Source organism: Dasypus novemcinctus, chromosome 17 (assembly GCF_030445035.2).
Source record: "Dasypus novemcinctus isolate mDasNov1 chromosome 17, mDasNov1.1.hap2, whole genome shotgun sequence".
Taxonomy (NCBI): Eukaryota; Metazoa; Chordata; class Mammalia; order Cingulata; family Dasypodidae; genus Dasypus; species Dasypus novemcinctus.
In genome coordinates this window covers 82,967,164-83,111,342 of record NC_080689.1, presented here as the reverse complement: position 1 = coordinate 83,111,342, position 144,179 = coordinate 82,967,164, and the positions used below count along the sequence as shown (strand labels likewise).

Sequence of the window (144,179 nt, the reverse complement as noted above, 5' to 3'; positions counted from 1 at the left end):
CATTGAGTTGCAGTTTTCTGAATACAAGTGCTTTACATCATTGGTTAAGTTTATTCCTGACTATTTGAGTTTCATCTGTCATATTTTATTTCCACCACTCTTTTGATACTTTTAGTTACTTTTATTGATATAATCTTTTTTAGACTGTCTTCCAGGCCCCTCTCTCCTGTCTTTTCTTTTCAGACTCTAACACACCCTTTAGTATTTCCTGAAAATCTGGTCTCTTGCTTAGAAATTCTTTCAGTTTCTGTTTACCTGTGAATATTCTAATCTCATTTTTGAAAGGCAGTCTTGCTGGATATAAGATTCTTGGCTGGAAGATTTTGTCTTGTAGTATCTTAAATATATAAGACCACTGTGGTGGTCTTATATAGTGGACGAATTAAGTCCTTATTTGAAACATCTAGACTTTCTAGATGTTTAGAAGTGCACAAAGTATGTTAAAAGTAGAGGTAGTGAAATAACATTGTAGATATTGTTTTGTTAAATTTCATATGAAAGATCTTTTGGAAATGGAGTGGTTACAGCACCTCCACAGCAGTTACATACTATGTGCTGTTTCAGGGAGGAGGGGGAAGGAAGTGCCAAGTGCTCTAAGGCAGTAAGTCTGTAGTTAGATAAGATAAACCATCATCTGTGTTCTGTGCATTTTCTTTTACTTTTCTGTGTAAATAGTGTATATAATGGACAAACTAGTCCTAATGTTATATCATCTAGTCTTTCTAGATGTTAAAGAGGTTGCCAGTGTATTACAGAAGTAGAGTTAGTAAACTAATGCATTTTGTACTTTTTTTTTTTTGTTAAAATTCATAGGGAAGACTGTTGAAAACGACAGAATTAAATTTGTGAAAGCAAAATTGTTCAAAAAAAAAAATCCCCTCTAAGCATTGCAAATGCAAACCACTAAGTTGATAGAGGTCAGAAGGGGAAGGATTATAGGCCGGAATGTTCTTTTAAGAAGACATTTTTGGGTTATATCCTTTATTATGTGTGCGGTTTATTCAGTGCTACTGTGTGTATTGTGGACAAGCTTAAGTCCTTGCTTGAAACAGCTAGTCTTTCTAGATGTTTAGAAGTAAACAACATGTTAAAGTAGAAAGTGTAAAACAATACTTCAGATATGTTTTCTGTTAATATGTAGGAATGACTATTTGGGGAATGGGATTGTTAAACTAGATGTCTTGGAGCAGGATGCTGATGGGGTGGTGGTGGGGGCAGGGAAGGAAGTGCCCAGGGAAGGTTCTTTGCCTGTGAGTTGTGAGACAAGTTCAGATTGTCTGACCATTGTTCTCTAGGCATTTTAGTTATTACTGTGTATTACAGGACAAGACCTAATGTCCAAAGTATGTAAAAAATAGAGGTAGTAAAATAATCCCTATATAAAGGTTCTTGTGTTAGTTTTAGGATGTACTGTCTTCTGGGAGTGACCTCTGTCCATCCACCTTGAAATGGTGGGTGAGGAAGATGAGGAAGGGCAAAGGGAAGGGCTCCTTGGTAGTACTCTATATCTAGAAGACAGTTGTAGATTATAACCATAGTTCTATAAGTACATTTTTTGGTAAAAATACCTGTGTTAATTGCAGATATGGTTCATACTTTACTTCACATCTAAGCTTTTTAGATATCTTGAGGTGACAATGTATGATAAAATGTAGAGCTAGTGAATTAATGAATTTATAAATATCTTTTTTTTTTTTTTTTTAGTTAATAGAAGCATTTTTGACGTGGAATTGTTAAACCACCTCTGAGCAGTATGCACCAGGACTTGTTCATTAAATTGGCTGCAGAAGGGCAGGGGGAGGGGTATATGCAGATGTGTTCATATTTCCATTTGAAGCTAACAGTGTGTGAGCATCTCTTGGCTATACCATAGGAAAACATTGTTAATTTAATAGAAACATATGTTCTTGCTAATAATTCAATATAGATCTGATAATGAATTTTCTTAGAAGCATTATACTTATTGTACTCTTGCTTTTGTCTCACTTTAACTTGAGCATTATTAAGGGAGCACAGTATTTGTAATTCTGCCAGTATCTATAGAGGCCTGTTGATATTTTTGTCCCCAAGAAAGGAATACATTTTTTTCCCGCTGAGATGGTGTCATATATTCTTGGTCATCACAATATCTCATGGCTTTGGGGCTGTGAGTTGGTAAATATTCATGATGTGTGATAAAGCATGATACATTCTGTGAGATCTTGACTAGATAAAAATGTATGCTCCGTTGTGTCTATACACACACAGGACCTAAAGGTTATGTCAAACTAAACTGCTTGTGATTCTGGATGACTTTTGTGTTCTTTGCTTCTTGTGCTTTTCAGTTTTCTATATTGCACAATTAAAAGTTTGAAAAAAAATAAATGTTACTTTAAAAACCTTAAAAAAATAAAATAAAATAAAATAAAATAAAATAAAAAATGAGAGAGGAGATATCACCACTGATTCCACAGGAAAAATATATTATAAGACGATACTTTGAAAAAATATATGCCAACAAGATGGCTAAATTAAATGAAATGGACACACTTCTAGAAACAAATAAGCAACCTACATTGACCAAAGAATAAATTGATGAACTCAATGTACCAATCACAAGTAACAATATTGAATTAGTCTTCAAAAACCTTCCAACCAGGAAAAGCCCAGGATCAGATGGCTTCACAGTTGAATTCTATCAAGCATTCCAGAAAGAACTAATAGCAATCCTACTTAAAGTCTTCCCAAAAATACATGTGGAGGGAACATTGTCTATCTAAGTCATTTTATGATAACATAACCTGAATACCCAAACTACTTAAAGATGTCACCAGAAAAGAAACCACTGACCAAACTCTTTAATGAACTGCATGCTAAAATCCTCAACAAAATATGTGCAAAACATACTCAGCAGCAGATCAAATCAATTTTAGACTGTGATCAACTGGGTTTCATCTGTGGTATGAAAGGATGTGTCAATATAAAAAAATAATTAATACACTACATTAGCAGATCAAAAGAAAAAAATCACATGATCATTTATATTGATGCAGAAAAAGCATTTGACAAAAATACAGCATCTTTTTTTTAATAAAAACACTTCAAAAGATAGGAATAGAAAAAAAAATTCTCACCACGATTAAAGGCATTTATGAAAATCCCACAGCAGACAGGCAGGTCAACATAAGTGCACCCACATTATCTCTCCTACAAAGAAAATAGCTTGTGGGGATAAAATCGTGCCTGAGTGAGGTGTTTTGGGGAACCCACAAAGCAGGAGGCTTCTGGACATCAATCTGGAGAGTGTGTGATGAAAAAAGTGTCAAGGTAAAACCACAGGTTTCTGGTGCTTGTGGAGCTGTGAGAAGGCAAATCCCACCCTTAGGGCAGGAAGCTGCAGCATTCTGTAAACCCTCATGCCCCCAACCCGGTGCTCCTTGAACCCCACCAGCCTCAGAAAAACTACAAGATTTGGAGGGTTCTGATGTAGGGTGCTGAGGGGTCTGATGAATGTGGGTTCAAATGTATGGACCCCACTTTTTGAGCATACCAGTTAGCTTGAGGCAAAACTAGGAATAGGTGAGAGGTGAATCTGCTAAGGCAGACTGATTTACCTAAATTCCCTGGGATAGGGAAAATTGGTCTAGGAGAATGTGAAGTCAGGCAATTAACTAATCCTGTGCCACACACTTAATGGAGGGGGACAGTAGGAAGTGCTTGGCAGGCTTCCAAGAGCATATTTAGGGTTCCTGGCAAGATATGGGTGCTCTTTCTCAAAAAGACTGAGAGTCATTATGTTCTGTGGTGGGTTGGTTCACCAGAGTCCCATTTGAATCTGGAAGGATAGCTCCTATATGGGCTTCCTGCTAAAATCAGCAGGAAATCAGCACTGAATCTTATTGAGCTTCTGAAGAAAAGGCCAAGTTCTTAACGTTGCACTGGGATTGCAAACCCTCTAAGGAATGAGTCAGGAGACACTGTGTCTTGGGCAGGTAGAGGAAGTATGCATGCTCAGAGCTGTGGGGAGAGGAAACAGCTGGTGCAGCAAGGAATCACCTATAGGCAGCCAGGGGAGGGGGTTTGTGCTGGAGGCTGAAGCTCTGTGGGAGGAAGGCTGCTATTCTGCTGACAGTGATAATGTCCTCCATCTCCTACCTGCAGCTTGGTGATGGTGAGAGTGAAATCTGTTCCAGAACCTCTGCCACTGAATCGAACAGGGACTCCAGATGCTTGGGCTGATGCGTAATAGATGAGCAGTTTAGGAGCCTGACCTGGTTTCTGCTGGTACCAGTCTGCTTCTGCAAAGACTGCCTGCACTTGCAGCTGATGGTGATGGTGTCTCCTGGAGACACAGCCATGGAGGCTGGAGACTGGATCCTCTCAATATCACCACTGGACCCCGCATCAGAATGAACAATGACACACATTCCTACCACTTTATCAGAGACAGATTAAATGCATCATTTAATATGTGCTTTCTAATGCTTTCCAATTAAATAATTAAATAACAGCACATAAATCGGTCATTTTGAAAACAGGCATTATGGTCCTTCCATCTTAAAATCATTTCTCAATTCTTCAAAGATATTGTTCTGAAGATATTGGGGCACTTTTAAATTTCTCACCAGAAATCAGAGGAGCAAGGACATGAGGACCTGCATCTTTGAGATCATCTTGCTCCTCTGACTACACAATACTGCTCAGTTCATATTGCAAAGTGCTCATTTATAGAATCTGAGCGGCTGACCTGGGGCTGGGGGAGCTTATGCAAAGCAATCAGTGAACGTGGAGAAAATGCATGGGCTGTGAGTGGTGAACTATGCAGTGGAAATAAGAGTTAAAAATATCATCACAGAGAGTCTAATTTTGTGACAACGCAGAAGCTTTAATACAAACTTAGAATCCCTAAAACTACAAATGGTATCAGATCTAATGAAGAGATTTTACTTTAAGTAAAAATATATTCAGGCTGGTGGGCTTCCTGATGTCAACCTGTGCCCCCTCTTCACCTCCTCCTGGTCTCTGCTGGCTGCATCTTCAACGTGAACTTACTTTTGAAGGGACTGCCCCCCAGGCCAAGACAGGGCTGGGCTAAGGAGGCTGGCAGCAGGTTCCTGTAGTTCCTTCAGACCTGAAGTTCTTAGAGACCCCAGGAATGAGCCCCAAGCCTCTGTTTTCTCCTTCTGCAGCTCCTACCTCTACAAACAGGGCTTCATCTTACCAGGTTCCAGCTGCTCAGTGTTTTAGCTGGGCCTTTCTTAGGGCCATGGCTGGGGCACCCGCTGTGCTGTGCTGTGCTGTGTGGTGACATCTGTGGGGGCCACGTGCTGCTGCCTGCTCTCCAAGACTTTTGGCAAACAGTTGGTGGTCTGCTTACTGGTAAGTGACCTATGCAATTTCCTTCAGATTCAGAAAGGCTCCATCCTATCATCCCTCATTCCTCTAGATACTCTTTTCTTCTGGGAAACAGCTCTTAAGTTGACACCATTTCCCTAGTGATCTAAGTTCCTGGGACACTCTTTGAAAAATTTATCCAGAAACACCTGTAATTTGAATGGAACAAGACACTTTCATCATTAAAATAGTAGAAAAGAGGATTTCCTCTGCAATTTCTTGCTAATGACCTATTCTTCTACAATCCAAGGGAAGCAAGCTGATGAAATGCATGGGACTTGCACATGGAGCTGAAATGCACAGTGACTTCTGTGGATCTGTTTATGTTCAGATGCGCTAATGTCATCATGTTTATCAAACCTCCTTCTGATCTCATGCCCTGACAATTAAGCTGATTGCAAACACAATGCTAAGGATGAATAGAGCAATCTTGTATATTTTAGATATCTTCTTGAGAAAATCACATCCATCTAGATGAGAGGCAATGCCCTTGATTCACCTGAGTCCAATGATCATCATTACATTTTCTAATCTGTCCTGTATTGGATTCCCTTTTACCTCCTCCTCTTAGGAGGAGAGACTCAGCACACCAGGATTTTAGTCAATGCACCTTCTGAATGGTCTTCAACTTGTCATTTGGCAAGAAGAGCATAGGAATAACTTTTCTTTTTTATTTTAATTAAAAGAGAAAAACTTGGTTTCTGATATTATTATATGTATCTTAATTACCATATAGTTCCCATTGCTCCCTACAGCTACAGTATTGACTTGGCAGAGACCATGTTAATATGTCCAAGGACAGAAGGACCTGGACAGAAAACCTGCACAGCTCTGTGATTTTGTACCTTACAAGAGCAGCTCACAACCACTTATCAGCAGTGATGTCCTTGAGCATCACCTGCTGGAATTTTCATCTTGTCGAGAGCTTTAATCAAGGCCAATTGCGCTATATCAATGCTCGGGAATACTCATGTTCTGCAGGAAAAGTGACTTCTTAGACTGTGTTTTGGGGCATCTTAAAATCCCTTTCACATCAAGGATTTCCTTTAAAATTGTGTTTCTTTAAAAGAAGCTTTGTGCTGGCATAGGTGGAAGGAAGGATAGACAAGGAAGTATTGCATGGTTACAAGTCCCCCTGCCATTTAGCAGAACTCTTAAATACTTCACCCTTCTGATTTTGCAGCAATGTGTCTTCCCACTTGTGAGTTTACTGGCAATTTCCCAAATAGATATAAATGGGCTCAGTTTCTGAAAATAATCTTGGTGAAATAATAATAATATATTCTGGGGGGAAAACAGAAGAAAGAAAGAAGACTAGAGAAGACTAGATAAAAGAAGAGGAAAGAGTAGAGGGGAAGAGAAGGAAATGTATAACTTTGGGTCCAAATTTTATAAAAGTCAAGGACCAAAAATGTGTTTAACTCTAAAGCCGTTTTTATCCTGAACGTACTCAAGGACAGTAAAAATAGTTCACCTCTGGTTCCAGGGCTATACAAGAGTCAAGAATTTACCCCTGTGGGGTACATTATCCTGAAGGACCCTACCATGTACTATGGGCTAGAGAGGCACAAATCCCAAAGTAAATGTGATCCAAAGTAAAAGTGGAATCTATCCTGCAACAGAGAGGAACTAATAGAAAGGTTTGTTTTGTTACAAAATGGATGATAAAAGATATATTAGGGGTCTAAAGAGAAACATAACTGACAAGAGCTATCTGTAAATACTAGCTTGGTGCAAAATTAATTGTGGTTTTGTATTGTTGAAATTGCCATTTGATATTGGCATATATTGTTAAAAAATGTAATTATGTTATACATTGTTTTAATGTGCATTTCTCACTTTATGTTTCTTTGCAATTGACTTATTAATTGCTGTTTATTTTATATTTATTTTAGACTATGGAAATGATATTAGACAAAAAGCAAATTTGAGCGATTTTCTTATTTGAGGACAAAATGGGTCACAAAGCAGCAGAGACAGCTCACATCATCAACAACGCACTTGTTCAGGATCTGCAAACTAATGTACAGTGCAGTGGTGGGTCAGGAAATTTTGCAAAGGAGATAAGAGCCTGGAAGATGAGGAGCATACTGCCCAGCCACCAAAAGTTGACAGTGACCAACTGAGAGCAATCATCAAAGCTGATCCTTTGACAACTACACCAGAAGTTGATAAAGAACTCAACGTCGGCCCTTCTGTGGCATTTTAAGCAAATTGGAAAGGTGAAAAAGCTTAATAAGTGGGTGCCTCTTGAGCTAACTGAAAATTTTTTAAAAATTATTGTTTTGAAGTCTTGCCCTCTCTTACTCTATGCAAAAACAAATCATTTCTTCACCAGATTGTGACATGGGACAAAAAATGGATTTTATACAACAACCAGTGACAACCATCTGAGTTGCTGGACCAAGAAGAAGCTCCAAGCACTTCCCAAATCCAAATTTGCACCATGTGGGCGAGTGCTGGCCCATGAGCAAGACCGGTGCGCTTCAACGTGCTCAAAGTCACCAAGGCTGCTGGCACCAAGAAGCTGTTCCAGAAGTTCTGAGACTGGACACCTGTCTGCCCTCTTGGCTCAGTATAAATAAGTTTGTTCACATCTACAAACAAAAAACAAAAAAGAACTTGCACCAAAAACTGGTCTTGGTCACTGTTCATCTGCTTCCAGTCTGATCCACCATAGCTTTATGAATCCTGGTGAAACCATTACATCTGTGAAGCATTCTCAGCAAATCCATGAGATACACTGAAAATTGCCATACCTACAGCCTGCAGAGAGGGCCCAATTCTTCTCCATGACAGCACTTGACTGCACGTCACACAACCAATGCTTCAAAAGTTGAATGAATTGGGCTACGACGTTTTGCTGCATCCGCCTTTTTCACATGATTTTTTACCAATTGACTACCAGTTCTTCAAGCATCTCAACAACTTTTGGCAGGAAAAACACTTCCACAACCAGACAGATGCAGAAAATGCTTTCCTAGAGTTCATCAATTTCAAAAGCACAGATATTTATGCTACAAGAATAAATAAAAATATGTTGATTGTAATGATTCCTATTTTGAGTAAGAAAGATGTGTTTGAGCCTAGTTATAATGATCTAAAATTCACGGTCCAAAACCATAATTCATTTTGCTCTAAACTACAAATATTAAAAGATTTTATAAAATTGTCTTACATGACTGTTGGGATGCACACATCCAAATTCTGTAAAGCACTGCAAGCTGGGCACTCCAAAGAAACTTTTTCATATATTTCCCAGGAGAATCTGGCAGGCTGAAGTAGAGACATTCTCTCTTCAGGCTGCTTGCAATTTACTGATGATTTGAATCTACACTGTAACAATTAGGCCAGTTCTTGCTTCAACAAACAATTGAGTGCCATTACTTGGACAAGCTGACACATGAATGTAACCATCACAAAAGACAAGACTTCAAACCAGAGGCAAGGAACATAGCCTCGTGAGCACCCCCTCTTTGGTGGGCCTTATTTGGTAATACATGATAATCTACTTCTCCAATATAACAAAGCTGTACTCATTTATAATACAACTAACTACTCATGATTCTTCTAATCCTTTATTCATACCTATAATTATAAATATACCTATTAAATATATCTCTCAGAGTCTTATGTCCTTGAAGTGTTCAAATGCTGGTTGAGACCTGAATCCCAGAAGAATTGCTGCTAACTCCTCTCCAGTTCTTCATTATATATAGAATCAGGCCTCTGCATTACCCTCAGAGCAAATGTTTGCTCTGAAAATGAGCAACAAGCTGCTTAGATGTCACCCTTAGCACTGTTCTTTAGGTCAGTTTGTCAAATAACAAAGTGATTAGTATCCTAAAGTGTAACTCCTCCACCTACTTGTGATAGGTAAAATGGCTTCAGCTCCAAAGTTGTCATACAGCAGGTTCTTCATTTACTCCCACCAAAAATCAATGATATGTTTAGACTTATGCAAACAACATCAGATCGCTTCTACACTTAGGACACCAACTTAGGAACAAATAAAACAGAAGCCCTGACCTTATAAAGCTTTCATTTTACTGGAAGGGACAAACAATAGACAAATAATATCTCTGTATCCTCTCTTATCCTGCTTCTCTGAGATTTCCTCTCCTGTGTGCTAGGTGCACAGTGCAGGTACCACAGCTCTTTTCTCCTCTGACTTGCCTTTCTGGTTCAGGAAGCTGAGATGGATTCCTCAAGGTGGCGCCCACTGCCCCCTTCCCTCCTTTCCCTCCTTTCCCTCCTACTGGGATGGGCATGCTCACAGCACCCCTGTGGTGGGCAGAGATGTCCCTGGGTGTCATGATGCAGTAGTGCCTCACTGCAGTTCCTGGTGCTTAGGGAGATGGACTCCCACTCTACCTCCAGATCCTCTGACTTTTGTAGGATGAGTGAAGGGACCCAGCTAATTGGGGGTTGAGTGGGTTATCCACCCCCAGCTGCTTCTTGGAATCTCTAGGAAAGGACAAAGTAAGCCAGGGCATCTACCGCGTCCCTGTTGTGCACCAAGCTCTGCCTAAACCAGAGGGCAGAGGGTCCCTGCAGACTCACCTAGCAATCATTATTAGAGTCTACAAATGCTCTAATAATGATTGAAGTGATGAATGCACAACTATGTAATTATGCCAAATACTGTTTGTACAATTTGTATGAATTGTATGCTTTATTAATATGTATGAATAAAATTGATTTGTTCTAAAAATATGAAGCAATAGAATTGATTTTTAAAAACAGAGGGGAAGAACTCTTCAGGAATAAGATAAAATCAAATTGAATCGCTCTAACCCTTTGCAATGTAGGAACTTTCCTCTTCAGTATGAGTTTAAATAAATTTCAAAAGTACATAATTTTTTCTTTAAAAAACTATTTTGTCTCCATTTGCAATTCATCTTTACATTCCTGTGCACTACATAGATCTGTGCTGTGTTGACTTTTCCTTTGAATAAGTTATCATCTCTTTCTGGATCATTCATATCATATGAGTGTTGGAGATTTGGACATGAAGGATATTGGGAATGAAAGAAAGAGAAAAGGGAGAAGGAAATAAAGAGAAAGAACGAGAGAGCTGGGATCAGGGGTTCTGCGAGTAATGACTCCTCAGCCATCTTAATTGTGTACAAGGGGCTCTTTATATACCCAGAGTACATGCCAAGAAGCAGGCATACGTAGCCTATGTGCCAATAAGCACAAACATAGCGTACATGACATTAAACAGCAACATGTATTAACTATCAGCATTGCCCATAGTCTAAGGAATTTAAAAAAATCTTATCTCAAGGTAAAAAGTCTAAGTGTTCTATTCACTACAAAAGGTATGTGCTCATCTTTTCTTTCAGCCTTTAACAGCTTCATCCCATATGCTGGGAACTCTTTTTTTTTTTTTTTTTTAAAAAGATTTATTTTTATTTATTTAATTCCCCTCCCCTCCCCCGGTTGTCTGTTTTCTGTGTCTTTTTTTTTTTTTTTAATTTTTTTATTTTTTATTGACTTTGTAATAATATTACATTAAAAATATATATGTGAGGTCCCATTCAACCCCACCCCCCCACCCCCCCTCTCCCCCCCCCCAACAACACTCGTTCCCATCATCATGACACATCCATTGGATTTGGTAAGTACATCTTTGGGCACCTCTGCACCTCATATACATTGGTTCACATCATGGCCCATACTCTCCTCTATTCCATCATGTAGGCCCTGTGAGGATTTACAATGTCCGGTGATTACCTCTGAAGCACCATCCAGGGCAGCTCGATGTCCCGAAGACGCCTCCACCTCTCATCTCTTCCTGCCTTTCCCCATACCCTTTGTCCATTATGTCCACTTTTCCCAATCCAATGCCACCTCTTCTATGTGGACACTGGATTGGTTGTGTCCATTGCACCTTTATGTCAAGAGGAGGCTCAGATTCCACCTGGATGCTGGATGCAATCCTCCCATTTTCAGTTGTAATCACTCTAGGCTCCATGGTGTGGTGGTTGTCCTTCTTCACCTCCATCTTAGCTGAGTGTGGTAAGTCCAATAAATCAGATTGTAGGTGCTGGAGTCTGTTGAGGCTCAGGACCTGGCTATCACATTGTCAGTCCAGAGATTCAAATCCCCTAAATATATCTTAAACCCCAACATTAACTGCACCTCCAGCACATTAGCATGAAAGTCTTATGAAGGGAGATCCCATCTGAGTCCAGATTCATCACACATAAACACCATTTCCAAAGAGGGGCCATCTGCCCTGGTAGTTAACCCCATCGGCCATGACCATAACTCCCCGTATTTCTTAGGTTGCAAGCATAGCCATGGAGACAGCACTAGCATGGAGAAAGCACATCTTTCCTTGAGAGGCCACAATGCCTCAGTTTCCAACATATGAGTAAAATAAAATTTTTACACATTTTTTATATCCATATAAAAATTATGATTTTATTTTTTCTGAAAAATATATTTTAACAAATCAATTACAGTTTCCCTAAATGCCTCATATTCTCATTTTCCTCTTTACCCAGATTAAATTATATGATCCTGCTTAATAATGATTCCCTTAAGCACATGAAGAAATCACTTGCTGTTCCTGTATTTCCTTATCTTCATCCAGGAAGACCCTACCCATAGCAAAAACCCAACACTTCACATGCCTGTATCCATGCCTCTGTGGCTGGTGAATCGGTCTAACTTGCCTCACTTTAAATTCATGAACACTCACCTCATAAGGGCACTGAATCTTGCCTCACAAACATACTTCATTTCCCTGGACCCTTCACCCTCTACTCTTTCTTTTTATTATCTGTCAAGTTCTAACATCTCTTCCCTGTCCTAACTACAAAGCAATTGCCTTATTTCCTGTTTACTGTGTAAAAAGAAGCAATAAGAGGAACAAGTCCATTAAGAATAAAGGAGTAAAGTCACTGAGGGGGGAATGAAGATGGCTAGTAAGACTGAGAATCAATAGATGATCTGGAACCTGGCAGAGAGTCCACGTGGACATCAGCAACCCCAAGGTTGCTGCTGGAAGAACCCCTCCCCCCCCACCCGCCCCAAACACACACACACAAGATTCTGCCACTCAGATGATTTCCTCCAGAAGTCAGGAGAAGCCCCGAGATTCCCCAAGGACATTATAATTGGGATTTCCTGGGGGACTGATGGGTGGGTTAGTCAATCAAAACAGCAACAGCTGGAACTCCTGGCCTGCCGTTAGCAAAAGGCTGGATTAATTAATGGTTTAAAAAGCAGGCAGATCTCTTGCTGTACTGCCTTTGACCTGTCCCAGTGCCTGTCTGGTGCTGGTCCTGCCCTGTTCCTGCCTTCTGTGCCCTGCTCTCACTATTTCCCCACATGGATCAACACACAAGTTGGGCATTTATAATCCATAATGGGAAATTGTAGTCTGTAAATTAGCCCACTTTTCAGTCCCTTCTTTTCTACCAGGGACCCGTGTCATTTTCTCTCATTTCTCTTCCTTCCCTACCTGAATAAATTACTGGTCTAACTAAAGAAAAAATAAATATATATTTTTTAATTTAAAAAGAGGAACAAGCTCACAAGTCCCTCCCATGTATCCTCTGCTTCATGGATAACTATGTCCTCCTGCTCTGCCTTCCTTCTAGTTATTTTGTAGATGAGCAGGCAGCCCTCCTATGTGAGGACACACTCTCAGATCCTATCCCTCTCATCTGCTCAAGGATATTGCTCATTGTGTCCACCCCTCTCTTTTTGAACTATCAATGTTCCCCTCTCTTCGCATCATTTCCATAAACATGCAAATATCATTTTTTTAAATATAGAAAACTACTGTTAATTTAATAAGGTCATTTACCATATAAATTACTATATGTTATATTTTAAACAGTATATATTCTATATAATAAAATAAATGTGTAGACATGTTAATATTAAATATATATTATTCTAACAATATTGTATGCTTATTCTTTATAAAATTAACAATATATACTGATTTATGCTATTTTTAAGTGTTCTTTAAGAAAATTATTCGATGCTCTTTTCAAGACTGTAGCTTTGTGGTATGTTTTGAAGATTTAAAAAATTTCATTTTTTTTTCAATATGTCTTTGCCTATTCTAGGTCGCTTTCCTTTCCAAATAAATTTCATAGTTTTTTATTGTTCATTAAAGAATTCTGTGTTGATTTACATTGGGAATGCATTGAATCTGTACATCAGTTTTGGTAGGATAGACATCTTAATAATATCTAGTCTTCCTATCAATGAACAGGGAATATTCTTCCATTTATTTAGGTCTTCTTTGAATTCCTTCAACATTGTTCTGTAGATTTTTGTGTATAAATCTTTTACATCATTAGTTAAATTTATTCCTAGGTATTTGATTTTATTATTTACTATTGTAAATGGTATTTGTGTCTTGATTTCCTTCTGAGATTGCTCATTATTGCTGTACAGAAATGTTACTGATTTTTGCACATTGATTTTTTTTTTACAGGTAAGCAACTTTTATTCCTTATTCATATGAAAACGACTTACTTTTCCCTTCCCAAAGTCCCTAAACCCTTAACTCACTCCTCAATCTCAGTAGGGAGTATGTTTTTTTTTTTTTCTTAAAAAATGGTAAGAGATACACTTCATCCTTTTATTTATTTATATTTCCTCATGGCACATTCATTGCATTTGGTGAATACATTTTGGAGCACTGCTGCACCACATGGATAGTGGTTTACATTGTAGCTCACACTCTTCCCAGGTTATAACCTGTGACTTTACTGAACTCAGTTATAATTTCTAGAGATTTGCTGTAGACTTTCCAGGTTTTTTATGTATAGGATGATGCCATCTGCAAATAGATAATTTTGATTTCTTCCTTTCCACTTTGCCTGGTTCTTGCCTCAGACCAGGAGAGAGTACTTCTAATACAATGTTAAATGGAAGGGGTGATATTGGGCATCCTTGTCCTTTTCCTGATCTTAGAGGGAAAGATTTTAGGATTTCACCATCGTCAATGATGTTAGCTGCAGGTTTTTCATATATATGATTTATCATTTTCAGAAAGATTACTTTTATTCCAATCTTGCAGTGATTTTTGTCAAGAAAGGGTGTTGTATATTGTCAAATGCTTTTTCTGCATCCATAGATATGATCATGTGATTTTTTTTCGCTTCAATCTGTTTATATGATTTATTACATTAATTGATTTTCTTATGTTGAACCATGCTTGCATACCAGGAATGATGTGGGAGGAGTGGGGTAAGGGGGGCATATGGGGACATCTCATATTTTGTAATGTAACATTTAAAAAAAATAAACAAAGATAAACAAAGAAAAAGAAAATTATTCGACCACATACATACTCCATTTTTTGAGCACTTATTTTTATTGTATTTTTGGATGATACATAGATCACAATAAATGTTACATTAAAAAATATAAGAGGTTCCCACATACCCTGCACCCCACACCCACACTCCTCCCACATCAGCAGCCTCTTTCATCACTGTGGCACAGTCATTGCATTTAGTAAATGCATCTTGGAGCACTGCTGCACAGCAGGGATTGTAGTTTACATTGTAGTTTACACTCTCCCCCAGTCAATTCAGTGGGTTATGACAGGATATATAATGCTCAGCATCTGTCCCTGCAATATCATTTAGGACAACTCCAAGTCCCAGAAATGCCCCCACATCACAGCTCTTCTTCCCTCTCCCTGCCCTTAGCAACTACTGTGGTTACGTTCTCTACATCAATGAAACAGTTTCTTCCTTTACTAGTCACAATAATTCTATATAGAATAACAGTAATGTCACTCTAATCCATATTATATTCCTCCATCCTGTGTGCCCTGGGATGGTGATGCCACTCCACCTCTATATTGAGAGGGGGCTTATCCCACATGGCTGATGCATGCAATTCTTGTGCTTGCCATTGTAGGCAGTCTTGGTTCCCTGGTGTGGTGGTTGACCACCTTCTCCTCCCTGTTAGCTGACCTAGGGAAGTCCAATGAACCAGAGAGTAGGAGTTGCAACTCTGCTGAGGTTCAGGGTGCAGCTGGCACATGGGCAGTCCAGAGATTCAAGTCTTCTGGGTATTCACCAATGCCAGCATCAACCACAGGTTCAGTGAAAGTGACAGGAGAGGCATGTATAGAGAGATCATATTTGAGGCTAAGTCCATCACACTCAGGAACACAAATTCCAAAGGTGGGCCAACTGGCCAGGCTCTGAACTCCAGAGCCAACTGCCATGACTGTTGAACCTGTGTGTCTCTGTAGCCCTCAGGAGCACCAATATCTGTCTCTCTGGGATCCTGCTGAGGCATGGATAAGCGTGACTGCACTGATGACCTCCTAACTCTTTTTAAAGACCCTTAACCATATAAACTCATTCATTTTTACCATTTTCCCTTTTATTCAAGATAGCCCAGGGAATTGGGGGAGGTTTGGGAGTAACAGTTGAACATAAGAGTTTGTTGGTATGTGGTTGAAAGTATAATGTTGAGAAAACCCTTTAGAAAATGTAATATGGAAGGATTACCTGTTTAAGGTTATCAGGGGGATCTGCTGGCACAGGGACAGTCTTCTAGGAGTGTGTGTATGCTCATCTATTCATAATGTGTTATATCATTGGATGGAGACCCCTATAATGAGTGGGAAGGTGTACCCACATCTTGGGGAGGCATGATGATGTACAACATTGCATGGAATGTCCCCGCCCCCCTTTGAATCAACTAATAAAAGCACAAATCTGATGTGCTTGGAATTCTGGAGGACAGTAGAGACTGGAGAAGAAATCCAAAAAACACTGAATCAAAGATAAAGAAAAAAAATACCAAAATCAGTTTGGAGATTTACATTCCAGAACCACCAATCCAGACCCCTCCCCATCACTTGGTTCTACACAGATTAAGAGTCACAGAGAGACACCATGGCCTGAGACCCTCCTAACATGAATAATGACCATAGAGCCACTCACAGCAGTGAGTTAAAATCCTACATATATCCAAGGAAAGGGCCCCAGATCTAAAGGGACCCAGGACAGAACAGAAGCAGTGGAGGAGTGTCACAGGGCAAAAAGAGACTGCAGCAGAATTGTTGGCAAGAAGTACATGCATTCAAGCCAGGATCTGTTTGCTTAGACCATGTAAAGACAAAACAGACCTTCCTGAATGACCCCATCTGACCCCCTGTGATAGGTCCCTGAACTAAAAGTGTAATGAAAAGGAGGCACTGAGTAAGGTAGAGAATTTAAACAAATCATGGGAACTGGGGAGAAAATTCTGCACACATAAAAAACAAACAAACAGAAAAGAGTAAGATTCCAAGGGAAAGAACAGAGAATAGGAAGCTTTCCCCTGGAGGTGAAACAATTGCACACTAAAAGGCCAACTTAAAAATTGTACCAAATAATCTAGGGAAAGAATAAAGTGCAAAAGAGCTGGCAAAATCTGGACTGTTGCGCATAGGGTACTCTAAAGGATCAGAATAAGCTGCACCAAGCATCAAAACAGTCTTTACAGAATTGAAAACAACCATAATACCTTAGGCAATAAAGATAAATTGAGCTTCAGTGTTAGAACATCAAAGTAAGCTAATGCCCAGACTTGTGCAAAAATAATAACAACCATGCTAAGAAAAAGAAATATATGGCTCAGTCAAGGAAACAATTTAAATTCCAGAGGATACAAAGAATTGGGACCAACTACTCAAAGAATTTCAAACAAATCTACTAAATTAATTCAAGATGAAGGAAAATATGGATAAAAATAAACTGATAATGGATATAGAGTAATATTATAAATTATGAATATAAAGAATTTATAAGTATGAAAAGAATCATGACAAAAATTACTGTGAAGAAATGCACTATAGTTGAGATTCAAAATCCGCTAAAGGCATACAATAACACCTTTTAATAGAAGAAAGAAAGAATTAGAAAAATGAGGTGACAGGACAAAAAAATCATACAGTCAGAAAAACACAAAGATAAAAAATACAAAAAATTGAGCAGTGTCCCTGGGACTTGAATGACAACATAATGTGTACAAACATATGCATCATGGGTGTCCCAGGAGTAGAGGATAGAAAAGGGGCAGAAAAAATATTTGAGGAAATATTGGATGAAAATTTCCCAAGTCTTATGAAAGACATAAATATACATGTCCAAGAAGTGCAACATACTGTGAACAGAAAAAACACTAAGAAACCTACACCAAGACACATACTAATCAGAATGTCAAATCCATGGATAAAGAAAGAATTCTGAAAGCAGCAAGAGAAAAACAATTTTGTCATGTAAAGGCATCCCCAATAAGACTAAGTGCTGATTCTCTCATCAGACAACATGAAGTTGAGGAGGCAATGGCATGATATATTTAAGGCACTGAAAGAGAACCCCTGTCAGCCAAAGTCTTTCTTCAACAAAACTGCCTTCAAAAAGGAGAGAGGCTAAATATTCACAAAGGAATAGAAACTGAGTGTATTCATCAACAAATGCCTGCCTAAAATAACTGCTAAAGGACATGTGACCTCTAAGTCTCCTCTCAATTTAGAAGTGGAATGGACATTGCCATCCCAGGGTCCTCAGGATGGAGGAATAAAATATGGATTAGAGTGGGTTTACCAGTATTCTCCTATAGACTTATTGTGACTCCAGCATTAGAAGGAATTATATCATTGATGTGGAGACAGTGGTCACAGGGGTTGCTGAAGACAGGGAGAAGGGAAAAATATGTGTGATGTGGGGGCATTTTCGGGACTGGGAGTTGTCCTCAGTGATATCGCAGGGACAGATGCAGGACGTTATATATCCTGCCATAACCCATTGAATGGAGAGGGAGAATGTGTAAACTACAATATAGACTATAATCTATGCTGTGTAGCAGTGCTCAAAAAAGTACTCATCAAGAGAAATGAATGTACTACACTAATGAAAGACGATTTCAATGTGGGAGAAGTGTGGGGTGTGGAAAGTGGGGTATATTTATATTATATTATTTTAATATAATGCTTTGGGTGACAGATGCATCTTTTTTTAACAGATAATAAAAAATTGCTAAAGCAATTCTTGAGGTTGAAATGAAAAGACCAGAGAGTGACTGGGAGTAGGATGAAGATGTGAAGCTCTTCAGTAAAGGTATCTAAAAGTGTAAATTCAACATCCAGTAGTACTGTATCTTCAATACACTACCTTAGTACTGAATCCTCAATACACAACTGGTAGAGAGTTCACATGGACATCAACAACCCCAAGGTGGCTGCTGGAAGACTCCCCCCACACACAAGATTCTGCCACTCAGAATGAGATTTCCTCCAGAAGCCAGGAGAAGCGCAGATATTCCCCAAAGACATTGGGATTTCCTGGGGGATTGATGAGTGTGGCAATCAATCAAAACAGCAAACAGTTGGAACTCCTGCACTGCCATTAGCAAAGGGGTGGATTAATTAATGGTTTAAAAAGCAGGCAGCCCTCAAAGGAACCAATACCTGGGGATTGTATCTACTTTATCTGTCTCTTAGACTCTGCTCAGTTGTGCATAAGGACAATCCTTCTGACAGCCTCCAGACTCTTTTTTTTTAGAGACTCATAGCCATATAAACTCATTTCTCCTTTCTATTTCCCCCTTACATTAGATCAAACAGCATTTTAAAGTCATATTATTCTATGTAGACAGGGATATTCTACTGATCCGCATCAAACCTTCAATTCAAGGTCATTTTCCAGTTGCATTATCAGTTGTTAGTTGATAGTGATCCCTCAGTGCCAGGGAGGCTCATCCCTGGGTGTCATGTCCCATGCTGGGGGGAAGGCATTGCATTTAGATGCTAAGTTAGGCTTCGAGACTGGCCACATTTGAGTAACATGAAGGCTGTCAGGAGGAAATTCCCAGGCACAGTGCTGCTCTAGGCCTTGTTCTTATTTCAGGCATATAGGCTCACAAGCATAGTCATTAGTATCAGGGGCTCACTGTTGGACCCTCATTCCTTCTCGGTCCTTGCCGCTGCACTTGGGGGACTGCTGCTGCTCCCCTAGGGACCACAGCACAGCACCCCCGGCCAGGGACCCAGTACCCCCCCAGCTGTAGTTTTTAATTGTTGCCACTATGAGTATATCCAAACATTACCATGCACCCTGTACATAGGCCCTGTATAGCTCCCTGTCCGCCATATATCCCCTGTCTATAGTATCCTATACCAGTATTCCTCCGCTGCCATTTTTGGACCACTCTGGGATCCAGAACTTCCTGAATATTGAAGCCCTAATATCATGTCAGGATCTCTTACTAACAAAATGGGATATAGCGATGGGTTTAAAGGTTAGATATAGAATACGTGTTGACTTGGAAAAATTCTACATCCTATCTTTTTCTTTTCCTTTTTTTTTTTCCCCCTAATTATTGAACTTCTCTTCACAAAAGCCCTAGACCACAGCAATTCATGTATACAATATACAGCACTCCCACACATCCATCACAAAACCTTTTCCCTTCCACAGCGATACTCTTACAACCTATTCACAACATATTTACTTAAAGTGATGTACAGAGTCTGAGACAATAGCTTTCAAACCAGGTGACATCTGTGCTTACATTGTGGTGCATACTTTAGGACACGCAGTTTTCTAACATTTTTCGTTATCCTATGTTTTACATTATGGTTTACATTATCATTCTGTCGTCCCCTATATGTTTATGATGTAATATTACATATTTTATATCCATCCTTGTGTACTCTCACGAAACTCCTCTCTTACCCCACATTTACCTTGGTTCCACACATTTAACATCCATTTTCCCATCCCCTTGTTGCCCACAGTGACAGCCAACCTCCGTTTCCCGAGGAGCCACGTCCAGAGATACTAGCAACAGTGTTCAGGTCCTAACTTGCTCAGCTGCCCCAATGCCCTGGGAGCCACCCTTTCTCTCAAGAGATACAGTTCCCTCTATTTGATGGCCTTAGTCCTCCCCAGGATGTGGGTCCACCCCCACTCTCACTACTTGGGTCTCTACCCAGTGGTATCACCCACTCTGGCAAAATGAGCATTCAGACATTCCCCAGGAGCCCGTCCCACATCAGACCATCCCTTCCGAGCATCCTAAACAGGTAACCCTCTTAATGATATTTTGATACGATTTTCTCAGCATTCTACTCTCAACCAACACCTGACACTCTCCTGTGTTCATATGCTACTCCTCCCTCCCCCCACTTTTTGGGCAATATTACCCATCCGCCCATCCCCAGCCCCCCTCAAACCCGCAAAGCCCCACCCAAAGGCAACCCCTTGCCCCCATTTTATCTCTTCTTTGTGTTCATACTTACCGCCAGCGCCTTCAACCTGTCCCAGTGGCTGTCTGGTGCAGGTCCTGCTCTGCTCTTGCTATTTCCCCCACATGGATCAACATGCAAGTCAAACTTGGGCATTTATAATCCATAATGGGAAATTGCTGTCTGTAAATTAGCCCACTTTATCACTTTTCAGCCCCTTCCTTTCTACCTGGGACCCATCCATGATCTGTTATTTTCTCTCATTTCTCTTCCTTCCCTACCTGAATAAATTACTGGCCTAACTAGAGAAAAAATAAAAAAATTTTTTTTAAAAAGTTTAATAAAGAGGAAAAGTCCACAAGTCCCTCCCAAGTTTCCTTTGATCCAGGGATGCCTATGTCCCCCTGCTCTGCCTTCCTTCCAGTTATTGTAGATGAGCAGACAGTCCTGTTTTGTTAGGCCAGACCCTCAGATCCCATCCCTCTCATCTAGTCTAGGATATTTCTCATTGTGTCCACCCCTCTTTCTGAACTATCAATGTTCACCTCTCTTAGCATCATTCCCATCAACATGCAAATATTATATTTTAAATATAGAAAACTACTGTTAATTTAATAAAGTAATTTACCATATGAATTACTATATGTTATATTTTAAACAGTATATATTCTATATCATAAAATAAATATGTGAACATGTTAATATTAAATATACATTATTCTAACAATATTGTAATCTTATTCTTTATAAAACTAACAATATATACTGATTTGTTCTATTTTTAAGTATTCTTTACAAAAATTATTTGATGCTGTTTTCACTACTGTAGCTTTGTAGTATGTTTATTTATTTTATTTTTTTATTGATTTTGTAATAATATTACATTAAAAATATATATGTGAGGTCCCATTCAACCCCACCCCCCCACCCCACCTCTCCCCCCCCCCCCCAGCAACACTCCCTCCCATCATCATGACACATCCATTGGATTTGGTAAGTACATCTTTGGGCACCTCTGCACCTCATAGTCAATGGTCCACATCATGGCCCATACTCTCCTCCATTCCATCCAGTGGGCCCTGTGAGGATTTACAATGTCCGGTGATTGCCTCTGAAGCACCATCCAGGGCAGCTCCACCTCTCATCTCTTCCTGCCTTTCCCCATACCCATCAGCCACCATGTCCACTTTTCCCAATCCAATGCCACCTCTTCTATGTGGACATTGGATTGGTTGTGTCCATTGCACCTCTATGTCAAGAGGAGGCTCAGATTCCACATGGATGTTGGATGCAATCCTCCCACTTTCAGTTATAATCACTCTAGGCTCCATGGTGTGGTGGTTGTCCTTCTTCAACTCCATCTTAGCTGAGTGTGGTAAGTCCAATAAATAATATTGTAGGTGCTGGAGTCTGTTGAGGCTCAGGACCTGGCTATCACATTGTCAGTCCAGAGATTCAAATCCCCTAAATATATCTTAAACCCCAACATTAACTGCACCTCCAGCACATTAGCATGAAAGTCTTATGAAGGAAGATCCCATCTGAGTCCAGATTCATCACACATAAACATCAGTTCCAAAAAGGGGCCATCTGACCTGGTAGTTAACCCCATCGGCCATGACCATAACTCCCATGGGTCTCTTTAGCCCTCGAAGGAACCGATATCTGGGGGTTGTATCTGCTTTATCTGTCTCTCTGACTCTGCTCAGTTGTGCATGAGGGCAATCCTTCTGCCAGCCTCCAGACTCTTTTTTAGAAACTCGTAGCCATATAAACTCATTTCTCTTTTCCATTTCCCCCTTACTTTAGGTCAAACAGCATTTTAAAGTCATGTTATTTTATGTAGACAGGGATATTCTGCTGATCCACATTGAACCTTCCGTATAAGGTCATTTTCCAGTTGCATCATCAGTTGGTAGTTGATAGTGGTCCCTCGGTGCCAGGGAGGCTCATCCCCGGGTGTCATGTCCCACGCTGGGGGGAAGGCATTGCATTTACATGCTGAGTTTGGCTTTGAGACTGGCCACATTTGAGTAACATGAAGGCTGACAGGAGGAAATTCCCAGGCACAATGTTGCTCTAGGCCTTGTTCTTATTTTAGGCTTATCAGCTCACAAGCATAGTCATTAGCATCAGGGGCTCACTGTTGAACCCTCACTCCCTCCCGGTCCCCACCGCTTTACCTGGGAGACTGTCGCTGCTCCCCTAGGGACCACGACAGAGCACCACTGGCCAGGAACCCAGTACCCCCTCTGCTGTGGTTTTTAATTGTTGCCACTATGAGTATATCCAAACATTACCATGCACCCTGGACATATGTTCTGTACAGCTCCCTGTCAGCCATATATCACCTGTCATTGGTATCCCATACCAGTATCCCTCCATTGCCATTGTTGAAACACTCTGTGATCCAGAACTCCCCGAAATTTGAAGCCCAATATAATGTCATGGTCCCTTACTAGGGAATGGCATATAGCGATGGATTTAAAGGTTAGATAAAGAACTTGGATAAAGTTAGATAAAGAACTTAGATAAAGAATGTTGACTTGAAAAAATTCCACATCCTATCTTTTTTTTTTTTTTTCCCCCCCTAATTATTCAGCTTCTCTTCACAGGAGTCCTAGACCACAGCAATGCATATATATAATATACAGCACTCCCATACATCCACCACAAAACCTTTTTCCTTCCACAGCGATACTCTTACACCCTATTCACATCATATTTACTTAACGTGATGTACAGAGTCTGAGACATTAGCTTTCTAACAAGGTGACATCTGTGCTTACATTATGGTGCATACTTTAGGATACACAGTTCTTTACATTCTTAGTTATCCTATGTTTTACATTATGGTTTACATTATCAGTCTGTCATCTCCTATATGTTATGGTGTAATATTACATGTTTTATATCCATCCTTGTGTACTCTCAAGAAACTCCTCTCTTACCCCCCATTTACTTTGGTTCCACACATTTAACGTCCATTTTCCCTTCCACCTTGGTGGAAGTGACACCAAGTGACAGCCAACCTCCGTTTCCTGAGGAGCCACTTCCAGAGATAGATGGTATAGTGTTCAGGGCCTAACTTGCTCAACTGCCCCAATGCCCTGGGAGCCACCCTTTCTCTCGAGGGATACAGTTCCCTCTATTTGGTGGCATTAGTCCTCCCCAGGATGTGGGTCCACCCCCACTCTCACTACTTGGGTTTCTACCCCATGGTGACACCCACTCTGGCAGAATGAGCATTTAGACATTCCCCAGGAGCCCGTCCTGCATCAGACCCTCCCCTCCGAGCATTCTAAACAGGTAACCCTCTTTATTATATTTTGATATGATTTTCTCGGCATTTTACTCTCCACCAACATCTGACCCTCTCCTGTGTTCATATGCTACCCCTCCCTCCCCCCACTTTTGGGCAATGTTACCCATCCGTCCCTCCCCAGCCACCCTCAAACCCGCAAAGCCCCACCCAAAGGCAACCCCTTGCCCCCCTTTTATCTCTTCTTTGTGTTCATACTTACCACCATCTCGTCTTAAATTCCACCCCTGCAGACATCGGCTCATATCCTTCCTCCACCCTCCAATTTCCTGTAAGCCTATCGTTCAGTCTCTTGCTATCTAAGGCAGCTTGTTTATTTCATATCATTGAGGTCATGTAGTATTTGTCCTTCAATGTCTGGGTTGCTTCACTCAACATAAGGTTCTCAAGATTCATCCATGTTATCACATGTGTTTGTAGTGTGTTTGTTCTTACAGCCGAGTAGTATTCCATTGTGTGTATATACCACATTTTATTGATCCACTCATCTGTTGATGGGCATTTGGGTTGATTCCAACCTTTGGCAATAGTGAACAATGCTGCTATGAACATTGGTGTACATATATCTGTTTGTGTCCTTGTTTTCAGTTCTGCTGGGTATATAACCAGCAGTGGTATTGCTGGGTCATATGGCAAATCTATGGCTAGTTTTTTGAGAAACCGCCATACTGTCCTCCAGAACGGTTGGATCCTTCTGCATTCCCACCAGCAGTGGATGAGTGTTCCCCTTCTTTCACATCCTCTCCAGCACTTGTATTCTTCTGTTTTTTTCATAGCTGCCAATCTTATGGGTGTAAGATGTTATCTCATTGTAGTTTTGATTTGCATTTCCCTGATAGCTAGAGATTTGGAACATTTTTTCATGTGCTTTTTTGCCATTTGTATTTCTTCTTCGTAGAAGTGTCTGTTTAAGTCTTTTTCCCATTTTTTAAATGGGTTGTTTATCTTTTTATTTTCAAGATATAGAAGTTCTTTATATATGCACGTTATAAGTTTCTTATCAGATATATGGTTGCCAAATATTTTCTCCCACTGTGTGGGCTCCCTTTTTACTTTCTTGACAAACTCCTTTGAGGTGCAGAAGGCTTTAATTTTGAGGTAGTCCCATTTATCTATTAGTTCTTTTGCTGCTCGTGCTTTTGGTGAGATATTCATAAATCCATTTCCTATTACAAGGTCCTGTAGATGTTTCCCTACACTGCTTTCTAAGGTTTTTATGGTCTTGGCTCTTATATTTAGGTCTTTGATCCATCTTGAGTTGATCTTTGTATAAGGTGTGAGATGGTAATCCTCTTTCATTCTTCTACATATGGCTATCCAGTTCTCCAGACACCATTTGTTGAATAGGCCACTCTCTCCCAGTTGAGAGGGTTTGGTGGCTTTATCGAATATTATGTGGCTGTATATGTGAGGTTCTATATCAGAGCTTTCAATTCAATTCCATTGGTCTATGTGTCTCTCCTTATGCCAATACCATGCTGTTTTCACCACTGTACCTTTGTAGTATGTTTTGAAGTCAGGTAGTGTGATTCCCCCAATTTCGTTTGTCTTTTTCAGTATGTCTTTGGCTATTCAGGGTCTCTTTCCTTTCCAAATAAATTTCATAGTTAGTTTTTCTAGTTCCTTAAAATTTCATAGTTAGTTTTTCTAGTTCCTTAAAGAAGGCTGCATTGATTTTTATTGGGATTGCATTGAATGTGTAGATCAGTTTTGGTAGGATAGACATCTTAATAATATTCAGTCTTCCTATCCATGAACAAGGAATAGTCTTCCATTTATTCAGGTCTTCTTTGATTTCCTTGAACAATCTTGTATAGTTCTCGGTGTATAAGTTCTTTACCTCTTTAGTTAAATTTATTCCTAAGTATTTGATTTTTTTATTTACTATTGTGAATGGTATTTGTTTCTTGATTTCCCCCTGATCTTGCTCATTATTAGTGTACAGAAATGCTACTGATTTTTGTGCATTGATCTTATAACCTGCGACTTTACTAAACTCATTTATGAGTTCTAGAATCTTCGTTGTAGATCTCTCAGGGTTTTCTATGTATAGGATCATGTCATCTGCAAATAATGAAATTTTGACTTCTTCCTTTCCAATTTGAATGCCTTTTATTTCTGGTTCTTGCCTCAGTGCTCGAGCAAGTACTTCTAAGACAATGTTAAATAGGAGTGGAGACAGTGGGCATCCTTGTCTTGTTCCTGAGTTTAGAGGGAAGGAGTCTAGGATTTCTCCATTGTAAACAATATTGGCTTTAGGTTTTTCATATATACTCTTTATCATGTTCAAAAAATTCCCTTGTATTCCAATCTTTTGGGGTGTTTTTTAATCAAGAAAGGGTGCTGTGTTTTGTCAAATGCTTTTTCTGCATCAATAGATATAATCATGTGATTTTTTTCCTTCAATCTGTTTATATGGTGTATTACGTTGATTGATTTTCTTATGTTGAACCATCCTTGCATACCTGGGATGAATCCCACTTGGTCGTGGTGTATAATACATTTAATGTGTTGTTGAATACGATTAGCAAGTATTTTGTTAAGTATTTTTGCGTCTAGATTCATTAGAGAAACTGGTCTGTAATTTTCCTTTCTTGTGATGTCTTTGTTTGGCTTTGGTACTAGGGTAATGTTGGCATCATAGAAGGAGTTGGGTAATGTTCTTTCTGTTTCGATGTTTTGGAATAGTTTCAGCAGGATTGGTGTCAGTTCTTTCCGGACTGTTTTGTAGAATTCACCTGTGAAGCCATCTGGCCCTGGGCTCTTCTTAGTTGGGAGATTTTTAATAAGTAATTCTATCTCTCTGCTTGTGATTGGTTTGTTAAGATCATCAATTTCTTCTTTTGTCAATATGGGCTGCTTATGTGTTTCTAGGAATTTGTCCATTTCCTCTAGATTGTCATTTTTGTTGGAATATAGTTTTTCAAAATATCCTCTTATGATAGTCTTTATTTCTGTGGGGTCAGTGGTGATCTCGCCTTTCTCATTTCTTATTTTGTGTATTTGCATCTTCTCTCTTTTTTTCTTTGTTAATGTTGCTAAAGGTTTGTCAATTTTGTTAATCTTCTCAAAAAACCAGCTCTTGGTCTTGTTTATCTGTTCAAGTGCTTTCTTATTTTCTATTTCATTTAGTTCTGCTCTTATCTTTGTTATTTCCTTCCTTCTTCTTCCTGTTGGGTTACTTTGTTGTTGTTTTTCTAATTCCTTCAAATGTGCAGTTAGTTCTTCAATTTTTGCTCTTTCTTCTTTTTTGATATATGAATTTATGGCTATAAACTTCCCTCTCAGTATTGCTTTTGCTGCATCCCATAAATTTTGGTATGTTGTGTTATCATTATCATTTGTTTCAAGGTAGTCATTGATTTCTTTTGAGATTTCCTCTTTGACCCACTGTTTTTCTAAGAGTGTGCTGTTTAATTTCCAAATCGTGGTGTGAAATCTGGGCTTTTGTCCCTTGCAAATCTCCAGCTTGACTCCACTGTGGTCAGAGATAATGTTTTGTATGATTTCAATCTTTCTGAATTCGTTCAGCCTTTCTTTGTGGCCTAGCATATGATCTATCTTGGAGAATGATCCATGTGCACTTGAGAAAAATGTATATCCTGCTGTGTTTGGGTGTAGCGATCTATATATATCTATTAGATCCAGCTCCTCTAATATACTATCCAGATGTTTTGTTTCTTTGGTGATTCTCTGTTGAGATGTTCTGTCCAGAGTTGATAGTGGTGTATTAAAATCCCCCACTATAATTGTAGATGTATCTATTCTTTCACTTAGTTTTTCCAGCATTTGCCTCACATATTTAGAGGCACCCTTGTTAGGGGCATAGATATTTATGATTGTTCGATCTTCTTGACAGATTTTCCCTTTCACTAAAATGTAGTATCCTTCTTTGTCTCTCACAATTGTTTCACATTTAAAGTCTATTTTGTCTGATATTAATATAGCTACTCCTGCCTTTTTTTGGTTATTGTTAGCTTGTATGATTGTTTTCCAGCCATTCACTTTCAATCTCCATGCGTCTCTGGGTCTAAGATGTGTCTCTTGTAGACAGCATATGGATGGGTCATATTTCCTTATCCAATGTCCCAGTCTGAATCTTTTGATAGGTGAGTTTAATCCATTGACATTCAGTGTTATTACTATCAAGGAATTATTTGTGCTAGCCATATTTTGATTGGATTTGTGTTTGTCATATTTTTTTTGTCTTTTTTGTTATTGTTGTTGGTCTTATACTCTCCTCCAACTCTGCCTTTCCTGTTTTTTCCTTTCTTCCTGTAGAACTCCCTTTAGAATTTCTTGAAGGGGAGGTTTCTTGTTGGTATACTCTTTCAGTTTCTGTTTGTCTGCGAATATTTTGAACTCTCCATCATGTTTGAATGCTAATTTAGCTGGATAGAGTATTCTTGGTTGGAAATTTCTTTCCTTTAGTACCTTGACTATATCATACCACTGCCTTCTTGCCTCCATGGTTTCAGAAGAGAAATCAGCACTTAATCTAATTGAGCTTCCCTTGTATGTGATGGTTTTCTTTTCTCTTGCTGCTTTTAGGATTTTCTCTTTGTCTTGAGCATTGGATAATTTGACAAGTATATGTCTTGGGGTGGGCCTGTTGGGGTTTATGACTTGTGGAGTGCGCTGTGCTTCTTGGATATGTACATCTGTGTCTTTCAGTAGATTTGGGAAGTTTTCAGCCATTATTTCCTGCAACACTCCTTCTGACCCCTTTCCCTTCTCTTCACCTTCTGGAATGCCTATAATATGTATGTTTGAGCATTTTGCATTGTCATTCAAGTCCCTAAATCCTAATTGGATTTTTTCTATCTTCTTATTGACCCCTTCTACTATCTGTTTGATTTCTGAAGTACTGTCTTCCACATCACTAATTCTCTGGTCTGTCTCTTCTAGTCTGCTGATATTTGCTGCAAGTGTATTTTTGATTTCTTGAACTGTGGTGTTCATTCCCATCATATCTGTTATGTTTTTGCGTATGTCTGCAATTTCCCCTCCAAGTGATGTCTTCATGTTGTTAACCTCTTTCATTACTTCGTCAAATTTGTCGGTGATAAATGTTCTGAGATCTTTCATTGCTTGTGCCAAGTTTTGCTCCCCTTCATGATTATTGGTTTGTTGATTGGATTCAGGCATATTTTCCTGATTACTGGTTTGGTTTGTAGATTTTTGTTGCTTTCTGGTCATCTCTTTATCTTGACGGATTTAATCAGTTCCTTAGCTTCTTTGTCTGCTCTTGGAGGTTAATTAGCTGTTATTTTTGCATAGGTGTTATATCTTCTCTTTGTCACTTTTTTCTTCTTGTTCTAGTTTCTTGTTGTTGGTTAAGTTCACGCAAAGGCAAGTTCACTCAGCGACCATCTTGCCTCCCCCTCTCTGTTTATTTTTTTCTGTAGTATGTTTAGAAGTCAGGTAGTGTTATTCCCCAAGTTTCATTTTTCTTTTCGAATATGTCTTTGGCTATTCGAGGCCTATTTCCTTTCCAAATAAATAGTTTTTCTAGTTCATTAAAGAATGCTGTGTTCATTTTTATTGGAATTGCATTCAATCTGTAGATCAGTTTTGGTAAGATAGACATCTTAATAATGCTTAGTCTTCCTATTCACTGCATAACAACCTCTTTCATCATTGTGGCACATTCATTGCATTTGATGAATACATTTTGGAGCACTGCTACACTGATGGATTATAGTTTACATTGCAGTTTACACTCTCCCTGAGTACATTCAGTGGGTTATAGCAGATGTCCTGCATCTGTCCCTGCAATATCATTTAGGACAATTCAAAGTCCTGAAAATGTCCCCACATCACACCTCTTCTTTCTTCTCCTTGTCTTCAGAAATGCCCATGGCCACTGTCTCCACTTCAATGATACCATTTCTTCCATTGCTGGAGTCACAATTGTTCTATAGTCGAATACCGATAAGTCCACTCTAATAAATATTTTATTCCTCAATCCTGTGGACCCTGGATGGTGATGTATGCTCCACCTTTATATCGAGATGTGGCTTAAATACCACATGGCTGATGGATGCAATTTTCCTGTTTGCAGTTGTGGACACTCTTGGTTCCCTGGTGTGGTGGTTGACCATCTTCACCTCCCTGTTAGCTGACCTGGGTAAGATAGTTTTTTAAAATCCCTAATTATAGTTCGACTGTTATGTTTGGACTTGGTCCTTCCATCTCATTTAGTATTTCTATTTACCATACTTTCCTCTTGGGTTTGATTACCCTGTCCAGACTTTGGCTAGATTGGTTTCGTTATATTTGCACATCTTGTTCCTTCGAGTGGTTTAGAAGTGTTAAATCCTGTTGCTGTTCAGTGTCTACTAACCTTACCCCTTTTTATTTCCATCACTGTCCACACAGCCTGAAGGGGAAAGCCAAGGTCTCTGAACATGGGCAGATGCTACTCCATGTGATTCCACCTTCCACTGGCCACCTCACCCAACCTAAGCCCGTGAAGAATGAGGTGGGCTTTCCCCAGCTCTGTGCAGACAACTAGCACTGCCTGGTTCAAGGGCTAGTCCTGCTCACACAAAATAATAGAAGTTTCCAGATTCCTGTTTCTCCATCAGTTTGATCACATAAGTTAAATCTTTGAGGTTTTCCTCAAAATTTGTTTTCTGCTAAATGAATTCCAATCACGATTCTCCAATTGTGAAATAAATTTAGCAATTTTCTATTTTTTCTCTGATTTCAAAGATTTTGAGAGCATGAAATACTGACATAAAGTCCTCATGGACAAGGGTTTCAATCTCTTTCCTTTCCTCCTGGTCCGACTTCTTCCTATCTGCTCTTCTTTGTTGGAACTTTATCTAGGTCTCTGCCAGGATTACCAGGGCAGTGTGGGAAATGGGAGTCAGTCTGTTGCTTCTTCCCAGCAACAGACCAGCAGGACTTATCTGTGTGGTGAGGAGGATGAGTGGGAGAATCAGGAAGCAGCCTAACTCAATCCTAAATAGCACACAGAGGCACCAGTCAAAGGAGAATCAAGGTTATGAGAGTGGATTTAAGGCATCCCCTAAATCTGCAAGAGAAATTATTTTTAATTAATTTTTTATTTTTAAAGAAGCTTTAGATTACATAAATGTTACATTAAAAATATATAGTGCTCGCTTTGGCAGCACATATACTAAAACTGGAACAATACAGAGGAGATTAGCATGGTCCCTGCACAAGGATGACACAAAAATTTGTGAAGCGTTCCATATTTTTTAATGTGGAGAAAGTGGCCATGGCAGCTGCTGAGGGTAGGGAAAGGGAAGAAGAAATATAATGTGGAGGCATTTTCAGAACTTGGAGTTTTCCTGGGTGGTGCTGCACGGACAGTTGCTGGACATTGCATGTCCTGCCATGGCCCACTAGGTGGACTGGGTGAGAATGTAAGCTACAATGTAAACCGCTATCCATGTGGTACAGCACTGCTCCAAAATGTATTCACCAAATGCAATGAATGTGCCACGATGATTAAAGGTTGTTGATGTGGTAGTAGTGGGGTGAAGGGGGTGGGGGCTATATGGGGACCTCATAGTTTTTTTAATGTAACATTTAAAAAAAATTAAAAAATTAAAAATTAAATAAAAAAATATGTATATAAGGGACTCCCTTAAGAATACAATGGAAATAAAATATCAACCATCTGACAGTCTAGTAGAGTGGAAAGAATCTGACTGCAGATAAAAGCAATTAGGTGTTCTAGGCCCAATTGCCTGCTTCTGTGCTCTCTGCATGATTTGGTCAGCTACTTGGAAATAATCCAGGAGACATGTGTCTTAGGAACAATTAGGTGTTTACATTCTAACCCAAGTAGGCAAAGGTTTTGTCAAGTAGAGGAAGTGTTTTCTAAATGCTGAAGGCCACAAAAGATCTTTAAGCAGTTTAGGCTGGTGGGAGCAATGTATTCTGAGGGTGGGAGTTTAGGGTTACAAGGGAAACAAGACGACAGTAGATGAAGCTGTTCACAAAACAACGTGAGGTTTTGGTATCCCTGATTGTGTTCCTATGGAAATGTCGTGGCATGCCATGATTCCCTGGCAGCCCAAAGACAGCAAGGACCTGGGTGAGCTCCACGGAAATGGTGGCACCTGTTTTGAGCTTTACCTGCCCTATGACAAGAGAACAATCAGTCAAAATAAAATCTACTTGCCTACTCTTGACCTTCATTTTCATATCACATCATCAGTTGCTTAATAGCAAGAACATTTTAAAGAAACGTATATGCCTTGGATTGGTATACAGTTAGTCTGTCTGTTTAGAAACAGCATCAGGGCCAAGGAAAAGTTCCAACAGGAAGACAGGCTGGCATTAATCTTAACTAAGAGATGCTAACAAGTTTCTTAATTACAGTGAATGAGGGTTATCATTTGCAAACCACCTTTCCCCATCAGGAGAAGGTGTGAAGAGGTGGCAATCTTTATATTTCGCTTGTTTTTTCTTCCCAATTTAGGGGAAGGAGGGAGGGAAGCAATCATGATGTGATAAAATGCTAGAGAAAGGGAATGTCGGGCCATGAACAAAAACATATTAATCTCTAGGACTTCAGATTTCACCTAAGGAAACAAACATTTCCCTCTGTCAGGAAAGACCAGGGCTCCTGCACTTGCTGGAAACGGGAGATAAGATTCAGCAGCTGAGCCAGGCTCTGTTGCACTTCAATGAGAAGGGTTTTTGTACAGTGAGATATCAGAGAAATATCACGGGGTTGGACGTTCGGCCCAGGGACCAAGGTGGAACTCAAACGTGAGTAAAATCCAAACTTTCCTCCCTCGGCTGTCTGTGCCTTGTGATCCTTGTGTTATAAAATGACCTATAAGCTCACTCTTTGCAGCCAGACTCTGATATCCTATGGGGTAAAGATAAAGATAAAGCCTGTAAGCAAACTTGAGAATCGAGTGCACATTTTCTCTGTTTCTCTGAAGGACAAGATTCAGTCACTGAGTGAGAATAACTTGCCTGAGTGATAGTTTCAGAAATTTACTGGGGAGCGTCATCACAGATTCTGAACAGAGCCTTGCTCAATGGTCAGAAAGGGAAACTCAGTTTTTGTGTGAGTGAGAGACTAAGAGAAACCACTGTGTGTTCAGTTTTGGCAAGGGAACCAAGCTGGAAATCAAACATATTTATGTTTCCAACTGTTTCTTACTGTTTCTATCCATTGGATTTGCTTTTTGTTCCTTCTTGTGTATCGTGGTGCAGGCCAGGGATGTAAAATATTCATTCCTAGGTTAGATATAGAGAAGGGAAAATTGTTCCCCAGGAGGCTAGCTGATGGCTTATTTTTCTGATTTCCAAATCAAAATAATTTATTTGGAGAAGGGATATTGTTGCCCCTCTCAGGGAAGGTTTTGTAGAGGAGGAAACTTAAGAAGAAGCACTATGGTTCACTTTTGGCCAAAGGACCAAATTGGAAATGAAATGTAAGTACATTTTTCCTCCATTATTTGTGAAGTTTTTGCAGTGTTGTAACATTTGTGTGAATTTGTGATATTTAGGCTAAATTAACCATTCCTAGTGACCCAAAAGTAAATGGCAGAAAATTGGCCAATTAGGTGAGCCAAGAAATTGTTGGATTTTTTCAAGGTGAATATGGTTTGTAGGGAGAATGAGAAAGAAAGAGCTGGAATTCCCTCCAAATTAGCCAATCTAGTCTGATTAGGTTCAAAAAGAGGAGGTTTTTGTTGAGGGAAAAGTGTGGGTCCTATCACTGTGGCTCACCTTCAGCCAGGGGACCAAGGTGGAGCTCAAACGTAAGTGCCCTTCTCTAACTGTTTTTCTTGTAGATTTGTGAAATTGGGGGCTTTTCATATTTGGGATATGGGTTGAGGTCAGTTCTAAGGAGAATGGGATTCTCCCTGAAAGCAGATGAGTAAGGGGCTGACAATCAGTTGATCTCAAGGAAGAACGTAGAGCCAGTCAGTTGTTGCAGCATTTAAATGGTCAGATTTTCTCCGTATCAGACAATCTAGTAAGAATGGCAACAGGAAGGTATTTTTGTTGAGGAGAAAGTAATTAAGCTAATACTGTGGATCACCTTTGGCCGAAGGAACCATCTGGAGATTAAACGTAAGTAATTTCTCTCTACTGCTTTCTGAAATGTATGTCTAATTGCCAGTATTGTCTAATTGAGGCTTAAGCATAAGTTTTGTGGTGATAATAATTGAGAGCATTTCAGATTTGTCATCAGTTTAAGAAAGTTAGACTCAGTTTCATATTTAGATTTGGAGACAAAAAAAATGGTGAAAATTGATCTAAATTAAATAACTCAGAAAAAAGTGTGTAGATTAATGAAGAACCCTTGGAATTATAAAGAACAAAAGTAATTTCATTTTCATTGGGTTTTGCCAAATATTTTATTGGTTTTTTGCTCATCATATATGATTAAGAAAAGGAGAGAAATGTATTTCTTAGTCTGTGTTCTCTCTTCTGCCTGAGAATTATTTTACAAGTAGAAAAATCAATAGTGTGAACTAAAAGCCAACAAAAAGCTAGAAAAGTATACCCAATTGTCAAGTAGAAGAGGTGGCTTAATGTCATTTTTTACAGTCTGAACTGTAACCTGTCAAAATCAGCTTAGAATGTTCATGTTCTTTTATAGGAAGAAGGCCTTTGAGACTAAACATGAAATGATCTTTTATGATAATGGTGGCAAGACTATTGTCCCCAAAATCCCAGTTTCAAAGAAATGTTTAAATGAAGGAAAGTAAAATTTATTGCATTTTTAATTGGCCAAGGACTTGTATAAAAGCACAAAACATTTTACTTAAAGAGTGGCCACATTTTTATACCACCAAGGATGCCGTGGCACAGCTAACGTGGGCCATAGACTTCTTGGCAGTATTTCTTCATGATTGAGTGACTTCCATGGCCATGCGCTCATGTGGCAGTGAGTGCCTGGCTGCTAAGGTCTGCAGCAACCCAGCACTGGTCCATTTAAATTTGCTGTGGCCTGATCTTCGTGACACACAGTGATACAAATTATGCTACGAATGAAATGCGGTGGACATAACCTAATGTGGGAAAAACAAGTAACATATCTATTTGTTAGAGATTTCAGATATAAAATTCACATTCATTTCTATTATTATATCCCCTTAATTAATTTTCACTAGGGGACTATAAAGAACTGAAAACGATTTTTTTCAGTGATATATAAATTATTTCAATACCTGTGATAAAATTTATTTAAATGGTAAAAGCATAATCCAAGAGACAAATGTATATAAGTCTTTCAGGGCAAACTTCACAGCAGCAAAAATCAAACTTAATGCCAGCAGGCTAACCTCTCAGGTCTTGATAAATTTTACTGACTTCACATCAAATATCATTTATGCATATTAACAGATAAATAGAAATAAGCTAAATTTGTGATGTTTTTAATTTTCAAAAATATAACTGATTTGGGTAGGAGTATGATATTTCAGTTGTACAAAATATCTAATTATTTATAAAAGTGATTAATAATTTTACATATATATTTTTTCAATACCTTAATTCTTTGATAGAAAAATTTTAATTTAGGTATTTTAATCCCATCGCCTCTAAAAGAGTTTATTAATTTGGCTTTCCTTAGCATCAGCTGATTTCAAAAGTGATGTTTAAGGGGGATTATTCTGGTCTAGACAAACTTGGCAGGGGGTATTTAGGGCCTTTAAAACTCTATTAAAAGCTAATAAGATTATTTGAAATAATGCCCAGATCTAATGGAGTAATTGTTCGATGTTTAAATGTGTAGGGAAACAAAGATGGGAATATCACAGAATGTTTTCCCTCTCCTTAATTTCTAGAGATCACATTATTTTTCCACCATGACTAATTTTATACAATTCTCTGGGAAAATTAGTCATGTAAGTTTAAAAGAGAAATTTAAAAAGTGCAGTGTCTTATGTTGAACTGCTTGGCTAGCTTTATAAAAACCATAAACTCATCTGCTGACTTCTCCTAGCAAAGGATTCTTGATTTGTTTTGTGACTTTAAACAAGAGAAAACTGAGTGGGGCTGTGGGGGACTTGCTGTCCCACTCGGGGCTGGAACACAAGGGGCATTTCCAGGGGCCACCTGGCAGCTGCTCAAGGTCAGGACTGAAGCCAGCCAGCTCCTCCTGGGCAGGTGGCCAGGGTCGCAGTGTACCCCAAATCTTCTCAGCACTTCTGGGCTGGCTGAACATCGCCCCACACAGCTAGAGACTCGGGCCAGGGCCCAGGACTCACCTAGAGCCTCTGGGGAGGGGAGAGTGGGTGGCAGGGCCCAGAAGGCAAAGGGGCCTCCCCCTCCAGGGCAGACACGGGCTTGGGGCCCACTCTGCAGGGTGCATCCAGCCCTGCCACGGCGAGGGAAGCACGGGGGGCGGGGGCAGCTTTGAGCCTAGGGCAGCTCTGGAAGGGGGACGGGGCAGTGGGAGCCAGAGCCTTCCCCAGAGGCCGCTGCCTCATCTTCCTCCACGGGGACAGCCCACACCTGTCCTGGGTTCAGAACTATGGGGGTCACAAGAAGAGGTGTGGGTGTCTCTGCCGGTGGCACTGAGATCACTGCATGAGGCAGGGAGAGCAGGGGAAGGACAGAAGGTGAGGTCAGACCAGCGAGCCAGGAGACCTCAGGTGGTGTCAGAGTTAGAGCAGCGATGAGCCACCCGAACGCAAGGAAAGAGCCACAGGAGAAAGAGGTTGTTGATGGGGGAGCGGGGGGGGGGGGGGGGGGGTGTATGGGAACCTCTTATATTTTTTAATGTAACATTTTTGTGATCTCGATATCTTAAAAAAATACAGCCTCGTGGCTGCACTGACACGGAGTAGGCATGCTGCTGTGTGTCTGTCCCCACGCCCGCCTGACCACCCCTCTGTGCTTCCCTCCCCAGGGAGCGTGGCCAGCCCGTCCCTTCCTCTTCCCCCGTCCCCGGAGCAGCTCGCTTCTGGAACGGCCTCCGTCGTGTGCCTGTGAACGGCTACTGTCCCGGTAACGCCAAGGTCACCTGAAGGTGGACGGAGCCGAGTGGACCAAGGACGTCCAGAGCAGCGCCTGGAGCAGGACAGCGAGGACGGCACCTCCACCTCCACAGCGTCCTGACGCCGCCCGCGGCCCAGCACAGCGCCCACACCAAGGAGGACTGCAGGTCACCCCGAGGGCCTGCGCTCCCGCTGGTCAAGAGCTGCACCAGGAACCAGGCTGGAGCCTGCGAGGCCGCCTCGGCCAGGGCGCTGCCCTCTCCCCAGAGATGCCCGAGCCTCTCAGTCCTGCAGCCCCTCCCCAGCTCACCTTCCCCTGCCCCTTTAGGTTAAAGATCCTAATAATTGGGGGAAAGAAAAAAAAAGAATGAACTAATAAAGTAAATGAAAATGCTTTGCACCTGTGGTTTCTCTTTCCTGACTTAATGTGGTAATATGTTGTTTTTCAAATTGCCAATTTTTCCTTCTAGGGAACTAAATCATTAGTTGCCCCAAGGGCACCACCATTTACAGAAATCCATCCTCTACCCTGCCCTCTATAAGAGCCCACCTGTCTTCAGAGCCTGCTCCACCGCACAGGGCACGAGAGGCTGCCTTGCTTTCCCTTCTCAGCCAGCCCATGTGGTCTTTCCAGGGAGGACGTTCTGAAAGTCACACATGCTTGATCCTGTTAAACGTGTCCTGAGAACTTAACCCAAAGCAAGTTTTTAGAAGGAAACAGCGATAAGGAGAGTCATTTCCTGCAGTGTTATATTTAAACACACACACACACACACAAACCAGATACCACCTAAATGAGCAAGCAGTAAGAAAATGTTTAAGTCCATTAAGGTACTTCAAATTAATGGAGAGTATTAAGCCTTGGTTACATTTTTATTTTTATTTTTAAAGATTTATATATTTTTTTGTTTTTCTCCCCTTCCTCCCCACCCCAGTTGTCTGTTCTCTGTGTCCACCCGCTTCTTCTTCTTTGTCCGCTTCCGTTGTTGCCAGTGGCATGGGAATCTGTGTTGCTTTTTGTTGCGTCAGCTCTCCACGTGTGGGGCACCATTCCTGGGCACCCTCCTTCGCTTAAGTGTCCCTACCCACGGGGCGCACTCCCTGTGCGTGGGACACCCCCACGCGGGGGACACCCCAGCGCAGCAAGGAACTCCTTGGGCGCATCGGCACTGTGCGTGGGCCAGCTCCCCATGGGTCAAGGAGGTCCGGGGTTTGTACCTTGGACCTCCCATGTGGTAGATGGACACACTAACCACTGGGCCAAGTCTGCCATCTTGATTACATTTTTAAAGGCATATTGGGGCCCTTCTGTCTTCCAAGCACCCTAATGAGCACTTTAATGCTCACAACGCTGTGAGGTTAAAAATGAACATTAAACTATCAGGCACGTTCTATACAGTTCGGAGCTGGTCATTTCATAATCCAGCAGTTCCACTCCTAGAGGGAATCGTTCCACTCCTAGAGGGAATCATTCCACTCCTTATACCTGTCCACCAAAAATATATATATGCAATAGTGTTCAGAGCCAAAAACTGCAAATAACTGAAATGTCTACAACAGTGAAAAGGATAATTTCCTTGTGCTATACTTGCACATTGGAACACAGCTCAGTAAGGAGACTCAAGAAACCACAACTACACCCAACAATGTAGATGAATCTTATAAGCATGATGCTAAGCAGAAGAAACCAAATGCAAAAGGTACATTCTATATATATGTTTCTATCCATATGAAATTCAAAAGCAGAGGGAACTAAAATAAAGTTAGACATTGGGATGGGTGTCCTCTTGCATCAGGTGGGGTGGGGTGATGACTGGGAGGGCCAAGAAGAGGGTCTAGAGCTCTGCACTATTCTGCCCTCCGTTTGTGCAGTGCTGCTTTGTGAAAGCTGTATGATTACGACTTGTACAGTTTTCTGTATGTATATTATATTTCAAAATAAGTTCATCTAGAGGAATGCCTAAGACCCAGTTTACAGGTAAGAGAGACTGAGAAGAATAAGTAACATGTCGAGGCCGTACAGCTGGTAAACGGTGGGCAGGGATCACATCCCTCCTGCCTGAACCCGCCCTCTGAAGCCCCCACTGCTCTCCTTCCAGCGCTAACGGGGCTCTACAGACCACGTGGTCAGACGTGCTCCTTCCCCGCCTCCACCCCCTAGTGAGGAGCACCAGGTATGGAAACAGAAGGGCGCAGGCTTCAGCAGGGCACAAAGGACAGCGCTGAGAGCCCAGGTAAGAAATGTCATGTATTGGGGTGGGGTGGGGGAGCATGTGAAACCCACTTTGATTCTCCTCCCACTCCTGTGTGGGCACCGAGCCTTGCCCTCTCATTCTCCCACCCATCCAGCTAACACTCACTGAGTTTGCTCTCAGCAAACACTCTTAGGGAAGTACAGAGACACCTAAGGCAGCATCCCTTCCCTTGAACAACTGATAATCCAGTTTTTCTACTCTTTTTCCTTTCCCTCGTCCAACCTAGAGCAGTGGGTGGGAAAGCACGGTGGTGGGAAAGCTGGATATGGAGACCACTTGCTATCCTTCCTCTTAAGAGTATTCTCTATTATCACATTTTTTAAACTTAGAAGGTCTGAATAGAGTTCAGAAAGGCTAAATACCTTCCCTTCAAATTACATGAACTTACTCACACATCCCTGGGAGCCACATTCAACAATTAAGGGTTTCATTCTTTCTTTTTCACCCCACAGATATAAAACCACCTTTATTCAACCACTCCCACCCCACCCAAGGCTTAAGTCTCAGCTGGACACTCTACCCACCAGTGTTACTCCAAGAATCAGAAATTCCAATGACTTTTTGGGGAGGTAATTTTACCTCCCCCTCCCTGTTGTTTGCACTCATACTATCTGCTCCTCTTCTTTTCTTTTTAGGAGGCACTGGGAACTGAACCCGGGACCTCCCATGTAGGAGCGAGGTGCTTGATCCACCCCCGTTTGTTGCTTGTTATGTCTCCCACTGTGTTTCCTCATTGCATCATCTTATTGCATCAGCTTGCTGCTTCTTTAAGAGGCACCAGGACCAAATCTGGGGACTCCTATGTGATAGGCAGATGCCCAAATTCTTGAGACACATCGACTTCCTCATCACTGCACAGATTCCATGGAACAGCCTGATGGACACCAATGGCACAGGCTTTCAAGGATATTCCAGCTTTGGCATTATGGGAATTTTGCTGAATCAAACACCAGGGGAATGGTAGACTCCAAAGTGCCGAGAACCATGGTGGGAAGACATCACAGCCGAGATTTGGCTCCAACAGGAACCCTGCTGAGGCCCAACATGTTCAGCATCTGCTCCCTTACTGTTCTGGAGCTACAACTATTCCTCAACATTGATACTAAGCTGAGTGTCAGCAGGTTTGGCACAAGATGGGTGCTCAGCAGACATTCTCACCTGACTCTCCAATGCTCTTCCATTAAATTCAGCTCATACTGCCCTCACCCTCCCTAGTTCATTAGGCATTCAGCTCTTCAGTAAAAACTTAGCCTTTGTTTCTCTAATTGAACATCCCGTATACTCAGAGCCTCTGAAAATCTGAATCTTAAATTTTACTTTCTGTTAAACAAGCCAAACATGGCCAGGTGGCTGCAATATTAGACAGTGCAGACAAAACGCCGGGTACACGAGATTCAGGAGGGGGCAAGCAATTGTCTGAAATTTCTATTATCTTGCTCTGTAGACCGAGCAGAGCAAGGTCTCAAACCGTTTCAAAACTGTTCTTGCAAGCACTGTAGGAATGCACAGGGTTTCACTGCAGACCCAAGCACGCTGGAGGCTTGCAAGCCCCTCATTCTTCTGTAATTCTTCTATGAACCTGACGTCAGCTTCTCTTCAGAAAGCAACATTCTGAAACCAGAACCTCCAGAACCCAACAAGTAAAACCAGGTGTCATGGGATGAATTGTGTCTCCCGAAAGGATATACTGAAGGGTGAACCTTCCCATACTGTGAAGGTGGCCTTATTTAGAAATAGGGTCTTTGCTCATGCACTTAGTTCACGTAAGGTCATGCTGGACTGGGGTGGCCCTAACCCAGTGGCTGGTGTCCTAGTAAGGAGGGGGAGATTGGAAACCCCAGCTCAGGAAGGTCAGGGGAGGACTGCAGGGACACACCTGCAAGCCAGGGAACGCCAAGGCTTGAGGGAAGCCCCAGGAGCTGTGGGAGAGGAGGGGCGGTTTCTCCCTCTGAGCCTCCAGAGGAGCCAACCCTGCAACACCCGATTTCCAGCTTCTGCTCCCCAGGACCGTGAGAGAATATATTTCTGTTTGCTTTTTAGTTCAATAAAACTTTGCCTCAGGCTGCCATGAGCAGAGGTTGTTCCAGGAACTGGACGGAAGGGAAGGCGGGGCAGACAGGTCCAGCATCCCTCAGGGGTTCCCTGGCCTTCACAGACTGTGCTGATGGTGGGGATTTTCCAGGTGGCTGGTGGACAGGTGGTGGAATCCCGAGCTGACCCAGGCAGTTTCTGCTGTTTTCGGTCACGAAGTTTGTGCCCTTTGTTGCAGCATCACTACAAAACTAACCGAATGCGGCTGGCAAAGAAGAGCGCTCAGCTCCCCAAGTGCAAAATATTGCTTATTTTGCTTGAGAGTTTTTTGTGTAAAAAGCAGAACTCAAAATCAATAAACTTCGATACTTAGCCTAGAGGATTTCCAAGCAACGAGTTCAGTTATGTCCCAGGTTCATCTTGCTATGTATACAAACTACATGAGGAAAGGTAAAATGGTAATGTGAAAAAAAAATCTGTTAAATTGAATGGAACTAAGAATTATGATTTGGGTAATACATCATCTGTCTAGATTGCAAAAGATGCTAAAAGTAAGATATCAACTGCAAAGAAAGAATGAACTATAGATAAGGTCAAGGTAGACTTGATAACTTTTGCAAGTGGAAAGACATTAGGCATGTGCATATGGATCACTTCAAACAAGGAGCAGAAATGAGGAACAGAGATGGGAATATCCTGGAAAGATCTATGAAGGACCCTCTTGTCTAATGATATGAGAAATAGTCACAAGACATGTGTAAATTTAATACCTGATACTCCTTCATATCAGGTATTAAATTTTCAATAATTCACTTATTTTTTCTAATATAAAATAAAAAGTTGTATAATTCACAGTAGTTACATTATTAAATCTGATGTATATATATCATCCAACATACAAGCAGTAGATGCTTAATGGTCATTTTTTATTGAATTTAAGGAGAATATCTAAGCTACCCAAATAGATTTCAACCCATCTTTTAAATCAACTTTTAGATTGAATTGATCCTAGCTTGTCTTACAGACTTCCTGGAAGCTTCCATGCAGCTATGTCAGGTACATACATATTCCAAATTAGGATTTTTATACTGCTTTGTAGCAAAGTCTCTCTGAGTCAAGCAAACAGATGCCACTTAAAAGTTTCTGTTGAATGAACAGACAACATTAAGTCAACAATTATTTCAGTCTACAAAATTGTTATCAGATCATTCACATTTTAAAAAAATTTATTGAAGTATATCACTCATACATAAACATACATAAACATTACATGTATAATAATAATAGCGAACTTACAAAACAAACATATAACATCATACAGGAATCTCCTATCTCACCCTACCGCCATTAACTTGCACTATTGCTGAACATTTTTAAATAGTTATTTTTTTGTGTGTGTCTTTATTTTTTTTAATGTTACATTAAAAAAATATGAGGTTCCCATATATTCCCCACTCCCCTCACCCCACTCATTTCCCCATAACAACAACCTCCTCCATCATCATGAGACATTCATTGAATTTGGGGAATACATCTCTGTGCACCGCTGCACCTCATGGTCAGTGGTCCACACCATAGCCCACACTCTCCCACAGTCCACTCAGTGGGCCATGAGAGGATATACAATGTCTGGTAACTGTCCCTGCAGCACCACCCAGGACAACTCCAACTCCTGAAAATGCCCCCGCATCACATCTCTTCCTCCCACTCCCTAACCCCAGCAGCCAAAATGGCCACATTCTCCACACCAATGCCATATTTTCTTCGATTACTAATCACAATAGTTCATGAATAGAATATCAGTAAGTCCACTCTAATCCACACACTATTCCTACATCCTATGGACCTTAGAATGTTTGGGTCCACTCCACATCTATATCAAGAGGGCCTCAGATTTCACATGGATGCTGGATGCAATTCTCCTGCTTTCAGTTGTAGGCACTCTTGGCTCCCTGGTGTGGTGGTTGACCTTCTTCACCTCCATGTTAGCTGAGTGGGGTAAATCCAATAAACCAGAGTGTAGGAGTTGCAAGTCTGTTGAGGTTCAGGGCCTGGCTATCGCATGGTCAGTCCAGAGATTCAAGTCCCCTGGGTATACAGTAAATCCCAGCATCAACAATAGTTCCAGTAAAAGTAACAGGAGAAGCTTGTGGACAAAGATCACATCTGAGCCCAGCTCCATCACACAGAAACACAAACTCCAATGTTGGGCCAATTGACATGTCACTGAACTCCATCTGCCATGACCATAGAACCTGTGGGTCTCTGTAGCCCTCAGAAGATCCAATACCTGGGGTTTTATCTACTTTATCTGTCTCTGGAACTCTGCTGAGGTATGCATAAGAGCAACCCCTCTGATAACCTCCTGGCTCTTTTTGGAGACTCATAACCATATAAACTCATTTGTCCTTTCCATTTTCCCCTTTTATTGAAGTCAAAAGCATGTTTAACTCCTGGTATTATATGTGGACTGAGATATTCTGCTGGTCTAAATTGACCCTTTTATTCAAGGACATTTTCTAATTACATCATCAGCTGGTACTTGGTAGTAATCCCTCAGCACCAGGGAGGCTCATCCCTGCGAGTCATGTCCCACACTGAGAGGAAGGCAAGACATTTACATGCTGAGTTTGGCTTTAAGACTGGCCTTATTTGACCAACATGGACACTCTCAGGAGGTAACTCTTAGGCATCCTGCAGCTCTAGTCCTTGTTCTTATTTCAGGTGCACAGGCTTACAAGCATAGTCATTAGTGTCAATGGCTCATTGTTGGACCTTCTTTCTTTTTTGGTCTTTGCTGTTGCACTTGGGGAATTGTTGCTGTTCCTTTAGTGACTGTGATAGAGCTCCCCTGGCTAGGAAGCCAGCACTCCCTCAATTGTTGTTTTTAATTGTAACCACTATGAAAATATCCAAACATTTTTATGTACCCTGGATATATGCCCTGGACAACTCCTTGCCAACCATGGGTCCCCTGTCAATAACATCCCACACCAGTATTCCTCCCCTGTCATTGTTCAACCTCTCTCTGATCCAAAACGTCTCCAAAAATGAAGCCCAATATATTGCCAGGTTCCATTAATAGTGAAATGGAATACAGTGATGAGTTTAAAGGTTAGATATAGAATACATATATTAATTTAGAAAAATTAAGGTAAAAATAAATTGGGGTATCAAAAAATTAAAAATGCAAAAGCTTTGTTTTTGATGTTTTCCCTTCCATCACTGCAATAAGTGTTGCCCTGTATGCAAATTGGCAAGGCAACTTCTTCCGTCCTTTCCTCAGTGTCTACGTCCTTTGTTTTTCTTTTTCTTTTCCTAATTATTAAGCTCATCTTCACAAAAGTTTTGGATCACAGTAATTCATATATACAATATACAGTACTCCCACATATTCAACATAAAACCCTTTTCCCTTCCACAGCAATAATCTTTTTACATAATTCATACTATATTTACTGAAACTGATGTACAGATATTGAGACAATAGCTTTCAAACAAGGTAACATTTGGGTTTACATTGTGGTTTATATAAAATTTTTGATCACTTTATGTTTTACATTATGATTTACATTTTAGCCTACCAGCCACTATATATTTTTGGTGTAATTTAACATGTCTTATATCCATCCTTGTGTAATCTCGTGGAACACTTCTTTTGCCCACACAGTTACATTGGTTCCATCTATTCAATATCTTTTTCCCCCTCCGTTAGGGCCCACAGAGACAGTAAATCTTCATTGCTTGAAGGGCCATGTTCAGAAATATTTGCAACAGTGTTGAGGGCTTGACATGCGTGACTGCCCTAATATATTGGGAGCCACCATTTCTCTCGAGAGATACAATGCCCTCTATTTGAGAACATCAGTCCTCCCCAGGATGTGGGTATACCTTCACTCTCATTATATGGGTCTCTATCCAATGATATAACCCACTATGGCAAAATGAGCACTCACACACTCCCTAGGAGCCTGTCCTTCATCAGATTATCCCCTTTAAGCATCTTAAACACATAACCTCTTTTATTATATTTTTGAAAAAGTTTTCTCAGCATTATATGCTCAACCATATTCCTGAAAATCTCCTATGTTTGTATGTTCCCCCACCCTCCCCCCACTTTCTTGGGCAATATTACCCATCCTCCCATCCCTAGCCCCCCTCAAGCCTGCAAAGCCCCACCCAAAGGTCACCCTACTCCCCCATTTTATCCCTTCCTTTACAAATACTTATTTCCAGCTTATCATAGATTTCACCCATGTAGGTGTCCGCTTACATCCTTCCTCTACCCCCCAATTTCCTTTAAGCCTATCATCCAGGCTCTAGCTCTCTGAGGCAGCTTGGTTTACTTATTTCATATCATTGAGATCATGTAGTATTTGTCCTTGATTGCCTGGGTTGCTTCACTCAACATAAGGTTCTCAAGATTCATCCATTTTATCACGTGTGTTTGATGTGTATTCGTTCTTAAAGCTAAGTAGTATCCACTGAATGTATATACCATGTTTTATTTATCCATTCATCTGTTGTGGGCATTTGGTTTGATTCCAACTTTTGCCAATAGTGAACAATGCTGCTATGAACATTGATGTGCATATATCGGGTTGTGTCCTTGTTTTCAGTTCTATTGGGTATATACTCAGCAGTGGAATTGCTGGGTCATATGACAAATCTATAACTAGTTTTTTGAGAAACCGCCAAACTGTCCTCCAGAATGGTTGGATCCTTCTCCATTCCCACCAGCAGTGGCTGAGTGTTCCCATTCCTCCACATCCTCTCCAGCTATTGCCATCTTCTGTTTCTTTTATAGCTGCCAATCTAATGGGAGTAAGATGGCATCTCATTGTAGTTTTGATTTGCATTTCCCTAATAGTTAGAGATTTGGAGCACTTTTTCATGTGCTTTTTAGCCATTTGTATTTCTTCTTTGGAGAAGTGTCTGTTTCAATCTTTTTTCCATTTTTTAAATGGGTTGTTTGCCTTTTTATTTTCAAGATATAGGAGTTCTTTATATATGCAGGTTATAAATGTCCTATCAGATATATGGTTACCAAATATTTTCTCCCATTGTGTAGGCTCTCTTTTCACTTTCTTGACAAACTCCTTTGAGGTGAAGAAGGCTTTAATTTTGAGGAAGTTGCATTTATCTACTTGCTCTTTTGTTGCTCTTGCTTTGCGTGTGAAGTTCATGAAGCCATTTCCTTTTACAAAGTCTTGTAGATGCTTCCCTACACTGCTTTCCAAAGTCTTTATGGTCTTGGCTCTTATATTTAGGTCTTTAATCCAAATAGAGTTGATTTTTGTATAAGGTGTGAGTTGGTAATCCTCTTTCATTCTTTTACGTATGGATATCCAGTTCTCCAGGCACCATTTGTTGAATAGGCCATTCTCTCCCAGTTGAGAAGGTTTGGTGGCTTCATTGAATATTATATGACTACATATATGAGGATCTATATCAGAAATCTCAATTCAGTTCCATTGGTCTGTGTGTCTCTCCTTGTGCCAATACCTCTGCCTATTGTTGGCTCTCTTTGCATCTGGCCTCATCAACCGAGTCTGTGTCACCACCTGCTTCATCTTCTCCATGGTTGGTCTGTACTACATCAACAAGATCTCCTCCACTCTGTACCAGGTAACAGCTCCAGTCCTTACACCAGCCAAGCTCATGGGCAAGGGCAAGAAGAGAAATTGACCCTGAATGTTCAATAAAGTTAATTCTTTGTAGTATGTAGCTTTGTAGTATGTTTTGAAGCCAGGTAGTGTGATTCCTCCAATTTCATTTTTCTTTTTCAATATGCCTTTGGCTATTTGGGGCCTCTTTCCTTTACAAATAAATTTCATATCTAGCTTTTCTAGTTCATTAAAGAATGCTGTGTTGATTTTCATTGGGATTATATTGAATGTGTATATCAGTATTTGTAGGATAGACATCTTAATAATATTTACTCTCCCTATCCATGAACAGGGAATATTCTTCCATTTGTTTAGGTCTTCTTTGATTTCCTTGAACAGTGTTGTGTAGTTCTCTGTGTATAAGTCTTTTACCTCTTTAGTTAAATTTATTCCCAGGTATCTGATTTTTTTATTTACTATTGTAAATGGTATTTGTTTCTTAATTTCCTCTGAGATTACTCCTTATTGGTGTAGAGAAATGCTATGGATTTTTGCACATTGATCTTATAACCCGCAACCTTACTAAACTTATTTATGAGTTCTAGAAACTTTGTTGTTGACCGATCAGGGTTTTCTATGTATAGGATCATGTCATTTGCAAATAATGAAATTTTGAATTCTTCCCTTCCAATTTGAATGCCTTTTATATCTGGTTCTTGCCTCAGTGCTTGAGTGAGTACTTCTAAGACAATGTTAAATAGAAGAGGTGAGAGTGGGCATCTTGTCTTGTTCCTGACCTTAGAAGGAAAGATTTTAGGATTTCACCATTGTAAACAATGTTGGCTGTGGGTTTTTCATATATACTCTTTATCATGTTCAGAAAGTTTCCTTCAATTCAAATCTTTTGCAGTGTTTTTATCAAGAAAGTGTGCTGTATTTTGGCAAATGCTTTTTCTGCATCTATAGATAAAATCTTGTGGTTTTTTTCCCTTCAATCTGTTTATATGGTGTATTACATTGATTGATTTTCTTATGTTGAACCATCCTTGCATACCTGGAATGAATCCCACTTGGTCTTGGTGTATCACTCATTTAATGTGTTGTTGAATACAGTTAGCAAGTATTTTGTTGAGGATTATTGTGTCTTGGTTCATTAGAGAAATTGGTCTGTATTTTCCTTTCTTCTGGTGTCTTTGTTTGGCTTTGGTACTAGGGTAATGTTGGCATCATATAATGAGTTAAGTAATGTTCCTTCCGTTTTGATTTTTTGGAAGAGTTTCAGCAAGATTGGCATTAGTTCTTTCCGGAATGTTTTGTAGAATCCACCTGTGAAGCCATCTGGCCCTGGGCTCTTAGTTAGGAGGTTTTTAATGACTGATTCTATCTCTTTACTTGTGATTGGTTTGCTGAGATTATCCATTTCATCTTTTGTCAATATAGGCTGCTTATGTGTTTCTAGGAATCTGTCCATTTCCTCTGAATTGTCATTTTTGTTGGAATATAGTTTTTCAAAGTATGCTCTTATAATAGTCTTTATTTTTTGTGGGGTCAGTGGTGATATCTCCTTTCTCATTTCTTATTTTGTGTATTTGCATTTTCTCTCTTTTTTTCTTTGTTAGTCTAGCTAAGGGTTTGTCAATTTTATTGATCTTCTCAAAGAACCAGATCTTGGTTTTGTTTATCTTTTCAAGTACTTTCTTATTTTCTATTTCATTTAGCTCTGCTCTTATCTTTGCTATTTCTTTCTTCCTTCTTGCTGTGGGGTTACTTTGTTGTTTTATCTTTTACTAATTCCTCCAAATGTGCAGTTAGTCTTCAATTTTAGCTTTCTTCTTTTTTGATGTATAAATTTATGGCTATAAATTTCCCTCTCAGTACTGCTTTTGCTGCATCCCATAAGTTTTGGTATGTTGTGTTATCATTTTCATTAGTTTCAAGGCAGTTATTAATTTCTTTGAGGTTTCCTCTTTGACCCACTGTTTTTCTAAGAGTGTGCTGTTTAATTTCCATATCTTGTTGTGAAATCTGGGCCTCTGGCCCTTGCAGATTTCCAGCATCACTCCATTGTGGTCAGAGATATTATTTTGTATGATTTCAATCTTTATGAATTCATTGAGCTTTTCTTTGTGGCCTAGAATGTTGTCTATCTTGGAAAATGATCCATGTGCACTTGAGAAAAATGTATATCCTGCTGTATTTGGGTGTAATGATTTGTATATGTCTATTAGGTCCAGCTCCTCTAATATACTGTTAAAAATTTTTGTTTCTTTATTGATTCTCTTTTGAGATGTTCTGTCCAAAGTTGATAGTGGTGTATTAAAGTCTCCCAATATAATTGTAGAGGTATCTATTCTTTCACTTTGTTTTTCCAGTGTTTGCCTCACATATTTGGATGCGCCCTTGTTAGGAGCATAAATATTTATGATTGTTCATTCTTGTTGAAAAATTATCCCTTTCACTAATATGTATTATCCATTTTTGTCTCTCAAAATCATTTCGCATTTAAAGTCTATTTTGCCTGATATTAATATACATACTCCTGCCTTTTTTGGTTATTGTTTGCTTGTAAGATTGTTTTCCAGCCATTCATTTTCAACCTCCTTGAATCCCTGGGTCTAAGATGTGTTTCTTGTAGACAGAAAATAGATGGGTCATATTTCCTTATCCAATCTTCCAGTCTGAATCTTTTGACAGGTGAGTTTAATCCATTGATATTCAGTGTTATTACTTTCAAGGAATTGTTTATGTTAGCCATATTTCATTTGGACTTGTGTTTGTCATATTTTGTTTGTTTGTTTTCCTTCTCTTTTTGTCTTTTTGGTTGCTTTACACTCTCCTCCATTTCTGCCTCTCCTGTTTCATTCTTCCTGCAGCACTCCCTTTAATATTTCTTGAAGGGCAGGGTTCTTGTTGACATACTATTTTAATTTCTGTTTATCTATCAATATTTTGAACTCTTCATCATTCATCATTTTTGAATGCTAGCTTAGCTGGGTAGAGTATTCTTGGTTGGAAATTTTTTTCTTTCAGTACCTTGACTATATCATACCACTGCCTTCTTGCCTCCATAGTTTCAGATGAGAAATCAGCACTTCATCTTATGGAGCCTCCCTTCTATGTGATTTTTCTCCTTTCTCTTGTTGCTTTTAGAATGTTCTCTTTGTCTTGAGCATTGGATAATTTGACAAGTATATGTTTTGCAGTAGGCCTTTAGGGATTTATGGTGTTTGAGGTGTGTTGTGCTTCCTTGACATTTACATCCATCTCCTTCAGCAGATTTGGGAAGTTTTCAGCCATTATTTCCTCCAACACCCCTTCTGTCCACTTTCCCTTCTCTTCTCCTTCTGGGATGCCTATAATACATATGTTTGTGCATTTTGCATTGTCATTCAAGTACCTAAGTCCCAGCTGGATTTTTTTTTAACTTTTTATCTATCAGTTATACTATCTGTTTGATTTCAGATGTATTGTCTTCCACATCAATAATTCTCTCCTCTGCCTCTTCTAATCTGCTGTTATTTGCTGCAAGTGTATTTTTGATTTCTTGAACTGTGGTGTTCATCCCCATAATAGCTCTTATCTTTTTGTGTATTTCTGCAATTTTCTCTCCATGTGAATTCTTCATATTGTTAGTCTCTTCCTTTACTTCATTAAGTTGGTCTCCAATATATGGTTTGTTTTTTTTTTAAAGATTTATTTTTATTTATTTAATTCCCCTCCCCTCCCCCGGTTGTCTGTTTTCTATGTCTTTTTGCTGCGTCTTGTTTCTTTGTCCACTTCTGTTGTCATCAGTGGCACGGGAAGTGTGGGCGGCACCATTCCTCGGCAGGCTGCTCCCTCCTTCGCGCTGGGCGGCTCTCCTTATGGGTGCACTCCTTGCGCGTGGGGCTCCCCTACGCGGAGGACACCCCTGTGTGGCAGGGCACTCCTTGCGCGCATCAGCACTGCGCATGGGCCAGCTCCACACGGGTCAAGGAGGCCCGGGGCTTGAACCGCGGACCTCCCATGTGGTAGACGGACGCCCTAACCACTGGGCCAAAGTCCGTTTCCCTCCAATATATGTTTTGAGATCTTTAATTACTTGTCTGATGTTCTGTTCCTCTTCCTGGTTTTTAGTTTGTTCATTGGATTCAGCCATGTTTTCCTGATTATTGGTTTGGTTTGTAGTTTTTTGTTGCTGTCTGGTCATCATTTTATCTTGGTGGTTTTAATCAGTTCCTTAGCTTCTTTGTTTACTCTTGGGGATTGATTAGTTGTTGTTTGTGCATAAGTGTTATGTCTCTCTTAGTCACTTTGTTCTTCTTACTCTATTTTCTTGTTGTTGGCTAAGTTCACTTTGAAGGAAAACATTAGGGGCAGGGAGAACAAAATGAGTAAGAAAAGAAAATACATAAAGTAGTATTGGTAATAAATGTTAACAGAGCAACAATGTGAGATCTAGGAGAATGGATATTAGACCATATAAGTTGTGTACAGTTATCGCAATAAGTAGAGTACTTATAATGAGACAGTCAACTGAATATGGGGAGGAATATAGTATGAATTAAAAAACCAGTGTTTTCATGAGAGAGGGAAAGAGAAAAGAAAGACAATAATATCAAGAGTAGACAAAAGAGAGAAAACAGAACAAAGGTATTAGAACTTAAAAGTCATTCAATTTGGGGGGCCAAAGAAAGGGAGGTGGAATGTAAGAGAAACAGTAGATGATAGAGGATAGAAAGATGTAACAGAATGTGGATAGTATAGGTGGCCAAAATCAATACACAGAGAAAAGAGGAAATGGAGGATGAGAAAACACAGCAAATATAAAGCAGTCCCTGGGGCACCTATTGTATAAAGAAAATAAAATAAAAAAGAAGAAAAAGAGAGAAGTGAAAAAAAGAAAGAAGAGAAAAAAGGGGGCAAAGAAAAGCAGGGAAACAAGCAAGAAAAAGAAAAAGGAAAATACTAAATAAGTGAGAAAGAACCTTGGAGGATAAAACAGGAGAAAAGACCAAAGACAATGCAATATTAGCAACCACGACAAAAACAAAAAACAAACAAACAAAAAAAGAACCAATGTTTCAAGCTAGGAATCCTCTTGGCAGTTAAATAATATGCTTAGGGATCTGACCTTCCCCCTTTTCCCTTCCTCACTTCTCTCTCTCCCAGGGCAGCAGGAAAGCTGCCTGAAAGGTCCAGTAGGAGATTCAAGTAGGTTCTTGTTGAACCAACTCAACACAGAAGACTATGGCTCTTTATTTCCACCATGAGAGCACCTACACCTCACCAGAAACCCCAAATATGCTACTGGAAGCTTGGATCACACGACCTACATTCCCTACCCCTTAGGCATGCTAGGGAGGTCTAATTGATTTTCTGACTCCACCTTCTCCCAGACCAAGTTTCCTACTCCAGGACATTTAGGTAAATTGGGCTTTCTCAACAGATTCACCTCTCCTTTCTTCCAAGACTCTCTCCAAGTCAGCTGGTACACCTTCCAAGTTCAAGGAGAGAGAGAGAGAAAAATACAACACAAAACACAGAGGGCTAGGGTAATCAAGGACTCAGACAGACCTCAGGGCGCAGTGAATTCAGGCATGGGAAGTCTGTGATATTGCAGACTCAAAGTGTGTGAGTCTCTGGAGCGTGGGCCACCAGGGTTTAGGGGACACAGACCTGGGAACCACACATCTGGTTAAAATGGGGCCTGGGAACACCACAGCACAATAAAGCCTTCAGGGATAGCTGAGGCTGGGATGCAAACCCTAGGGGGAGGGGCCCCACCCACAACTGCTGGCCTCCATGTCAGAAACCCAAAATTCCACCTCTCACAAGAATCTCCTCAGTCACTGTCTCACCAAATCGACATCCAGACACCTCCCGCCCTGCAAGCCCCTGAAACAGCCCGCTCAGGGCTTGGGAACACCCCGGCACAACCTTAACTAGTTATTAAAGAGCATTGTCAATATATTACTACTAATCAAAGAATTTTCCCCCAACCCACCCTATTATTATTATTATATTTCTATCATTTATATATGAAGACACAAAAACAATAATTGTATAATAAAAGTTGTGAATTTACAAACCAAACATGCATAACATTATACAGGAATCCCATACATTAAACTTCCACCAACACGTTGCATTACTGTGAGATAACTGTTGCACATGAAGGAAGAATATTGTCAAAATCTTACTACTAATTCTAATCAATATCTTACATTTGGTGTATTTCCCCCAAAACACCCTGTTACTATTTTTTAATATATTTTTATGATAAAATTTGTAATTCCATACAACAATCATGTACATGTGAGGAATGTACAAGCAACACTCCTCTAGCAACACATCATACTGTGGCGGAATATTTGTTACAAATAAGATAATGTCATCTGATTATTACCACCTCCATTGTATACCTTTGGCACACATTTTGCATACTGCCCCATTATCAACAAAGAACATCTCTGGCATAGATGCAAGAATATTATATAATTGCCGCTAACCACAATCCAGAGTTCACTCCAGCTATATTTTTCCCATGCTTCCCCACATTCCCACCACCCTGCAGTAATGATGTACATTTGCCTCAGCTAACAAAGGACATTCTTGCATTTGTACCACCCAACACAGTTCCCATCCACCTCTTGGCTTGCCATGCTATTCAGTTCCTGGAATATTCTCTAGTATTCTGTTGACTGGCTTTTACATCCCTAGACAGCCATTTTTAGCCACATCCCCTTTTATAAACTAACTGTTAATCACTATGTATTATCATCCACTCTATACATTTCCACACTGATACAGTAAAGCTAATTAAAACTTCTACAACACTAAATATCAGTAGTCCAAAACTGGTCTCCACTTATTTCCTTTGAGAATCTTCCACCTACCACCAGGTCTTGAAGACTTTTTCCTATATTTTCTTCTAGCTTTATGGTTCTTGCTTTTACTTTTAGATTTTTTATTCACTTTGAATTAATTTTTGGATAAGGAGTGAGAAAGGGGTCCTCTGTTCTTCTTTTGGCTATAGATATCCAGTTCTTTCAGCACCATTTGTTGAACGGACTATTCTGCACAAGATGTGTAGATTTGACAGGCTAGTAAAAAAATTGCTTGACCATACATGTGATGGTCTGTTTCTGAATCTTCAGTTGGATTCCATTTGTCTAGGTGTCTTTCTTTATGCCAATACCATGCTGTTTTACCACTATAGCAAGATAACATGCTTTAAAATCTGGAGATGAGAGTTTGCTTTTCCTTTTTAAATGTTTCTGGCTATTCAGGTCCCCTTACCCTTCCAAAAATTTTTGATAATTGCATTTTCAATTAAAAAAATGCTGGTAGAATTTTTATCAGGATTGCATTGAATCTACACATAAATTAGAGTAGAGTTGACATCTTAATGATATTTCATCTTCCAAAGCATGAGATGGAATGTTCCTCCAGTTATTTAGGCCATTTTTATTTCTTTTAACATTGAGTTGCAGTTTTCTGAATACTAGTAGTTTGTATAATTGGTTAAGTTTATTCCTGCCTATTTGAGTGTTATCTGCAATATTTTATTTTCACCACTCTTTTAACATTTGGTACTTTTATTGATATAATCTTCATTTATAGACTCTCTTCCAAGCCTCTCTCTCCTGTCTTTTCTTCTCAGGCTCTAGCACACCCTTTGGTGTTTCCAGAAAATCTGGTCTCTTTAAAAATTCTTCCAAATTCTGTTTATCTCTGATATTCTAAACTCACACTCATTTTTGAAATATAATCTTGCCAAATATAAGATTCTTGAATGGACATTTTTCTTTTGTAGCCTCATAAATATACCATACCACTGTCTTCTTGTCTCCATGGTTTCTTGTGAGAAATCAGCCCTCTGTCTTATTGGGTATCCTAATTTTTTTTTGCATTGCTTTTATCTTGTTCTCAGAATTCTCACTTTGTCTTTGGCATTTGAAATTTTGATCAGAGTATGTCTGAATTTGTTCTATTTGGAGTATTTTGAATGGGAATACATTGGGTTTCTTAGACAGGGATGTCTATGTCCTTCAATAGGGTTGGGAAATTTTCTACCATTAGTTCTTCAAATATCCTTCTGCCCCTTTCCCCTTCTCTTCTCATTGTGGGATACCCATGAGATGTATGTCTGCATGACTTTTCACATCATTAGTTCCCTGAGGCCTTGTTAAAATTTTTCCATTCTTTTCTTCATCTGCTCTTTTGTACGTTCACTCAGAGGCCATTTTTTAAGTACACCAATCCTATCTTCTGCCTCCTCAAATCTGCAATTTATGATTGCAATATTTTTTAATTTGACTTATTGCACCATTCATTCCCATAAGATCTGTTTTTTTTCCTATGTATGCCTTCAAATTTTATTTTGTCTCATCCAATCTCTTCTTAATCCTTAATCTCTTTAGCCATCTCACTGAATTTATTAAGAAGATTTGTTTGAACATATATATGATTAGTTGTCTCAACTCCTTTAGGTAGTCTGGAGGTTTATCTTGTTCCTCTAACTGGGCCATAGTTTCCTGTTTCTTGGTGGGGATGATAATTTTTTGTTGGTGTCTTGGCATCTGGCTTACTACAGTATTTATTCTGGGTGTAGTTTTTCACTTTAGTTTAGGGCTTCCTGCCCTTTCTCCCTTGCTGGTTGTGTAGTAGGAGACAATGATGTAGTTGGTGTTACAAGATATGGAGGCTGAAGATGCCCTCATTTTACAAGGCACCAAGGAAGCTTCTCTGACTTTCTTCTTTGCAAGGGGTAGTGACAAAGTCACATTTGTGGAAAAACACAAGTTGTGCTGGCCTAGACTGTAGCTGCCAGAGAGACTGAGGAAGCTTCATACCCCTTTCTCCCTTGCCTTGGGTAGGGGTGGAACTGCAGGTGTGGGCAACAATCTATGCAGTTTGGATCCAAAGATGACCATGATTACCCTGGTAGAATTCTGATTATTCAGTGTTTGCCAGCCGAATATACCTGAGGTTATCTGGATAGACTTGTGCAGGGCCCGCCATCATCCTCTCTGCAAGAGGTGGGGCTGAAGCCTGGTCTAAGGCTGCAGGGTGATCTGAGTGAAATAACCTGGTTCCTACAGTCAATGTGATTTTTGTTCAGCCCTGTTACCCCTCACGCTGGGGGCAGGGTCAAAATGGAGCATAACAGCCTCTTCCAGACTTCGACAGTTTCAAACTTTAGATAATCTTAGGATTATACTTTAGCCAGCCAAATTTCCTAATCAGTAGCTGAAAGCAGTGGCCATACATCTCCTCTTCCCCTCTTTTTGGGAATGGAGCTTCCAATTCCAGCCACAGAATTGCACTGGGCGAATTGCAATGCCAACATCGGGTGATCAAATGCATCTGAGACCTGGTCAGTATTTCCTAGAGAAGCTGCCACAGGGCCCCAGCTTCCTCCCTGTAGAGGTGGGGCTGGGGCCTAGGCTAGACCTGCAATATGGCCTGGATGGAACAAAGCGAGTCCCCACCAGCAGTGTGATTTTCAATCCTCTCTGCTTTCTCTCTGCCAGGCAGAGTTAAGATGCCAGCTACCGGCCTCTTTCTCACTTGAACAATTTTGATCTTTAGCTGTTCTTAGGATTATATTTTTGCCCACTGAATTTATTCATGAGTAGCTGAAGTTGGTGCCCAACTGTCTCTTCCTCCCCCATATTTTGGGAGTGAAGCTTTCAATTCCAGCCACGGAAGAGTGGACAAACGAAAATCAACATATTTCATTGGCTGAGCATCATCCCTTATAACCTAAGCATTCTTCAATGAGTATAGTATATTAAGGCACCCACAATTACTATTTGATGGCAATAAGAAACGAAAAATCTATCTAAATAAAAAAAGGAGGTAGAGTAGGAAATCAAATCATCTTTTGTGACAATGAAAAGAAAGGCATGGATGGTAAAGGGTCTAGTGAAGGAAATGAGTGAGGGAGGTAAATTTAATTTTGGGAAGGACCAGAGTTGGAGGATAATGGGGGAGAAGGAAGAAGATGCAAGGGATAAGGAAAGAAGATAATAAAATTTTAAATATTAAGGAGGTACAAGGAATAGAGAATCAATGCATCAGGGCGTAAGATGTAAAAAAAACCCTAGCTTAGAGGGTCAATTCACCTGTCATTTGATCTCACCAAGTGAAAGAAAGATTTCTATGATATAGTCCCCTAAAGGACATGGTTTCTCAGACAGATGGAGGAAGCAAACCCATTCAAGTCTATTTGAAGAGGAAGCAGCTGGTGCTGCAAGACTCACTGCCCTACAGCCTTGGGGACGAAGTTTGTGTTCGAGGTTGAAGCACTGTGGGAGGATAGCTGCTACCTTGCTGACAGTAATAATCTCCCAGGTCCTCAGGCTGGAATCTGCTGATGGTGAGAGTGTAATCTGTCCCAGACCCACTGCCACTGAATCGATCAGGGACCCCAGATGGCCGGGTGGAAGCATCATAGATGAGCAGTTTAGGAGCCTGGCCTGGTTTCTTGTGGTGCCAGGCTAAGTAGCTGCTAACACTCTGACTGGCCTTGCACTTGAGGGTGACAGTCTCTCCTGCAGATGCAGCCACAGAGCTTGGAGACTGGGTCATCACGATGTCCCCACTGGCACCTGCAACCAGAAAAGAGCATTGATCATACATTCAATCACACATGTATAAAATATGTATCAAATGTAGGTTTTCTTATTTAGCATATATATTCAGATCTGCTTTAGATGAAATGGTTTGCTCACTCTGCATGTTAAAACAATTCTCCAAATTTATAAAGATAATACCCTTCTAAAACTTTCACCTGAGGCCCAGAACACCAGCAGGATGAGCAGTTGGGAACGTGACATCATCTTGATCACCCGAGTGATGTACTCAGGCCCCATCTCCAGGGAAACTGTATTAATAGAGCTCTGAGCAGACAACCAAGTCCCCAAGGAGCATATGCAAATCAATAGAGAGTATAAAGTCAAATGTGCCTGTGCAGTGAGTTGTAAAGATAAATAGTGGAAGGAGAAATCAATTTAACACCACAATTTTCAACAATATTCAGCACAATTCAAAAAATGAAATATTTTATCTGCAATTGTACTCTTTCAAACCAACTGTGCCCATCTTGAAAACAAAAGGAATTTGTAAGAAAATACATACCTCTGTAAGTGTAATATCATAACTTAAATAAATGTTATAAATATGGTGCCAAAACCTAGGTGGAAAAGACTCTTATCATTGGATAGATTAAGATGTAGTGCACGTATGGTGTATCTAACTCAGTCTATTCTAAATTTTAAACAGATATTTGAAGCTCCTCTTCAACATCCCAAGGAACCTTACTTAATAGATCCCAAACTAGTCCTCTGTATTGCCCTTAGTACAGTATTACTCCCAGAAATGAGTCACCAAATACTTACAAGTCACCCTTAGGACTATCATTTTAGTCAACCACTCTCTAAAATCACTAATGTAGTGATTAGGAGACATGAAGTGTAACATCTCCCCCTAGTGGTCATATGTAAAATGGCTTCAGTTGGAAAGGTCTGATAGCGCAATTCATTTATTCCTACCCAAAACCAATGATACTTTTAGAATTATGCAAATAACAATATCACGAACACTTCTAGGCAATGGATATTAGATTAGGAACAAGTATAACGATTGATTTTACTAGGAGGTTACACAATAAACAAGTAACTTTTCTGCAGCCATTACTAACCTGCTTCTTTGAGATTTCCTCCTCTGAGCTAAGCTGTTACTCAGGAAAGGTAGGGCCATGTGAACCTGCTCCATTTCAGGATCAACCCTCTGCACGAACAGTCAGAGGTAAGAGACAATTTAGGACACTTTCACAATTATATGGATAAAAAACTCTTCCACAACTATGAGTATATCTTTTCCGGCAGACTTTTTCCAAAGTTCCTAAGAGGTTTTCCTTGATGGAGAATGACCTAAGGCATGTATTGTTCTAATTTTAATTAATAAGTTCATTTCCTGTACTTTGTCTCCTTATGAGCACTTTACCTTAGGAGGGGTACCCTCTCAGCATTCAGGAATGGTGCTGCAGACGCCCACATCATCAGGGAAGGCATTTCTTATCAACAATCCACCTTGTTCTTAATTCACCATGTATTTATATTTAGAAGATGTTAATAATTAATTCAGGTTTGCTCTTTCCATTCTTGTATTTTTTCCTCCTCTTCCATGAAGTTGCATGTAATATACATTCTTAAATTTGCTTATTTTGTTCGAATTTCTACTACTTAATTGATAGGTTTCCTGCATCAGTTCAATATAATTTCCTTCCCATTCTTACACACATTCAAAAATTTAAAGCCATAGTGGATGACAGGATAACAATGAGGATGTGTCATGAAGGGTAACTGTGCCAGAGGGGTCCAGGTAAAATGTGAAGTAAGGAAATGTCGTCTTCAAGTAGGGGACAGTTGACCTAATGTGTGAATAGAGGAGGGGGCTGGAATTCAAAGCCCAGTGCAGAGCACTTCAGAGAATGAACAGGACTTGGGAAAAGATGGTCCTGGATATTTAAGAATGACTAATGAAACAGAGTGTGAAAGCAGAACAGGCATGTTCCAAAGGGAATATTAATTCGATGAAAGTTTGAGGATTAGTTTATGTACTATGAGAATCCATGGAACAATAGTTTGAATTAAATTGTTCATTTTTAGCAGGTACTTGTGGATAATTTTACAAGCTATAACACTCCAAAGATGCAGACACAGTGGAAGCCACTAACGTTTCAGTGCAGCTGGGAGACAAGCTTTCTGTCATATAAGGATTTTTTTTTTTTTTTTTTTTTTTTTTGCGGAACCTAGGCAGCTTTATTTCGGAAGAGAGAAAAGTGGCTTCCAGTTGGGGACAAGAGCATAAAGGGGGTGGGCCAGGCACGGGGCAGGCAGGGCTGGAGCCAGGAGGGGCGGCGGTGGCAGTTCAGTTGCTCAGGACGTCGGAGGACTCGGACACGAGCTTCCCGTCGCGGGTCTCGATCTTCTTCACCACCAGGGCCTTGTTGCGGATCACCAAGCCGGAGCCCCCCGGAGAGGCTAAGCCCTGGAAGGGGCTGGAGCCTAAGTTGAGGCCGGCGCTGAGCAAGCCCACGGCCGGGCTCAGTCCACCTGAGCGGTCGCCGCTTGAGCTGGTCCTCGTGTGAATACTCGTGTTCTGCATGCCCCCCTCCAGCCTGCCCTCCTCGCCCTCCAGCAGCTTGCGGTAGGTGGCGGTCTCGATGTCCGGGGCCAGCCTGACGGTCGTCAGCTCCCGGTGCTCGCGCAGCTGCCGCGCCATGTCCTGCTTGGCCTGCTGCAGCGCGGCCTCCAGCTGGGCCACTTGGCGTTGGCGTCCTCGACCGCCAGCTCCCCGCGCTGCTCGGCCTCGGTGATGGCCGCCTCCAGCGAGGCTCTCTGGCCCTTCAGGCCCTCAATCTCAGCCTGGAGCCGGCTGATGCTCCGGTTCATCTCGGTGATCTCCGTCTTGGTGCGGCGGAGGTCATCGCCGTGCTTCCCGGCCAGCGTCTGCAGCTTCTCCTACTCGATCTGGTACATGTTCTCGGCCTCGGCCCGGCTGCGGTTGGCGATCTCCTCGTACTGGGCCTTGACCTCGGCGATGATGCCGTCCAGGTCCAGGGAGCGGCTGTTGTCCATGGACAGCACCACGGACGTGTCTGAGATCTGGGCCTGCAGCTCAGCCAGCTCCGCTTCATACAGGTGCCTGAGGAAGTTAATCTCCTCAGTCAGGCCTTCCAGATTTTTTAAAAGTGAAATTTTCCAAATGCTCCCCCAATCCCAAAGATCCAATTTAGGCCCAATCAATCTTTGATAAATGATTTAAAAAGAACACACTGTGTTAAGAGGAATTCTAAAAAAGCCTGGGGACTCCTGTCCCTAGTATATTCACACCTTCTCTCAGTTGTTGACACACTGTTCAGGTGCTGCTATGACGTGATTTTGCAGATATCATTAAAGCTATTGCCTTTAAGAAGGGGGGGTCCATTAAATCTTGCTCTACTAGTCAGAGAGAAAGAGCCCAGAGAAATTCATAAATAATTAGTATTTGAAATGGAAGAATACATCTGAAGTTGGTTGTGGAGTTCCAGGGGACCATGCAGCAAGGAATGCAGGCAGGCTCTAGGAGGAGAGAGCTGACAGCCGGCAAGGACATGGGATCTCAGCACTGCCACCTGAGGAACTGATTCTGCCAAACCCCATGAACTTGGAAGAGAACTCTGTGCTCTGGACAGAAGGCAGCCCTCTTTAACCATGTAGGAACCTGAGAAGAGAACCATCAACACTGGACCCAGACTCCTGATATACAAAACTCTGACCTAATAAATTGCTAATTAGTTACAAAATAAGAGTAAAGTTGTGTATATTAAAATAACCACATGTGAAAAGGGAAGTCATAAATCCAGATACAAGTGTTATCATCCCATTTAGCTCATGGTTGAATGATGCTGACACCTGTTTCTTCTCATGAAATGTGATGTGCTTTATGCCCCTTTTACCCACAGATGATTTCCTGATGTTTACCACATCCATAGGGTCAGGGCTGAATACTGTGCTATGAAAATACAGGTAAGAGCAGAACTAGCTTTGAAGGTGGTCAGGATCTGTCCCCTCTGTTTCCATGGCCATGTTCTCTGACAACTGAAGAAATTCTAGACAGGGCTGTTGGAAAGAGGCCAGTGCACTGGGGACATCCCAGGTAGACCTGAACCAAGCTGCTGTCTTCACATTTGCTTAAGACAAGATGACTCATTCCTTTTACCTGGGACAAAATGGAATGTTGCATGTTGTCTTAATCTAAGAGATAAATTGTGTTATGCTTTAACTTATTTTGAATTTACAATTCTACATGTTTTATTTAATTTTGTATACTCCTGTTGTTCAAGTGACCAAAAAAATCTCAATTAATTATACATAAAATCAACTTAGCAAGTACATTTTCTGGGCACAGCTCACCCTTCCCCATGAACCTGCCAGGGGGCAGTCAAGCCAAGTGCTGCTGTTACAGACATGAAATCAGGCTGATCAATATATGAGGCATGATTCATATGCAGCTAGACCTAACATGCTTCAGGTTCTCAAAGAATTCTACATTATCTAAGGAATTCTTGTTCCCCAGTATAGATACAGGGCCCCAGTGAATGTGCTCAATTCATTTGGACATGAATGGATGAAAGCAATGTGTTAGCAAATTCTTAATATGAAGGCAAAATTAATCTTTAAACTGGAAATGATGAGATGTGTTGTTAAATGCATAGAATATTGATGTACAGAATAAAATATTATGCTGTTCCCTTAAAATGCGAGCAATGCATTAGCAGTGACCAAGACATTTTCAGTAAATGTCACACAATAATCTTGTAATAGATTCATGGAAACCAAATGCATGTGGTATCCTGAATTGGAATCTGGAAGGGGTACAGTACAGGAGTAAAAAATTAGATACATCTGAATGAAGTCTGGAATATAAGTACGAAATTTGTACCAATATAAATCTCTTAGTTTGACAAATGTACCATGATTATGTAAGATATAAATATTAGGGAAAAGTAGGCAATGGTGTGCAGGGACTCTCAGGACAACTTCTACAACTTAATAGGAATCTAAAATTATTTAAAAATAAAAACTTATTTAACAAAACATGTGGAGAGAGATATCTGTATAGTTGAGTGAACATTGTATTTAACCAAGTGAGGTCTGAAATGATTAGGTCATATAAGATAATCCTATTCTAAAGCCAGACCCCATCTGCAGTGACATTAAAACACTTACTCCAGACATTCAGCATCTCACTTGGCAAATGAGAGCTGCACAACTTGAAATAGTGATTTTTGACTACTGATTTTCCTACTTAATTGGACCCTTTTGTCCAAACAAACCTACTTTAGAGCAAACTCTTCAACCAGGGTATGTGTCCCACTGGTAGGCAAAAAGATTTTTCCATGGCTGAGAATAGGCTTATTGGAATACATTTCTAGATCTATGTATTCCGCTCAGATTCTTTCTTAAATTGGATTTTTCAAAGAACAGTCAAGTTGTGCTGCTGACTCTCCTTTCCCACTTCATGTGCACAATCACCATTTACTGCTTTAATAAGATAAGTGAGCACTCACTCATTTATCTTATTATCTTTGGAGTGAGCACTCCAAAGAAATATACAGTAAGAAATGCAGGGATTTTTCAGAAATCCATGTGGGTCAGCATACAGAAAGTGAATGACTCTAGAAACTGGCAACTCTCCTGTGGTGCCAAATATTTCACACCCAACAAACTGAAGGAAAATCTACTTGAGTTGTCAAACCAAATATTCCTAGTTGCATCAGGGAATTCAAAATTCATAGACTGAGTCCACCTTGTTTATTCTTGTTTTCTATATTTTAATAACAAACTGATAGTAAACTTCCCAGTTACTAATTGGATCTAGCTAAACAGTACAAGCTGGAATTTCCCACTTGTTTGAATAAAGGGATTAAAGATTTCCAACTAATTTTGAGTATAATTTCAGAAAAATTTACATGATTTCTTTACAAAATGTTCATCAACATAGAAAGCACCTTGGTTACTTTATGTGTTTGAATAAAGACTCAAAAATTGTTGGAAATTAACCTATATTTAGCAAAGGGAGAATGTGTAGAATGGATTATTTTGTTTTTATTCATTATCAAATTGTCTAAGTCCCTATTCAGTTATGCTGTGTGTGCATGTGTGAGCATGTGTGTACAGATATGTGTGCTTAGACATATATTTTAATGTATATGTATTATAGTATTTATGTATATAAACATTTGTAAATTTTGATCAGCATAGTTTCTCTTTGAGTGAATAGAATAACACAGGTTTCTTGGATCAAAGAATGAAGAACTTTCTACCAAAATCAAATAAAAGAAAATCTCACCATCTTTGCATTCTTAAATTGGAAAGAAAATTATTCTTACCACCACATTTTGCTTTGCAGAAAACTTTCCTATGGTTACCAAAAACATCAAACATTTGTCTTCAATATTTAAGTTTTTACTGAATTTCCAATAGTACTAACAATAGGAGTCATTGGGCCTCCAGCAGAATGAATCTTCAGAAGCCTTTTCTCTCCCCTTCCACCCAGAATTGACGCCCACAAAGAACCTCAGAATGTGAAATCGGGTCACTACAGTTGGAGTTAGTTAAATTAAGATGAGGCTGTCCCGGAATAGGGGACCAAATCCAGGGGCTGGTGTATTTCTAAGGAGGGGACATGGAGAATCGGATCCACGGAGGAGGGTGGTGTGAAGACGGGCAGAGAGGCAGGTGCCCCCATGCCAGGCACCACCAAGCACTGGGAGCTCCCGAGTGTGGAGGGGTTTTCCTCGCAGCCTCAAAGATGCTGGCCCTGCTGATACCTGGATTTTGGACACCAGTTTCCAGAACTTTGAAAAGATGCCCTTGGCTTTGCTGGTGCACTCGTGCAGGTGTCCACGCTGTCCAGGTGCAGCCCAGGCCCACCAGAGGTGGTGCACGTGCACTGGCCACAGCGACCCCAGGTGCCAGCCAGGGTCAGTCCCAGAAGTTCCTGACTGTGAAAAAGGCTCCCCCAGGTTGAGGCCACTGTGACAGAGTCAGCGTCACACCTCAGGAGCACATCCAAAGGGCGGGATGCTGGATCTCTTCTCTGGGGTCCCACAGGAGGGGAGGCTTATCTGGTGGCACAGTGGAGGACATGGACAACCCCTCACTCTGCAGCTGCCAGGTGCGCACTTCATCCTCCTGGGGAGGCTGGAGATCAGGGTGTGCCCTCCAGGCCCTGGTGGTTTGGCTGCATGGTGGACTGCAGGGCGAGGATGTGGCTCAACCAAATGCCATGGCCAAACTCTAGGACAGCACCTTGAGCAGGTTCATCTAGAAAGTTACTAAAAATATGATGAAAAATGAGTTCAGTATTGGAATTAAACTATTTTCTAATGGAAGCATCTTAGGTTATTGATGGATAAGAGACAGCATTGAACTGTTTGCAAAACCATTCTTTTTCTATTGGAGAAAAAGAAAGTCACTTTATATTTCATACTTGCCCCCCCAAAAGTCATGGAATTAAAGATAAGCAAAATTAATTTAGAAGAACTCCCATTTGATCTAAGTGAAATCTCACATGTCAGAGATACTTAAATACAACCTCAGCAGATACATGTGGTAAATTGGTGTTAGGAATAGTGCTATTAAAATAAAAATTTCCCTGAGATACAGATGCTAGTATTCTGTCACTCATGTGTGTTCTGGTTTCAATGAGGTTAGCCCTCATATCATACTGTAAGTTTCAATAAACTTTTAGAGCAAGTTATAATTTTGTTATCTTCTACTCTTTGTAAAAAGGAAATCATTGAGATCTTCCCCGTGGCTCAAATGTGGCCCTTGTCTAAGCCACACTCAGCATATAAATTCATTACCTACATCCAATGTAGGACACAACTCAGAGGCATGAGCCTGCCTGGCAGTGAGGGATTACTACCAAACACCAAGCAGCAATGCAACTGGCGAAAGACCTTGACAAAGAGGGGGAAAGGCTAAAATGAGTTTATATATTTAAGAGGCTTCACAGTGAGTTGGGAGGTCATTCCAGAGGTCATGCTTATGCACATTTCCGCAGGATCTCATTGACAGCCCAAGTAAATATTGCCTTAAATAGCAGGGCACCCTATAGCCATGGGACATCCAGACACTAAAGCAGGGCAAATAGCTCAGCTGTTTGGTGCCCTGCCACTGAACCCTACTTTGGAAATGTATCCTCCCTAGTGTAACAGAGATGGACTCAGTTTCCCTAAATATGGCCTTTCTACCCCTTCTATTTGAACCTAGAGTTAGTACTAGAGCTGATAAGTGTATGCCCAAGAGACAAATCTTTGGGCTGTCCATGTGACAGTCATAACTGTTTATCTCAACAGTTACCAAAACATACTTTTGAGATTATTGGACTCACCCAGGACAACTAACAAGGGGATGATGATGGACAATGAACATTTCAATAAAAAAGAGGGACTATACCTGCAAGCAATGTAGTCCCATCCATCTGCCACATGGGACCTAATCCCACTCTCAATTGGAGTCAGAGTGGGCATCACCATCCAAGAATCCTAAGGATTGGAGAATGAATGATGGACTAGAGTAGACTTACTGTTATTCTATTACAGATATGATTCTAGCAAAGGAAGAAATTTTCTCATTGGTATGGAGGAACTGGGCACAGGGGTTTCTGAGAGGAGGGAGAGGGGAAAACAGGTGTCCTATGTGGGCGTTTTCAGGATGTGGGAATCATCCTGAATAACACTGTAAAGACAGATACAGGCCATTGTATGTCTTGTCATAATTTACAAAATTGGTCAGGAGATAGTGTAAATTACAATGTAAACTAAAATCGATGCCAAGCGTCAGTATTCCAAAATGTGTTCATCAATGATAACAAATGTACCACAAAAAATAAGGATGCTGTTAATGTGGCAAAATGTGGAAGGGGTTGGGTGCAATATTTTTTTGTAAAATTTATGTAATATAAATATTTTGAAAACTTTTTTAAAGTATAAAAAAGATAGACCCATTTTTAAAAAGAAAAATATTCATTAATTTTTGCTTTTGAGCATTTATTTTTCTTTTTTTATTGCTGCCGAAAGTTTTTCGAGAACAAAATGTTGGAGAGGAACAATAGAATGGTCACAATGGACACCATACACTAAAAGACAGAGCCACTTTAGCAAGGGAATTTATATTGCCCTTTATTACTTTCATGGCAGGACTCCTGTGTCTCTTCTCCAGCAAATATTTTACATTTGATTAACCTATAAGTTCCCATGTTTGCCACTATTTACACAAATTCCAACTTGGCATCTTCATCCATCAGTGTGGACAGCAGAGGCCCAGGGAGTGTACCCAAGAGAATGGAGGTTTTAAGATGCATCAAATATTTCATCCAATATCTTCTAAGACTAGATCGAGTTACCTCTCTCAAGATGATAAGGAAATGGTGAGGAACACAAGAATTGTTGATACAGGTGTCTTTCAGACTTAACCACAATGTAGAGACAGCTCTGTTCTCTACACTGGGCTCTCATTAACTAAAGCCAGAGCAGAAGCTAGAAGCAAAACATAAACAAACAATTATTAAAACCACAACGATTTTTAAAATTGTAGCTATTAATGACACTTTCTAGGTAATAAAAATTTTGAGAGAAATGTTAAAGAGCAAAATACCTACAACAATTGATATAAAGATAGACTTTTTCAGGGATTATTGAAAAGGAAAGGTTGAGAAATTGACAAAAGAACTCAGTCTTTGAAAGTTCACCAATTACATAATCAACTAAGATAATTCGGCATCTCGAATTAGATGAATATCAGAATCAGGTGTCAAAATGTTTGGAAATATGAATCGTGAGCCACATTTGGACAAACTAGTCAGAATTTCCAGAATTGGAATTTGGGAATCTGTCCTGAGCAAAGTCACTGAATTTGAAGCCTGTCTGCACAAGTTCATGAATTGGCATTTAGAAACTAATGCTGCAACATATAAGCTGTCCGAATGACATCCAGGACAGAATTCAATGTTTTTAGTATGATTTTATGAAGATTGAGATAAATAAAGCATAACATGATAATCATTACATTTATCTTAAAAGTAAAGAAATGACAACCTGGTTGAGGACTGAAAAATGAAGATGTGATTTTGAAATTAAAGATCAATCTCTCACTTTATTGTGGTCTTGGCAAAAGCAGGAATATGCTAACTGTTCAAGAGAAGAACAGGCAAAAAAAAAAATAGGTTACATCAGAAACTAGAGGATTCTGAGATGTGAGGATATATCTTTATTATGATAAAGACTCAGGACACAATACACTAAGAAACAGCCACCTGTGGATTCTGAAAATGAAGACAGTGCCCAAATGTGGTCTTAGTGCCAGGCACTTCTCAAATATTTTACATGTATAGACTCATTGGCCTCACAACAATCCTAAAAAACATGAAACAGTTTTTATATACTTGTACCACACAGTAGTAAAGTAACTTCAATTTCTGGGACTAGGAAGTGCCTGTACTATAAACGTAAACTTCATACTTTAGAGATCAAGGTCATAGAGAAAACTGTACTCATTTATTGATAGGTATACTTACAAAATAGAGTGGTTCTTAGTAGGTGAAAGAGATGATTGCCATCTTCTGTGTATTGCTTTCTTTTATTAAAATAAATCAATTTAATGGGTAGATATCAATAAAGCATGAATCCATCCAAATGGTAAAATCAAACTTATCTGGTATAAATTATATTAAGCCTGATTTTTCCCTATTGATCCTGTATCCTAAAACTCTACTGAAATTGTTTATTAAAGCTAGCTAGGAATAAATATTCATGACCATTGTAGACTTCATTTCTGGAACTGGTCACACAGCAAAGTACATATTCATCACTACCTTCTTCCACTACCTATTCCACGTTCCCTTCACCCTCATCCAGCACCTCAGTTGGCCATTTTTCTTTGTCTGATGGGATGACTCAAGCTTCATTCCTGAAGATTCTTGGGGATTGATAGTCATGCCTGGGTTGACTTGTTGCAGTGTTCAATTGACTTTAGACACAGAGCATGGTAATACTAGAGGTTTCCTAGGTCATCTGCATCACAGACAAACTCTTCCTGACCACCATTGTGTAGTAGCAGTCCTTTTCCTCTTGATAAGATCAATCACCCCAGCCAGTACAGTAATTTCCTCTTTCGCCTTTGATTCGGAGGTATGAAAAGACCAAAGTGAGCAGGCTGCAGTCTTACCTTCAAGATCAATGGAATCCTGTTTGTGTTTTCTGGTGAAAACACTCCTCCTTTTGGGACAAAGACCTGAAGACCAGTTGAGCTTAAGGTTTCAGGGACAGGAAACAAAAACTTTCCTCGTGGATCAAAGGGATAATAGTGAGTGGTGCCACTTGCATTTCTACCCCTTGATTCCAGGATTGTGAATCCCAGCTAGGAAAGAAATAGCACCATAGAGTGAATGCTGATTTAGAGTATACAAAGCTTCTGGAAAGCATTGCCCCATCCCTGCAGGTACTGTCATCTACTCGACAAGGTAAGTGAGCCCTATTAGGATCAATATACTGAGATGGAAGAACCCTGTATTTTGTTGGGTTGATCTCCCATCCTCTCTCATCCAAAAGCCTGGCTATTCATTAAAAGCCATTAAAAGCCATTATTATAATCCTACTACAAAAATAGAGTACGAGGACTGTATGAGATTGCAACTAGTATTTGTCTAATAAGTATATGAATGAAAAGATAAATAAATTACATAAATTATGTGAACTTTATTTACAAGTAAAAGAATTCTAAGTAATAAACTAATCAGTAATTTTAGATTTTTTTGCTATTCATAAATTAGCAGAAATGAAAATAGGTTAGCATAGCCATAAATATTCAAGGGGAAATAAATTTTGATAAAGAATAATGTTACCAAACATGAAAAATATTTTGGGGATTAGTTCTCATGGATGCAAACAACAGAAATGGAGTGGGTTTTGCTAAGCAAAAATGAAAGTATAATATGAATATCGTGTGGCTTACAGATCTGATCACAAGTTGAGGTAACATAGAAAATGTTTTGGAAGTCTGATGGCATTAACACAATCTGGGACATTACAAAAGGAGAAAGACATGATCCCAGTCCTACCACAGATGGATGGTGGACACTCCTGATGGCAACATCAATGCTGGATGCCAGTCATGAGACACTGGAGTTTGAAGACATCTACTGCCACCATCATGGCAGAGGAGTCAGTCTGAAATATTTTAGACTCAGAGATGTATATTAGAAAAATTTCTACATGTTATGCCAAGATTGTGTGAATCTAACAACTGTAAATAAATTGCTAAATGCAATTCTTTCCAACTTAGTGTTAATAGAGAATTCAAGACAAGTTATGACCTCTTCCCACATATAAATATATAAGTAAGGAGAAATAGAACCAGGAAGACAGTGGCAGAGTAAGGAGCTCCTAGAGTCAACTCATGCTACAGGGCAGTTAGTAATCACCCAGAGCTATCTAAAGCACCTGTCTGTTGGCTCCAGGAGACAAGAAGGTCATCCTGCAACATCGTTGAAAGATTGGAAGGAGAATACTCCCCATCTGCAGTGAAGATTTGTGAGTAGGGCACTCCACATCCCAGAGATTAGTGCCCATCTTCCACTGGCTACACATGCTGCCTAAGGAGCGATTCCATGGCTGGCACTGGAAGCTCCACTTCCCGAAAATGGAGAAGGAAGAGATGATTGGGGACCAATTTAAGATACTGGTTAGTAAATACAGAGGGTTATATTATAATCCAAAGAAGAGCTAAAGTTTGTACCTGTCCAGGTCAAAAAGAGGGCAGTAACACCATTTTAACTTCTCCTCTGGCACAAGGGAAGCAGTATGTACTGAAAATCACAGTGCTGGTAGGGACCAGCTTCTTTCCATACTGACCAAATTGCACTTCTAGCATAAACTGCCGCCCCACCTCTGGCAGACACATAGCTGGAAAGGCATGCACCAGCCTATTCAGGAAAATATAGGTCACACCAAGGAAGCTGGTGATCATCCTACTTGGCCGTGCAGGCTGCCTCAGGAGCTATCCTGTGATGAAATATGAATGTCCAATTCCCAAAAACAAGGAGGAAGAAATGGTTGACCATTGATTTCAGCTACTGATTACTAAATTTCGATGGCTAGAGAATAACTCTAAAAATAGCTGAAGTTTTAAAATGTCCAAGTCAGAAAATGACTGGTAGCCGCCATATTGACTATGCCCACAGCATGAGGACAAGCAGGCTCACTGAAAATCACTGTGATTGTAGGGACAGGTATCTTTCACCCAGGTTGACCTGCAGCCCAAGCCTAGGCTTCAGTCCCACCTCTAGCAGGGAGGAAGCTGTCGAGCCCTGCAACAGCCTTTCCAGGTAAATGATGGTGCATTTGGCTAAAACTAACAGAAGACCATGATATGTATGGACAACTGCGATCATCTTGGACCTGTACTGCATAGATCGCTACCCAAATCTGTAGCTCCATCCCAGCCCCAGGAAGCAGAGAAAGGCACCTGAAGCTTCATAAGTCTCTCTGGGCAACCACAGTCTAGAACTACACAACTTGGATTATTATACACAGAAGTAGCTTGGTCTGAAAACCTGGCAAGAAGAAATATGGAAGAAAATTCATCAGTCCCTGCGGCACTGTGGGCAACTTGAGCCTCCACAACTCACAACACCAACTGCATCCTTGGCTCCTACTACACAACCAGCAAGGGAGAAAGGGCAAGAAAACCCTAAACTAAAGAGAAAAACTCCACCCTGAATGAATACTCTAGGATGCCAGACAATCAAGGTACCAACAAAAAATTTCTATCCACACCAAGAAACAGGAAGATATGACCCAGTTAAAGGAGCAAGATAGGCCTCCAGATGACATAAAGGAGTTGAAACAACTAATTACAGATGTTCAAACAACTCTCCTTAATAAATTCATTGAGGTGGCTAAAGAAATTACATGTGTCATGGGTGTCCCAGAAAGAGAAGAGAAAAGGGGCAGAAGGAATATTTGAATATATAATGGTAGAACATATCCCAACCCTATTGAAGGACAGAGATTTCCATATCAAGAAGCACAATATAGTCCCATAAAAATAAACCAAGAGACCAGTTTTGCAGGACATACTAAAGGGTATGCTACAGCCTGAAAACAGAAGACTCAAGAGAGAGGCCTGGAAGAGCATAAATAAATGAAGATTTTATCAATAAAAGTAACTAAAAGTATCAGAACTGTGGTGAAAATAATATGACAGAATAAAACAAATATTCAGGAATAAACTTAACCAATGATGTAAAGCACTTCTATCCAGAAAAATGCAACTAATTGGTAAAAGAAATCAGAAAGACTTAAATAATTGAAAGAACATTCCATGCTCAAAGTTTAGAAAACCAAATATCATTAAGATGTCAATTCTACTCCAATTGATATACAGATTCAATACAATCCAGGTAAAAATTCTACCAGAATTTCTAAATAAATGGAAAACATGATTACAATTTTATGGGCAAAGGTGAACTGTCTTGATTAGGCAGAAACATCTTAAAGAGGAAAAACAAAGTTGGTGAACTCTCATGTCCAGAATTTAAATTGTATTACCTAGGTACCTTGGTAAAAGCAGCATGCTACTATCATAAAGATAAATACATAGACCAATGGAACCAAATTGATGGTTCAGAAACAGACACATATATATGGTCAAGTGATTTTTGACTAGCGTGTCAAACACACTTAGCTCTGGCAGAAAGTCCATTCAAAAAATGGTGCTGAAAGAACTGGATATCTATACCCAAAAGAAGGAAAGAGAACCCCTATCACACACCTTATCCAATTTTAACACAAAATGGATCAATAGCCTAAATATAAATGCAAGAACCATATTGCCTCTAGAATAAAATGTAGAAAATTTCTTCAAGACATTGTAGTAGGTAGTGTTTTCTTAAAGAAGATAAGAGGATGACTGAGATGTGCTACTGATGTTTAATGTATCCAGATGTTTTATTTAACTTTACTGTAAAAGTGTGGAAATGTATAGAGTGGATGGTAACACATTTAGTGAGTAACAGCTGGTTTAAAAATTTGAATGTGGCTGAAAATGGTAGTCTAGGGATGTAAATACCAAATTAAAGAAAGCTAGAGAATTATCTAGGCAATGAATAGCACAGTAGACCCAGAAGTGGATGAGAATAGTGGTTTATCATGCAGAGATGAGAGTGAACTTGTTGAGCTAGAGCAAGTGTGCATCATTATTACATGGTGGTGGGAATTTGGAGAAGCATGGGAAAAATACAACTGGAGTGACTAATGGACTGTGGTTAATAGTAATAATGTAATATCCATGCATCAATGCCAAAGATGTACTGTGTTGATAATGGGGGAGTATAGAAAAGGTGTGCCAAATATATGCTAAGGACCTTGTAATAATCTGATGATACTTACTTAAAATCTCTAAAAAATGTTCCTCCATAGTGTATTGTGTTGATAGAGGGGTGTTGTTTGTGAATTCTGCACGTGTATGATTGTTTTGTAAGCTTAAACTTCTGTCATAAAAATATATTTAAAAAATAGGTTGAGGGAAAATACACCTTATGTGAGATAACGACTATACTTAGAAATATTTTAGAAATATTCTTTCATAATTTGTACCAAATGTCTCAAAACAATGCAAGGTATTGGTGATGGGTTGACATATGGGATCTCTGTATGATGTTATGCATGTTTGCTTGTAAGTTTCCAACTTATACTATACTTTTATTATTTATGCATGTTCATTTATAAATCATATAAAAATAATAGGGTGGTTTGGGGAAAAATATTTTGATTTGGTTGGCAGGAATATTTTGAAGTTGCTCTTTACTCTTTAGTTAAAAATGTTTCAAAACAATTCCAGTTATTGTTGATAGGTTGAGGTATGAGAGACCTCAATAACATTATGTATATTTGACTTGTAAGTCCACAACAGTTAGTATACACTTATTGTTTATGTATATGTATTTATGGCTGATATACTTGTATAACTTTAAACATAAATGAATTTATAAAAGTATGTATATACACGCACATGTGTATGTATATACATATACATATATATGGAGAAGTCAGCTTAAAAGGTTTTAATCCCTAACACTGTGCTCTGAGAATTTCACCTTCATCTTCACGGGTTCATTGCAGGAACATCCCTCAGCCAAGAGACATTTTGTAGCAGCATTGTTGGTCTGAGCCTCACAAATGGAGCCTTTTATCTGAGGTATATGTCCAGAGAAACAGCAACTAGGGATAAGCTGAAAAATACTCAGGTTCCTGTTCTACAGTGATCTTATTACAGACTTTTTACAAACTGGAAATCTTCCTAGTACATGATCCTCCTGTTCAGGTAGATCCAAGAAATAAAATGGGAAATGACACAAATGCTGCCAGTAACACAAGCTTCTCTACCTAACACAGTTAGAGACGATATTTTTGCTTGATTATTTTTCCTATCATGAGTTGCTCAACATTTCTGGATCAGTCCCCTGTCATTTCCTCACAACATTAAGACTTTGATCAAATCATTCCTTCTCAGTAGAGATTTCCATGACATTCCATGTACCCTATTTTTTAACTCCTCCATGTTTCATGCTTATGAGCATGTGCCTTTACAACTTTTCCTGCAAAGAAGTACAGAGCATTTGCTTTCCTCTTAAATGTGAGCTTGTTTTGGGAATTCCATTAATCAAAACAAGGCAACCATAGAAAAATTGCTCTGATTCTACATTTTCAAGAAAGAAAGAAAGCCTACAAGATGATGAGACCATCCCAGAACCTCAGGCTCCTTATTCTCTGTGTTTCAGATGAAAGATGTGCAAACTTGAACAAGGCATTTTCCTTCCAAGGTCCTACTCCTGTTCAGATATAAAGTCCATCATATTAAAATAAGATATGAAATAAATGGTGCAGTCCTCTGTAAAGGTAAAATCAAATGTAAAAAAGAAAGAAAATGTGAAAAGTAGATGCCTTTACTCTCCTCCTTTCCTTAGCTCACCTATTTTAGAAAAATTCAGATTTTAAATGAGTTCTCTGTTCTCTTCAGAGGTATGGATATTTTTTGTTTGTTTTTATTTATTTATTTATTTTTAATTCACATTTTAAAAAAGATAAATAGGTCACAAAAATGTTACATTAAAAATATTAGGTTCCAAGATACCCCACACCCCACCCCACCCTACTCTTCAAAGGTATATATTTTTAAAAGATAAATAGTTGCTTAACATACTCATCTGTTTTCTTATATTAGACATTACATATGTACTCTTGAGATTCTCGAACTCTATTAGAGAATGTAGCAGGACACACCAGGATGGGAATTTAATATTTCCTTTTTTTTTCATGTGGGTCTCCACCCAATAAAATGACACCCTAGAACAATATAACACATTCAAGATCTTAATATAATGTGAAACTATGAAACTTATTCTTGGAAGGCTGAAACTTAGTGGTTATCAAAGGTTCCAAGGGGACAGAGAGGGAAGAATAGGTACATAGAACATATTGAGATCACTGGAATTGTTCTGCATTACTTTTCAATGATGGATGCATTATGATATATTCTGCCAAAACCCATAAAATAGTGTAGTGCAGAATGTAAACCATAATGGAGACCATTGTCCATGGATAATAGCAATTATCCAATATTTATTCATCAATTTTTATAATGGACCATACTCATGTCAGATATTATTAATAGGTTGAAATGTGAGAGGAGGGGGCTTAGGGTGTATAGGAAGCCCATATATTTTCTATGTGACTTTTCTGTGACTTAAAGCTTCTTTGAAAATAAAATGATAAACACAAATAAGGCATTGAGTGAACAAACAGAAGAAATTATCAATATTCATAAAAGAGAGATCATACAGTGATGAAAGATGCAATACAAAAATTTGGTTTTGTTTTTGGGGGAAGTTTTGGATTACATTAAAGTTACAACTATGGCAGGGAAGGATAACTGGTACAATTATTGTGTGGTTCAAATTGTGTGGTCCAAATGTAAACCATAATGTAAGCGATAGACCATGGTAAGTAGCAATGTTGCAATATTTGTTCATCATTTGCAACAAATATATCACACAAATAAAAATTTGTTAGTGGGGGGATGTATGAGTGAAGGGTATATAGGAATCCCTCATAATTTTTATGTAACATTTATGTAATCTAAAGCCACTATAAAAACAGGAGGAATATCTTTCCCAATCACCTGGGAACCATCTCTTGGAATGGAACCATCAGGAAGACAATACCCTTCCCTCCCATTTCCTCTGGGAGATTACATGCAAAACTTAAATGCACACATGGCTCCAGATTGAAAATCTACCTCATGCCATAAAAATGAGAATTTTATGTTTCTTTTTATGTTTCCTTGGAAATCGTCGATTAACTAAGCCAAGGTTCACCTCAATTGCCGGATGAGTTTCAGATGAACTATTTGAGATGAATGGAGCTGTCAAGTCTTCTTACCGCAGTACTAGTTAACATTTACTACAATTAGTTGTTATTCTCCTGACTGTCTAAAAAGGTGATATTTTGTTCTGTCTTTGTAAAACCTTTAGAGAATTGTCTGGAAGTGCATCACTTTCCTATTTTAATTCATTAATCAAAATGTTACCTTTCTCTTCTACCTTTTTGGAGTAGCTTCATGATTGGGAGGATGTTTAGTTTTGAATTATATTTTCCCCAAGTGTAATGACATGGACTGAATTAACTGGAAACTTTCTGAATTAAACAGAAAATTTACATGAATTGTGGGCATGTAGAATTCAGGTAAAATACGTTGAATTATTCAGTGTCCCTACTATATTTTCTTTTTTTGGAGTTCTAGGCAGATAAAACACACTAGTGCAAAAGTCTGAGAATTATGAACTCTATAATCCCGTGAAAAACATGTGGTTAACTAATTTGAAAGCCAGAATTTTCTCAGCTAGCTTTTTCTCCTAAAGGAGTACTATATCTCTATTATATTAGGAAAGGGCTTATGAGAAAACAGTGTTGATTTTGCCTCAAAAACTTTCCTTTGATTTTGATAAATTAATGTATTTCTTGGGTTTTAAGTCTCGTCTCAAGCAAATAAAATCCTGGAGTACATGTAATGTACATCATTTTAGAGGAAAGGAGAACATCTTGTCAAAGGCTTGAAGGTGAGATGTGAAAATTGGAAGAGCAAAAATAAAAATAAAAGCCACTTTCTCTTTGATGGTGCCTTCCTTCTTTCTCTGTTGTCCTCACTTGATAGAAGAGAGTGACTCTCTTGTTGGGGGCTAATGTGCCTGGTGATTTATGTTGAAGTCTATGCTCATGTATCATTCAGAAAATCCAAAGACCAATAAAAAGATATGCCAAATCTGCTCTGCCTGTGCTCTTGAAATTGAACAAGAAATCCTAAATGACAGTCCTCTGTTTCCAACATGATTAGTTGAATAATTTAAGCCCACTAAAGAGACCTCCTGCTCAGAACAAAAGATTCCTTTCAAAATATTACTGCACATTGACAATGCACTAGGACACCCAAGAGCTCTGATGGAGTTGTAATGAAATTTGTATCATTTTCATATCTGATAACCCAACATCCATTCCGCAGGCCATGGATTGAGAAGTTATTTTGAATTTCAGGCCTTATTATTTAAAAATACATTTTATAAGCTACAGCTGCCATAGGCAGTGCGTCTTCTTTTGGATCTCAGCAAGGTAAATGGAAAAAATTGTGAATATGATTCACCATTTTAGATGACATTAAGTACATCTGTGATTCATGGGAGGAGTTCAACTCAAAATTTGTAGTTGGTGTTGGGGTTTAAGATATATTTAGGGGATTAGAATCTCTGGACTGACAATATGATAGCCAGGCCCTGAGCCTCAACAGACTTCAGCTCCTACAATCTGATTTATTGGACTCACCTCACTCAGCTAAGATGGAATTGAAGAAGGACAACCACCACACCATGGGGCCTAGAGTGCCTACAACTGAAAGCAGGAGGATTGCATCCAGTATCCATGTGGAATCTGAGCCACCTCGTGACATAGAGATGCCATGGACATAACCAATCCAAGTTCCACAGAGAAAAGGTGGCATTGGAGTGGAGTGGGAAAAGTGGACATGGTGGCTGATATGGGTATGGGGAATAGCAGGAAGAGATGAGATGTGGAGGCGCCTTTGGGACTTGGAGTTGCCCTGGATGGTGCTGCAGGGGCAATCACCGCACATTGTAAATCCTCCCAGGGCCCACTGGATGGAATGTGGGAGAGTATGGGCCATGATGTGGACCATTGACCATGAGATGCAGAGATGCCCAGAGATGTACTTACCAAATGCAATGGATGTATCATGATGATGGGAGTGAGTGTTGCTGGGGGGGGGAGTGGTGGGGTGGGGGTGGTGGGGTTGAATGGGACCTCATATTGTTTTTTTAATGTAATATTTTTACAAAATCAATAAAAATTAACAGGACTTTGAAAGAAGTTGATTCCAACTCATATGGGAGATGTTGATGGAAAGTAACTGCAGATAGTGTAGATATAAAAAGAGAAATTGAATAAGAAGTGGAGCCTGAAGATTGGACTGAACTTCTGCATCTCATGATAAACTTTAATAGATGAGAAGTTGCTCCTTACAAATGAGCAAAATAAATGATGTCTTGAAATAGATTCTACTCGTGATGAAGATTCTTCTCTAGCACACATGGATCATTCTCCAGGGTAGACTACGTTGCTGTTAAAAGAGCCAGACTCAACAAATTTGGAAAGATTGATATTTACAAAGTAATTTTCCTGACCAAAAGGGAATGAAGCTGGAAATTAATAAGGGGTAGAGAACCAGAACAGGCACAGGGATATGAAAGTTAAACAACGCATTCTTAAACACTCAGTGGGTCTAGGAGGAAATGGCCTAAGAAATCAGAAACTACCTTGTAACAAATGAAAATGAGTTCACAACATATCAAAAAATATGAGATGCAGCAAAAGCAGTGATGAAAGGGAAATTTACAGCCATAAAAGCTTATATTAAAAAAAAAGAAAGAGCTAAGATCAAAGACCTTATTGAACACATGGAGGAATGAGAAATAGAAGAAAAAACTAATCACAAACAAGCAGAAAATAAGAAAAAACCAAAGTTTATAGCATAACTAAATGACAAGAGAATAAAAAAAAGCACAAGGAAATTTTAACAAATCCAAAAACTGGCTCTTTGAGAGAATTAATAAACACATACACTCTTGGAATCAGACATGGTTCAACCACTTGGCCACCCATCTACCACATGGGATGTCCCAGGTTCAGGTCCCAGTGCATCCTAAAAAAGAATATAAACAGATGTCTTCTCCAGCTAAAAGAGAGCTACATGGTACTGCAAAAGAGCAGGACACCACCACAAAGAGCTACACTCTGCAGCCACCAAAACAAGCAGAGGCCACAAGCCAGCAGATCCCACAGTCCACAGAGGTTGGATGAGGCTCTGTCCATTGGGCTCTCACCTGTCATGTGAGAGGTCCTGGGTTTGGTTCCTCTTGCCTCCTGGAGAAGGTGAACAAACAATTAGTAGACAGACATGAGAACCGTTTGGGGGAAGGGGAAATAATTAAAGATAAATGAAGTAAATTTTTTTAAAAGCAGCTTTTTAAAAACTTGACAAACCCTTTGTTAGACTGAAAAAGAAGACAGAGAAGATGCAATTAAAATAAAAAATGAGAGAGGAAATATCACCGCAGATCCCACAGAAATAAGAGTATCACAAGAGGATACCCTCAAAAATTGGATGTCAACAAGATGACTAACTTAGATGAAATCGACACATTTCTAGAAACACACAAGACCTATATTGATGAAAGAAGAAAATGATGATCTCAACAGACCAATGACAAGGAATGAATTAGGCATCAAAAACCTCCCAACCAGGAAAAGCTGAGGATCAGATGTCTTTCACAGTTGTACTCCCATTCAAAAAAATCCGAATAGACCAACTCTGTGACACATACTCATCAGAATGTGAAATGCCAAAGAAAAAGAGAGAATTCTGAGAACAGCAAGAGAAAAGCAATGCATAACATATAAGGGATATCCAATAAGATGAAGTGCTGATTTCTGCAGAAACAATGGAGGCAAGAAGAGAGCAGTATAATACAATTAGGACACTGAAAGAGAAAAAATGCCAGCTGAGAATTCTTTGCCCAATAAAATTGTCCTTCAAATATGAAGGTGAGTATAAAATATTGACAAACAAACAGAAACTAAGAGAGTTTGCAAAAAAGAATCCACCTTTGCAAGAAATAATAAAGGAAGCCTTAGAACCTGATAAAAAAAAAAAGACAGGCTTTGAGGAGAGTATAGAAGAAAGAATAGCAGAAAGGATAACCAAAAGTGTAAAAAGACAGACAAAATAAGATATGACATATGAAAACCAAATAATTAAATGAAGTAAATAATGCATCTACAGTAATGTCATTGAATGTGAATGGATTAAACCTCCCAGTCAAATGATACAGGCTGACAGAATGGATAAAAAAGCATGAGCCATCCTTATGCTCATATGCTGCTCACCTTAGACCCAGGGATACAAACCAGCTGGAAGTTCAAGGTTGGAAAAAGAGCCTCCATGCAAACAATAACCAGATAGAGCAGGGGTAGCTATACTAATATCAAACAACAAAAGACTTTAAATGCCTAAAAGCTTTGAGAAACAGAAGGTCATTATATATTAAGAAAAGGACAATACTTTAGGAAGATATAATAACCATAAATAACTATGCCACAAAATACATGAGACAAACTCCAGGAAACCTGAAGGGAGAAATGGACATCTCTACAATAATCATTGGAGACTTCAAACAGCACTCACATCGTTAGACAGAACAACAGGACAGAAGATCAACAAAAAAACAGAGAACTTGAACAATGTGATAAAAGGTTAGACATAACAGGCATATACAGAACACTGCATCCAAACTCAGTGGGTTATACATTCTTCTCAAGTGCCCATGGATCTTTCTCCAGGATAGAACACATGTTGGGGCACAATGGAGCTCTCAATTAATATAAAAAGATTGAAATTATATAAAGTTCCTTCTCCAATCATAATGGAATGGAACTGGAAATAATAGTCAGCAAAAAAGTAAATTTGCAAATGTGTAGAGGCTAAACAACAAACTCCTAAATCATCAATGGGTCAAGGAAGAAATTGCAAATGAAATCGGTAAATATATTGAGAAAAATGAAAATGAGAACACAATTTATCAAAAATTATGGAATTCATTGAAGGCAACCTTGAGAGAGTAATGTATAGCCCTAAATGCCTATATTAAAAAAGGAAGTGTGGGAAACAAAGGCATGTTGTTTCCATGGAAGCAAGTTACTTTCTGACCACTGGGTCATGCTGTCCCTAGAGATATACATGCAGGTGGCTAATCTCTCTGGGAAACATAACATTCCAGCAGAACCCAGACTTGATATTTCAAGTAACCTGGGCAACAAGATTAATGAGTATATTTGTTTCAATAATGTAATAGAACATTATGAGCTTTGGTAACTATCTTATCCATTGTGCACTTGTTATTTAGAATGAGGTAATGGGAATAGTTAGCTAGAATAGTTGCTGGTTCTCACAACTGCTTGGGGTATATAAAGAAGCTCCTTAGATTAATAAACTTGTCTGATGAGCTTGAGGCTTCAATGCTCGCAGATTCCCTGAACCCAATCTTTCTTAGTCTTTCATTTCTGATACCCTTTGGGTCTGTCAACTCCTGACAAGGAAGAAAGAGTTAAACTCAAAGATTTAACTGAACCACTAAGAAACTAGAAAAATAACAGCAAACCAACCCCAAGCAAGCAGAAGGAAAGAAATAAGTAAGATTAGAGGAGAAATAAATGAAATTGAAAAGAAAAAACAACAGGGAAAATCAACAAAGGCTGGTTTGTTTGGCTGATCAATAAAATAGACAAACCCTAGCTAGACTAACAAAGAAAAAGAGAGACAAGATGCAAATAAATACAATCTCACCCAAAGAGTTCCACAAAAGGCCAAGTTCTTAACTTGCTGTGAGTCTGCAAACACTCTAAGGAATGATTCAGGAGACACAGTGTCTTGGGCAGATAGAGGAAGAGTGCATGCTCAGAGCTGTGGGGGGAGGAAACAGCTGGTGCAGCAAGGAAACACCTACAGGCAGCCAGGGGAGGGGGTTTGTGCTGGAGGTTGAAGCTCTGTGGGAGGAAGGCTGTTTTACTGCTGAAAGTAATAATGTCCTCCATCTTCTACCTGCAACTTAATGATGGTGAGAGTGACAAACTGCATGGGACTTGCACATGGAGCTGAAATGCACAATGACTTCTGTGGTTCTGTTTGTGTTCGGATGTCACCATGTTTATCAGACCTCCTTCTGATCTCATGTCCTGACAATTAAGTTGATTGCAAACAGACTGCTAAGGTTCAATAGAGCAATCTTGTATGTTTTAGATACGTTCTGAAGAAATTCACATCCATCTAGATGAGGGGGCAATGCCCTTGATTCACCTGAATCCAATGACCATCATTACATTTTCTAATCTGTCCTTTCTGTAGTAGAATCCCTTTTACCTCCTCCTCCTAGGAGGAGAGACTCAGCACACCAGGATATCAGTCAATGCACCCTCCGAAAGGTCTTCAATTCATCATTTGACAAGAACATAGGAATAACTTTCTTTTTTATTTGAATTAAAAGAGAAAAACTTGGCTTCTGATATTATTTTCTTGTATTTTAAACACCATATAGTTCCCATTGCTCACAGCAGCTACAGTATTGACTTGGCAGAGACCATGCTAACATGTCCAAGGACAGAAGGCCCTGGACAGTTAAACTGCACAGCTCTGTGATCTTGTACCCTACAAGAGCAGCTCACCACTACTTACCAGAACTGATGTCATTCCGCTTCATCTGCTGGATTTTTCATCTTGCCAAACTCTTTAGTCTAGGCCTCTTGCTCTTATATCAGTGCTTGGGAATACTCATGTTCAGTAGGAAAAATGAATTCCTAGACTGTGTTTTGAGGCATCTTATAATCCCTTTCACACCAAGGCTTTCCCTTTAAAATTGCCATTTAACAGCAATGTGCATTATCACTTGTGAGTTTATCCTAGGTGAAAATAATAATAATACACCTTGGGGAAAAAAAATGGAAGAAAGAAAGAAGACCATAGAAGATTGGATAAAAGAAGAGAGAAGAAATGGGAAGAGAAGAAAATGTATACCTTTAGGTCTAAATTTTATAAAAGTTAAGGACCAAAAAGTGTTTAACTCTAAAGCCATTTTTATTCTGAAGGTATTCAGGGACAGTACAAAGAGTTGACCTCTGGTTCCAGGGCGATACAAGAGTCTGAATGATAAAAGACAGTCAAGAATTTACTCTTGTGGGGTACATTATCCTGAAGGACCTTACAGAGTACTATGAGCAAGAGGGGCACAAATCCCAAAGTAAATGTGAACCAAAGTAAAAGTGGAATCTATCCTTCTGCAACAGAGAAAATCTAATGGGAAGGCTCTAGTTTTGTTACAAAATGGATAATGAAAGATATACTAGTAGTGTAAAGAGAAACATAACTGAAAAGAGCTATCTGTAAATATTAGCTTGGTGTAAAAGTAATTGTGATTTTGCATTGTTGAAATTGACATTTGATATTGGCATGCACTGTTAAATAAATATAGTTATGGTATACATTTGTTTTAATGTGTATTTCTTGCTTTACATTTTTTTTTGCAATTGGCTTATTAATTGCTGTTAATTTTACATTTATTTTAGACTATGGAGATGATCTTAGACAAAAAGCAAATTTGAGTGATTTTCTACTTTGAGTTCAAAATGGGTCATAAAGCAGCAGAGACAACTCACATCATCAAGAATGCATTAGGTCAGGATCTGTGAACTAATATACAGTGCCGTGGTGGGTCAAGATGTTTTGCAAAGGAGCTAAGAGCCTGGAAGATGAGGAGCATGGTGACTGGCCACTGGAAGTTGACAATGACCAATTGAGAGAAATCATCAAAGCTGATCCTCTGACAACTACACCAGAAGTTGCTGAAGAACTCAACACGGACCATTCTTTGGCATTTGAAGTAAATTGGAAAGGTGAGAAAGCTTGATAGCTGGGTGCCTCATGAGGTGACTGAAAATTTTAAAAATCATCTTTTTGAAGTGTTGTCTTCTCTTACACTATGCAACAACAAATCATTTATTGACCAGATTGTGGCATGGGACAAAAAGTGGATTTTATGCAACAACCAGTGACAAACAGCTCAGTTACTGGACCAAGAGGAAGCTCCAAGCACTTCCCAAAGTCAAACTTGCACCAAAAAAATGTCATGGTCACTGTTTGGTCATTTGATACCAGTCTGATCTACTACAGCATTATGAGTCCTGGTAAAACCATTACACCTGAGAATCGTGCTCAGCAAATCTATGAGATGCACTGAAAACTGCAATGCCTGTAGCCAGCATTGGTCAACAGAAGGGGCCTGATTCTTGTCCATGACAGCACCCAACTGCACGTCACACAACCAAAGCTTCAAAAGGTGAATGAATTGGGTTGTGATGTCTGCCTCATCCACTTTATTCGCCTGACTTCTTGCCAATTGACTGCCAGTTCTTCAAGCACCTCAACAATCTTTGACAGGGAAAATGCTTCCACAACCAGCAGGGTGCAGAACATACTTTCCAAGAGTTTGTCGAATTTCAAAGCACAGATTTTTATGCTACAGGAATAAGTAAAAATGTGTTGATTGTAATGATTCCTATTTTGAATAAGAAAGATGTGCTTGAGCGTATTTAGATCTAAAATTCACTGTCCAAAACCACAATTCATTTTGCACCAAACTAAAAATATTACAATATTTTATAAAATTGTTTTTACATGACTGTTGGGATGCACACATCCAAATTCTGTAAAGCACTGCAACTGGAAACTCCAAAGAAGGTTTTTGATGTATTTCCCAGGAGAATCTGGCAGGCTGAAGTAGAGACATTCTCTCTTCTGACTTCTTACAACTTACTGATGATTTAAATCTACACAGTAATAATTATGCCAGCGCTTGCTTCAACAAACAAATGGGTGCCATTGCCTGGACAAGTTGACAAATGAATCTAATTATCCCAAAAGACAAGATTTCAAACTAGAGGCAAGGACATAGCTTAATGATCACCACTTCTTTGGTGGGCCTTATTTGGTAATACATGATGATCTACTTCTCCAATTTAACAAAACTATACTCATTTATAATTGAACTACCTACTCATGATTCTTCTAATTCTTTTACTTGAACCTATAATTTTAAATATACCTATTAAATATATCTCTCAGAGTCTTATGTCTTTGGATTGTTCATATGCTGGTTGAGACCTGAATCTCAGAACAATTGCTGCTAACTCCTCTCCAGTTCTTCATTATATCGAGAATCAGACATCTGCATTGTCCTCACAGCAAATACTGTCTCTGAAAATGAGCAACAAGTTGCTTAGATGTCACCCTTAGCACTGTCCTTTAGTCAGTTTGTCAAATAACAGTGATTAGTATCCTAACGGGAAACCCCTCCACCTACTGGTGATAGGTAAAATGGCTTCAGCTCCTAAGTTGTCATAGAGCAGGTTCTTCATTTACTCCCACTCAAAATCAATGATATTTTTAGACTTATGCAAACAACATCAGGAACATTTCTAAATTTACGATATCAACATAGGAACAAATAAAACAGAAGCCCTGACCTCATAAAGCTTTCATTTACTGGGTAGGACAGACAATAAACAAATAATATCTCTACAGTCACTCTTATCCTGCTTTTCTGAGGTTTCCTCTCCTGTGTGCTAGGTGCGCAGTGCAGGTACCAGAGCTGTTTTCTCCTCACACTTGCCTTTCTGGTTCAGGAAGCTGATGTAGCTCCCTCAAGGTGGCACACACCTTCCCCTTCCCCCCTTTCCCTCCTATGGGATGTGCATGCTCACAGCACCTCTGTTGTGGGCACAGATGTCCCTGGGTGACATGATGCAGTAGTTCCTCCCTGGAGGACCCAGTGCTTAGGGAGATGGGCTCCCACTCTCCCTTCAGGCCCTCTAATTTTTGTAGGAAGTGTGATAGGACCCAGCTAATGGGAGGGTTTAGCAGGGTTATCTGCCACCATCTGCTTCTTGGGATCTCTAGGAAAGGACAAAGTAAGCCAGGGCATCTCCAGAGTCCCTGTTGTGTGCCAAGCTCTACCTGAACAAAAGGTTACCTTCAGACTCACCTAGCAAACTTTAGAGTCTATAAATGCTCTAATGATAATGGAAGTGATGAATGCACAACTATGTTAATTATGCAAAATATCATTGATTGTACAATGTGGATGAATTTTATGCATTATTAATATGTAGAAATAAAACTGATTTGTTTAAAAGAGTAGCAATAAAATTGATTTTTAAAAATTGAAAGGGAAGAACTCTTTACGAGTAAGATAAAATCAAATTGAATGACTGACCCTTTGCAATGTTGGAACATTCCTCTTCAGTATGAATTTAAATAAATAAAAATAAATGTCTAATTTTCTCTTTAAAAAACTATTTTTTCTCCATTTGCAATTCATCTTTACATTCCTCTATTCCATAAAGAGCTGTGCTGTGTTGACTTTTCCTTTGAGCAAGTTATAATCTCTGTCTGGTTTCCTCATATCATATGAGTAAAATAAAATTTTATCACAAAATTTTTTATTCCATGTGAAAATCATTATTTTACTTTTTCTGAAAAAGATATTTTAACAAATTGATTTTCAGTTTCCCTAAATGCCTCATATTCTCATTTTCCTCCTTACCCAGATTAAATTCTATGATCCTGCTTAATAATGATTCCCTTATGCATATCAAGAAATCACTTGCCCTTACTGTATTTCATTATCTTCCTCCAGGAAAATACTACCCTTAGTAAAAACCCAACACTTCTCATGCCTGTATCCATGTCTCTGTGACTGGAGAATCATTCTAACTTGCCTCATTTTAAACTCATGATCACTCACCTCATAAGGGCACTGAGTCTTACCTCACAATCATTCTTCATTTCCCTGGACTCTTCACCCTCTACTTTTTCTTTTTATTATCTCTCAAGTTCTAACATCTTTTTCCTGTCCTAACTACAACACAATTGCCTTATTTCCTGTTTCCTGTGTAAAAAGAAGCAGTAAGAGGAAGAAGTCCATTAAGAATGAAGGAGTAAACTCACTGAGGGAGGAATGAAGCTGGCTAGTAAGACAGGGAATTGATAGATGGATCTGGAACCTGGCAGAGACTCCCATGGACATCAACAACCCCAAGGGGGCTGCTGGAAGACCCCCCCCCACACACACAAGATTCTACCACTCAGAACAAGATTTCCTCCAGAAGCCAGGAGAAGTACCGATATTCCCCAAGGACTCTATAATTGGTACTTCCTGGGGGACTGATGGGTGGGGTAATCATCAAAACAGCAAACAGCTGGAACTCCTGCCCTGCCATTAGCAAAGGGGTGGAATAATTAATGGTTTAAAAAGCAGGCAGATTTCTTGCTCTCTTGCCATCGCCCTGTCCAGTGCCAGTCCTGCCCTGTTCCTGCCTTCTGTGCCCTGCTCTCCCTGTGTCCCCCGCATGGATCAACTCGCAAATCAAACTTGGGCATTTATAATCCATAATGGGAAATTACAGTCTGTAAATTAGCCACTTTATCACTTTTCAGCCCCTTCCTTTCTATCTGGGACCCATGATCTGTTATTTTCTCTCATTTCTCTTCCTTTCATACCTGAATAAATTACTGGCCTAACAAAGAGAAAATAAATTTAAAAAATTTTAAATGTTAAAAAAAGAGAAACAAGTCCACAAGTCCCTCCCATGTATCCTCTGATCCATGGATGCCTACATCCCCCTGCCCTGCCTTCCTTCCAGTTATTGTGGATGAGCAGGCAGCCCTCCTATGTGAGGCCAGACCCTCAGATACCATCCCTCTCATCTGCTCAAAGATATTGCTCATTGTGTCCACCCCTCTCTTTCTAAAATATCAATGTTCCCCTCTCTTTTTTTTTTTTTTTTTTAGGTAGATTTTCCTTTTTTTTTTATTGACTTTGTAATAATATTACATTAAAAATATATATGTGAGGTCCCATTCAACCCCACCCCCCCACCTCCCCTCTCCCCCCCCCCAACAACACTCGTTCCCATCATCATGACACATCCATTGGATTTGGTAAGTACATCTTTGGGCACCTCTGCACCTCATAGACAATGGTTCACATCATGGCCCATACTCTCCTCCATTCCATCCAGTGGGCCCTGTGAGGATTTACAATATCCGGTGATTACCTCTGAAGCACCATCCAGGGCAGCTCCATGTCCCAAAGACGCCTCCACCTCTCATCTCTTCCTGCCTTTCCCCATACCCATCGTCCACCATGTCCACTTTTCCCAATCCAATGCCACCTCTTCTATGTGGACATTGGATTGGTTGTGTCCATTTCACCTCTATGTCAAGAGGAGGCTCAGATTCCACATGGATGCTGGATGCAATCCTCCCATTTTCAGTTGTAATCACTCTAGGCTCCATGGTGTGGTGGTTGTCCTTCTTCAACTCCATCTTAGCTGAGTGTGGTAAGTCCAATAGATCAGATTGTAGGTGCTGGAGTCTGTTGAGGCTCAGGACCTGGCTATCACATTGTCAGTCCAGAGATTCAAATCCCCTAAATATATCTTAAACCCCAACATTAACTGCACCTCCAGCACATTAGCATGAAAGTCTTATGAAGGGAGATCCCATCTGAGTCCAGATTCATCACACATAAACACCATTTCCAAAGAGGGGCCATCTGCCCTGGTAGTTAACCCCATCGGCCATGACCATAACTCCCATGGGTCTCTTTAGCCCTCAAAGGATTGTTCCCCTCTCTTAACATCATTCCCATCAACATGCAAACATCATTTTTTAATATAGAAAACTACTGTTAATTTAATAAGGTCATTTACCATATAAATTACTATATGTTATATTTTAAACAATATTTATTCCATATCATATAATAAATATGTAAACATGCTAATATAAAATATAAATTACTCTACCTTATTGTATTCTAATTTGTTCTATTTTTAAATGTTCTTTAAGAAAACTATTTGACCATATACATGATCCATTTTTTGAGCATTCATTTTTTATTGTATTTTTGAAAGACACATAGAGCACAACAAATGTTACATTAAAAAATATAAGAGGTTCCCACATACCCCACACCTAACCCCCCCACTCCTTCCACATCATCAACCTCTTTCATCATTGTGGCACATTCATTGCATTTGGTGAATGCACCTTGGTGCACTGCTACACCGTGTGGATTATATTTTACATTGCAGTTTACACTCTCTCCCAGTCCATCCAGTGGGTTATGACAGGATATATAGTGTCCAGCATCTGTCCCTGCATTATCATTTAGGACAACTCCAAGTCCCAAAAATTCCCACACATCACAACTCTTCTTTCCTCTCCCTGCCCTCAGCAACTACCCTGGCCACTTTCTCCACATTAATGCTGCAGTTGCTTCCTTTACTAATCACAATAATTCTATAGTAGAATACTAGTAAGCCCACTCTAATCCATATTTTATTTCTCCATCCTGTGGACCGTGGGATGGTGATGTCCACTCCACCACTATATCAAGAAGGAGCTTTAATCCCACATCTTTGATGCATGCAATTCTCCTGCTTGCAGTTGTAGGCACTCTCAGTTCCCTGGTTTGGTGGTTGACCACCTTCACCTCCCTTTAAGCTGACCTAGGGAGCCAAAAACCAGAGAGTAGGAGTTGCAACTCTGCTGAGGATCAGGGCCCAGCTGTCACATGGTCAGTTCAGAGATTCAAGTCTCCTGGGTATACACCAACACCAGCACCAACCAGTAAAAGTGACAGAAGAGGCATGTATAGAAAGGTCATATCTGAGGCCAAGTCCACCACACTCAGGAACACAAATTCCAAAGTGAGACCAACTGACAAGGCTCTGAATTCCAGAGCCAACTGCCATGACTGTTAAACCTGTGCATCTCCATAGCCCTGAGGAGAACCAGTAAGTGGGTTGTCTCTTCCTTGGCTGTCTCTGGGATCCTGCTGAGGTATGCATAAGCACAACACCTCTTATGACTTCCCAAATCTTTTTTGAAGACTCTTAGCCATGTAAACTCATTTGTCTTTACCATTTACCCCTTTTATTCAAGATGGTCAAGGAAATTGAAGAAAGAGTTGGGTAGAACAGTTGAACATAGGAGATTGTTGGGTATGTGGTTGAAAACTCTTTAGAAAACATAAGAAGAAAGTATTAACTGTTTAAGCTTCTTAAGCGGGGGGTAATCTGGCACAGGGGCAGGCTTTCAGGAATGTGTGTGTGCTCATCTTGACATAGTGTGTCATATTAAAGAATGGAGACTCATACAATGAGTGAGAAGGTGTTACCCATCCTGGGAAGGCCTGATGTTCACAAATATTATTTTTAAAAGTCTCTTGACCTCACATCTCCCTCCAATTATGGCCTATTTCATAATTCTCCTTTACTTTACTTTATTCTCATGGAAAAAACTTGTCTATACTACCAACTCAATACCTTCTCTTCCCATACACTCTTAAGCTTCTTCCACACAGGCATTACCCCAACATCCCATTGAAAATGCTATAGTCAAGATCCACAGAGGCCTCCACATTCCCCAACCTATTGGATCCATCCCAGACCTCATTGTAATAGACCCATCAGCACCCTTTACATATTGATATCACCACCCTACTTGAGAAACTTTCTCTATGAGCTCCATGCAATCATACTCTTTTTCTTGTCTTCCAAACACACTGCTCTTTCACAGACATTTTCCTAGTCCCTCTTCATCTCCCTGCCTCAGAGCTCATTTCCTGGTCCTCTTCCATTCTCCATTATTCAATGCTCATTGTTTTGTTTATCAGATTTAACTGCAAAGATGCACTAAAAACTTTTCAGCTGTAAAGGACATGAATGTATATATCATCAGTAATTTCATACTACTTGAAATGTTATAGGACATCTTTTTTTTTCTTTCTTTTTTATTGACTTTGTAATAATATTACATTAAAAATATATATGTGAGGTCCCATTCAACCCCACCCCCCCACCCCACCTCTCCCCCCCCCCCCAGCAACACTCGTTCCCATCATCATGACACATCCATTGGATTTGGTAAGTACATCTTTGGGCACCTCTGCACCTCATAGTCAATGGCCCACATCATGGCCCATACTCTCCCCCATTCCATCCAGTGGGCCCTGTGAGGATTTACAATGTCCGGTGATTGCCTCTGAAGCACCATCCAGGGCAGCTCCATGTCCCAAAGACGCCTCCACCTCTCATCTCTTCCTGCCTTTCCCCATACCCATCGTCCACCATGTCCACTTTTCCCAATCCAATGCCACCTCTTCTATGTGGACATTGGATTGGTTGTGTCCATTTCACCTCTATGTCAAGAGGAGGCTCAGATTCCACATGGATGCTGGATGCAATCCTCCCACTTTCAGTTGTAATCACTCTAGGCTCCATGGTGTGGTGGTTGTCCTTCTTCAACTCCATCTTAGCTGAGTGTGGTAAGTCCAATAAATCAGATTGTAGGTGCTGGAGTCTGTTGAGGCTCAGGACCTGGCTATCATATTGTCAGTCCAGAGATTCAAATCCCCTAAATATATCTTAAACCCCAACATTAACTGCACATCTTACAAACAGAAAGAAAATGATAGCAGATGGAAATATCAATAGCCCTAGAAGTGGTACCTACATTAGTAAATATACATATTTTTTCTTATTATTTAAATCTCTTGAAATGTTAATTGACTACGTAATTTTTAAAAAATGTATATTTTGAAGTGTCATCAACATGATGATGTACAACATCCTCTGGAAATATCCCCCCTCAGAATCAACTAATAAAAGGACAAATCTCACTTGCTTGGAACTCTGGAGGACAATAGAAACTGGCAAAGAGACCCACAAATACTGAATCAAAGTTAATGAAAAAATAAAACACCAAAATCAGGTAAAAGATTTACATTCCTGACCCACCAGTCCAGAACCCATCCCCATCATTAGGTTCTACAAGATTAAGAGTCACAAAGAGTGGCATGGCCTGGGACCCTCTGAACATGAATAAAGACCACAGAGCCACTCACAGCAATGAGTTAAAGCCCTACATATATCCAAGTAAAGGGCCCCAAGTCTAAAGGGACCCAGGACAGAGCACAAGCAGCTAAGGAGTGTCCCAGGGGAAAAAAAGACTGTAGAAGAACTGTTGGCAAGAAATGCATGCACTCAAGCCAGAATCTGTTCATGACACTATGTAGAGACAAAACAGACTTTCCTGATTGACCCCATCTGGCCCCAGTGGATGGGTCGCAGAACTGAAAAGTGTAATGAAAAGGGGGCACTGACTAAGGGAAAGAATTTAAACAAATCATGGGAAGTGAGAGAAAATTCTGTGTGAAAACAGAAAAGAGTAGGATTCCAAGGGAATGAACAGAGGAAAGGAAGCTTTCTCCTGGAGGTGAAAAAATTGCACACTAAAGGGCCATCTTAAAAATTATACCACATAATCTAGGGAAATAACAAAATGCAAAAGAGCTGGCAAAATCTGAACAGTTGAACACAGGGTACTCTACAGGATTAGAATAATTTGGAACAAGCATCAAAATAGCCTTTACCCAATGCAAAATAACCATAAAAGCTTAGGTATCTACACAAATAGTAATAAAAAAGAAGAGCTGATATTGGTTACACTAATATCAGACAAAATATGCATTAAGTTAAAAGCTGTTAGAAGAGTTGAAGAATGTCACTATTTAATAATTAAAGTGTCCATCCACCAAGAAATACCAGTCATAAATATGTATGCACCTAACCACAGTGCCACAAAATCCACCAGGCAAACGCTCACAAAACTGAAGGTAAAAAATAGACACCTCAGCAATAATGGGGGGAGAAATCAATATGCCATTTTAATCAATTAATAGATCTAGATAGTGGATCAATAAGGAAACTGAGAATTCGAATAATATGATAAATGAACTAGACCAAACAGACTTATACAAAAGATTGCACCCTGAAACAGCAGAATTTACATTCTTCTCAAGTGATTGTGGCTCATTCTCCAGGATACACCAGATGTTTGATGACAGAAGAAGTTTCAGTAAATTGAAAACACCTGAAGTTGTACAAAGCAACTTCTCTGAACAGAATGTAATAAAGCTGGAAATAAAAAACAGGCAGAGAACTGGAAAATCCACAAATATAGAGAAACTAAATAAAACATTCCTAAAAAATCACTGGGTCAAAGAAGAAACTTCAGGGAAATTAGGAAGTATCTTGAGATGAATAAAAATGAGAACACAACATACCAAACTCATGAGATACCATATAGTCAGGGCTGAGAGGAAAATGTATACTCCTAAATGCCTACTGTAAATAAGAAGAGCTAAAATCAAAGACCTAATTACACACCCACAGGAACTAGGAAAAAGATAGAAAACTACATCAAAGCAAGCAGAAGAAAAGACATAATGAAGATTATAGCAGAAATAAATGTAATTGGGAAGAAAAAAATAAAGAGAATCAACAAAACCAAAAGTAGGTTCTTCAGGAAGATCAATAAAATTGACAAATACTTAACTAGACTAATGAAGAAACAAAGAGAGAAGATGAAAATAAATCAGAAATGAAAGCTTATCCATTGCTACTGATTCCACAGAAATAAAAAGAATGATAAGAGGATACTATGAACAAGTTTAATGCCTACAAATTAGACAACTTGGATGAAATAAAAAAATTCTTAGAAACACAAAAACGACCTACACTGACTCTACAGGAAATTGAAAATCTCAACAGATAAATTATAAACCAAGAATTGAATCAGTCACCAAATCCTCCCAACAAAGAAAATCACTGGGCCAGATGACTTCACAGGGGAATTCTAACAATTATTTCAAAATAACTAATACTCAAACTTTTCCAAAAAAATTGAAATGGAGGGAACACTACCTAACTCATTCTGTGACACCATCACTCTAAAACTAAAGTCAGATAAAGATACTACAAAAAGAAATTACATATTAATTTCTTTTATGAATATATAAGTAAAAATTCTCAAAAAAAACTTCCAAATTGATTAAAACAGCACATTAACAGAATTATGCTCCATGATAAAGTGGGTTTTATCCCATGTATGCAAGGATGGTTCAACACAAGAAATTCAATTAATGTAATACACCACATCAACAAAGGAGAAAAAAAACTATGATCATCTCATTTGACACGGAAAAGGCATTTGACAAAATTCAGCATCCTTTCTTGATTAAAAAAATTTAGAAAAATAGGCAAAAAGGTAATGTCCTCAACATGATAGAAGACCTATATGAAAACCCTACAGCTAGCAACGTACTCAATCAGGAAGACTGAATGCTTTCCCTCAAAGATATAGCACAAGGCAAGGATATCCTCTGTCACCACTGCTATCCAACATTGTAAAGGAAGTTCTTGTCAAAGAAATTAAGCAAGAAAATTAAATAAAATACATCAAAAGGAAGATGTAAAACTTTCACTATTTATAGTTGGCATGATCATAGATATACAAAGTCCCAATACTCAACAAAGTCACTAGAGATAATTCACAAATTCAGCAAAGTGGCAGGGTACAAGATCAGCAGTGTTTCTACACACCAGTAATGAACAATCTGAGGAGAAATCAAGAAAAAACTTCCATTTACAATAGCAACTAAAACAAGGTAATATACAAGAATATATTTAACTAAGGATGTAAAAGACTTAAACCTGGAAAATGACAAAATTTTGCGCGTATAAATCAAAGGAGATCTAAATCAATTGAAGGACATCCCATGCTCATGGATTGGAAAACTCAATATTGTTACGATGTCAATTCTATCCAAAATGTTTTAAACTTTCAATCCAATCTCAATCAAAACTCGAAAGGCCTACTTTACAGAAATGGATAAGCAAATCATTAAATTTATTTGGAAGCCAAAACCATCATGAAAAAGAGGAATGAAGTTGGAGGACATACACTTCCTGATTTTAAAATTATGACAAAGGTATGGTGGTCAAAACAGCATGGTACTTGCACAAGGATAGATATATAGACCAATGGAATAAAATAGAAAGTTCAGAAATAAACCCTTGCATCAATGCCCAATTAATTTTTTTGTATGATCTTTATTTTCTTTATTAGAGAATTTGTGGGTTTATAGAAGAATCATCCATCAATATAGGATTTCTATAAACTGCCCACCACAAACACTTTTCATTGTTGAACATTTGTTACATTGATGATAGCACATTCTTGTAATTATACCATTAATTAAAAGTCCATGGTTTAACTTAGGATTCACTGCGTAGTATAGATCATAGATTTTTAATTTTTTTATTCTGTTGTGAAAGGTATACTGTAATATTTCCCCCTTAGATCAAATTCAGATATATATTTCAATGTTGTTAATGGCATTCACAGCGTTGTGCTACCATCACCACCACCCATACCAAAACATTTACATCATTCCAAATAGGAGCCCGGTACATTTTAAACCTCAATTTCTCATTCCCTACCCCACCCCATCCCCTGGTAGCCTATATTCTACTCATGATTATGTAAGTTTCCTTATTCTAATTATTTCAAATCAGTGAGATCATACAATATTTGTTCTATTGTTTCTGTCTTACTTCATTCAGCATGATATCTTCAGGGTTCATCCTTGTTGAGGATGTATAGAACTTCATTCCTTTTTATGGTTAATATTCCATGGTGTGTATATATCACATTTTGTTTATCCATTCATTGGTTGATAGACATTTAGGTTGCTTCCATATTTTTTCAATTGTGAATAATGCCACTATGACATCAGTGTGCAATCTGTTCTAGTCCTTGCTTTCAACAATTAATTTGGGTAATTACCTAGTAGCTATACTTATTTTTCTGAGGAACCACCAAACTGTCTTTCACAGTGGCTGCACTGTTTTATATTCCCACCAGCAAATAATGGGTTTAACTATTTCTCTGAATCTTCTTCAACACTTGTCATTTTCTGGTTTTTTTTCCCTCCAGTAACAGTCATTCTAATGACAATGAAATGTTATCTCATTTCTCTGATCGCTGATGATATTTAGCATCTTCTATATGCTTTCTGACCATTTTTAAATCTTTTTTGGAGGTATGTCTATTTAAATTTTTGCCCACTTTTAAACTGAGTTTTTGTCTTTTTGTTGTTAACTTAAGGATTTCTTTATATATTCTGGATAGTAAATCTTTATTGGATATTTTGTTTCCAAATATTTTCTGCCATATGTAAGTTGTCACTTCACTTTCATGATAAAGTTCTTTGAGGCACACAAGTTTTTAATTTTGATGAGGTCCCATTTTTCTGTTTTTCTTTTCTTTCTTATGCTTTGGGTTAAAGTCTAAGAAACCATTGGCTAACACAAGGTCCTGAAGATGCTTCCCTATGTTTTATTCTAGGAGTTTGGTAGTTCTATCTCTTATATTAAAGTCTTTGGGGGGCAAGATGGTGGCTGAGTGAACTTACCTGATAATATCTCCTGCAAAGAAGTGGCTGGGCAGCGTTGGAGGCTCTTCAGGACCAGGCTGTTTCAGGATTTTTGCAGGTCAGGAGGTATCTGGACATCGATTTGGTGGGAAGGTAACAGAGAAAATACGTCTATAAAATATACACGGAGGTCCTGGCTGCGCCCGGAAAGTTCCCTCCTTGGGTGGGTGGAGCCATGGCATGGGGCACTGCCCTGGCACAGGGTGCTGCTGCACTGGTTTCTTTTGGAGGCTCTGCAGTACGGGGGAATTCATAAGCCCTGAGCGACCTATTGGGGGGTTAATAGGACAGGAGTAGCTTGCACACCCATTTGGGGAGACAAATGGGAGTTTTATGGCAAAGTGGGGGGAATTTTTGATTGCGGACACAAACAATAGTGCTTCCGCCTAGAGCCACGCCTCCCCCAAACCCGGGTGCCGATCTACAGTGGACTTAAAGTGATAGCAAAAAAGAGACGCCACCAGGGTCTGGCAGGGTGGGAGACGTTTGGAAGCTGATTAGGGGAATATTTTGCGAAGCGTGGGAATTTCGGGTTTGGACTCTGTTATTAGCATTTCCGGCTGGAGCCCCTCCCCTGGACTGACTATTGATCTGAGTCATTAAATTGGCTGCAGCCTAGAGGCACCCCCAGGTGGCCATTCCAGGGGATCACAGGGTGGGAGTGGTCCTGAAGTCAATTGGTGATATGTCCACAGAATAGACACCAGTGAGTGAGTGAATTGTGGGGTACAGAACACAGGATAGAGCTTGCAGATGTGACCTCACCCATAGGGCTGGCACCCAGCTGCAGGGATCCCTGAAGGCTGTGATGCACTGTGGTGCTCCCAGGCTTCCTGTTAACTGGACTTGAGGTAGCCAGGTCTGAGTCCCCTAAACCCTGGTGGCCCACACCCCAGAGACTCACACCTCTTGAGTCCTCAATATCTCAGACTTTCCATCCCTGAATCAATCATGCCCTGAGGTCCATCTGAGGTCCTTGAATGTCCTAGACCTGAACGTTTGCATTTTTTCTTTTTTGTTTTGTTTTGTTTTTATTTTTACTCTATTTTTATTTTTTATTTTATTTTTTTAATGTTCTGATTGCTAACATTGCATTATCCACTAGTATTTTCTCCCAGCGTATCCCACAAAGTCTTTTTTTTCCCTCTCTTTCTTGTCCCCCATCTTCTTCTTATTCTATTTTATCTTAACTATACAATAGGTGCTGCAGGAAACTCCTCACATTTGCTGGGTTTCCTCATCTTCCACTGCCTCATTTCTGTGTGAATAGATTTTGGCTATCTGCACTATCCCCTTTCTTGTACATCATGATATCCTCCATCATCTACTATCTCTCCTATATTCCACCTCCCTTTCTTTGATCCACAAAGTGTCTAACTCTTAATTTCTAATACCTTTGTTTTGTTTTCTGTCTGTTATCCACTCTTGAAACTATTACCTTTCTTTTCTCTTTCCCTCTCTCATGAAAACAATAGCTTTTCAGTTCATACCATATTCCTCCCATATTCAGTTGTCTACCTCATTATAGGTACTCTACCTACTGCTATAACTCTACACAATTTACATGAATCTAACCTCCATCCTCCCAGATCTCATATTGTTGCTTTGTTAACATATATCACCAATACTACTTTACACTTTTTCCTTGCTTACACAATTGCCTTTCCCCGACATTAATACTTTCCTTTAAAGTGAACTTAACCAGCAATAAGAAATTAGAATGAGAAGAACAAAGTGACAAAGAGAAGATATAACACTTATGCAAAAACAACAGCTAATTAATCTCCAAGACTAGACAAAGAAGCTAAGGAACTGATTAAAACCATCAAGAAAAAATGATGACCAGACAGCAACAAAAATCTACAAACCAAACCAGTAATCAGGAAAACATGGCTGAATCCAATCAACAAACTAAAAATCAGGAAGGGGAGCAGAACTTCGCACAAGCAATGAAAGATCTCAGAACATTTATCACCAACAATTTGATGAAGTAAAGGAAGAGGTTAACAACATGAAGACAACACTTGGAGGGGAAATTGCAGACATATGCAAAAAGATAACACATATGATGGAAATGAACACCACCGTTCAAGAAATCAAAAATACACTTGCAACAAATATCAGCAGACTAGAAGAGGTAGAGCAGAGAATTATTGATGTGGAAGCCAGTACATTGGAAATCAAAGAGATAGTAGAAGTGGCCGATAAAAAGATAGAAAAAATCCAGCTAGGACTTAGGGACCTGAATGACTATGCAAAATGCTCAAACATACATATTATAGGCATCCCAAAAGGAGAAGAGAAGGGAAAGGGGTCAGAAGGAGTGTTGCAGGAAATAATGGCTGAAAACATCCCAAATCTACTGAAAGAGACAGATGTACATATCCAAGAAGTACAGCGCACTCCTCTGGTCATATACCCCAACAGGCCCACCCCAAGACATATACTTATCAAATTATCCAATGCTCAAGACAAAGAGAAAATTCTAAAGCAGAAAGAGAAAAGAAAACCATCACATACAAGGGAAGCTCCATAAGATTAAGTGCTGATTTCTCATCTGAAAACATGGAGACAAGAAGGCAGTGGTATGATATAGTCAAGGTTCTAAAGGAAAAAAAATTCCAACCAAGAATACTCTATCCAGCTAAACTAGCATTCAAAAATGATGGAGAGTTCAAAATATTCACAGATAAACAGAAACTGAAAGAGTATACAAAGAAGAAACCTCCCCTTCTAGAAATTCTAAAGGGAGTTCTGCAGGAAGAAAGGAAAAAACAGGACAAGCAGAGTTGGAGGAGAGTGTAAGAGCAACAAAAAAGACAAAAAGAGAAGGAAAAAAATACAAACAAAATATGACAAACACAAATCCAATCAAAATATGGCTAACAGAAATAATTCCTTGAAAGTAATAACACTGAATGTTAATGGATTAAACTCACCTATCAAAAGATTCAGACTGGGACATTGGATAAGGAAATATGACCCATCTATATGCTGTCTACAAGAGACACATCTAGACCCAGAGACTCATGGAGGTTGAAAGTGAATGGCTGGAAAACAATCATACAAGTAAACAATAACTAAAAAAAGGCTGGAGTTGCTATATTAATATCAGACAAAATAGACTTTAAATGTGAAACAATTGTGAGAGACAAAGAAGAATACTACATTTTAGTGAAAGGGACAATCTGTCAAGAAGATCGAACGATCATAAATATTTATGCTCCTAACAATGGTGCCTCTAAATATGTGAGGCAAACGCTGGAAAAATTAAGTGAAACAATAGATGCATCTACAATTATAATGGGAGATTTTAATACACCACTAGTACCAAAGCCAAACAAAGACACCACAAGAAAGGAAAATTACGGACCAATTTCTCTAATGAACCTAGATGCAAAAATACTTAACAAAATACTTGCTAATCGTATTCAACAACACAATAAACAAATTATACACCACGACCAAGTGGGATTTATTCCAGGTATGCAAGGATGGTTCAACATAAGAAAATCAATCAATGTAATACACCATATAAATAGATTGAAGGGAAAAAATCACATGATTATATCTATAGATGCAGAAAAAGCATTTGACAAAATATTGCGCCCTTTCTTGATAAAAACACTCCAAAAGATTGGAATACAAGGAAATTTTTTGAACATGATAAAGAGTATATATGAAAAACCTACAGCCAACATTGTTTACAATGGAGAAATCCTAAAATCCTTCCCCCTAAAGTCAGGAACAAGACAAGGATGCCCATTGTCTCCGCTACTATTTAACATTGTCTTAGAAGTACTTGCTCCAGCACTGAGACAAGAACCAGATATAAAAGGCATTCAAATTGGAAAGGAAGAAGTCAAAATTTCATTATTTGCAGATGACATGATCCTATACATAGAAAACCCTGAGAGATCTACAACAAAGCTTCTAGAACTCATAAATGAGTTTAGTAAAGTCACAGGTTATAAGATCAATGCGCAAAACTCAGTAGCATTTCTGTATACCAATAATGAGCAAGATCAGGAGGAAATGAAGAAACAAATACCATTCACAATAGTAAATTAAAAAATCAAACACTTAGGAATAAATTTAAAGAGGTAAAAACTTATACACTGAGAACTACACAAGACTGTTCAAGGAAATCAAAGAAGACCTAAATAAATGGAAGAATATTCCTTGTTCATGGATAGGAAGACTGAATATTATTATTAAGATGTCTATCCTACCAAAACTGATCTACACATTCAATGCAATCCTAATAAAAATCAACACAGCCTTCTTTAAGGAACTAGAAAAACTAACTATGAAATTTATTTGTAAAGGAAAGAGGCCCCAAATAGCCAAAGGCATATTGAAAAAGAAAAACCAAATTGGAGGAATCACACTTCATGACTTCAAAACATACAACAAAGCTACAGTCGTGAAAACAGCATGGTAGTGGCATAAGGAGAGACACGCATACCAATGGAATCGAATTGAAAGTTCTGATATAGAACCTCATATATATAGCCATATAATATTCGATTAAGCCACCAAACCCTCTCAAATGGGTGAGAATGGCCTATTCAACAAATGGTGCCTGGAGAACTGGATAGCCATATGTAGAAGAATGAAATAGGATTACCATCTCACACCTTATACAAAGATCAAATCAAGATGGATCAAAGACCTAAATACAAGAGCCAAGACCTTAAAGATCTTGGAAAGCAGTGTAGGGAAACATCTACAGGACCTTATAATAGGAAATGGCTTCATTAATATCACACCAAAAGCACGAGCACCAAAAAAACAAATAGATAAATGGGACTTCCTCAAAATTAAAGCCTTCTGCACCTCAAAGGAGTTTGTCAAGAAAGTGAAAAGGGAACCTACACAACGGGAGAAAATATTTGGCAACCATATATCTGATAAGAGACTTATAACTTGCATATATAAAGAACTCCTATATCTTGAAAATAAAAAGATAAACAACCCATTTAAAAAATGGGAAAAAGATTTAAACAGACACTTCTCCAAAGAAGAAATACAAATGGCTAAAAAGCACATGAAAAACATGCTCCAAATCTTTAGCTATCAGGGAAATGCAAATCAAAACTACAATGATATACCATCTTACTCCCATAAGATTGGCAGCTATGAAAAAAACAGAAGAATACAAATGCTGGAGAGGATGTGAAGAAAGGGGAACACTCATCTACTGCTGTTGGGAATGCAAAAGGATCCAACCATTCTGGAGGATAGTTTGGTTGTTTCTCAAAAAACTAACCATAGATTTGCCATATGACCCAGCAATACCACTGCTGGGTATATACCCATCAGAACTGAAAATAAGGACACAAACTGATATATGTACACCAATGTTCATAGCAGCATTGTTCACTATCGCCAAAAGTTGGAATCAACCCAAATGCCCATCAACAGATGAGTGGATCAATAAAATGTGGTATATACACACAATGGAATACTACTTGGCTGTAAGAAAAAATACACTACAAACACACATGATAACATGGATGAATCTTGAGAACCTTATGTTGAGTGGAGCAACCCAGGCATTGAAGGACAAATACTACATGACCTCAATGATATGAGATAAGCAAGCTGCCTCAGAGAGCTAGAGACTGGAAAATAGGCTTACAGGAAATTAGGGGGTGGAGGAAGGATGTGAGCCGACGTCTGCAGGGGTGGAATCTATGATGAGCTGGCGGTAAGTATGAGCACAAAGAAAAGATAAAATGGGGGCAAGGGGTTGCCTTTGGGTGGGGCTTTGGGTTTGAGGGGACTGGGGATGGGCGGATGGGTAACACTGCCCACAAATTTGGGGAGAGGGAGGGGCAACATACGAACTTAGGAGAGTGTCAGGTGTTGGTTGAGAGTAAAATGCTGAGAAAATCGTATCAAAATATAATTAGGAGGGTTACCTGTTTAGAATGCTCAGAGGGGATGGTCTGATGTGGGACGGACTCCTGGGGAATGTCTGAAGGCTCATTTTGCCAGGGTGGGTTGTTCCATTAGGTAGAGACCCAAGAAGTGAGAGTTGGGGTGGACCCACATCCTGGGGAGGACTAATGCCATCAAATAGAGAGAACTGTATCTCTCGAGAGAAAGGGTGGCTCCCAGGGCATTAGGGCAGCTGAGCAAGTCAGGCCCTGAACACTGTTGCAAGTATCTCTGGACGTGGCACCTCAGGAAATGGAGATTGGCTGTAGCTGTGGGCCCCAAGGGGAGGGGAAAATGGATGTTGAATGGATGGAACCAAGGTAAATGTGGGGGCAAGAGAGGAGTTTCACGAGAGTACACGAGGATGAATATAAAACTTAATATTACACCAAAAACATATAGGGGACGACAGACTAATAATGTAAACCATAATGTAAAACATAGGATAACTAAAAAATTTAGAAAACTGTATATCCTAAAGTATGGACCACATTGTAAGCACAGATGTCGCCTTGTTTGAAAGCTATTGTTTTGGAGTCTGTACATCAGTTTCAGTAAATATGATATGAATAAGTTAAAAGATTATCACTGTGGAAGGGAAAAGGTTTTTTGGTGAATGTGTGGGAGTACTGTATATTGTATATATGAATTATTGTGTTCTAAGACTCTTGTGAAAAGAAGCTCAATAATTAGGAAAAAAGAAAAGAAAAAGATAGGATGTAGAAATTTTTCCAAATGAATATGTACTCTAGATCTAACCTTTAAACTCATTGCTGTATTCCATTTTACTAGAAAGGGAACCTGACATTATATTGGGATTCACTTTACAGGAAGTTCTGGATCACAGAGTGGTTCAACAATGGCAGCGGAGGAATACTGGTATGGGTTGTTATTGACAGGCTATATATGGTTGACAGGGAGTTATACAGGGCATATGTCCAGGGTGCATGGTAATGTTTAGATATACTCATTGTGGAAACAATTAAAAACAACAGCTGGGGGGGTACTGGGTTCCTGTCTGGGGTGCTCTGTCTTGGTCCCTAGGGGAGCTGCAGCAGTCCCCCAGGTGCAACGGTAAGAACCAGGAAGGAATGAGGGTCCAACAGTGGGCTCCTGATACTAATGACTATGCTTGTGAGCCTATATGCCTGAAATAAGAACAAGGCCTAGAGCAGCATTGTGCCTGGGAGTTTCCTCCTGACAGCCTTCATGTTACTCAAATGTGGCCATTCTTGAAGCCAAACTCAGCATGAAGATGCAGTGCATTCCCCCCAGCATGGGGCATGACACCCGGGGATGAGCCTCCCTGGCATTGAGGGATCACTACCAAATACCAGCTGAAGATGCAACTAGAAAATGACCTTGAATTAAAGGTTCAATACGGATCAGCAGAATATCCCTGTCTACATATAATAAGATGACTTTAAAATGCTGTTTGACCTAATGTAAGGGGGAAATGGAAAGGAGAAATGAGTTTATATGGCTACGAGTCTCTGAAAAAGAGTCTGAAGTTTGTCAGAAGGATTGCCCTTATGCACAACTGAGCAGAGTCTAAGAGACAGATAAAGTAGATACAACCCCAGGTATTGGTTCTTTTGAGGGATAAAGAGACCCATAGGTTCTATGGTCATGGCAGATGGGGTTCACTGCCATATCAGATGGCCCTTTTTGGAGCTGGTGTTTCTGCATGATGGAACTGGACTCAGATGGGATCTCTTTTTCCAAGACTTTCATGCTACTTTACTGGAATTGTACTTGGTGTTGGGGTTTAAGATATATTTAGGGGATTTGAATCTCTGGACTGACAATATGATAGCCAGGCCCAGAGCCTCCACAGACTTCAGCTCCTGCACTCTGATTTATTGGACTTATCCCACTCAGCTAACATGGAGTTGAAGAAGGTCAACCACCACACCATGGAACCTAGAGTGTCTACAACTGAAAGCAGGAGGAGTGCATCCAGTATCCATGTGGAATCTAAGCCCCCACTTGACATAGATGTGCAATGGACACAACCAATCCAATGTCCACAGAGAAAATGTGGCATTTGTGTGGGAAGGGTGGCCATGGTGGCTGCTGGGTGTGGGGAATGGGAGGAAGAGATGAGATGGGGAGGCATTTTCGGGACTTGGAGTTGTCCTGAGTGGTGCTTCACGGACAACTACAGGACGTTGTAGATCCCCCCAGGGCCCACTGGATGGAACGTGGGAGAGTGTGGGCTATGATGTGGACCATTGACTATGGGGTGCAGCGATGCCCAGAGATGTACTTACCAGGTGCAATGGATGTGTCATGATGATGGGAGAGAGTGTTGCTGTGGGGGGAGTGGGGGGCAGGGGCGGTGGGGTTGAATGGGACCTCATATTTTTTGAATGTAATATTTTTTTAAAAAATGAATTAAAAAATATTATTTTAACTGTCAGAAAAAAAAAACAATAGGTATTTAAGAATAGTATAAATAGTTGACTTCCAATTCCAGAGCTTCTAATGGCTCTAGAGTCATCTGGACACTCTCAGCAGTGCAGACAACCCCTGCAAATCAGCATCCCATTGGTGGCCTTTCCTTGGAATATATATTAAACTATCTCTCCCATGTAACCCAGTTAGGCTCATTTATAATTTCCTTACACGTGATTCTTCTTCCACTTTATTTGAACCTCGAATTAGCACTATATCCATTAAATATCTGTCCCAAAGATTTAAATCTTCAGTCTGTTCATAGCCAGTTGAACCTGAATCCCAGCAAAGTTGCAGCCAACACCTTCTCTCCAGTTTATATGACTCACCTAGAACAACAAAGAAAATAATGATGAAGGACAATATCCATCCGAAAAAAATGCAGAGAAAATCTACAACATAAGGCAAGACAATACCATCCATGGGGTCTCAGCTCCCTCTAAATCAGAAGCAGAGTAGGCATCACCATCCCAAATGCCTCCAATGGAAAAATGAACAAATGTAAGGGGGAATGCAACTATTGACCAAAGAAAACTTATTATTCTAGTAACTGAAGATCTTATAATATTGATATAAAGACAGTGGTTTCCAGAGCTTCTGAGGGAAGGAAGAGGGAAGAATAGTGTAAAGTGGCATTTTTGAGACATTGGAATTTTTCTGCATAATATTGCTATGACAGATAGATGCCATTATACATTTTATCAAAAGTATAAAATTGTGAAACACAAAGTGTAAATTATAATGGAAAGTATAGGCCATCGTTGGTAGTAATGCTTCAATATGCATTCATTATTGTAACCTACTACAACACTAACTAAAGAGGTTATTAATATGGGAGAATGTGACAGGGAAAGGTGTGGTATATGGGAATCCCCTGTATTTTTTGTGTAATTTTACTGTAATCTAAAACTTCTTTCAAAATACATTTAAAAATAATTGGTAAAGTAAAAACTGCCTATACTGTAATAACATTGATGTTAATTTATTAAATTTCCCACTCAAAAATCAGTTTTGCAGAATGGATAAGAAAATATAATCTATTTTTATTCTGTCTAAGAAAGACTTGCCATAGGCCTAAGGATACAAAGACATTAAAAATGAAAGGCTGCACATCTCATCTCTTCCTCCCGTTCCCCACACCCAGAAGCCCTGTCCTGGATAGTGCTTCACGGACAATTATGGGACACTGTAGATCCCCCCAGGGCCCACTGGATGGAACGTGAGAGAGTCTGGGCTATGATGTGGACCATTGACTATGGGGTGCAGTGATGCTCAGAGATGAACTTACCAGGTGCAATGGATGTGTCATGATGATGGGAGAGAGTGTTGCTGTGGGGGGAGTGGGGGGCGGGGGCGGTGGGGTTGAATGGGACCTCATATTTTTTTTTAATGTAATAATGTAATAAATAATTTTTTAAAAATGAAAGGCTGGAAGAAGATATCCTATGCATGCAGTAATTTAATCAAAATTCAGCTTATTCATTAGTAATGTCTAGAAACACTACTGATTTTTGCTCATTGAACTTGTATCAAGCCACTTTCATGAACTCATTTATTACCTCTCATATTTTTTTATAGATATTTCAGAATTTTCTAAATGTAGGATTATGTTACATGCAAACAGTGAGAGTGTCACATCTTCATTTCCAGTTTTGGTGCCTTTTATTTATTTTTCTTGTCTAAACACTTTAGCTGGAATTTCTAGACAATGTTGAATAACAGTGATGACATGGGCATCCTTGTCATGTTTGCAATCTTAGAGGGAATGCTTTCATCATTGAGAATAGCATTGACTATAGGTTTTTTTTTTTCTATTTTTTTTAATTGAGTTTGTAATAATATTACATTAAAAATATATATGTGAGGTCCCATTCAACTCCACCCCCCCACCCCACCTCTCCCCCCCCCCAGCAACACTCATTCCCATCATCATGACACATCCATTGGATTTGGTAAGTACATCTTTGGGCACCTCTGCACCTCGTAGTCAATGGTCCACTGGATGGAATGGAGGAGAGTATGGGCCATGATGTGGACCATTGACTATAGGTTTTTAATACATGCTTTTATTGTGCTGAGGAATTTTCCTTCTATTTCTATTTTTCAAAGTACTTTTATCTAGAAAGTGTGACATATTTTGCCATATACATTTACAGCATCAGTGGAGATAATCACGAAGTTTTTACCTTTGATTTGTTAATGTGGTGAATTATGCTAATTGATTGTCTTGTATTGAACCACCCTTGCACAACAGTAATAAAACCGACTTGCTCATGGAGTTTAATACTTTTAAATCCTGTTCAATTCGATTTGCAAGTCTATTGCTGAGAATTTTTGCATCTTTGCTCATTACAGTGATTCGTCTATACTTTTCTTTTTTCATAATATCTAATATGATTTTACTGTTAAGGCAATGTTTGCTTTCATAAAATGAGCTGAGTAATGTTCCATAATCCTCAGTATTTTAGAAGAGTTTAAACAGGATTAGTCTTTATTCTTCTATAAATGTTTGATAGAATTTCCTTTTAAATCCAGTGGTCCTGGACTTTTCTTTGTTGGTAGATTTTTCTTGACTAACTCAATTTCTTTATTGGGATTTACTTCTTGACTCCATGTAAATTCAAAGTAGTTGTTTGTGCTTCTTCAGAATTTGTCCATTTCACATAGGTTGTCTAATTTGTTGACACAAAATTTTATTTAAATATCCTCTTATGATCCATTTTATTTATTTGGTGTCAGTCATAATGCCCCCCCCCTTCATTCCTGAATTTATTTATTTGCATTTTCTCTTTTTTTTTCTTGGTTACTCTACCTAAGTATTTGCAATTTTATGAATTTTCTCAAAGAACCATGTCTTGGTTTTATTGAATTGCTCTGTAGATTTTTTAAACATCTCAACTTCATTTATTTCTGCTCTAATATTTGTTATTTCTTTCTTTCTGCTTGCTTGGGTTTGGTATGCTGTTCTTTTCCTTATACCTTATGGAAGTCAATTAGGTCTTTGATTTTATCTCTTTTGCACTTTTTTATATAGGTATTTAGGGCTATAAATTTCACTCTCAGAACTTCTGTTTATCCTATGAGTTTTTCATTTTCATTTATCTCTAGACACTTACTAATTTTGTTTCCAATTTCTTCTCTGACCAACTATTTGTTTAAAAATATATTGTTTAGTATCTATATATTTGCAAATATTCCCATTCTCTGTCTATTGTGGATTTCCAGCTTCATTCGATTTATGCTGCATGAAAATGTGTTGTATAATTTCAATCTGTTTAAATTTATTGAGATTATTTTTTGACGACACCAGATGTGGTATCTCCTGGAGAAAGATCCATGAACAGTTTAGAAGAATGCATATCATGCCCATTTTTGTGCAATTTTCTTAATATATCTTTTAGTTTAGCTTGTTATATTGTTCAAGTTCTCTGCTTCTATTTTTATTCTTGGTCTAGTTGTTCTATCTATTAATTATTGCAGAGATATCTTCTCCTTTCAGTATTGGCAGAGTTTGCCTCATATATTTTGAGTCTCCCTGGTTAGGTCCATAGGTATTTATGTCTGTTACCTCTTCCAGGTGAATTACACCTTTTATTAATTTATAGTGGCTTAATGCAACATTTTTCATTTAAAATCTCTTTTCTTTTATATTTGTATAACTACCTCTGTTCTTTTTTATTTATATTTGAGTGAAATATCATTTTCCATCCTTTAAACATCAGCCTATTTGTATGCTTTGGTCTAATATGTCTCTTTTGTATACAGCATATAGATAGCTCATGTTTTTGTTTTTGTTTTATTCCATTCTATTATCCTTCTTCATTTGATTGGAGAGGTTAATTAGCATTTGATGTTATTATTATAACATCATTACTTACTTAAACAACTTAATTCTTTGAATTTTATACATCATATCTTATTTTTGTCCTTCTTTTAAAAATGTTGGTTACCCTTTCTGAGAATCTTCATTTATAAATTCTCCTCCGAGTCATTCTTTCCTTGCGTATTTTCCTTTCAGGCTGCAGAACTCCCTTAACTGGTGCCTAAACAGTCTGATTCTTGTTACAAACTCTTAGTTTCTGTTTTTTGTGAATATTTTAAACTCACCCCCTATATGAAGGACAGATTTGTCAGATAAAGAATTCTTGGCTGACAATATTTCTCTTTCAGTATCTTACCTCACCTCCATGGTTTCTGATCAGGTATCTGCATAAATCTTTCTGGGTATCACTTATATATGATGTTTCACTTCTCCCTTTCTGCTTTCAGAATTTTCTCACTGTATTAACCATTTGTCATTCTGAACAGTACATATCTTGGATTAGATCTATATGAATTTATCCAGATTAGATTACACTGCACATTTCAGACATGTATAATCATGTCTTTTAGAGAGTTTTGAAATTTTTAGCTATTATTTCCTCAAATATATTTTCTGCCACTTTTCCCATCTCCTCTCCTGGACTTCCCATGACACATACACTGGTATTTCCTATGCTTTCACTCTACTTCCTGCAACCCCAAACAATTTTTTTCCACTCTATTCTCTCTCTGTTCCTCCTTCCTTTCATTTTCAGCTCTTCTATCTTCTACATCACTGACTATTTTTCCTGCAATTTCAAAACTGCTATTGTCTCTAATATTCTTCTTATCTTACCTATTTCGTTTTTAATTCCTATAACCATTTATATTTTCTCACTCAAATTCTTTATGCTTGCTCATTTTCTTCTTAATGTCTTTATCTCCTTAGACATATTGCCCGTCAACACCTTGATTTGATTTAGGAGCTTTATATGGACATCATTAATTAGTTATTGCAAATCCTAGGTCTTGTCTGGAGCTTAGATTTGTTCCTTTGCCATAGCCATGTCTTCCTTTTTACAGTAGGGTTTTTAATATTTTACTAATACCTTGACATTTAATTATCATGTTGCATTTATTCTGAGAGTTTCTCTCTCTTTTCTGGGATTTAGAATTGAGGTCCTGTTTCACTGCTCAAACCTGAACTATGGACTGAGTAACTGGGTGAAGAACAGTTTCCAAGGGCCTTGGGGAGGAAGGTAGTAAAGGTATCAAAAAATATATATTTTACTCCTTTTATGCACTTTCCTGGCCTACCAGCAGATGGCATACTTTCACTGATATCTCCACACACACACTAGGGTATTACGTGTTCATTGGAACCCTGCCCTTGTGGGTGATGCAGAATCAATCCTGGAGAGTTCCTGCTCTGGGCTGTCTATTCAGAGTGAAGTCTGACAAATCGAACTTGCTCGGAAGGAAGTTACCCTCCTCCCTTGACCAGTCACACCTCTCCTTTCCTAAGGAAGGAAGTATATTTCCTCCTCCTTGCATCATCAGCAAACAATCCAGGTCAGGAGGAAGGGTGTTTGAGAAGGCAGGTTATTTTTTTGTTCCCTGTTGGCTCCCAGGAAAAGCAATTCCGTGGCCCCACCTGACCTGGAATGGCATGACCCATTGAAAACGGTAGACCAAACTTCCTGGCTAAAAGCTGGATTGCCCTAGGCTATGTCCTTACCTCTCCCTTCACCTGAGGAGTTGGATCCATGTGACCCCTAATTCTGTTGCCTCCAGCCAAGGGCCAAAGGACCAAATACTGTCTGCTCTGAGGGTGAAGGATTAGGTGCCAGCAAATTCAGCTTTACTCAAGGATCTTCTTCACAGAATTTCCTTTTCTTCAACCCTTTCTCTTCTGGGTCCTGAACCCCCTTCCCCTGCTGCCCTAAACCATAGAATAGTATTTTGGCAATTTCTGTCTGTCCTCTAGTTGTTTTCTGTAACAGAAGTGATTTCTGTGCCTCTCTAATCTTGCATCTTACTGGAAGCTCTCCCATTGAACATTACATCACCAGCTCCCACACTTCTTGCTCTTACCCAGGTAACACACAACACATCAGGGTCCTGGGGCAGCCATACCATGAGAATGAATGAGTGTAGAAGGCTTGATTACACTCTGCCAGCTTTAACAACCTTCACAATCCTCATAGAATTGTACATGGCTTAGGACACTTGTTCCTCTGCTGTGCTCTCAACAAAATAAGCTCTCAATTACTATTATATTATTAGAAAATTAAGTTAATATACTGCAGCAGAAAATTCTGAATCTAAGAGAACATAATGCATCATTTAAAATGTGCTTTCTAATGGTTTCTAATTAAGTAACAGCACATAATTGGGCCATTTTGGAAAGAGGCATTATGCCTACTGCATTTTAAAATAATTTCTCAATTCTTCAAAGTTATTATTCTAAAGACATTGAGGCACTTTTAAATTTCTCAGCAGAAATCCAGAGGAGCAGGGACAGGAGGACCTGCATCTTTGAGATCATCTTGCTGCTCTGCCTGCATGATGCTGCTCAGTGCACATTGCAAAGTGCTCATTTATAGAATCTGAGCAGCTGACCTGGTCCTGGGGGAGCCTATACAAAGCAATCACTGCATGTGGAGAAAATTGTATGGGAAGTGAGTGCTGAACTATCCAATGCAAATAAGAGTTAAAAATATCATCACAGAGAGTCTAAATTTGTGACAACTCAGAAGCTTTAATACAAAAATAGAGTCTCTAAAACTACAAACAAGTATCTAATGAAGAGATTTTACCTTAAGTTTAAAATATATTTAGGATGGTAGGTTTGCTGATGTCGACCTGTGACCCTCTTCACCTCCTCCTGATCTCTGCAAACTGCATCTTCAACCTGAACTTCCTTTCAAAGTGACCGCCCCTTAGGACAAGACAGGAATGGGCCAAGGGGGCTAGCAGCAGGGCAATGTGGTTCCCTCAGATGTGAATTCCTTAGAGAGCACAGGAGCGGCCCCAGGCCTCTGTTTTCCTCCTTCTGCATCTCCTACCTCTACAAACAGGGCTTCATCTTACCAGGCTCCAGTTTCTCAGTGTTTTAGCTGGGCCTTTCTTAGGACCATTGCTGGGGTATCTGCTGTGCTGTGTGGTTAGGTCTGTGGGGGCCACGTGCTGCTACCTGCTCTTCAAGACTTTTAGTGAACAATTGGTGGTCTCCTGCTTTACTGGTAAAGTGGCCTGTGCAATTTCATTTGTGTACAGGCTCCATCCTATCATCCCTCGTCCCTCTAGATGCTCTTTTCTTCTGGGAAACAGCCCTTAAATTATCACCATTTCCCTAGTGATCTAATTTCCTGGGACATTATTTGAAAGATTTATCCAGCAACAACTGTAATTTGAATGGAACAAGAAATTTAATCATTGAAATAGTACAAAAGAGGGTTTCCTCTGCAATTTCTTGCTAATGTCCTACCTCTTCTACAGTCCAAGGGAAGCAAGCTGATGAACTGCACGGGAATTGCACATGGAGCTGAAATTCACAATGACTTCTGTGGTTCTGTTTGTGTTCGGATGCCCTAATGTCACCATGTTTATCAAAACTCTTTCTGATCTCATATCCTGACAAATAAGCTGATTGCAAACAGAATACTATGGATGAATAGCACAATCACTATCATTTAGATATGTTCTGGGGAAATTCATATCCATCTGTATGAGGAGACAGGTTTCTGAATCACCTGAATCCAATGACGATCATCACATTTTCTAACTTGTCATTTCTGTATTGGCATCTCTTTTACCTCCTCCTCCTAGGATGAGACTCAGCACACCAGGATATCAGTCAATGAACCCTCTGAATGGTCTTCAATTTGTCATTTACCAAGAAGAACATAAGAATAACTTTCTTTTTCATTTTAATTAAAAAAGAAAAACTTAGTTTCTGATATTAATATAATGTATTTTAATTACCATATAGTTCCCATTGTTCCCTGCAGCTACAGTATTGACTTGGCGGAGACCATGTTAATATGTCCAAGGACAGAAGGACATGGACAGATAAATTGCACAGCTCTGTGATCTTGTACCCTACAAGAGCAGCTCACCACTACTTACCAGAACTGATGTCTTGAGCTTCATCTGCTGGATTTTTCATCATGCCAAGAGCTTTAATCTAGGCCTCTTGCTCTATATCAATGCTTGGAGAACACTAACATTCAGCAGGAAAAGTGAATTCATAGACTGTGTTTTGGGGCATCTTATAATCCCTTTCACACCAAGGATTTCCTTTTAAAATTGGGTTTCTTTAAAAGACACTTTGTGCTGACATAGGTGGAGGGAAGGATAAACAAGGAAGTTTTGCAGTTACAAGTGTGTGTCCCTTGCCACTTAGCAGGACTCATAAATTCTTCACCCTTCTGATTTTGCAGCAATGTGCCTTACCACTTGTGAATTTACAGACAATTTCCAAAATAAATAGCTACGAATGGGTTTAGTTTCCAGAAGTAATCTTGGTGAAAGAATAATAATACATCCTTGTGGGTGGGGAAAAAAAGAAGAAAGAACGAAGACTAAAGAAGATTAGATAGAAGAAGACAAAAGAAAAGAGGGGAAGAGAAGAAAATGTATAACTTTGGGTCCAAATTTTATAAAAGTCAAGGACCAAAAAATGTTTAATTCTAAAGCCATTTTATCCTGTAGTTATTCAAGGACAGGCTATACAAGAATCTGAGTGATAAAAGACAGTCAAGAATTTACGCATGTGGGGTACATTATCCTGAAGGACCCTGCAATGTACTATGGGCTAGATGGACACAAATCACAAAGTAAATGTGAACCAAAATAAAAGTGGAACCTATCCTTCTGCAACAGAGAGGAACTAATAGGAAGGCTCTAGTTTTGTTGCAAAATGGATAGTAAAAGATATATTAGTGATATAAAGAGAAACAGAAAAGACAAGAGCTATCTGTAATTATTAGTTTGGTGCAAAAGTAATTGTGGTTTTGCATTTTTGAAATTGCCATTTGATATTGGCATATATTGTTAAGTAAATGTAGTTATGTTATAAATTGTTTTAATGTGCATTTCTCATTTCATGAAATTTTGCAATTGACTTATTAATTGTGGTTTATTTTATATTTATTTTAGACTATGGAAATGATATTAGACAAAAAGCAAATTTGAGCAGTTTTCTTATCTGAGTTCAAAATGGGTCAAAAGCAGCAGAGACAACTTGCAACATCAACAATGCATTTGGCCAGGATCTGCTAACTAATGTACAGTGCAGTGGTGGTTCAAGAAGTTTTGCAAAGGAGATGAGAGCCTTGAAGATGAGGAGCATAGTGACCGGCCACTGGAAGTGGCCAATTGAGAGCAATCATAGAAGCTGGTCCTCTGACAACTACAGGAGATGTTGCTGAAGAACTCAACAGCGACCATTTTATGGCATTTTAAGCAAATTGGAAAGGTGAAAAAGCTTGATAATTGAGTGTCTCATGAGCTGACCTAAAATCTTAAAAATCATCATTTTGAAGCGTCATCTTACTCTAGCAAGAATGAATCATTTTTTGATCAGATTGTGACAGGGGCAAAAGTGGATTTTATACAACCACCAGTGACAACTAGCTCAGTTGCTGGACCAAAAAGAAGCTCCAAGCTCTTCCCAAAGCCAAATTTGCACCAAAAAATAAAAAAAAGGCCATGGTCACTGTTTGCTCATCTGGCCGGTCTGATCCTCTACAGCTTTATGAATCCCGGTGAAACCATTACATCTGGGAAGCATGCTCAGCAAATCCATGAGATGCACTGAAACCTGCAATGCCTGCAGCCAGCATTGGCCCACAGAGAGGGCCCAATTTTTCTCCATGACAGCACTCGACTTCAGGAACACAAACAACGCTTTGAAAGTTGAACAAATTGGGCTACGATGTTTTGCCTCATCTGCCCTATTCACCTGACTTCTTGCCAATCGACTACCAGTTCTTCAAGCATCTTAATAACTTTTGGCAGGGAAAACACTTCCACAACCAGCAGGATGCAGAAAATGCTTTCCAAGAGTTTGTCGAATTCCAAAGCATAGATTTTTATGCTACAGGAATAAACAAAAATGTGTTGATTGTAATTATTCCTATTTTGATTAACAAAGATGTGTTTGAGCCTGGTTATAGTGATGTAAAATTAACAGTCTGAAACCACAATTTCTTTGCACTGACATAAAAACATTACAAAATTTTATAAAATTGTCTTAAATGACTGTTGGGATGCATACATACAAATTCTATAGAGCACTGTAAGCGGGGAACTCCAAAGAAAGGTTTTGATGAATTTCCCAGGAGAAACTGGTAGGCAGAAGTAGAGATGGACATTCTCTCTTCTGACTGCTTACAATTTACTGATGATTTAAATCTACACAGTAACAATTAGTCCAGTGGTTGCTTCACCAAACAAATGGGCATCATTACCTGGACAAGTTGACACATGAATCTAACCATCACAGAAGACAAGATTTCAAACCAGAGACAAGGAACACTGCCTCATGATCACCATCTGTTTGGTGGGCCTTATCTGGTAATATATGATAATCTACTTCTCCAATATAACTAAGCTATACTCATTCATAATACAACTAACTACTTATGATTCTTGTATTCCTTTTATCTGAAATATACCTATTAAATGTATCTCTCAGAGTCTAATGTCTTTGAATTATTCATATGCTGGTTGAGACCTGAATCCCAAAAGAATTGCTGCTAACTCCTCTCCAGTTATTCATTATATCCAGAATCAGACCCCTGCATTGCCCTCACAGCAAATACTATCTCTGAAAATGAGCAACAAGATACTTAGATGTCACCCTTAGCACTGTCCTTTAGGTCAGTTTGTCAAAAAACAAAGTAATTAGTAACCTAAAGTGCAGCCTCACCACCTACTGGTGATAGGTAAAATGGCTTCAGCTCCTAAGATGTCATAGAGCAGGTTCTTCATTTACTCCCACCCAAAATCAGTGATATTTCTAGACTTAAGCAAACAACATCAGGAACATTTTTAAACTTAGGACATTAACTTAGGAAGAAATAAAAAAGAAGCCCGACCTCATAACGCTTTCATTTTACTGGGAGGGATAGACAATAAATAAGTAATATCTCTGCATCCACTCTCATCCTGCTACTCTGAGATTTCCTCTCCTGTGTGCTAGGTGCGCTGTGCAGGTACCAGAGCTCTTTTCTCCTCTGACTTGCCTTTCTGGTTCAGGAAGCCAAGGCAGATCCATCAAGGTGGCACCCACTGCCCGCTTCCCTCCTTTCCCTCCTACTGGGATGGGCATGCTCACAGCACCCCTGTAGTGGTCACAGACGTCCCTGGGTGGCATGATGCAGTAGTGCCTCACTGCAGCTCCTGGTGCCTAGGGAGTTTGGCTCCCACTCTCCCTTCAGGTCCTCTGACTTTTGTAGGAAGAGAGATTGGACCAAGCTAATGGTAGAGTTGAGCAGGATATCTGCCCCCAGCTGCTTCTCAGGATCTCTAGGAAAGGGCAAAGTAAGCCATGAAATCTCCAGTGTCCCTGTTGTGCACCAAGCTCTGCCTAAACCAGAGGTTACCTGCAGACTCACCTAGAAATCATTATTAGAGTCTACAAATGCTCTAATAATGATTGTACTGATAAATGAACAACTATGTAATTAAGTCAAATACCATTGATTGTACAATTTGGATGACTTGTATGCTTTATTAGCATGTATCAATAAAATTTATTTGTTTAAAAATATGTAGCAATAAAATTGATTTTTAAAAATTGAAAGGGGAAGAACTCTTCAGGAATAAGAAAAAATCAAATTGAACACTCTAACCCTTTGCAATATTGTAACATTCCTCTTCAGTATGAATTTAAATGAATAAAAATAAATATCTTATTTTTTTCCTTTAAAATATCATTTTGTCTCCATTTGTAATTCATCTTTACATTCCTTTATTCCATATAGATCTGTGCTGTATTGAGTTTTCCTTTCAACAAGTTATAATCTCTGTCTGGTTCCCTCATATCATGAGTAAAATAAAAGTTTTAACACAAATTTTTTATATCCTTAGGAAAATCATGATTTTACTTTTTTGAAAAATATATTTTAACAAATCTATTTTCATTTTCCCTAATGCCTCATATTCTCACTTCCCTCCTTACCCAGATTAAATTCTGTGATGCTGCTTAATAATGAATCCCTTACACACATCAAGAAATCACTTGCCCTTCCTGTATTTTATTATCTTCATCCAGCAAAATCCTACCCATGGTAAAAACCCCACACTTCACATGCCCATATCCATGTCTCTGTGGTTGGAGAAATGTTCTAACTTGTCTCACTTTAAATTTATGACCACTCACCTCATAAGGGTGCTGAATCTTACCTTACAATCACACATAATTTCCCAGGACCCTTCACTCTCTACTCATTCTTTTTATCTTTCAACTTCTAACGTCCCCCACATGGATGAACATGCTAGTAAAACCTGGGCATTTATAATCTATAATGGGAAATCATAGTCTGTAAATTAGCTCACTTTATCATTTGTCAGCCCCTTCTTTTCTTTTTGGGACCCATGATATATTTTTTTCTCTCATTTCTCTTCCTTCCCTGCCTGAATAATTTACTGGCCTAACTAAAGAAAAAATAAGTACAAAAATTTAAAAATGTTTAAAAAAAGAGGATTAAGTCCAGAAGTCCCTCCTATGTATCCTCTGATTGAGGGATTCTCAAATGGAGGTTTTTCTCTTGTAGTATCATAAATATAGCATACCACTGTCTTCTTGTCTTCATGGTTTTTTGTGACAAAACAGCACTCTATCTTATTGGGTATCCTTATTCTTTTGCATTGCTTTTATCTCATTCTCAGAATTCTCACTTTGACTTTGGCATTTACATTTTGGTCAGTGTGTGTCTTGAAGTTGGTCTATTTGGAGTATTTTGAATGGGAGTACATTGGGCTTCTTAGACATGGATATCTACGTCCTTCAATAGGGTTGGGAAATTTTCTACCATTATTTCTTCAAATATTTAGTTTTATCCCCTTTCCCTTCCCTTCTACTTCTGGGATACCCGTGACATGTATGTATTCAAAATTTTTCATGTCATTAGTTCCCTGAGACCTTGTTCAATTTTTTTCATTCTTTTCTTCATCTGTTCATTTCTATGTTCACTTTCAGAGGCCATTTTTTAAGCTCACCAATCATTCCTTTTGCTTCCTCAAATCTGCTATTTGTGATTCCAATATTTTTTAATTTGACATATTGCACCATTCATTCCCATAAGATCTGTTTTTTTTTCAATGTATGCCTTCAAATTTTACATTGTGCTCATCCATTGTCTTCTTAATATCCTTAATCTCTTTAACTATCTCATTGAATTTACTAAGGAGATTTGTTTGAACATCTATGATTAGTTGCCTCAACTTCTTTATGTCATCTGGAGGCTTATCTTGTTCTTTTAACTGGGCCATATCTTCCTGTTTCTTAGTGTGGATTATAATTTTTGGTTGTGTCTTGGCATCTGGCTTACTAGAGTATTTCCTCTGGGTGTAGTTTTTCTCATTAGTTTCAGGTTTCCTGCCCTTTCTCCCTTGCTGATTGTGCAGTAGGAGCCAAGGATGCAGTTGGTGTTACAAGATATGGAGGCTGAAGCTGCCCTCATTGCACCAGGGACCAAGGAAGCTTCTCCCAACTTTCTCCTTTGCCAGGGGTAGGGACAAAGTCACAGCTTTGTGGAATAATACAAGTTGTGCTGGCCTAAACTGTAGCTGCCCAGAGACTGATGAAGCTTCACACCCCTTTCTCCCTTGCCTTGGGTAGGGGTGGAGCTGTAGGTGTGGGCAACAATCTATGCAGTTCAAGTCCAAAGATGACCACAGTTGCCCTGGTAGAATTCTGATTATTCAGTCTTTGTCAGCCAAATGTTCCTGTGGTTAACTTGATAAGCTTGTGCAGAGCCCGCCAGCCTCCTCCCTGCCAGAGTTGGGGCTTAAGCCTGGGCTAAGGCTTCAGGGGTGATCTGGGTGAAAAAACTGGTTCCTACAGTCATTATGATATTGTTCAGCCCATTTTCCCCTCACACTGGGGGCAGGGTCAAAATGGAGGACAAAGGCCTCTTTCAGACTTCAACGGTTTCAAACTTTAGATACTCTTAGTGTTAAACTTTAGTGAGCCAAATTTACTCATCAGTAGCTGCAAACAGTGGCCAAACATCTCTTCCCCACCCCCTGATTTTGGGAATGGAGCTTCCAATTCCAGCCACAGAATTGCACTGGGTGACTTGCATTGCCAACATCAGGTGATCAAATGCCTCTGAGACTTGGCCAGTAATTTCCTAGAGAGGCTGCCACAGGTCCCCCAGCTTCCTCCCTGTAGAGGTGGGGCTGGGGCCTAGGCTAGACCTGCAATATGGCCTAGATGGAAAGAAGCTGGTCCCCACTGCACTGTGATTTTTAGTCCTCCCTGCTTCCCCTCTGCCAGGCGCTGAGTTAAGATGCCAGCTACCGGCCTCTTTCTCACTTGAACAATTTCATACTTAATTGTCCTTAGGGTTATATTTTTGTCCAGCGAATTTACTTATCAGGAGCTGAAGTTGGTACCCAACCATCTCTTCCTCCCCCATATTTTGAAAGTGGAGCTTTCAATTCCAGCCACAGAGCAGCGGCCAAACTAAAATCAACATATTTCATTGGCTGAGCATCATCCCTTATAACCTAAGCAGTCTTAAATAAGTATAGTATATTAAGGCACCCATAATTACTATTTGATGGCAATAAGAAATGAAAATGATTATCTAACTTAAAAAGGAAGATAGAGTAGCAAATCAAATACTCCTTTGTGAAAATCAAGAAAAAGGCATGGATGGCAAAGGGTCCAGTGAATGAAATGAGTTAAGGAGGTAAATGACCTTCCATAGGGGAAGTTTTGAATGTGACGGATCAAGTATTTAATCTTGGGAAGGACCAGAGTTGGAAGATATTGGGGGAGAAGGTAGAATATGGAAGGGATAAGGAAAGAAGATGATAAATTTTTAAACATTAAGGAGATACAATGAATAGATAATCAATCCATCAGGTTGTAAAGTTTAAAAGACCCTAGCCTAGAGGTTCAACTCACCTGTCACTAGATCTGGCTAAGAGAAAAAAAGATTTCTATGGTACAGTCCCCTAAAGGATGTGGTTTCTCATACAGATGAGGGATGCAAACATACTCAAGTCTATTTGAGGAGGAAGCAGCTGGTGCTGCAAGACTCACGCCCTACAGCCCTGGGGAGGAGGTTTGTGTTCGAGGCTGAAGCACTGTGGGAGGATAGTTGTAACCCCGCTGACAGTAATAATCTCCCAGATCTTCAGGCTGGAATCTGCTGATGGTGAGAGTGTAATCTGTCCCAGACCCACTGCCACTGAATCGATCAGGGACCCCAGATGGCCGGTTGGATGCACCATAGATGAGCAGTTTAGGAGCCTGTCCTGGTTTCTGGTGGTACCAATGTAAGTAGCTGCTGGAAACACTCTGACTGGCCTTGCACTTGAGGGTGATGGTCTCTCCTGCAGATGCAGCCACAGAGCCTGGAGACTGGGTCATCACGATATCCCCACTGGCACCTTCAACCAGAAAAGAACATAGATCATACATTAAATTATGAATGTATAAAATATGTATCTAAATGTAAGTTTTCTTATTTATCATATATATTCAGATCTGCTTTAGATGAAATGGTTTGCTCACTCTGCATGTTAAAACCATTCTCAAAACTTATAAAGATAATACCCTTCTAAATCTCTCACCTGAGGCCCAGAGTACCAGCAGGATGAGCAGTTGGGAATGTGACATCATCTTGCTCATCCAACTGATGTACTCCGTCGGCATTTCAAGGGAAACTGCATTAATAGAGATCTGAGCAGACAACCAAGTCCCCGAGGAGTATATGCAAATCAATAGAGAGTATAAAGGCAAATGTACCTGTGCAGTGGGTTGTGAAGATAAATAATGGAAAGAGATAAAAATATCATGCACACAGGAAATGTAACTACACTCCTGCAAAAGGCAAGAAATTAATTTAACCCCACAACGGTCAACAATAGTCAGCACAATTCGGAAAATGAAATATTTTATCAGCAATTTTACTCTTTCAAATCAACTGCACCTTTGAAAACAAAAGGAATTTGTAAGAAAATACATGCATCTGTAAGTGTAATGTCAGAACTTGATTAAATGTTGTAACCATGGTGCCCAAACCTAGGTGAAATATACTCATATCATTAGATATATTAAGATGCAGTGCATGTATGGTGTATCTATCTCAGTCTAGATTTTAAACAGGTATTTGAAGCTCCTCTTCAACATTCCAAAGGCATCTTACTTAATATATACAAAACAAGACCTTCTTATTGCCCTTAATACAAGTAATACTCCCAGAAATGAGTCACCAGATACTTACAAGTCACCCTAAGAACTGTCATTTAAATCGACCACTTTCTAAAACCACTAATGACCTGATTAGCAGAACTGAAGTGTAACACCTCCACCTAGTGGTCATAGGTAAAATGGATTCAGCTCCCAAGGTCTGATAGAGCAGGTCATTTATTCCTATCCAAAACTAATGATACTTTTAGAACTAAGCAGATAACAATATCATGAACACTTCTAGGCATAGGACACTATTCTGTGGATAACTAGGGTATTAGTGAGTGGTGCCCCTCGCATTTCCACCCCTTGATTCCAGGATTGTGAATCCCAGCTAGGGGAGAAACAGCACCATAGAGTGAAAGTTGATTTAGAGCATACAAAGCTTCCTGGAAAGCATTGCCCCATCCCTGAAGGCACTGTCACCTAGTTGACAAGGTGAGCCCTCACAGGATCAATACACTAAGATGGAAAGATTCTGTATTTTGTTGGGTTTATCTCCCAACCTCTCTCCTCCAAATCTCAGGTTATTCATTAACAGCCATTATTGGAGTACAAAAAAGAGTACCAGAACTGTATGAGATAGCAACTAGTATTTGTATAATAAGTATATGAATGAAAAGATAAATAAATAAATGATATAAATCAATTATGTAAAATTTATTTACAAGTAAAACAGAATTAAAGCAATAAACTAATGAGTAATTTTAGTTTTTTTTTGCTATTTCATAAATTTGCAGAAATGAAAATAGGTCACCATAGCCATAAATATTCAAGGGGAAATAAATTTTGATACAGGGTAATGCTACCAAATATGAAAAATGTTTTAGGGATTGGTCTCTTGGATGCAAACAACAGAAATGGACTGGGTTTTGCTAAGCAAAAATGAAAGTATAAAATGAATACCCTTGGCTTACAGATCTGATCACAAGTTGGGGCAGCATAGGAAATGTGTTGGAAGTTAGATGGCATTAACACAGTCTGGGACATCACAAAAAGGGAAAGACATGATCCCACTTCTACCACAGATGGATGGTGGACACTCCTGATGGCAACATCAATGCTGGATGCCAGTCATGAGACATTGGAAGTTGAAGATATCTGCTGCCCCCATCATGGCAGAGGATTCAGTTTGAAATATTTTAGACTCAGAGATGCATATTAGAAAAATTTCTACATGTTATGTCCAAATTGTGTGAATCTAGCAACTATAAATAAATTGCTAAATGCAATTACTGTTTTCCATCTTAGTGTTATTAGAGAATGCACAACATATGACTTCTTCCTGCATATAAGTATATAAGTAAGGAGAAATAGAACCAGCAAGATGGTGAAGAGTAAGGAGCTCCTATAGTCAGCTCATGCTACAGGCAGTTAGTAATCACACAGAGCTATCTAAAGCACCTCTTGGGTGGCTCCAGGAGACAAGAAGGTCATCGCGCAACATCGTGGAAAGATTGGAAGGAGGATACTCCCCATCTGCAGAGAAGATTTAAGAGTAGGGCATTCCACATCCCAGAGGCTGGTGCCCATCTTCCACTGCCTAAGGAGTATTTCCATGGCTGGAATTGGAAGCTCCACTTCCCAAAAATGGGGAAGAAAGAGAGGGTTGTGTACTAACTTAAGATACTGATGAGTAAATCTGGTGGGCTATCTTATAATCCTTAGAAGAGGTAAAGTTTGAACCTGTCCAGGTCAGAAAGAGGCCAGTAGCACCATTTTAACTCCACCTCTGGCACAAGGGGAAGCAGCATGTACTGAATATCACAGTGCTGGTAGGGACTAGCTTCTTTCCATCCTGACCAAATTGCAGTTATAGCATAAACCCCATCCCCACCTCTGGCAGGGACATAACTGGAAAGGCATGCCCCAGTCTATCCAGGAAAATATAGGCCACACCAAGAAGGCTGGTGGTCACCCTGCTTGGGCACACAGGCCACCTCAGGGGCTATCCTGTGGCTGGAATTTGTATCTCCATCTCCCAAAAACAGGGAGGAAGAAATGGTTGACTGATTTCAGCTATTGATTAATGAATTTGGATCGCTAGAGTATAACTCTAAAAATAGCTAAAGTATTAAAATGTCCAAGTCAGAAAGTGACTGGTAACCTCCACTTTGACTATGAACACAGCATGAGGACAAGCTGGCTCACTGAAAATCACTGTGATTGAAGGGACAGGTATCTTTCAACCGGGTTGCCCTCAGTCCAAGCTAAGCTTCAACCCCACATCTAGCAGGGAGAACTCATCAGGCCCTGCAACAGTTTTTCCAGGTAAATGACGGTGCATTTGGCTAGCACTAACAGAATAGCATGATATGTACAAGACAATTGCAGTCACCTTGGGCCTGTAATGCATAGATTGCTCCCCACACCTGTAGCTCCATCCCAGCCCCAGGGAGAGGAGAAAGGTACTTAAAGCTTTATAAGTCTATCTGGGCAATCACAGTCTAGAACTACACAACTTGGATTATTATACACAGATGTAGCTTGGCCCAAACACCTAGCAAGAAGAAATGTGGAAGAAATTTCCTCAGTCTCTGGGGCACTGAGGGCGCCTTGAGCCTCCACAGCTCACAACACCAAGTGCATCCTTGGCTCCTACTACACAACCAGCAAGGGAGAAAGGGCAAGAAAACCCTAAACTAAAGAGCAAAACTGCACCCAGAATGAATACTCTAGGAAGCCAGACATCGAGGTACCAACAAAAAATTTCTACCCACGCTAAGAAACAGGAATATATAACCCAGAAAAAGAAGCAAGATATGCCTCCAGATGGCATAAAGGAGTTGAAACAACTAATTATAGTTGTTTAAGCAAATCTCCTTAATAAACTCATTGAGATGGCTAAAGAGATTAAGGATATTAAGTAGACATTAGATGAGAACAAAGAAGAATTTGAATGCATACATAGAAAAATAGCAAATCTTATTGGAATGAAATCAATAAATGAAATTTAAAATACACTAGAACAATCCACCAAGTGCAACAGGAAAGACCAAAAAAGAATGAAGGTCCAACAATGAGCCCTTGATACTAATGACTATTCTTGTGAGCTGTGCACTTGAAATAAGAACAAGGCCTAGAGCTGTAGGGCGCCTAAGAGTTACCTCCTGAGAGCTTCCATGTTGCTCAAAAGTGGCCAGTCTCAATGCCAAACTCAGCGTGTAAATGCGTTGCCTCCCCCCCCCCCCCCCCCGTGTGGGACATGACTCCAGGGCATGAACCTCCCTGGTGCTGAGGGATTACTACCAATTACCAGCTGATGATGTAACTAGAAAATGACCTTGAATAAAAGGGTCAACTCGGACCAGCAGAATATCTCAATCTACATATAATACCAGGAGTTAAAAATGCTTTTTGACCTGAATAAATGGTGGAAATGGAAAGGACAAATGAGTTTATATGGCTATGATACTCCAAAAAGAACCCGTAGGTTATCAGTGGGGTTGCCCTTATGCACAACTCAGCAGAGTACCAGAGACAGATAAAGTAGATACAACCCCAGGTATTGGTTCTTCTGAGGGCTTCAAAAACCCATAGGTTCTTTGGTCATGGCAGATCGAGTTCAGTGCCATCTTAGTTTGCCCTACTTTGGAATTTGTGTTTCTGTGTGATGTAGCTGGACTCAGATGTGATCTTTGTTCACAAGCTTCTCCTCATACTTTTACCAGAACTGTAGTTGGTGCTGGGGTTTAATGTATACCCAGGGGACCTGAATCTCTGGACTGACCATGTGATAGCCAGGCCCTGAGCCTCAACAGACTTGCAACTCCTACCCTCTGGTTTATTGGACTTACCCCACTCAGCTAACATGGAGGTGAAGAAGGTCAACCACCACACCAGGGAGCCAAGAGTGCCTACAACTGAAAGCAGGAGAATTGCATCTAGCATCCATGTGGAATCTAAATCCCCTCTTGATATAGATGTGGAGTGGACACAACCATTCCAAGGTCCACAGGATGGAGGACTAGTATATTGATTAGAGTGGACTTACTGATAATCTATTCATGAACTATTGTGATTAGTAATTCAAGAAAATGTGGCATTGGTGTGGAGAATGTGGCCATGGTGGCTGCTGGGGGTACGGAATGGGAGGAAGAGATGAGATGTGGAGGCGTTTTCAGGACTTGGAGTTGTCCTGGGTCATACACTTTTTAAATCCAGAGTTTAGGATTCACTTTCAGGTAGCCTGATAAAGAACCCTAATTCTAAAACAGAGTGCTGCCCCCTCAGTACCTACTACTCATGGTTTCTATATTCAGGGAAAAAGAATCTGAGACTCTTAAAAGGAGAAAGAAGCTTAGAAAAGAAAGTTCTCATTTATTAATTGGGAAACAGAAGGACAGTAAGTGAAGGGCATGGTCTAGTCATTTAGGCACAGAATTTAAATTTGAGACCAGTGCTCATTTACCTATGTTTTTGTTTGTATTTTTTTTCTTGAGGCCACCATCGAATGTATAAAAAGACTCCCTACAATGCTGAGGGAAATATTTCACTGATTGAAGTTGCAGTCAGCTATAGATGCAATCAACTGACTACATAACCCAAATCCTGTTATGGTTTTACTCAATGCAATAGTGAACTAATTACAGACATCTTAGGGAAGTAATCCATGGACCTCTGCAAAAATGGAGAATTAAGAGTGGTAGTTGGAAATGTAACCCCTTCGTCAAAAGTCATTTTCATACCCAACATTTTCCGTCATGTCATCCCTCAAGCCCCAGTCATGCCTCTAACCATTCCCTCCCACAGGCTGATTATCAACAATTTACAAGATGACTGAACTGAGAAGATTAAACAAGTAACAATACCTTATGAGTGATAGTCCCAGAGACAAAGATAGCAAATGTCCAAGCAATGGTCACACAGAATTAGTCAATGAGAAGATCCTAGAGGCCTCATGAGGTCTGAAGATATATTTCTGTGTGTTTATAGTCATCTGAAGGAGACCCTATTAAACAATCCTAATCCTGGGAACCTATATGAGGTACCTCATATATAAAATCTCTGCAGATGTGATTAACTTATAACTTCAGATGGGAGAATTGCCTGTATCAAAACCCTGGATGCCCAATGTCATCACATATATTCTTAAAGGAGGGACATTTGACAAAAAATAGAAAATAAAGTGGTATTAAGACAGTAAAGACAGGAATTAGGAGGCTTGAGAACTGAACAAACTCACCCACAACAATCAAATTATTCATTGCAATAAGGTTCTTAATATAGGTCTTATGTTTTATTTCTGTGGTGGAATCCTGACGGATTTTAGTACCAAGCATGGGTGGTTCTATAACAAATACCAAATATGTGGAAGCGACAATCAAAATGGTTTATGGGTAAAGACTGGAAGAATTTTGAGACCTCTTATAAAACATAGATTTCTTTAAGCAGAACATTGTTAGAAATATAGACATTTGCTTCCGTTGTGGGCTCAGAGGAAATGATGAGCTGTTACCTTAAAAAGGAAATATGATAATCCTTGTATATAGAAGCAGAACCTTGCTGAATTTTGTCTAAGAGTATTTTGCGTGAAAAGCAGAACTCGAAATCAATAAACTTCCACACTTAGCCTAGGAGATTTCCAAGCGAAGAGTTCACGCCATGTCCCATGTTCATCTTGCTACATATGCAAACTACAGAAGAAAGGGAAAATGGTAAAGTGAAAAAATAACTGTTAAGTAAACAGGAACTAGGAATTATGATTTGGGTAATATTCCATCTGTCTAGAACAAAAGATGCTAAAATTAATTTATGATCTGTAAAGAAAGAATGAACTGAACATAAGGTCCAGGGAGATTTGACAATTTTTGCAAGTTGAAAGACATTAGGCATGTGTATATGGATCACTTCAAACAAGGAGCAGAAATGAGGAACGGAGATGAGACTACCCTGGAAAGATCCAAGGGGGACCCTCTTGCCTAATGATATGTGAAATGGAGAGAAGACATGTGCACATTTAATACCTGATACTCCTTCATATCAGATATTAAATTTTCAAAAATATTTCACTTATTTTTTCTAATATAAAATAAAAACATATATAATGCACTGTTGTTACACTATTTAACCTGCCATACATACTTCATCCATCATATAAGCAATAGTCGCTTAAAAGACATTTTTTATTGACTTTAAGAAGAATATCTATAGCTACACAAAGAGATTTCAACACATCTTTTTAATCAAATTTTAGATTGAATTGATCCTAGCTTGTCTTATCTTATAGACTTCAGGGAAGCTTCCATGCAGCTCTGTCAGGAACTCAAATATTCCAAATTCTGGAATTTTATACTGCTTTGTAGCAAATTCTCTCTGAGTCAAGCAAAGAGATGCCACTTAAAAGTTCCTGTTGAATGAACAGACAACATTAAGCCAACAGTTATTTCAGTCTATGAAATTGTTTTCAGGTTATGCACATTTTTTCACTTTATTGAAATATATCATTCATCATAAACAATACATGTATAGTAATAATTGTGAACTTACAAAACAAAAATACGTAACATCATAGAGGATTCTTGTACCTCACCCTACAACCAAACTTGCATGGTTGATAAACATTTTTAAGTATTTATTAAAAAGCATTGTCAATATATTACTACTAACCAAAATATTTTCCCCAACACACCCTATTATTATAATTGTATCATTTATATATGAAGATACAAAAACAACAAGTGTATATTAAAAGTTGTGCACATAGATAGCAAACATGCATAACATCATAAAGGAGGCCCATACATTGGCCCACCACAAACACCTTGCATTATTACGAGATGCTTGTGACACAGTAGGAAAGAGTATTGTGAAAATCTTACTACTAATTATAGTCATTATCTTATATTTGGTGTATTTTCCCAAAAAACCACTGTTATTATTTTTAAAATATATTTTTATGACACAAGTTGTAATCTTATAACACAATCATGCACATGTGCAGAATTCCCAAACAACATCCCTTTAGCAACACACCACACAGTGGCAGCGTATTTGTTACAGGTAAGATAATGTCCTCTGAATATTACCACCTGCATAGTGTACATTTGGCCCACATTTTGCAAACTGCCCCATTATTAACAAAGTACATCTTTTGCATAGATGCAAGAATATTATATTATTACTGCTAACCACAATCCATAGTTCACTCCAGCTGTTATTTTCCCATGCTTCCCGACATTCCCACCACCCTGCAATAGTGATGTACATTTGCCCTAGCTAACAAAGGACACTTTTGCGTTTGTACCATCAACCACAATTCTCATCCATCTCTTGGTTTTCCGTGCTATTCAGTTCCTAGAATATTCTCTAGCATTCTGTCAATTGGCTCTTACTTCCCTAGACATCCATTTTCATCCACAACCCCTTTTATAATCTATTAATCACTATGTATTATTATCCACTCTATACATTTCTGCACTTATACCATAAAGCTAATTAAAACTTCTACATACATTAAACATCAGTAGCCCGTGCCTGGCTTCCTCTTATTTCCTTTGAGATACCACCATCTAACACCATGTCTTGAAGATATTTTCTTACATTTTCGTCTAGAAAGCTAATGGTTCTTGGCTTTATTTTTAGGTTTTTTATCAGTTTTGAGTTAATTTTTGGATAACATGTGAGATAGGGGCCCTCATTTCTTCTTTTAGCTATAGATATCGTACTTTCAGCATCATTTCTTGAATGGACTGTTCTGACCAAGATGTGTAGTTTTGACAGGCTAGTCAAAAATCACTTGACCATACATGTGAAGGTCTGTTTCTGAAGTTAGGATCCATTTTTCTACATGTCTGTTTTTATGCCAGTACCAAGCTGTTTTACCACTGTAGCTAGATAACATGCTTTAAAATCTGGACATGACAGATTGCTTTTCCTTTTTAAAAGTTTCTGGCTATTCAGGACCCCATACCCTTCCAAATAAATTTGATAATTGCATTTTTGATATTTTTAAATGCTGGTGGAAATTTTACAGGGTTGCATTGAATCTATATATAAATTAGAGTGGAATTAACATCTTAATTATAGTTAGTCTTCCAATGAATGAGCATGGAATGGTTTTCCATTTATTTAGGCCTTTTTTGATTTCTTTTAACATTGAGTTGCAGTTTTCTGAATACTAGTGCTTTACATCATTGCTTAAGTTTATTCCTGCCTATTTGAGTGTTATCTGCTATATTCTATTTTCACCACTCTTTTGACATTTGGTACTTTTGTTGATATAATCTTCATTTCTAGACTCTCTTCCAAGCCTCTCTCTCCTATCTTTTCATGTTCTAGGACACCCTTAGTATTTCCTGAAAATCTGGTCTCTTCTTTAGAAATTGTCCCAGTTTCTGTTTATCACTGATATTCTAAACTCACCCTCATATTTGAAATATAATCTTGCCAAATATAAGATCCTTGAATGTAAGTTTTACTCTTGTAATATCATAAATATATCATACCACTGTCTTCTTGCCTCCATGGTTTCTTGTGAGAAATTAGCACTCTATCTTATTGGATATCCTTATTTTTTAAGCATTGCTTTTATTTTGTTCTCAGAATTCTGAGACATTGGTATTGGACATTTTGGTCAGTGTGTGTCTTGAAGTTGGCCTATTTAAAATATTTTGAATGGGAGTACATTGGGTTTCTTAGACATGGATGTCTATGTCCTTCAATAGGGTTGGGAAAATTTCTACCATAATTTCTTCTAATATTCCTTCTTCCCCTTTTCCCTTCTCTTCTCCTTCTGGGACATTCATGACATGTATGTTTGCACAATTTTTCATGTCATTATTTCCCTGAGACCTTGTTCAATTTTTTCCATTCTTTTCTTCATCTGTTCTTTTATTGCACACTTCAAGAAGCCGTTTTTTAAGCTCACCAAACCCTTCTTCTGTCTCCTCAAATCTGCAATTTATGATTCCAATATTTTTAAATTTGACTTATTGTACCATTCATTCCCAAAAGATCAGCTTTTTTTGTATATGCTTTCAAATTTTAATTTGTGATCATCCATGTCTTCCTAATATCCATAACTTCTTTAGCCATCTCATTGAATTTATCAAAGAGATTTGTTTGAACATCTATGATTAGTTGTCTCAACTCCTTTATATCATCTGGAGGCTTAACTTCTTCCTTTAACTGGGCCATCTCTTTCTGTTTTTTTGGTGTGGATTAAAGTTTTTGTTGGTGTCTTGGCATCTGGCTTACTACAGTATTTATTCTGGGTGTAGTTTTTCTCTTTAGTTTAGGGCTTCCTGCCCTTTCCCCCTTGCTGGTTGTGTAGTAGAAGCCAAGGATGTAGTTAATGTTATAAGGTATGGAGGCTGAAGCTACGCTCATAGCTCCAGATACCAATGCAGCTTTTCCCAACTTTCTCCAGGGGTAGGGACAAAGTCACAGCTATGTGGAATAATACAAGTTGTGCAAGCCTAGACTGTAGTTGCCCAGAGAGACTAATGAAGCTTCACACCCTTTTCTCCCTTGCTTTGGGTTGGGGAGAGCTGCAGGTGTGGGCAACAATCTATGCAGTTTGGGTCCAAAGATGACCACAGTTGCCCCAGTAGACTCCCCATTATTCAGTCTTTGCCAGCCTAATATACATGCAGTTACCTGGATAGACTTGTGCAGGACCTGCCAACATCCTCCCTGCTAGAGGTGGGACTGAAGACTGGGCTAAGGCTGCAGGGTGATGTGGGTGAAACAACCTGCATCCTACAGTCAATGTGATTTTTGTTCTGTCCGGTTTCCCTTCACACTGGGGACCGGATCTAAGTGGAGGGTATCAGCCTCTTTCAGACTTTGACAATTTCAAACTTTAGATGTTCTTAGGATTATACTTTAGCCATATTTCCTAATCAGTAGCTGAAAGCAGTGGCCAAACATCTCCTCCCCCCCCTGTTCTTAGGAATGGAGCTTCCAATTCCAGCCACAGAATTGCTTCTGGGTGATTTGCATTGCCAACTTAGCATGAACAAATGGCTTTGACACTTTGCCAGTAATTTCCTAGAGAGGCTGCCTCCCTGCTGGATGTGACACTGGGCCCTAGGCTAGAACTGCAATATGGCCTGGATGGAAAGAATCCGGTCCCCACCAGCACTGTGATTTTCAGTCCTGCCTACTTCCCCTCATGCCAGGTGCAGAGTTAAGAAGGCAGCTACCTGCTGCTTTCTCATTTGGACAATTTCAAACTTCAGCTGTTCTTAGGGTTGTACTTCTACTCACTGAATTTACTCATCAGTAACTGACGTTACTGCCCAACCATCTCTTCCTCCCCCATATTTGGAAGTGGAACTTTCAATTTCAGCTGCAGAACAGCTCCCCAGGTGGCTTGTGCCTCCATTGGAGGATGGGCAGCAGCCTCGTGGCTTGGAGTGGTCTACTTCTGAGTTTTGTCTGCAGATGGGCAACCTCCTCTTTTCATTCCTTCAAGAATGTTGCAGGATGCACTTCTGGTCTCTTGAAGCCCCCAGGCAGGTTCTTCAGCTATCTCAAGAGCTCTGAGCATTTACTAACTCCGCCATGTAGCAGGAGATGACTCTAGATGCTCCTTACTCTGCCCCGTCTAGTTGGTTGTTCTCTCAGGTTATGCATCTTTTTAAAAATATATATGTAGAAATATATTTGAGGATATTGTGAGGAATTGGAAATATTGTAAAGTTCCCACTTACTTGATCTTAATGCACTTGTTTTTTGTACACATCCCCCTAATAGAATTCAGTTGTAACCAAACTTTCCTACTTTAGGAGAAAGGCCTGTTAAAGGTCCTCAGGATTTATGAAATTCCAGACTCCTTATCCATAGTCCCTCCACTCATTATTGATTTGTGTTCTTCTAAACTAGAATATTTTTGAGAATGTTATATTATCAAAAATACTGTATGCTGAGGTGAAAGAGACAACAAGAGGACAAAATTAAAGAAGGCTGTGGAATTACAAAATTCTACATACTGATAAAACTATGAACTTCAAAAAACCTTTGAAGAAAAACAAAGTATGATACCTTATTTTGCCAGGCTACTATCATAGGTACTACAGAATGGGATGGCTTGAACACTGAGAATTTATAGGCTCACTGTTTTGTGATTAGGAAAAAATCCACCACTAAGAAAGCAGCAAAGCAATGCTTTTTCCCTAAACTCTACAACATTCCAGTGCTGGCTACCAGAGATCCTTGAAGCTCCTTGGCTACTCTCCCTGCCTTGCCTTCATAGCAATGTCCTCTTCTTTCTCTTCTGGTTTCTGTTCACTTCCATCTTATGGATCCTCCCTGTGGCTTCTATATTTTGAATGATGTTATCATGCTTATAACAGAATCCGATGATCTGGATTAAGGCCCCTTCCAATCATGTCGGCCACACCTTAACTCAAATAACATATTCAATGTCCTACCTACAATATGCCCACACAGATAGGAATACTGACAATGATTAAGAACACATATGTAGGGGGATTTGGGGGCAAGATGGTGGCTGCGTGAGCTTGCCTGGTAGTGTCTCTGCAGGGGGCGGCTGGGCAGCGTTGAAGGCTCTTTGAGACCGCGCTGTTTCGGGGATTTTTGCTGGTTGGAAGGTGTCTGGACGTCAATTCGGTGGGAAGGTAACAGAGAGGATACATCTATAATATATAAACGGAGGTCCCAGCTGGGCTCGGGAAGTTCCCTCCTTGGGTGGGCGGAGCCGCGGTAGTGGGCGCTCCTAAAGCTCCGGAGCCTCGGCGGCCAGGGTTTTTGTTTTTTTTCCTTTTACTAGAGGCTTTGCGGTGCTGAGAAATTCGCGGATACTGGGCTGGCTGGTGAGGGATTGTTGGGACAAGACTCCTTTGCAGATTGATTTGGGGAGACAGACGGTGTTTCCCTGTGAAGCGGGGGACGTTTTTGGTCGCTGGACAGGGGGGGCAGTGCTTCCGCCTGGAGCCCCATCCCCACAGGTCCGGCTGCCGATTGGCAACGGAATTGGATTTCGGACAATAAGGGGACACAATTGGGAGACTGTTGTAGGGTGCAGTGAGGGAGGAGGACACGTCTGGAAGCTGATTGGAGGATATTTTGCGAAGTTTGGGATTTCGGATCTTAGAGTCTGTTTTCGGCGTTTCCAGCTGAAGCCCACCCCACCCGGCGGGGCTTGGGATCTGGGTCATTGAACTGGCCGTGGTGTAGAGGCGCCCTCAAGTGGCCGTTGCGAGGGAGCACAGGGAGGGAGCTGTCCAAAGGCTGATACCCTGAGGAGTTAGGTGAATTTCAGGGATCAGAAATTCAATATAAAATTCACGGATCTGGCTTCCCCCACAGGGCTGACACCCAGCTACGGGGATCCCTGAGGGCTGTGTTGCACTGCGGGGCTCCTAAGCTTTCTGTGGACCAGATTTGAGCTTGCCAGGTCTGGGTCCCCTGAACTCTGGCGGTCCACACCCCAGACTCACACCTCTTGAGTCTTCAGTGTCTCAGACTTTCCACCCCTGAATCCATCACGCTCTGGGGTCTACCTGGGGTCCTTGAGTGCCCTGGACCTCAACGTTTGCGTTTTATCTTTAATGGTTCATATTGTTTTGTTTTTATTTTCACTTTATCTTATTTCTTACTCTTTTTGACGCCCTGATTGCTAATATTGCATTATCCCCTAGTCTTTTCTCTTAGCGTCTCCCCCAAAGTCCTTTTTTTTTTTTTACAGATATTTAGGGGTTTTTTTGGTTGTTGTTTTAGATAGTGTTGCAATTGTGACACGTGTATACCTGTATCTCTCTCCCCTCATCTGTTCCCCACCGCTTGCCTATCCTCTTTTTCTTTCTTCCTTTCTTCTTGTCTTTCTTTTTTTCTTTATTATAATTAGTGTTTTTTTTTTTCGGTTCTCTCTTTCCCTCTTGTCCCTCATTTTCCACTTATTTTATTTTAATTCAAGTACACAATACGTGCTACAGGGAACATCTCACATTTGCTGGGTTTTCCCATCCTCCACTGCCTCATTTCTGTGTGAACTGATTTAGGCTACCTACACTATCCCTCTTCCCCTGCATCTTGATAACCACTATCATCTACTGTCTCTCCTATATTCCACCCCCCCACCTCCCATTCTTTGATCCACAAAGTGTCTAACTCTTAATTTCTAATACCTTTGTTCTGTTTTCTGTTATCCACTCTTGAAACTATTACCTTTCTTTTCTTTTTCCTTCTCTCATGAAAACAATAGCTTTGTAGTTCATACCATATTCCGCCTATATTCAGTCATCTACTTCATAAAAGATACTCTACCTACAGCTATAACTCTATACAATCTACATGAATCTAACCTCCATCCTCCCAGATCTCATATTCTTGCTTTGTTAACATACATTACCAATACCACTTTACACTTTACCCTTGCTAACACAATTGCCTTTTCCCAACACTAATACTTTCTTCTAAAGTGAACTTAACCAACAACAAGTAACTTGAGTAAGAAGAAAAAAGTGACAAAGAGAAGATATAACACCTATGCAAAAATAACAACTAATTAACCTCCAAAAGCAGACAAAGAAGCTAAGGAACTGATTAAATTCGTCAAAATAAAGAGATGACCAGAAAGCAACAAAAATCTACAAACCAAACCAATAATCAGGAAAACATGACTGAATACAATCAACAAACCAATAATCACGAAGGGGAGCAAAACTTGGCACAAGCAATGAAAGAACTCAGAACATTCATCACCGACAAATTTGATGCAGTAATGAAAGAGGTTAACAACATGAAGACATCACTTGGAGGGGAAATTGCAGACATACGCAAAAACATAACAGATATGATGGGAATGAACACCACAGTTCAAGAAATCAAAAATACACTTGCAGCAAATATCAGCAGACTAGAAGAGACAGAGCAGAGAATTAGTGATGTGGAAGACAGTACCTCAGAAATCAAACAGATAGTAGAAGGGGTCAATAAGAAGATAGAAAAAATCCAATTAGGATTTAGGGACCTGAATGACAATGCAAAACACTCAAACATACGTATTATAGGCATTCCAGAAGGTGAAGAGAAGGGAAAGGGGTCAGAAGGAGTGTTGCAGGAAATAATGGCTGAAAACTTCCCAAATCTACTGAAAGAGACAGATGTACATATCCAAGAAGCACAGCGCACTCCACAAGTCATAAACCCCAACAGGCCCACCCCAAGACATATACTTATCAAATTATCCAAGGCTCAAGACAAAGAGAAAATCCTAAAAGCAGCAAGAGAAAAGAAAACCATCACATACAAGGGAAGCTCAATTAGATTAAGTGCTGATTTCTCTTCTGAAACCATGGAGGCAAGAAGACAGTGGTATGATATAGTCAAGGTACTAAAGGAAAAACACTTCCAACCAAGAATACTCTATCCAGCTAAACTAGCATTCAAACATGATGGAGGGTTCAAAATATTCACAGACAAACAGAAACTGAAAGAGTATACCAACAAGAAACCTCCCCTTCAAGAAATTCTAAAGGGAGTTCTGCAGGAAGAAAGGAAAAAACAGGAAAGGCAAAGTTGGAGGAGAGTATAAGACCAACAACAACAACAAAAAAGACCAAAAAAATATACAAACAAAATATGACAAACACAAATCCAATCAAAATATGGCTAACACAAATAATTCCTTGATAGTAATAACACTGAATGTCAACGGATTAAACTCACCTATCAAAAGATTCAGACTGGGACATTGGATAAGGAAATATAACCCATCCATATGCTGTCTACAAGAGACACATCTTAGACCCAGAGACGCATGGAGATTGAAAGTGAATGGCTGGAAAACAATCATACAAGCTAACAATAATCAAAAAAAGGCAGGAGTAGCTATATTAATATCAGACAAAATAGACTTTAAATGTGAAACAATTGTGAGAGACAAAGAAGGATATTACATTTTAGTGAAAGGGAAAATCTGTCAAGAAGATCGAACAATCATAAATATCTATGCCCCTAACAAGGGTGCCTCTAAATACGTCAGGCAAACGCTGGAAAAACTAAGTGAAAGAATAGATACATCTACAATTATAGTGGGGGATTTTAATACACCACTATCAACTCTGGACAGAACATCTCAAAAGAGAATCACCAAAGAAACAAAACATCTGAATAGTATATTAGAGGAGCTCGATCTAATAGACATATATAGATCGCTACACCCAAACACAGCAGGATATACATTTTTCTCAAGCACACATGGATCATTCTCCAAGATAGATCATATGCTAGGCCACAAAGAAAGGCTGAACGAATTCAGAAAGATTGAAATCATACAAAACATTATCTCTGACCACAGTGGAGTCAAGCTGGAGATTTGCAAGGGACAGAAGCCCAGATTTCACACCACGATTTGGAAATTAAACAGCACACTCTTAGAAAAACAGTGGGTCAAAGAGGAAATCTCAAAAGAAATCAATGACTACCTTGAAACAAATGATAATGATAACACAACATACCAAAATTTATGGGATGCAGCAAAAGCAGTACTGAGAGGGAAGTTTATAGCCATAAATTCATATATCAAAAAAGAAGAAAGAGCAAAAATCGAAGAACTAACTGCACATTTGAAGGAATTAGAAAAACAACAACAAAGTAACCCAACAGGAAGAAGAAGGAAGGAAATAACAAAGATAAGAGCAGAACTAAATGAAATAGAAAATAAGAAAGCACTTGAACAGATAAACAAGACCAAGAGCTGGTTTTATGAGAAGATTAACAAAATTGACAAACCTTTAGCAACACTAACAAAGAAAAAAAGAGAGAAGATGCAAATACACAAAATAAGAAATGAGAAAGGCGATATCACCACTGACCCAACAGAAATAAAGACTATCATAAGAGGATATTTTGAAAAACTATATTCCAACAAAAATGACAATCTAGAGGAAATGGACAAATTCCTAGAAACACATAAACAGCCCATATTGACGAAAGAAGAAATTGATGATCTTAACAAACCAATCACAAGCAGAGAGATAGAATCAGTTATCAAAAATCTCCCAACTAAGAAGAGCCCAGGGCCAGATGGCTTCACAGGTGAATTCTACAAAACATTCCGGAAAGAACTGACACCAATCCTGCTGAAACTATTCCAAAACATCGAAACGGAAAGAACATTACCCAACTCCTTCTATGATGCCAACATTACCCTAGTACCAAAGCCAAACAAAGACATCACAAGAAAGGAAAATTACAGACCAATTTCTCTGATGAACCTAGACGCAAAAATACTTAACAAAATACTTGCTAATCGTATTCAACAATACATTAAACGTATTATACACCACGACCAAGTGGGATTCATCCCAGGTATGCAAGGATGGTTCAACATAAGAAAATCAATCAACGTAATACACCATATAAACAGATTAAAGGAAAAAAATCACATGATTATATCTATTGATGCAGAAAAAGCATTTGACAAAATACAGCACCCTTTCTTGATAAAAACACTCCAATAGATTGGAATACAAGGGAATTTTTTGAACATGATAAAGAGTATATATGAAAAACCTAAAGCCAACATTGTTTACAATGGAGAAATCCTAGACTCCTTCCCTCTAAACTCAGGAACAAGACAAGGATGCCCACTGTCTCCGCTCCTATTTAACATTGTCTTAGAAGTACTTGCACGAGCACTGAGGCAAGAACCAGAAATAAAAGGCATTCAAATTGGAAAGGAAGAAGTCAAAATTTCATTATTTGCAGATGACATGATCCTATACATAGAAAACCCTGAGAGATCTACAACGAAGATTCTAGAACACATAAATGAGTTTAGTAAAGTCGCAGGTTATAAGATCAATGCGCAAAAATCAGTAGCATTTCTGTACACCAATAATGAGCAAGATCAGGAGGAAATCAAGAAACAAATACCATTCACAATAGTAAATAAAAAAATCAAATACTTAGGAATAAATTTAACTAAAGAGGTAAAGAACTTATACAACGAGAATTATACAAGATTGTTCAAGGAAATCAAAGAAGACCTAAATAAATGGAAGACTATTCCTTGTTCATGGATAGGAAGACTGAACATTATTAAGATGTCTATCCTACCAAAATTGATCTACACATTCAATGCAATCCCAATAAAAATCAACACAGCCTTCTTTAAGGAACTAGAAAAACTATGAAATTTATTTGGAAAGGAAAGAGACCCCGAATAGCCAAAGACATACTGAAAAAGAAAAACGAAATTGGAGGAATCACACTACCTGACTTCAAAACATACTATAAAGCTACGGTGGTGAAAACAGCATGGTATTGGCATAAGGAAAGACACATAGACCAATGGAATCAAATTGAAAGCTCTGATATAGAACCTCACATATATAGCCACATAATATTTGATAAAGCCACCAAACCCTCTCAATTGGGAGACAGTGGCCTATTCAACAAATGGTGTCTGGAGAACTGGATAGCCATATGTAGAAAAATGAAAGAGGATTACCATCTCACACCTTATACAAAGATCAACTCAAGATGGATCAAAGACCTAAATATAAGAGCCAAGACCATAAAAACCTTAGAAAGCAGTGTAGGGAAACATCTACAGGACCTTGTAATAGGAAATGGATTTATGAATATCTCACCAAAAGCACGAGCAGCAAAAGAACTAATAGATAAATGGGACTTCCTCAAAATTAAAGCCTTCTGCACCTTAAAGGAGTTTGTCAAGAAAGTAAAAAGGGAGCCCACACAGTGGGAGAAAATATTTGGCAATCATATATCTGATAAGAAACTTATAACTTGCATATATAAAGAACTCCTATATCTTGAAAATAAAAAGATAAACAACCCATTTAAAAAATGGGAAAAAGACTTAAACAGACACTTCTCCGAAGAAGAAATACAAATGGCAAGAAAGCACATGAAAAAATGTTCCAAATTTCTAGCTATCAGGGAAATGCAAATCAAAACCACAATGAGATACCATCTTACACCCATAAGATTGGCAGCTATGGAAAAAACAGAAGAATACAAGTGCTGGAGAGGATGTGAAGGAAGGGGAACACTCATCCACTGCTGGTGGGAATGCGGAAGGATCCAACCATTCTGGAGGACAGTATGGCGGTTTCTCAAAAAACTAGCCATAGATTTGCCATATGACCCAGCAATACCACTGCTGGGTATATACCCAGCAGAACTGAAAACAAGGACACAAACCGATATATGTACACCAATGTTCATAGCAGCATTGTTCACTATTGCCAAAAGTTGGAATCAACCCAAATGCCCATCAACAGATGAGTGGATCAATAAAATGTGGTATATACACACAATGGAATACTACTCGGCTGTAAGAACAAACACACTACAAACACATGTGATAACATGGATGAATCTTGAGAACCTTATGTTGAGTGAAGCAACCCAAACATTGAAGGACAAATACTACATGACCTCAATGATATGAAATAAACAAGCTGCCCTAGATAGCAAGAGACTGAACGATAGGCTTACAGGAAATCGGAGGGTGGAGGAAGGATATGAGCCGATGTCTGCAGGGGTGGAACTTAAGACGAGATGGTGGTAAGTATGAACACAAAGAAGAGATAAAATGGGGGCAAGGGGTTGCCTTTGGTTGGGGCTTTACGGGTTTGAGGGTGGCTGGGGAGGGACGGTTGGGTAATGTTGCCCAAAAGTGGGGGGAGGGAGAGGTAGCATATGAACACAGGAGAGGGTTAGGAGGTGGTGGAGAGTAAAATGCCGAGAAAATAATATCAAAATATAATAAAGAGGGTTACCTGTTTAGAATGCTCGGAGGGGAGGGTCTGATGCAGGACGGGCTCCTGGGGAATGTCTAAATGCTCATTCTGCCAGAGTGGGTGACACCATGGGGTAGAATCCCAAGTAGTGAGAGTGGGGGTGGACCCACATCCTGGGGAGGACTAATGCCACCAAATAGAGGGAACTCTATCCCTCGAGAGAAAGGGTGGCTCCCAGGGCATTGGGGCAGATGAGCAAGTTAGGCCCTAAAAACTATTCCATCTATCTCTGGAAGTGGCTCCTCAGGAAACGGAGGTTGACTGTCACTGTGGGCACCAAGGTGGAAGGGAAAATGGACGTTAAATGTGTGGAACCAAAGTAAATGGGGGGCAAGGGAGGAGTTTCTTGAGAGTACACAAGGATGGATATAAAACATGTAATATTACACCATAACATATAGGAGACGACAGACTGATAATGTAAACCATAATGTAAAACATAGGAGAACTAAAAATGTAAAGAACTGTGTATCCTAAAGTATGCACCATAATGTAAGCACAGATATTACCATGTTAGAAAGCTAATATCTCAGACTCTGTACATCACCTTAAGTAAATATGATGTGAATAGGGTGTAAGAGTATCGCTGTGGAAGGAAAAAGGTGTTGTGGTGGATGTATGGGAGTGCTGTATATTATATATATGCATTGCTGTGGTCTAGGACTCCTACGAAGAAATGCTGAATAATTCGGGGGGGGGGGGGAAAGGATAGGATGTGGAATTTTTTCAAGTCAACATTCTTTATCTAAGTTCTTTATCTAACTTTATCCAAGTTCTTTATCTATCCTTTAAACCCATCGCTATATGCCATTCCCTAGTAAGTGACCATGACATTTTATTGGGCTTCAAATTTCGGGGAGTTCTGGATCACAGAGTGTTTCAACAATGGCAATGGAGGGATACTGGTATGGGATACCAATGACAGGTGATATATGGCTGACAGGGAGATGTACAGAACATATGTCCAGGGTGCATGGTAATGATTGGATATACTCATAGTGGCAACAATTAAAAACCCAGCAGGGGGGGTACTGGGTTCCTGGCCAGTGGTGCTCTGTCGTGGTCCCTAGGGGAGCAGCGATAGTCTCCCAGGTACAGCGGCGGGGACCGGGAGGGAGTGAGGGTTCAACAGTGAGCCCCTGATGCTAATGACTATGCTTGTGAGCTGATAAACCTAAAATAAGAACAAGGCCTAGAGAAGCATTGTGCCTGGGAATTTCCTCCTGTCAGCCTTCATGTTACTCAAATGTGGCCAGTCTCGAAGCCAAACTCAGCATGTAAATGCAATGCCTTCCCCCCAGCGTGGGACATGACACCTGGGGATGAGCCTCCCTGGCAACGAGGGACCACTATCAAATACCAACTGATGATGCAACTGGAAAAGGACCTTATATGGAAGGTTCAATGCGGATCAGCAGAATATCCATGTCTACATAAAACAACCTGACTTTAAAATGCTGTTTGACCTAAAGTAAGGGGGAAATGGAAAGGAGAAATGAGTTTATATGGCTACGAGTTTCTAAAAAAGAGTCTGGAGGCTGGCAGAAGGATTGCCCTCATGCACAACTGAGCAGAGTCAGAGAGACAGATAAAGCAGATACAACCCCCAGATATTGGTTCCTATGAAGGCTAAAGAGACCCATGAGAGTTATGGTCATGGCCGATGGGGTTTACTACCAGGGCAGATGGCCCCTCTCTGGAAATGGTGTTTATGTGTGATGAATCTGGACTCAGATGGGATCTCCCTTCATAAGACTTTCATACTAATCTGCTGGAGGTGCAGTTAACGTTGGGGTTTAAGATATAGTTAGGGGATTTGAATATCTGGACTGATAATGTGATAGCCAGGTCCTGAGCCTCAACAGACTCCAGCACCTACAATCTGATTTATTGGACTTACCACACTCAGCTAAGATGGAGTTGAAGAAGGACAATCACCACACCATGGAGCCTAGAGTGATTACAACTGAAAATGGGAGGATGGCAGCCAGCATCCATGTGGAATCTGAGCCTCCTCTCGACATAGAGGTGCAATGGACACAACCAATCCAATGTCCACATAGAAGAGATGGCATTGGATTGGGAAAAGTGGACATGGTGGACGATGGGTATGGGGAAGGGCAGGAAGAGATGAGAGGTGGGGGTGTATTTGGGACGTGGAGCTGCCCTGGATGGCACCTCGGGGGTGATCACCGGACATTGTGGATCCTCACAGGGCCCACTGGATGGAATGGAGGAGAGTATGGGCCATGATGTGGACCATTGTCTATGAGGTGCAGAGGTGCCCAAAGATGTACTTACCAAATCCAATGGATGTGTCATGATGATGGGAACGAGTGTTGTTGGGGGGGGAGAGGGGGGGTGGGGGGGTGGGGTTGAATGGGACCTCACATATATATTTTTAATGTAATAATATTACAAAGTCAATAAAAAATACATGAGGCAAAAAAAAAAAAAAAAAAAAAAAGAACACATATGTACTTCAATCTACACCTGATAAGACAGAGGTCAGCTCTGCTGGGAGAGTTATAACAAACATGGGCTCAGAGGCCAGAGACTTGGGTACAGAAGCCAAAGCCAGAGGTCCAGGGGGCAGAGACGTGTCACAAAGGGCAATCCTTTGGTTATAGAGATGACTCCAGGCAGTGAACCTAAAAGAACTTCAGGATTTCAAAATTGCTTGGGAGCAGTGCTTCCTTTCTTCCTTTCATCCTCTCCCTTTTGGAATTAGGATGTCTGCAATATTTATACTATGCGTGCCCCACCACGGTATTTTGTAGTGAGTGAAATTCTTTTCTTGTTTCTGGTCGACAGACAGAAATTACTTTACCCCAGATTGGACCCTACTGAGAATGTAATGCATACCTAATTTACCTAATTTAGACAATTTAGATGGTGACTTGTGACTGTTCAGGAGATGATATTTAGATAAGGTTTGGGAATTGAGTTGAGGCTATAATTTGTTTGGATATTTGGGCATGTTGGGATGAGGCCAGGTATTTAGCATATGGGATAAATGGACATCACTGAGGTTGAAGAAAACACACTATACACTAAACACCAGCCTGAAAATACCTTGTCTTATATTCTGGTGCCCATGCATGCTACCTGATATGAAACATTCACTGTACTTTTTTTAGTTTGAGATGGAGACATTATCCTTGGACTTCAGGTTAGGCAAAAATACGATCTCATGTATTCCTATAAAAGGGATACAGGATAATTTGGCAGACAAACATAAAAATGCAAGAGAGAAAAGAGCATAGAGTAATTTGAAGATGCTGGACTTGAAAGCTGGAGTAATGAAGTCTCAAAACAAAAAATTCCGGCAGCCTCCACAGGCTGGTAGAGTCATGGAATACATGCTCCTGAAGAGCTTCCAGAAGCATGGCCTTGCAGAATCCTTGATTGCAGCCTTGAGATACTGATTTCAATTCTCTGGCTTCCAAAAGTGTGAGTGATTTGAATTCTGCTATTGTGAGTTATCAAGTTTTTTTTTTCAATTTGTTAAAGCAGCCACACAAAAAACCCTAATTTAATCATTAATAATTGATGAATAATTGAGGGATTTTTAAAAGAAATATGAAAAGTCTATCAATCATTGGAAATGAGGGTTTTATATGTATCAGGTTTGGCTCATAACCTGTTATGAGTGTTGAGTGTGTTGACTCATTTTGCCTCAAGACATCCTCACGAAATAGGGACAATTAGAATAAACACTTTATATCTGAGAAAACCTTGACACTGGGAGGTTAAGTAATTTACTTGAGGACACATGGGCAGAAACTGTTAAAGATGTACAAAATTTGCACATATTTATAAGTAGGATTAGAAAATTGTGGAATGGCCTTTAACAGGAAGAGAATGACAAAGACAGATAATGTTCAATCTTTTTAAACTTTCTCTTATTTTCAAAATAAAATGGAAGGCACATCAAAGGTATTGAGGTAGCTCTGTAAAATACAATCAGGGGACACTGAGCAGAAGGGGCTGCCCCAACAGAGGGCCCAGTAGGTAAGGAGGGAGAGTGACAGGCAAGACCTCCAGAGGAGAGTATGAACCTGTGCTGGCAAGGATTACACCTTTATGTCATATGTGGAGGACAGTAACAGGGACCAGAGGAAGGGAAGGAGAATAAGGAGTCAAAATAGGAAAGTTTAAATAAAGGAGGCACAGGGAAGAGGTAGTTGATCCATCAGGGAATGAAACACTCTGAAATGGGCTTTCATTTCATCTTTTGGAGCATGAAAGTAGCCATCAGAAGAATCTAGAATTAGTCTGCCAAGTGGTTAAAGACATGTGGTGCAGTCAACCCAAAGTCAGGCTGATGGCCAGCTAAGGAGCATGTGAAGGAGATCAAAGATGATTGAGCCTAGAACACACAGACCTCAGGGGACCTGCCAGATAACTATACACCAAGAGAAGGCCCTGATGAGTCAGTGAGGCCCCATATGAACAGACTGCACAGCTCACCGAAAACTCACCAGTTAATGCTTTATGGCACTGGTGTTGGGCATGGTGTCTTACATGACAGTGGCTAACTGATATATTTTCATCTTTTAAATTGCTATTCATTCTAAGCCACAGTCTCCATCCCAGACCTGATTTATTTTTTAGCCTAGCACTGAAAAATGACATAGTGTAAATTTTCCATATGTGTTTTTATCTCATTAACTACAATGATAGGAGAGAACTTTGCAAAGGACAGAGGAACCATTTAATAAATGTTTATTGTGTGAATGAATGACATGGAGTCAATGATGAAAATAGCTTTCATTACTAAGAGTAAAGAACAGTTATGTGTGTCAGAGAGTTCAGTGTATTCTCCTCTGA

General features: G+C 39.4%; 1 long non-coding RNA gene, 2 other non-coding genes, 1 pseudogene and 2 gene segments (V, D, J or C); 2 read left to right on the top strand and 4 right to left on the bottom strand.

The window, feature by feature from the left end:
- The window catches only part of LOC131274035 (uncharacterized), a 10,974-nt gene extending 6,489 nt beyond the window's left edge, over positions 1–4,485 (top strand). The window contains exon 3 of the long non-coding RNA XR_009181239.2: positions 4,141–4,485. This is a non-coding gene — a long non-coding RNA (uncharacterized lncRNA). The remainder of the gene's footprint in view (positions 1–4,140) is intronic.
- Positions 4,486–31,053: 26,568 nt separating this feature from the next.
- On the top strand, positions 31,054–31,160 carry LOC111766807 (U6 spliceosomal RNA). Its single transcript, XR_002798769.1, has one exon. It is a non-coding gene; the product is annotated as a U6 spliceosomal RNA (small nuclear RNA).
- A 9,388-nt stretch (positions 31,161–40,548) lies between these two features.
- On the bottom strand, positions 40,549–40,685 carry LOC111766811 (small nucleolar RNA SNORA9). Its single transcript, XR_002798773.2, has one exon. It is a non-coding gene; the product is annotated as a small nucleolar RNA SNORA9 (small nucleolar RNA).
- A 16,347-nt stretch (positions 40,686–57,032) lies between these two features.
- Positions 57,033–57,640, bottom strand: LOC131272912 (immunoglobulin kappa variable 3-11-like). The segment is given in 2 exon segments: positions 57,033–57,376; positions 57,559–57,640. Coding segments are annotated over 2 exon segments (426 nt in total).
- A 2,023-nt stretch (positions 57,641–59,663) lies between these two features.
- Positions 59,664–115,548, bottom strand: LOC101421031 (keratin, type II cytoskeletal 8 pseudogene; annotated as a pseudogene).
- A 3,906-nt stretch (positions 115,549–119,454) lies between these two features.
- On the bottom strand, positions 119,455–120,066 carry LOC101430294 (immunoglobulin kappa variable 3-20-like). The segment is given in 2 exon segments: positions 119,455–119,801; positions 119,985–120,066. Coding segments are annotated over 2 exon segments (429 nt in total).
- Positions 120,067–144,179: the final 24,113 nt, after the last annotated feature.